Here is a 144179-nt window from a genome sequence, read left to right as displayed (position 1 = left end):
TTATCAGTGGAATTCCCATTGGATTCATAATGTTACCACCGTTGCTTTTAATTTCACCAGAGGTTGTTTTGATTTCTTAAATGCTGAGTCAATCCATCCGACAATCATTTCTTTTTCGATTTCTTCACATTCGTCACGCAGTCATTCCGTCTTAGTTTCCCTGCACTTCCTATTTATTTCATTCCTCAGCGACTTGTATTTCTATATTTCTGAATTTCCCTGAACTTTTTGTACTCATTTCTTTCATCAGTCACCTGTAGTATTTCTTGTGTTACCCATGGTGTCCTCGCAGTTACCTCCGTTGTACCTATGTTTTCGTTTCCAACTTCTGTGATGGGCCTTTTTAGAGATGTCCATTCCTCTTCAACTGTGCTGCCTACTGAGCTACTACTTATTGCTGTATCTGTAGCTTTAGAGAACTTCAAGTGTATCTCGTCGTTCCTTAGTACTTTCCTATCCAACTTCTTTGCATATTGATTCTTTCTGACTAATCTCTTTAACTTCAGCCTACCTTCCATCACTACTACACTGTAATCTGAGTCTATATCTGTTCCTGGGTACGTCTTTGAGTCCATTATCTGATTTTGGAATCCCTGTCTGTTCATTGTGTCATCTAATTGGAATCATCCACTATCACTCGGCCTTTTCCAAGTATATCTCCTCCTCTTGTGATTCCTGAACAGAGTATTTGCTATTACTAGCTGATGTTTATTATAGAACTCAATTAACCTTTCTCCTCTCTCATTCCTTGTCCCAAGCCCATATTTTCTGGTAACCATTTCTTCTCGTCCTTCCACCGCAACTGTACTTCTCCATATCTTCATCTTCAGCTCTCGACGTCGGCATATATACCTGAATTATCGTTGTCGATGTTGGTTTGATATTGATTCTCATAAGAACAACCGTATCACCGAACTGTTCGCAGTAACACACTCTCCGCCCTACCGTCCTGCTCATAGCGAATCCAACTCCCGTTGCACCGTTTTCTGCTTCTGTTGATGTTATCCTATACTTATTTGACCAGAAGTCCTTGCCTTCTTTCCATTTCACTTCACTAACACCTACTACATCTAGATTGAGCCTTGGTATTTCCCTTTTGAGGTTTTCTGACATTCCATACCACGAATTGTAGAACGTTATCCATTCGTTGGCTATTCAACCTGTTTCTCATGATCACCACCCCATTGGCAGTCCCCCACGGAGGTCCGAATGGGGGACTATTCCGGAATCTTTTGCCATTGGAGAAATTTTCATGACATTTCTTCAAAATACAGGCCAAATGTTCTGTGAATGCACGTTATGTGTCTTTAATGCAGTTGTTTCCATTGCCTTCTACATCCTCAAGCCGTTGATCATTGCTGATTCTCCTGCCTTTAGGTGCAGTTTCTCAACACAAGGTTAGGAGAGTGCCCTGAACCTCTGTTTAGTCCTCTACCTTCTTTGACAAGGCCGTTGGCACAGTGATGGTTACTTATTATGCCGGTGGTCTTCGGTCGCCACTGCTGATTATTTATCAAAGTTTAAGCGGTTGCGGGTTTCGAACCAGTGACTGAGGATTACTAATCAAACACACTACCCCTAGACCGTGGCTGCTACCCTCTATCGTATGCTCCGGAAACCCTGACGATTACTCCAAATTCACCTATTTACCTCGTAGTGTAAGGAATGGCTCCTTAAGACCATCTTCTCCAAAATCCAGACAGTAATCATAAGACGCATCACCCACACTTCCGTGTCTGTGACTTCTACCCATCCAGTTAACTAACACATTAAAGTACCTTGGACTAACCTTCGACCGACAACTAAAGTGGAAGGCTCATTTATTAACCATCCAACAGGAAGCTGGCTGGCAGCTGGCTCTGAGCACTATGGGACTTAACATCTATGGTCATCAGTCCCTTAGAACTTAGAACTACTTAAACCTAACTAACCTAAGGACAGCACACAACACCCAGCCATCACGAGGCAGAGAAAATCCCTGAACCCGCCGGGAATCGAACCCGGGAACCCGGGCGTGGGAAGCTAGAACGCTACCGCACGACCACGAGATGCGGGCCAACAGGAAGCCAACAATAGACTTAACTACTAAAACAACTAACGGACCGAACATGGGCCTAGAACCTTCCACTGTCCTTCACATGTACAAATCCCTGATCTGTCCGACCCATTGCTATGCAAATGTTGTATGGATCACTGGCCCTCCTAAAGCCTTCCAGATCCTCGAACGCCATCCTCTCTGCCTCTCTTTCCGCATCATCTTATCCCTTCCCCATCCACCCACAAGGATCCTCTAGCAACTCTCACCTCCTACCTTTCTTTGCTCACGTTGAACACTTCTACATAACCCTCACCAATTCTGTTGTGTCTCCTCTCCTTTTTGCTCCTAGTTTGTTGTCGCTCCTCTATCTACGCAGCTAACAAATCCTACTCCTGCAGACCCTCCATGTCCTCTCCCAAAGAAATTTCGTCTCCCTCTCGTGGACCACGCCCCAACATACACCCACTGGATCAATTCTTGAATCCACTCTATAGTATCCCCCCCCCCCCACCCCCAACTCATGCCACACGTTCTCTCGTCCCCGTCCTTGTCGTCATCCCACTCCCTTTACCTCTCATGTCTATAGATCCCAGGAACAACGTTCCCTCTCTCCCTCTACCCTACGGCCAACCCTGTCCCGTCACAGCTTTTTGCCACACCTCATTCTACATCATCACCACTTTCCTTTCTCCCTCTGTACCCAGCCTTCCTTTCCACTACAACCTACACTCTTATGGCAGATCCTTTCTCAGTTTCAGTGAAAGTGTACAGTGACTCGTTTTTAATGGTCAGTTTATCTTGTGTCATGTTCAGTGTTCCATTTCAGAGTGTTTAGTGTTCCTCAAGTAACTCTCAAATGGTTTTATCTATGCTGTCTGTCCATATTTTTATCACTGTTTTTAAACGGTTCATTAAGGTAGTATCATCTTACTTATATTCTTCCATTAATTTCGCCTTTCAAAATAATTTTAATTCATAACACATATGTCTCCTTGCTTTGTTTTTGACGTACCATCTACTTTAGAGTCATGTTCAGCTGGCTAGAGTTGATTCTACCGCTGCCAACCCTCTCCCCTCCCTCCTCACCAACATGGGGCGAGGGGTGATGAAATAATAATACAGAAAAAAAACAGCACCACGGTCAGTGATTTAACTCTTGGCGACGATGGTGGAGATAGCACTCCAAAACTCAAGTATTTTGTTCGCATTGGCTCAGTTTGAAAACTGAGAAGATTTTATTAATGCATGATCTAATCACATTATTCCAAGGGGTTGAATTAGATTCTTAATGATGGACAAATTTTCTCATGTTTTGTTATGTTTATATTATTACCATCAATTTACTTCTACCAAGTGCCAATGCGTTCTATAAGTGGAGCTCTATTCCTCAGTGAAGATTTTTTCTTTCATAATTCAACATTCAATATGTGCTTGAAGTTATTCCTCTATATATGTATGTGGTTTAAGTCTCACACACATGTTTATTCTCCCTTTATTTGTTTACACTTCTGCCAGTTAATTTAAGTTACTTCGACAGAAGTAGTCTGCATTTTAAACCAAAAGCATAAAAATGACATGGAGGTAATGAAAATTTTTCTTTATCAAAAATTTTTATTATTTTTATTATTATCAATTAGCCTAGACTCACTGAAGTGTGTAAAACTCTGTGTCTAATAATATTATCGTTATCTCTACAAGGCAATCTAGTGAAACTTTAGTATCGTTATCATAAAATATTGTATGTAGCCGTGTAATTTGTGTTATGGAAACCCTCATTCCGACATGTCAGTATTCAGACATTTTGTGGGAACTCCTACTATCTGACATGTCAGTATTCTGATAGAAAACTAAAACATAAATTAATTATTCTTCCTATAAATCACCAGAAATCAATTCAGTATCTGAGTGGGATTTTAAAAATATTCTCTAACGTCTTCTAACAATTGAACTGCACTGCTCCTGCACGCAACAGAAAACTTACCTCGTCTGCCGCTGCAACTACATAAGTTTATTGTATCCAGAAACGTGCTAAAACAGTTCAGTAGGAATACTGCGATGCACACAGAGTGCAATGCATGGTCACAACTACTGACGCAACTATTCATTGCTTTTTTTGTATAGAAATTGAACGATCAGGAGGTGTTTAGTGAACATACCTTAAGGTGTGCAATAAATAAATGGAATCAACAAAGTCTTTTAACCTGCTATATATTCTGAAAACTGAAGATTCATACACTATCCAACTTTACTAAGTCCTTTGTTTTTCTTGGACAGATTTATTAGCAAAAACTACAATTATTCAACAGCATCTGTAATCAATAAATACAAATTTGATCACAACAAAGATATGAATATCATTTTCAGTGTAGGCATAAATCTGACAGAATCTCTCCATCGCGCAAGTAAACACAACTATGTGCTGCAAAAAGCAAGTTACCAGATATCCTCGATTAATACCAAAATTTTCTCTGGCGCTACTAGCACGGTCAGTTCAGTTTGCGACCTCTCCATGCTGTTTCGCGCCCGACTGCTACCAACAAATGTTGGCTTGCTACCATTCGCGATAATAATATCTCAGGCTCAGACTTTGTGAATGTACGCAACAGCAGAATCAGTAGCCAACTTTGCAAGAGAAAAAGGAAATGAATGCCCAACAATAACCCTATGACACAACGAGGAATTTGAAAACAATCCACACAGTTAAACAGGTGTTTCTTTGTGCACCTATCACCACATCACAAGAAATTTGGACAAGGATACGTTTTAATTCCATAACGACGTTCGGTAGGTGATTTTTAGTGAATTCGTTCTTATAAATCTCACTCACTTTCCCAATTCTCACTGAAACACCGTGTTAGTTAAAGAAATGGACCAGGAAGCAAGGCTTGCAGAAACTTTATGCTACAAACAATTCAGTAAAAACTTAACGGGAGCCCTTTACTGCTGCAAAACGTTTTCTTTCAATACTCTGCTACAACCGAAATAGATTTCTCGATAAATATCTCTTTAGTGTGAAATAGAGGTAAGCCTTCCCATTCGATAATAACCTGTTTAAGTGTGTCTTTGTTGCCAAAAATCTCATTTCTAAATTATTCTACGTCTGTCTGAAAGCGTGACTTGTGGTGAAACATTGACTACCCAGTTCGAAAACGTTTATTGATCGGATATCACATAAATGAAATTTGTTTATAAACCAGCATTAGTGGGTGAACTACAGATTTTTATGGAACAAGCTTTCGTTTCTGACAGAAGGCCCCTTCGTTCACGCGTAGGACATTTACAGAAGCGTTGAGACATCTAATGAGCAGCATAGAAGCACGGGGAAGTTATACAACTTCCTACGTTCTGGAACGCCTGCAGTGTTGGTGATATTGAAGAAGGGCTGGTAACTCATTTTCTGTCGAAGTAAGTTCTCATCCGTTCTGTCAGATTATGTGATGCCGCATGACTAACAATCACCAGCGTAGCCAGCACACGACTCGCAATCAGGATAGTGCCTGTAGATGAAGAAAGCTTACATCTGATATTAAAATAATAATTCTAGATCTGCCTTTTCTACGTAGATATATTGATCAAATAGTCTACCTCTCTCTGTCGTTACGGCAAAGTGTCCAACATACGTATTAACATTACTGTATTAAGCGCACGTTGAGAACCACGGATGTTTTACATGCACAGTAATCCGATCAGTGCTCATAAATAAAAACATTTAAGTTATTGAAGTGCATATATATTGAAGGGAATATTAATGTTATAAACAGGAAGTACTGCAAACCGAATAGGAGTGAAAGAAATTTATCATTTGAATACGAACATAGAACCAGAAGGGAATGATTTCTTTAGGTGTCAGTCTTCCCATCATCACAGTCAGCTGCTCGTGTACCTAAATAATATTCAAAATTACATCAACTCCATCACCATTGTCACGTGGTAGCTGCCTATCTTGCTTGTACTGCATTCGCATTGCACACTGATGAGCGTGTAGCTAGCAAATTGTTTGTGAGAGATCAGAATATATCACGTTCCAACGTTGTTGCTCTAGACGTAAGACAATTTAATTTATTTGTTATATCACAGAGACCAAGGTTATCAGTTTTGAACAGGGCCATAGGATTCAGTGCCTATTGGGCTAAATGTATATTGCAGTGAATGTATTTTTTTATTGGTATTTCAGGCTGCATTCCCCACCCGATTTGTATTAAGTTTTGCTAACAATAACACAATATAAGTGCACCACTTGCACTTAAAATATTCTACACGACAATTTGAGTTCAGTACTCATTCCGCAGATGAGACATTCATTGAACGTAATTGTAATCTTTCTGTTTCTTTTTAGTAAAGAACGTTACATTTGGCGAATGTACCCGCTAGACCTCCATGACCAATACTTCGAAGTTACACTTATTGGACATTATCCGAATTTCATTATAATGTTTGTATATTTCGCTGAGAATTTCGTACGATAAATTATTTATTCTTAGTCGATTTATAGGCGTACAAATTCTATGTACTTATGTTAGTTTTTGTTAAGCCTTCCTTCCGCCATGAAGGTTAACATCAAACCTGTCTCCTTCTTTTCCTAATGGAAAACCAAGTGTCATCTAACAGAGCTCCCAGCTCCTTTTCGATCCACCTTTATGTTTTTCGTCTTAACGTGGGTGTTGAGGATGAGAAGCATGTTATGCCGCAGATTTCGAGTTGATTTGCACCTGTTACCTTCGAGATAGTATGGATGAAATTATTCCAAATATCCCAGTATGTCTGAAATTTCATAGGTTCTACACAAAACCTTGAACATTCGTTTGAGTGTCACTTTCTCCGCTTATTTTACACTTGCCTTGTGCGGTCACAAACTCGATAAACTCTGACGTGGAATTCACTGTTTCCTAGAAATCGACATGTGTTTGCTGTGTCACGCTAATAGAATGTTAGTTCATTCTCTCTCCCATGGTAACGTTATAAAAGAACACAGTGTCCATGTGAAGCCCATAGAATCACTATTCAGCAAGTTTAAAGGATGTTTTACCCAAAATTATGTTCGCTGAAGTGTCTTACCTACCTAAACCACAAGACAGTTAGTATGACTCTTTAGAATTCAAGTCCAGCTAATATTTGAGAGACGTACATCTTGTTTCTGCGTAATTTGTGATTGTTGTTGTTGTTGTGGTCTTCAGTCCAGAGACTGGTATGATGCAGCTCTCCATGCTACTCTATCCTGTGCAAGCTTCTTCATCTCCCAGTACCTACTGCAACCTACATCGTTCTGAATCTTTTTGGTGTATTCATCTCTCGGTCTCCGTCTACGATTTTTACCCTCCCCGCTGCCCTCCAATACTAAATTGGTGATCCCTTGGTGCCTCAGAATATGTCCTACCAACCGATCCCTTCCTCTAGACAAGTTGTGCCACAAATTTCTCTACTCTCCAATTCTATTCAATACCTCCTCATTAGTAATGTGATCTACCCATCTAACCTTCAGCATTCTTCTGTAGCACCACATTTCGAAAGCTTCTATTCTCTTTTTGTCTAAACTATTTATCGTCCACGTTTCACTTCCATACATGGCTACACTCCATACAAATAATTTCAGAAACGACTTCCTGGCACTTATATCTATACTCGATGTTAACAAATTTCTCGTCTTCAGAAACGCTTTCCTTGCCATTGCCAGTCTACATTTTATATCCTCTCGACTTCGACAATCATCAGTTATTTTGCTCCCCAAATAGCAAAACTCCTTTACTACTTTAAGTGTCTCATCCCCTCAGCATCAAACGACTTAATTCGACTACCTTTCGTTATCCTCGTTTTGCTTTTGTTGATGTTCAACTTATATCCTCCTTTCAAGACACTCTCCATTTCGTTCAGCTGCTCTTCCAGGTCCTTTGCTGTCTCTGACAGAATTACAATGTCATCCGCGAACCTCAAAGTTTTTATTTCTTCTCCATGGATTTTAATTCCTACTCCAAATTTATAAATCTTGAAATTAGAGTGATTGCATATGCTAAAAAACTTATTTGTCACTGGCACGCTTTCAAATATAGAGATTAATGAAAGAAGCCGGAACTAAAAGCCGACGGCTTATTTGATTATCTGGGTTTTACCGCTCCTGCTGATCTAGAAATAAACAAGTTACACGAGCTGATTACTTCAAGCACCTCCTCCAGTGACGTCAATAGCTGCTTCTAAAAGATGATGTGTGGCCAGTACAGTAACAATATGCTTGATATGATACGAACTTGTAAACGTTGTTATGTGTTTGAGTGCACTGCTGCTGCATCCGGGTTGATCACTTTGCGAATGATGACTGGAGAGTCAGATTCGTATTGATAAGATATACGCTGCACAGTTAGCAGACACTTTGCGATAAGAATTATTTGCCGGAGAGGCGCACTGAAAGTGCTGGTGACGTTAAAAAATAGCCACGTGCGATTAGGACTCGCGCACTCTCAGTTCCACGCAAAATTAAGACCGTATCAAAATGTCTAAAGTAGTTCCTCAGACTAGTCCAGACATACGAAAAGAAGATAGCAGGGAATGTCAGCTTATATACGTAGACACAGGAGATTTAATAAAACATTTTTATTTACTTGCTAAAACATGACAACTTACATTTTGTTTTTGCATACAATTACGGTCGTTTATTATGCTTATGCTAAATGATTTAATGTTAGAAAGATATTTTTTATGTAATCTAATTACAGTTCAACAGTTTTCAAATTTGTTAGTTGTACTCTGAAACCTTGCTTCTTACCAAATTTCATAATTCTACATCAACTGAAAGCATCCTACAGATTTTGAGGAATGAGTTCGCGAGTATCAAAATGTACTACATAAATGGCCTAGTCTTTTGACTGAATTAACCTACAAGCTTAAATTTTATACACATCTAAGGGACCAAATACCTTAATAAGTGACATAAATTAGAATCTGTTCATGAGAAAGAAGAGTCTTAACAGACGGACAGACCAACAGACACGGGTAAAAATTATTTGTTCGTGTTATATAATAACAGACTGTCAATTTTGGGATTTTTCACTTACTTGTCCTGCGAATACTTCCTTTTTGCCAAATTTTACCGATCTAGGTCCACGGGAAGTAACTTATAGGTTTTTTGAGTGATTTTCGAGTATGAATACAAGTGAAATAAATGGCCATATATTTGATTGCATTGCCTTAGAGGCTTAAAATTTTTACACTATTCAGGGGCTGTAGACGTTAATAGTGACATAAATTTCAACTTGATACGTTTAGCCATTCCTGAGAAATAGGATCCATAACAGTCGGACAGCCAGACAGACAAACAGACCGACGGACCACAGAACGTTCCTGTAAGCATTCTCTTTTTACATCTACAGGCATGGAATCCTAAAAAAATAGATAGCCGCATTGTAAATGTCTCGGTAATGTTTTAGGTAAATAGTACCTGTAAGTACGTTTGCTGTTTTTCTAATGTGCTATATGTCAAGGAAGGAAGATTAGACTTTTACATCCTGTCGCTTCGAGCTACAGAAGCAGTAATACAAACCGAATTTGTAAATTTAAAACGCGACACTGTTGTGATAGCTATACTTCACAGGGAATGAGGCAGATCTGCTATAACCAATTTATCTCCTCTCAATAATGCAGATATTACCGGTAGTTGCGTTCGGAAATCAGTGGTTTTGTTATGATGAGTAACGGTGAGTAAGGAAGCTAGTAATTTATAAATGTCTGGGTATACGATGGTGTAGATATGTATGTGTGTACGTATGAACTATAAAAAATTAACTTTTTGCTTAACTCATTAACTATTACTTGTGAATATTCTGTAAACAATACTCGTAGCAAAAGGAATCACAAAAAAACATAAAAACCTACTAAATAATAGTTCAGTTTGTTTCTGTGCTATCATAACTACGAGGGTGAGTCAAATGAAAACCTTAAATTTCTAATAACTAATCGAAATTTCGCGCCGTTGTCCTGTATGTTGGTAAGCGTGCTACAAACAGCGTGCAGAATGGCCTGTAGGTGACAGCATAGTGCAGATGCACACATACCGTCGCAGTAACAGTATAAAGATGGCCACCCCACTTGCAACTTGCACCAGGGAAGAACGTTGTTCTGTTATTCGGTTTTCCCGTAGTGAAGGTGTGAAACCTATTGAAATTCATCGACAAATGAAGGTTCAGTACGGTGATGCATGTTCGTCACAGTAGCAGGTCTACGAATGGAGTAGGAAGTTCGCAAATGGAGTGACTGCAGTGGAAGATGCTCCTCGTCCATGTCAGGCACTACGAGTTGCGACTCCACAGAATATTGCAGCAGTTGAATCCATACTGAAGGAAAACCACCGAGTGACACTGAATGTCATTGCAGCATGTTTACAGATTAGTCATCGGTCAGCACACCACATTGTGCATGATGTGCTCCAGTTTCACAAAGTGACTGCAAGATGGGTGCCACGGCAGCTGACTCCGAAAATGAGAGAACGACGTGTTGATGCAGGTGAAGAACTTCTTCGGGGCTTTGAACGAGTAGGTGATGGCTTCCTCGCAAGAATAATTACTGGGAACGAAACCTGGGTTCACTTCCACCAACCGGAAGCGAAGAGAGCGAGCAAGAAATGCCGCCATTCCTCATCACCAAAACCAAAGAAGTTTCGAACAGAACCATCAGCAGGGAAGATTGTGCAGACTCTGTTTTGAGACGAAAAATGCGTCATTTTGGAGCATTACATACCTAGAGGGACCACTCTCACCAGTGCATCATACACAGATCTCTGAAAAAATCATCTGCGGCCTGCAACCAAAGCAAAGCGACGTGGTTTGCTGTCAGAAAGTGTCCTTTTGCAACATGATAATGCAAGGCCTTACACTGCCCGTACAACAGTTGCAACAATCACTGACCTGCATTTTAAGTGTTTCCCTCATCCACCATACTCACCAGACCTTGCCCCAAGTGATTTCCATATGTTTGGACCACTCAAAGACGCAATGGAAGGAAAGAAGTTCCGTTCTGATGAAGAGGTACGCCACGCGGTGCATGAGTAGTTGCGCGGACTACCAAAAGAATTTTTTTCTAAAGGAATTAATGCACTTTGTAAGTGCTGGAGGACTTGCATAGAGCGGGGGGGGGAGATTATGTTGAAAAGTGATACAGCTTCGTACCACATCTGCACAATAAATAAATATTTAAGGTTTTCGTTTGACTCACCCTCCTACATAAAAATAAAAACTGAAAGTTATAAAATATCCTACTGTCTACCATACAATGTACATTTGTTTAAGGGTATCAACGTGGTTACTTATATAAAATGTGGACATTCTAAAATTGTTAAATCCTGATGGAAACAAAAAATAAATAACGTGTACTTCAGTGCAGCAATGTTTGTCAATTAGCACATTGCCTGAGGTTCATAAATGCCCAGGAAGTTTGTGATGAAGTTTCACTGTAGTTTCAACCTATGTCAGTATAGTGAAGAACAACTTGTGTATGTCTGCGCACACAACGTTAAGGGAAGGTGAGGTACAGAGTGGTGAAAAAATTGTCATTGTGGGAAAACTGGACAGGAGGAGAAATGATTAGCGAACAAACTACTACAATAAACAGAAGATTGACTTAACTTATGTTTCTCCAAACTGCCACGGGCCATACTATACTGTGGTGGCAGAGGGCACTCGTAGTCCAAGATCCGCTGGAGGCGTGACTGAGCGGGCGTGCACCATTGGGTTCACCGGAAACTGCACGACCGCTATTGGAATATGATTGAAACTTGCAATTCCGTTGCCAACTTTGTGACGCTCGTGGGGTGGCACCGATACTTGTCATCACACAACTTCGAGAATAGAGCAGTTTGGTAAAGATATTTCATAATAGCAAAATTATTCTCAACTTGCCTTGAAGTAATTTTCAACTTCTTCACATTGGACAGTGAAAGTTATTCATAGAACTGTACTAGTCCATAAAATTGCAGGAATTTCACGATTACATCTACTGATACACACATGTAGAACACCTAAGGACAAAAACAACTTTCGGAAGTTTTGAAACTGCTATGTAACGTAGATCACTGGAACTTCGACCATGCATAGAAAGAACCGCTACAGTATAGTACAGTACAGAAGGAACTGAAAGAATAATGCATTGAGATGAATAGAAATGACAGTTTTGTTCAAACACCGAAATGACACTGAAATCATCGCAATTTGTGATGGTCCCCTGGACATTTGGAGAGATGAAACATAGTTCGTAATATAGTCTGAGTGATAAGTATGGACAGCAATGTAGCGCTGGAATGTGCTCCCACGCTGGCTACAATGCTGGTAGGGAGTTCTTGTTGTAAGGCCTTCCATTTCCTTCCCCACCGTGACTGACGACTGTTGTATGGTCGTTACTATACGCAGGAAAACCTCACAAAACTGGATAGCATGATGAGTGTTCACACACTTGCAAAATACGAAGTTCCCCTCTACCAGTGTACAAAATTGAAACGAGTGGACGAAAGGTGGTTGGTTGCTGTCAGCGAATGCAACGGAGGACACTGTGCACAGTTGGTACAAAAGCAGGACGAAATACAAATACAGATAAATATTCACATATAAGATAAATATGTGTATTAGAAAAAAATGAATCAGAAGACATTGATGTCACTGCTAATAATTTCAATAATGAGAATACTCTAGGAAAATGTCAAGCTTTCAAAGAAACGACACCTCTAAAACCCCTTTATTTAATGAAGAAAGTGATTTTAATCTTGAAATTAGAAAGATACTTAAAAAAGCAGTTTACCGTTAAGTACAATTTCAGTTATCCGAAAGCAAGTGACAAATAGAAAGTAGCGTAATTTTAAAAATTTCCTAAGATGAATATAAAATTCTTTTCCGCAATAGATCAAGTGGGTTGAGCTTTCGTACGATAAACCGAATTTGACTCAGTTGGTGATGTCGGCGAGTCGGCGACAAACAATGCAACCATGCCAACTAAACGATACGGTCTGGCAGAAACCTACACACGGCACCAACACGGACCGCAGCACAGCTCAGTGTGTGTGTATGGATGGGTGCAGTGAGTAAGGATGGGAACATTTGTGGAAGGAGCCCAATAAATTGAGGAGAAACCAGGTACAAACAAATGTACATTTGTGAGATTACAGCTGAGCTTTTGACATTCCCATGTGGATGGCAGAATGACCTACATTGGTTGGACTAGCTGATAGTCGGTTCGCTCTCTATAGCCTCAGACACACTCAGTTAATGCTGAAGATATCATGAAATGGATAGGCAAGAGGCAGGGTTGGCCCTAGCAAACACGATACGTGTGTGTTGCATCTAACTCAAGACAGAAAACTGGGTTTTCGTCTATGAAATGTAACAGTGCTCCACAGTGATCCCACTTTATAAAGTTCCCTGCTGATGCACATACGAAACGAATTACCACACGATCAATTCGATTACAAACATTGCAGGCTGGCTCTGAGCACTATGGGACTTAACATCTGTGGTCATCAGTCCCCTAGAACTTAGAACTACTTAAACCTAACTAACCTAAGGACATCACACAACACCCAGTCATCACGAGGCAGAGAAAATCCCTGACCCCGCCAGGAATCGAACCCGGGAACCCGGGCGTGGGAAGCGCGAACGCTACCGCACGACCACGAGCTGCGGACAAAACATTGCAGGAAATACGAAGAGTGTCAGTTGTCAATGTGGATCAGTACAAGTATTGTGACAAAGAATCAATAATTCATATGAATGAGGCAAGACCGCAATGTAGGCATGAATTATGAGAAGGCAATTCCATGGTGACCTTACCAGAAGAATGAAAGAACTGTATATGCGGCTCCCATTTTCGACTGAGTTGCAATGAGCCATCAACTACTCGTGAAACTATGGGATTCTGAAGTGAGGCTAATCTATCTTCATCTGCGTCTACATACATACTCCGCAAGCCGCTATATGATGAGTAGTGGAGTGCACTCTGTACCACTTGTAGTCATTACCTTTCCTGTTCCACTAGCAAATAGAGCGAGGGAAAAGTCACTGTCTTTATCCCTCCGAAGAGACATAATCTCTATAATCTTATTTTCATGGACTTACGTGAAATTTACTTTTGTGGCAGCAGAATCGTTCTGGAGTCAGCCTCAAATTCCGGTTTCCAAAATTTTCACAATAGCGACTCCCATTTGAGTTCTCAAAGTATTTCCGCGATACAGTTGTTCGAACCTACTGGTAACAACCAGCAGCCCGCCTATGAAATGCTTCGATGTCTTCCTTTAACCGGACCTATGGCTGGTCTCAGAGTTTCGACCAGTAGTCAACAATGCGTGGCACTAGTGTCCTATATGGACACTAGTGAACCTCACTTTCCTAAAATTCCCTCAGTAAACTGAAGTCGATCATTCGCCTTCCCTGCGACAGTCCTTACCTGCTTATTCCATTTCATATTGTTTTGCTACGTTGCACCTAGATATTTGATCGACGTGACTGTGTCATTCAGAACTTTACCAATGCCGTACTCGGACATTATGAGATTGTTTTTCCTGCTCATCTGCATTAACTTTACTAAATTCAGAGCAATCTGCCACTCACCGCATCGACTACAAATTTGGTCAAAGTCATCTGGTCTCCTCCTACAGTCGGTCAACGGCGATACCTTCCCATACAACACACTATCGTCATTAAACAGCTGCAGACTGCTGCTTATCTTGCCGGCCAGATCATTTATGTATATATAAAATAACAGCGGTCAAATCGCATTTCCTTGGGGTGCTTCTGACGATACCATTGTCTCTGATGAAGAATCGCTGTCGAGGACAACATGGTAGACTCTGTTCCTTAAGAAGGCGTCTACCCACTCACATACCCGGCAACCTGTTCCATATGCTTGAATCTTCGTTAGCAGTTGGTAGTGTGGCACCGCGTCAATTGCTTTGCGGGAATCGAGGAATATGGAAACCACCTGTTGTCTTTCATCCATGGTTCGCTGGTTCTCATGTGAGAAAAAGGCAAAACCATACACATAGATGCATCTTAATTCTGTAACCAGCGTAATTCTGTCACCAAGCTTGACGACGTTACAATAGCTCATCATGTTCAGTCAGATGGTTAATGTGTAGTGGATGACTTGATCTGCTGCAAACTGCAATGTATGAGCTCAGCCTCAGATGTCCAGATTCAGTCCCTGAGTCAATTGTTCTCTTTCGTGCTTCGATCAGATACCTTCTTGAATGGATTCCAAGCCGAAGGGTGTTCTGCCACTCCTTGAATTAAAGTGTTCTGTACTGTTGCTCGAAGTGCTGTCTCTGACTACAAGTTAGTTCGTTCTCCAGTCTGAATATCTGTGCAGTTCTCATGCTCCAATGAGGACGGTTCCGGAAAATGCTGGCCAACGATCTATTTGTTAGTAAGTAGAAATTTGTAAGTAGAAATTTGTGGTAAGTTCATATGTGACCAAACTAACGAGGTTCTCGGTCCTAGGCTTACACACTTCTTAATCTAACTTAAACTAACTTATGCTAAGGACAACACACACACCCATGCCCGAGGGAGGACTCGAGCCTCCGACAGGGGGATCCGCGCGAAGCGTTGTAAAGCGCCAGAGACCGCGCGGCTGCCCCACGCGGCTATTATTAGGTCAACAATCTCTCTTCCACGTCAAATTTTTCCGACAATAACCAGTCGTTGTAAACCCGGGTTTGCAGTCCTTAAATAATGCTGAGCTACTCTCCCTCTCTTTAGCGAGTTTGATGTTTTAGCCAATGAGATCGTCTCCACATACGGTGCTTCTCGAATATCGGTGTCTTTTCTTCCCCTATTCTACTATCTGTTTACACCAGCGAAGGAGGAGAGCTGTTATACAACTATTTAGGCCAGACGTTGCTCACCTCACATAAAGTGGCAACAGTCAGTCGCCACTGTCCTTTTCAAAGAGAAAGGAATTGCTCTTAATAAAGCGGGAAAGCTGATGCTCATGTCCGTCAAGATGGGTATTCATCACTGACTGCCCCTCACATAGCAGTCCCAGAGTGCGACATCTGGATGCAAAACAAATATCTTTTGAGGTTTATTTTTCCCCAGGTCACTCCAATTGTAGTAAAAATTGCATGTCTCTTCAAGTGTAAGTGTTTGTCATACCACGTTATCTATTTCCGTGAATGTAGTCTTGAACCCAGGTTGCGCAAAGCATTACGCGGTACTGGCATGCCGGCATGTAGACGTCTGGTCGCCAGTAGTGACGTGGGCCCTCGGTAGCTGCCTCTGTCGGACGCTGTGCCCTTAAATGCAGGCTCATAGCCCCCCAGGAGAGTTGTTCATAACGTTGCGTCAGTGGCCTGGCCTGCCCAGCAAGGCTCATGGTACAGTCAGCTGAACTAAAGAAAAAATTACGTGCAAAAGAAAGAAGAAATTAACATAGATGACATCTTCTGGCAATCACTGACATTATTCAGCACTGTCGTTAAGTATCGTCCCAATAAATCAAAAGTTAGTTAAGATATCAATAATTATATATCAAATTGGTACTGGAGACACGCCAGTACGACAGCAGGAAGGCACGTATCAAGTTGCAGCAAATATTTGCAAGGGATGAGGCCGGTATTGCACGCGAATCACTAGTGTGAACGAGCTACAGCACACCAGTCTTCAGACTAAAGACCACAATAACACTGAATGAGAAAAACAAATATCGAATACCGTTATAACAAAAATTAAAGTATTAACATTTTGCCGTCCGCACGTCTCGTACAAATTTATTCTCTTCGCGCCGGCAGCGCTAAGTCGGATTACTTGGCTTGTCGCTGGCCGCTTGTCACCTTTCCGTTGATGACAAGCTTCAAACACATTGACTTTTGCAAGCTTTAATATTCCGGAAATCCTCTATTTTGTCGTATCTTTCCACAAACTCGAATTTTCTTTTCAAGTAACTTCTCTGCACGTTCTACACTGTTATAATAATTATCCATGCAGAGGTTATGCCACTTTCCATCAGAAGGTGTCAACAGTTCCGTCACTGTTTTTGCTAAAGGCTATCCAGCGCCGGAATATATCTTGAATGAGGAAATATATCCCGTACTCGAATGATACAGTATTCGAATGAGTATGCCGTATTTCGTAATTTTCGACGGATTGTAAACTTTAAAATCTAACCGTCGACGTCACGATATTATTCCTTCATCAGTTGAGATGTTTTGACTTAGATTAAATGTTTCTTTAAACTTGTTTGGAAAAATAATCAATTACGAATTGCACTTTGACAAGCCGGTCAGCATTGTCCAGTTTATTGTTGCAGTCGGAAAAACATAAAAAATCATACTATTTGTCTGAATCGGTTGCGGATCATCGTTTTGCGAAATATCGGTGTGTCTATCAACGAATTTTTTGACCAATAATCACTGATCCTTGATTTTCTTAGAATTCCCGTAAGGATAGCAAGCCCAAACTATTTTCTAAGTTCTGGTCCCGTAGCGTCCACAAATTTGGCACTTTTTAATGCAGTTTCCTTGTATTGCAATTTTGACTGTAGTACTTTTTGTTTTCTTTCAAATAGATTGTTCCCTCTACATAATTGTACTATATCCTCGACGCTCTGTGTATCTTTGGGAAATATGCCTGCACCCGGGGATACTTCAAATTTATTATTGGTCCTCAGTAAATCGAAGTCTGATTACTGTGCGCTGTCTTCTTCGTCTGATGCAGCCGAATCAGTTGGCAATCGTAGCGTTTGCCGAATTCTTCTTGGACGTATTTCACTATCTTCCTACGATTCTGCTTCACTTTCATTTTTTTTATATCCAATATCTTCTTTCCAATCGGCCAAGTCGTCCGGAACGTCAGACAAGACGTCCGCGCATTCATCGTAAATATTCCTATTGTCTCTTTCGTCTGCTTAAATGAAACCAAAACACTTGTTGACGTGTGTAACTTATTGTTACCTAAACAAAACACCAATAGAATGCAAAAGATACTAACGTGCTGTCGCCGGCCACTGCGCGATACTTTGCTCACGGTACCACTGTGGTGTCGCCGGCCGTTGACAGCTATTTCGAGCACGACACCACTCTGGTGTCGCCGGACAGCATAGTGTTAATATATGGGAAAAATACCATATATTAAAGTTAATTTGAGGTTGATTTAATGGCATAGTTGAGGATACAAGGAAGCTGATTTCCGTTTGCTGAATTAAATTTTCACTCTGCAGCGGAGTGGTCACTGATTAAAACCAAGTGCCGGACCGAGACTCGAATTCGGGACCTTTACCTTTCACGGGCAAGTGCTCTACTAACTGAGCTACCCAAGCACGACTCACGACCCCTACTCACAGGTTCACTTCTGCAAGTTTGATTTCCGTATGACTGAAAATTCACTTGTCAGTTAAACTGCAGGTAATTGTTACAAAATCAGAAAGTCCATAACAGAAGAGAGTCATGTTTCATTACAGTACAAGGTATTAATTATTTAAGATGGTCAGTAATTAATGAAACCTGAGGTATAATTCATTGTTGATGCGAAAACGGGACTAAATCAGCAGGCCGACGTCCGAACGTATATTTTATATTATTTGATAGGTAAGGAGAAATGAGATCACATAATTTGCATGTTAATCACAGTCTTGCTGAGCATATGAGTCTCAAGCCTTAGGAAATTGGACGCTTCATAGGTTGTAAATGCCTTTTCGTTCCCAGTCCAGGCAAAGAAACCAAAGTAATTTAAAATATAATGCTTCCTTTTACTTCGTTATTTCATTTGTGCACTGAATACCTTGAGGTGACAACCATCGTCTCCCAATGGTATGTTGAAATTTATTCATTCATCAGTTGTTATATAACAAACACATTTCTTTCGATTTCGTCCACTTTCTTTAAGCCACTTTTGAACTTTCTTATTTTCAGTTGAAACTCACTGTCAGCAGGTTCAAAACCCTAATCCCGGAAGTACAAATTTCCACTACGTTATCGTTAAGTCATCCTACTCCGGAAGATGTACTGGAACGAATGAACGGAAGAAGAACGTAAGAAGTTGGAGCTTTATGAGAACAGATAGGCTCAACATGATCTTGCACGCATAGATCTAATGTTTTCTCGATACTGGATACGGTAATTGGTGTAGACCTGTCTGTGTCGTTGGTGTCATTCCATCTACTGAAGTTTACACTGGTATGACTGAAGCGTCTCTATACAAATCCCTTCACTGACGTTCAGAGTAGATACCCACTCTTTCATCACTTAACAGCAACGTTTATGGGTGGGTGATTTTATAATTTCATATTGAGAGATAGATGATCAGCTGTGGGCTCTGTCTGGAAGAGCAACAATGAAATTAAACATTATGTTAGCATATTGGAACTGTTTTTCAGGTATAAATGAGTTTTCCATATTAACTATGTACTTATTAATGGTTTAACTTATATGGTAAAGTAACCATCATAAATTTGCATCGTTGTTCTGTATCTTCCCGCATGACATCCTCTTGTCTGCTTGGAAATGTTCTTGTCGTCTGCTTGAGTGTCTGTATGTGTCTTTGGACTTGAGGTGAGTTCCCTTGAATGTAGACAGAGACAACTTAGCCTACCTTTGTGTAAAGCTAAGGGAACAGATCTAGGTCAGAGAGACACCGGCCAACGATGGTCTCCCACTTTGCTAAAATTGATACAGGCATAACTTGCATATTGTCTCTGCTGGCTTCCAGTTTACTACAAGAAACCGAGGAGGGAGTGAGTACCTTCACCACTCTGCGGAAAGTGGGAGAGGTAATATCCTGGGCTAGTCCTTAGTGTTACTAATTTGGTGTATATTTAAGTTTATTAACTATCTTTAAGTCGTCTCTTAGTAAATTTCAGATGTTATAGATTAGCTCAGTATGACTTACTTGTACCAACTGTTAGAAATTCCTAAGTTTCGGAATTTACTGGCGTGTTCCTTACTGCCTATAACTGTGATAGAGGGGCACGAGTCCAAGTATATTTATGTGATTAGTCTTCTGAATCTCGTGTAACTGTTTGTGAGCACTATATATGTATGTAAAACTCTGATGGTCATGTAAATAAATCTTACTTTATTTTGTGGAGATCTGAGTGAGTTTCCCTGTTCGTTGCTTCCATAGCAGTTACCATGTGTTTGTTACTAAGATTGTGTTCACGGTAATCTGCATTCACTAATGAACTAGTTTTCGTTTTTAAATAAATTCTTAGGCACTATAGACTGGTTCCATGATCTTTCTTCATCGTGATTTTTTTGGATAACTGATGATGTTTCTTCGTAGTAGTTAGTTACCTGGCTACTAATGACTTACCATGGCTCCCACCTTGGAAAAATTGTTCACAGAACGTAGTATCTGTTAACTGTGGCTGTAATTATAATTCTACGTAATTATTACCATGAATTTTGGTGGAATCTTGTGTAGAAATACTCAACCGTCGAGAATAGTTCCCAAAGCATTTTATATTTTGTTTCTTTCTTGAATTGACGAGTAACATCTTTCTCTTTGATGAATGGCTAGTCTGAAAGTGAGCATGTTTAATGTATGTATCCCAGTATATTCCACGTTCCAAATGACCGCATCAGTCGTAGATTTATTACGCACATTACTCAAGTAGTGATTTATTCCTGCATTGTGCAGTACCAACACTCCCACGTAGGTTTAAATTCTTAATAATATGCTTTTTCATATGGTTTTTTTTGTGGTGGTGAGGGTGGGGGCGGATTTTAATCCATGAATAAATGTGAAGAAAAAGGTATTTCTTTATGTTGAAAACCGCGATTTTATTAATGAACTCTTTTCATCTAATACAGTATAGTTGTAGGAGTCATTTAGGTGGCGACACTACGCCAGCAACCATCAAACAGACAAGCCTAACTGTCTCCCGGTAGTAGGACTGTAGCTGAATAGGTATCAGTTAAGTCGGACCTGAGGAGCTAACTTTCACTAGTTATGTTTCAGAACGCTTGTCATGGTTACGGCTTCCATTTACTAGAACACGCAGAATATGCCATGCAATTGCGGGCTCTTCCTGTGGTATAGAGTGGAAAAATGTAGTTATTAAGAACCAACCCCAGTTCGAGTTGGGGCACACACTTTTAGATACTAGTATCATGACTGCATTCACGAAGTCTGCTTCGCTTAGAGGTAAGCAGACAAGTCCTAAGAGTGAAGTGCCATAACGTGTTATCTTGATTTCAATACGATGAGATCTCTCTGAACACTATTGTCACCCTTAGAAAGTTGCAGAGCCGGAGATGCTTCCTGGCTGAAAGTGTCCTCGTACACCATAGGTTGGCAGGACAATGTTTGGCCACGTAAGGAACGGATTTTGCAAGCCCTCTCTGCTGATTCCTTTAGTGACATATTATCCTGAGATCGTACACATCTGGGATGTGGTTGATCAGCTACTTGCTTGTCACAGTCGTGCAGCAATTAGTTCTGATATTTTGTAGATTTTTCCGCCAAACGGAATGAAGAGAGATTATTGAGCCGTCTCTGATTCCGTGTCACGACATTTGGAGGTCTGGGGATTGTGAGTTCTGCACAATTAGTCCTATGCTGAGTTCCGATTAACATTTCGAGACTTTGATTTATCGACATGTAGGTTTTTTTAAAAAAATGGTAGAATGCAAGATGCCTTTCAAAAATTTCGATTTCTTGTGGTGAGAGATGTACAATTTTGTATTCTAAATCGTTTGTTCAATTTAATGTGCCTAATCTGTAGTATATAACGTATATCTATCGTTCTTCACAACCATACCAAAGTAACGTTAACAGATATATACGTAAGAATCTCAAGGATTTTTAGTGGAAAAGTATGACACTCTTTCTTTTCCATTTCAAGATCGCGCGAAATCCTAGGAATAGATAAACACTGATAGGGCGTCCATGGGAACTGAATGTTAAATGTGCTCTGTAAGATTCGTTGTTGCAATGAAAGTAACATTTCTGTCTATGACTCTTATACCGATAATCAGCTGGGACTGGTTGAAAATATTAATAAATTGTAACAATTTACGTATTACTTGTGCTATTATATTCTGCTGTGTATCTGTTAAGGGAAAACTGCTTTTGGATGCATTGTACGCTAATTTTATTATCATTTCCTAAGAAGTTCTTGTATCGTAGTAAGATTGTTGGCAGGAGACTGTAAACCGAATCATAAATGCTTCACCCTGTGTTTCACATTCTCCGGAGATTCTGGGCCAATACATTTTTAAAAAATGGGTTTGTGTTGTTATTTAAACCTAATTCCGTTACCTCAGTCTCCTCTTACGTCTTTGTTACCTACCAGCTGATTGATCTTAGTGCGCTCTTCTTTCACACGCCAGCTTAAAACGTCAGAGGCATCATTACACATCATCGCCTTCTAATGTGGAATAGGCACACTTAAGTTTTTACTGTTTAGCTTTAAGTAATTTTTATTGATATTGTTATAAATATCCTATTTAGTATGAAGAGGATATAATGTAATTTACTTTTGTAATGACATAATATTATACATCATAACCTCTGTCCGTGAAATGGTGTCTGGCGATCTTATTTCCTTCAGGCTTTTCGTAAGTACTTTATATTGACTTGTGTAGTTATATGGCACGATATGAAGACTGACTAAACACTGTATATCTACATATATTAGGCAGATTGTTTTTGGTATTTATTAGTCCATAAGAGATTGTATGTGACATACCTGGTAATTTATAATCTTCATTCGCTTGTCACAGTATATTTAATATTAGTAGTAGTCCCCATATGTTTCTCATGTACACGATTATCAGTTTTATTGTAGATCCTTTGAATGTACATATACCAACTTGATGGCAATGCCATAGGTCAAACGGATATCAACTGCGTTTTTTTTTTTAAATAGGAACCCCCATTTTTATTACATATTCGTGCAGTACGTAAACAAATATGAATGTTTTAGTTGGACCACTTTTTTCGCTTTATAATAGATGGCGTTGTAATAGTCACAAACATATGGGTCACAATTTTAGACGAACAGCTGATAACAGGAAGGTTTTTTAAATTAAAATACAGCACATAGGTACGTTTGAACAGTCTATTTCGTTTGTTCCAATGTGATACATGTACCTTTGTGAACTTATCATTTCTGAGAACGCATGCTGTTACAGCGTGATTACCTGTAAATACCACATCAATGCAATAAATGCTCAAAATGATGTCCGTCAACCTCAATGCATTTGGCAATACATGTAACGACATTCCTCTCAACAGCGAATAGTTCGCCATCCGTAATGTTCGCACATGCATTGACAATGCGCTGACGCTCGTTGTCAGGCGTTGACGGTGGATCACTGTAGCAAATATCCTTCAACTTACCCCACAGAAAGAAATCCGGGGACGTCAGTTCCGGTGAATGTGCGGGCCATGGCATGGTGCTTCGACGACCAATCCACCTGTCATGAAATATGCTATTCAATACCGCTTTAACCGCATGCGATATATGTGCCGGACATCCATCATGTTGGAAGTACATCGCCATTCTGTTATACAGTGAAACATCTTGTAGTAACATCGGTAGAACATTACGTAGGAAATCAGCATACATTGCACCATTTAGAGTGCCATCTATAACATGGGGGCCAATTATCCTTCCTCCTACAAGGCTGCACCATACATTAACCCGCCAAAGTCGCTGATGTTCCACGTGTCGCAGCCATCGTGGATTTTCCGTTGCCCAATAGTGCATTTATGCCGGTTGACGTTACCGCTGTTGGTAAATGACGCATCGCCGCTAAACAGAACGCGTGCAAACAATCTGTCATCGTCCCGTAATTTCTCTTGTGCCCAGTGGCAGAACTGTACACTACGTTCAAAGTCGTCACCATGCAATTACTGTTGCATAGAAATATGGTACGGGTACAATCGATGTTGATGTAGCATTCTCAACACCGACGTTTTTGAGATTCCCTATTCTCGCAAAATTTGCCTGCTACTGATGTGCGGATTAGCCGCGACAGCAGCTAAAACGCCTGCTTGGGCATGATCATTTGTTTCAGGTCGTGGATGACGTTTCACATGTGGCTGAACACTTCCTGTTTCCTTAAATAACGTAACTATGTGGCCAACGGTCCACACACTTGGATCATGTCGTCCAGCATACCGACTAGCATACATAGCACACGCCCGTTGGGCATTCTGACCACAATAGCCATACATCAACACGATATCGACCTTTCCCGCAATTGGTAAACGGCTCATTTTAACACGGGTAATGTATCACGAAGCAAATACCGTCCGCACTGGCGGATGTTACGTGATACCACGTACTTACACGTTTGTAATTATTACAGCGCCATCTATCACAAAGCGAAAAATGTGGTCCAACTAAAACATTCATATTTCTTTACGTACTAAATAATATAAACAATAAAAAAAGGGGTTCCTATTAAAAAAAAAAAAAGCAGTTGATATCCGTTTGACCTATGGCAGAGCCATCTATCGGGCCAACCATAAAGCCATCTGGTTTCCCCCTTCAAGCTAGACTAGTATCGTTCTTTGTAGTTTTTTCGTTGGTTATTTCGTGAGATATTTGGCCCGGTAGCTGTCAGTGGACCACCCTGTACATATATATATATTTAGATATATTTATTCTCAGTGTCAGTCATGCGATACTGACCTCTGTGACAAATGACCTTCCTAACATTACAGCCTTCCGATACTTTAATAACAGTCACTCGCTCCATCATCCATGTGAACACTAATATGTGCATACCTTTTGCACATACAGGTCTGGTACACCGTGCTTTGGAGACGACCGCTTAGCGTTTTGTAATACCCGAGAAAGTTACATGCACGTTTTCCAAGCGATCACTATGAAGCCGAAATTATTAAAAATTGACTAGACATCCTTCAGTCAAAGCACGTTCTAAAATAAGAACAACAATTGGAAGAAGCGTTAAACTGCGATCGTCAACAACTGGATGGCTCTGTTTATCACTTCTTTTAAAAGACAAAAAAAGTTTTTTTTTAAATTAACTAGTTGTGCAGCAGCTGCTCCATCACGAACTAAAGAAGAAATTGGAATGACAGCAATTCTTCTTATTGACGAAGTTTTAGTAAATGAGGTCTAATTTCAGTTTGAGTTCTTTTATAAACGTTTATATTTTTATGTTATTTCTTCCATACTCAGATAGCTACGACCCAAATGTAAGAAGTTCATAAGCTATCCGCCGTTGTACCTCACATCTGAAACCACTCTCAACAAGTCGGAACATGACTGAAGAATGACAAGAGAGAGGCATGAGTAATGCAGGAAAGAGGAAGCCTGCTCCAACAGGTTATTTGTTGATCTTTGCACTTATCAGCTGTAATTTAAAAACAGAAGTTCCTAGAATAAAATTTGCTTTCACAGCCGGAAAATGTTACAGTTGAAATGTTTCGGGCTATTATACGAAGGTCGAATGGATTTTACATTAAAACCCTAATAGGGACGAAACGTTGGGTTTCAATGTGAAATACATTCGACCACGAATTAATAGCACAGAAAATTTCTTAATTGTGAGAAGTTCGTAATTTTTATTCTGTTTTCACATGCGGCGAAAGGACTAATGTGGCATTACTGCTGAAGCAGTAATGAATCAATTGTTCTGTCACGTTTGAGCTCAAGGTATTAATTCGCTATCATTGTTGGAAAACCCAGCTTCTAAACCATACGAAACGCAGTGTCGCCTATTTATCATAGCTAATATTGAAACATCATGGCAGATTAAAACTGTGTGCCGGACCGAGACTCGAACTCGAGACCGTTGCCCCCAGGCTGTGACTCAGCCATGTCTCTGCAACATCCTTTCTTCCACAGTGCTAGTTCTGCAAGGTTCACAGGAGAGCTTCTGTGAGGTTTTTGGGAGGTAAGAGACGAGGTACTGGCAGAAGTAGAGGTGTGAGGATGCGGCGTGAGCCGTGCTTGAGTAGCTCAGACGGTAAGAGCATTTGCCCTCGAAAGGCAAAGGTTCCGAGTTCGAGTCTCGATGCGGCACACAGTTTTAATCTGCCAGAAAGTTTCATATCAGCGCACACTCCATTGCAGAATGAAAAATTCATTCTCGATAGCTAATCTTAATTTCATCGCCGAACCCTGTATCTCTCACTTCTTAACAACGGAATGTCAAACTTAAAAAAATCGAAAACACCAACCGGATGCTAGTACAATAGACGTGAAGTGGGTGAGATAGTGCACGGAGCTTTCCTCTTTGATTTAATTATCAGAAGTACTTGTATTATCATCCAGAGACGTCAAGCTCAACCTTGCGACGTATCAGAATGACAATCAGAAACAATTACACGACATTTTTACGAGTGCCATCGAAAATAATGTTACCTACCCAGAAAACTTTCTAAATTACTAAAATGCTCCTGAACACCTCAAGTTTGTCTCGAAGAGAATATTTTGTGTTGGTAATTATATTACGAGTGTTTCCAAACTGTAAGCTAACATCTTTGGGTGAAACAGTCCTACAGTCTTGGCCCTGAGGCTAATTGATTCTTCGTTCCCCTACAGCATTAATATATTGGAAATTTTGAAATTTGAACAAACCGTTTGACGTTCTCGAACCTTAATGTGAAATCCGTAGGTTCAATTCCGTATGTCACCATTCCCTGTTGGACTACCCAAGTATATTTAGTAGATGGCTGATTTACGTTTATAGTACAGATATACCAACGATTTAGAAACACTCAGTATTTTATGATATAAAAAGACAATTTGATCAAAGAAATGGTACATATGTGTGGGCATGTCAGTAAGTAAACTCAATTTGTTTTTTTGCTCCATAGATTAAAGTCACTTCCCCATCAATGAATTTCCTTAACAATAACATTGTTCTTGTGGATTTGTTCACGAACAGCTCTATTCGCAGTGATTTCAAAGCAGTTCATTGTCACCAGTGTACCGTATTCAAATAGAAAACGACAGGAGTGATTGATTTTATGGGCTCAGAAGGAACTAAAGCTGCGTGTGTTAATCGATGAATGCAGCTGCAGTATGTTGGTGGTAGTCAAAGTGTACAAAATATTTACGAGTGAGTTAGTTGTTTAAAAACGAAGAGTGGATCTGTCTGTGACTAAAATTGTTTGGATGGGCCATCCACTAAGAAACGAACAAGAACATCATGAAAGCTCAGCAAATGACTCACGCTGATCATGGTGCAAGCATATATGATACTACATGAGAATTCAACGTCGCCACGGTTCAGTATTTATAATCAGCTACAGTACCCTAAACTGTCGCAAAGTTTACGGTAGCTGGGGTTACCTCAAACTGAGAGACACATACAGGAACGTATGCAAATCTCAGAATCGCCTTTAAGGGATTTTGAAGAGGAAGATGAACACTTCCTCAGTCGCGCAATAAAAGCCGATGAAGTGAGGGATCATCCTTACGAAACACAAAGTAAGAAGAAGATGGTGTGAAAACATGTTGTCTCTCTACCTAACACCAAAATACTGTTCGTAACTAGATTCCGAATGTCTGACTGTCAATAAATGTCTACTCTGTACCGATATTTGCCAAGTCTCATGACTTCACTTTAAAACGGAATGTAAACCTAAGCTGTGACTCACACACTCAACAACTCATCCAGAAGCAGATACAATTACAACATCAAAATAATGTTTAATATTTAAGAAAATAAAACGGACTAAGTTTGGGTTCAGATTGAGCCACTGGATATTAATGCCACTTGTACAAAATGTTCCTACGTGAAGTGGGAAATGTTTGCTCTGTTGTGGACTCTACTGAGCGATCAACGTGTAACTAATTTTAACTTAACTGAAACTGTAATGTGATGTAGATATGACGAAATTCCTATTTCTGTATACATACCACGTGTTGTCATTTATCAATATATCCGCGTAATATCACAGCTGAATCACTATCTACAAAAAATTATATTATCAAAGAAACTATACCACGTGTTGTCATTTATTAAAATACCTTCGTAACGTCACAGCTGAATCACTGTCTACAAAAAACTAGATTATCAATGAAACATAACCTAGAACCGAACGATAAAACATCTCCTTTTGATGCTATTTTCATTCTTCACTCCTAGGAGTGGAGCGGGCTGTTAGAGATCCGGCCCAGTGGAGAGTCGCGGTACTAGTTAGCCAAATATCGGACAAGCTGATAGTGTGGGAATGGGGAACCTAACTTGGCAATAGATTTGAGGGACCTGGCAGTTGCGGCATTTGCCTTGCAGCCAGGGGAAACCTCCCGGAAACCTTGGTCAGAGCCCATGATCAGGTAGTTTCTGCGACAACGTCCTTCGATGAGAAAGTCGTCACACCCAAAAATTAAAATGTTGTGTATATGGGAAGTATGTATATGTTATATAAGTATTAGTGAACAGAGTGAGGTGTTGAGTGTCGTCAATTTATCTCTCATTCAAGAACTTGTGCAGTAACGGAAAGATTGTAACTGAAAATAGTATCACAACTTTCTCTGTAGAAGAGATTGTATTTCCTTTCATTATTAAATTTCGGAGTAGTGATCACGTCCTGATTTACTTTGTTGTTAACTACACTGAAGAGCCTGCCTAATATCGTGTAATGCCCCCGCGAGCACTTGTAAGTGCCGCAACACGACTCGGCGTGGACTCGACTAATGCCGTATTGGTGGAGCGAAATACGCCATGAATTCAGCAGAGCTGTCCAGAAATCCGTAAGAGTACAAGAGGGTGTGGATCTCTTCTGAACAGTACGTTGCAAAGCATCCTTGACATGCTCAATAACGCTCATGTCTAGGAATTTTGGTGGCCAGCGGAATTGTTTAAACTCAGAGGAGTGATCCTGGGGCCATTCTGCGCCAATTCTGGACGTGTGGGTGTCGCATTGTCAGCTGGGATTGCTCAATTCCGTCAAAATGTACAATGAATGTAGGTGATCTGACAAGATGCTTACGTACCTGTCACCTGTCGTATCTAGACGTATCAGGGGTCAAACTGCACACTCCCCACACCTTTACAGAGCCTCTACCAGCTTGAACAGTTTCCCACTGTCATGTAGAATCCACAGATTCATGAGGTTGTCTCCATACCCGTACGCGTCCAACCACTCTATACAATTTGAAACGAGACTCGTCCGACCAGGCAACATGTTTCCAATCATCAACAGTGCATTGTCGGTGTAGACGAGCCAAGGTGATGTATAAATGTGTTGTGCGGTAATCAAGGGTACACGAGTCGGCTGTCGGCTCCCAAAGCCCATATCGATTATGTTTCGTTGAATGGTTCGTACACTAACACTTGTTGGTGGTCCAGCACTGAAATCTGCAGCAAACTGCTGAAGGGTTGCAGTTCTGTCACTTTGAATGATTCGCTTCAGTCGTCGTTGGCTCCGTTTTTGCAGGATCTTCTTCCGGCCGCAGCGACGTCAGAGATTTGAAGTTTTACCGATTCCTGACATTAACGGTACACTTATTAAATGGTCGCAGGGCAAAATCCCCTCTTCATCACTACCTCGGAGACGCTGTGTTCCATCGCTCGTGCGCCGACTATAACACCACTCACTTAAATCTTGATAACCTGCCATTGTAGCAGCAGTAATCGATCTAACAACTGCGTAAGTCACTTATTGTCTTATATAGGCGTTGCCGACCGCAGCGCCGTATTCTGCCTGTTTGCATATCGCTGTATTTGAATACGCATGCCTATACCAGTTTCTTTAGTAACGCCAGTAGTGTGTCACTAATTTTATATTTACAAGCTCATATGTTCCATTACGAAAATAGTTTCTTCAGAGAAGTGAAGTTTTCCACTAATGTGATATGTCATTGTAGTGGCAGAAGGTGGATACTGGATTTGTGGATCGTCGTATATCTTCAATACGGCGATGAGCAGTTTCGTAATTGCACGAATTATGTGAAAATATTAATGACTCAAACTGCTTTTTTGTCGCACCATTCTTGGCTCTAAAACTTTGCATATGTGAGACGAAGGATGTTACGGAATCTGCTTTGTTAATTTACATATACAAATGACTTTTTTCATAATCACAATAATGGACGCCCTCACAGTCTGAAACTAGTCTCACGCTTCATTGTAATTAAGCACATTTATTGAATCAGTAACATGATAGGCAAATGTTATTTTCGAGAATGTAGTGTGTAGCTAATGTACGGTATGATTGTCGAAGGGCATGACTGCTGAGATTACCAATTCCAAATTTTAATAACCCTTGCTGCAGGCAGTCTCTGTGTTATTAGACGGGTGCTATTAGGACAGTGCACGAGGCTAGGTCAATGCCCTAGGAACCGTGCACATGTAAGCCGTTGCACTGTCGAGGGCCGCAGGCTTTTTCGCCGCGGTCATTCAGGTGACCCAAGGTATCTCTGTGTGAAGGGGATTGGCGTTTCCTCCACCAGACAGTGATCAGGCTGCGTGTTCGGCCAGTCATCGCCCGAACTTACGTGAGCCCACAATATTTCCAATCGACGCAGAAGACTTTGCTGCCACAGCAGCCACAGCGTGGACAATTACTTTGAAGAAGTTTTTTGTCTTCAATAATTTCGTATACAGAGTGTCCAAATTGCTACTGACTACCCTCAGAGTGATTGTGGGCGTCTGGTCGGTTGGAGGTAAGGGCAGGCAAATGTGGGCGCCTTTTCAAGAGAAAATTGGTTCGTTTCATGAAAAGAGCAAAAGCCCATAGTTAGCACCAGCTTTGAAGCTCCCTGACGCCAACTAACCGAAATAGTGTGAAACCCAGCTCGCGCTATTCTTCCACGAGACTCAGAGGGCCATAGACACGGGTTCCCAGGTAGACTTCCGCATGGCGTTCGATACAGTTCCCCATAGTCGTTTAATGAACAAAGTAAGAGCATATGGACTATCAGACCAATTGTGTGATTGGATTGAAGAGTTCCTAGATAACAGAAGGCAGCATGTCATTCTCAATGGAGACATGTCTTCCGAAGTAAGAGTGATATCAGGTGTGCCGCAGGGCAGTGTTGTAGGACCGTTGCTATTCACATTATACATAAATGACCTTGTGGATGACATCATAAGTTCAATGAGGCTTTTTGCGGATGATTCTGTGGTATATCGAGAGGTTTTAACAATGGAAAATTGTACTGAAATGCAGGAGGATCTGCAGCGAATTGACGCATGGTGCAGGGAATGGCAATTGAATCTCGATGTAGACAAGTGTAATGGGCTGCGAATACGTAGAAAGAAAGATCCCATATCATTTAGCTACAATATAGCAGGTCAGCAACTGGAAGCAGTTAATTCCATAAATTATCTGGGAGTACGCATTAGGAGTGATTTAAAATGTAATGATCATATAAAGTTGATCGTCGGTAAAGCAGATGCCAGACTGAGATTCGTTGGAAGAATCCTAAGGAAATGCAATCCGAAAACAAAGGAAGTAGCTTACAGTACGCTTGTTCGCCCACTGCTTGAATACTGCTCAGCAGTGTGGGATCCGTACAGATAGCGTTGATGGAAGAGATATAGAAGATCCAACGGAGAGCAGCGCGCTTCGTTACAGGATCATTTAGTAATCGTGAAAGCGTTACGGAGATGATAGATAACCTCCAGTGGAAGACTCTGCAGGAGAGACGCTCATTAGCTCGGTGCGGGCTTTTGTTGAAGTTTTGAGAACGTACCTTCACCGAGGAGTCAAGCAGTATATTGCTCCCTACTACGTATATCTCACGAAGAGACCATGAGGATAAAATCAGAGAGATTAGAGCCCACACAGAGGCATACCAACAATCCATCTTTCCACGAACAATACGAGACAGGAATAGAAGGGAGAACCGATAGAGGTACTCAAGGTACCCTCCGCCACACACCATCAGGTGCCTTGCAGAGTATGGATGTAGATGTAGATGTAGGCCTGACTATATTGGATAATAAGCGCGCCATTTTTGAGACGAGATCTTCAATTGGCAAAGTTTGAGATGTTCATTTAGATTGGGCTTACCAGCAGTTTCAGCAGCAATGCGAGAACTGACATGTCGGATGGAACCACCTTCAGAGACACTCGAAGGGAGACAGCATAGGGCAGAAGCTGATATGATGCATATTTAGCAGATCTTTAACCGATGCCATTCCACCTCACTTTGGCCCCATTCGACATATATAAGTTGCGCTATAGTGTGGCGAGAGAATAACACTCGTGCCCTGATCTCACTTGATATTAGTCGTCATGCTTTGTTCTTCATCTCTTTGCCATGAGAATTGCTGGATTTTCTCACAATCTCATCCACCACACTTATCAAATAAATGCAATCTCACAATCACAATGAACCCACGATTAAACTGAATTTAGCTATACTGTTGCTAATCCTATAGCCAACTAACTACTGAATAATAAGTTCGTAGTGTGTCCTTTTTAACATTTCAACAGTGATTGATTTTACTTTCAAATATAATTAGGAATACCTTCTTAAAACGAGCTCCAGTGTGATGAGTCTTAATTAACTACAGAAATTACTACAGAAAATAATTACTATTAAAAACAGTCTTGATCACGATTTATTTAACAAGGTGACCGGTTACGACCACTACTGTGGTCATCTTCAGACCATTGAGTAGGAACCTCTTTCTGTTGTGATTCTCCAACAGGAAGAGGTTCCTACTCAATGGTCTGAAGATGACCACAGTAGTGGTCGAAACCGGTCACCTTGTAAAATAAATCGTGATCAAGACTGTTTTTAATAGTAATTATTTATAAGACATTGGTCACTGTTGTTCCCGTAATGCAGTCAAAAGTACTACAGAAAATAATCAGTTAGTGTCTATGCCACTTGTTCTATAGCAATTTAACAATCATCTGAATCTTTACAACCTCAGGTGCCGGTGGATAACTGATACTGTATCCCAATATCTGTTACAGAACTGGCTGGTTACTCGATTCAGTTTCTCATAAAGTGACCAACAACACGGGAAACTGTCTTATTTAATTGTTCCTTAATGGCACAATCAAAACTGAAATTCAATAAAATAAAGTGTAGGGCAAATAAGGTATTAGAATATTAATAACGTAATATCTGGTACCACGACAAATCTGCTTTTGTGTTTGAATCATATAGTCAAAGAATACCAATGCATCCTTCACACACCAGAAAAAAGTCCACTCTTCCTTGAAATGTTTCTGCACAGGATCACTGTAATAAGCTGCAAGTAATCTTAGTCGGCCAGCAACCTAATGTCACATCTACTTACATACCTACCATTAAGAAGTCTTTTCTTGAATTGAGAGACCTTCCTCTCTCTACAGATATAAGTACCTAAGACTAATTAATGTACGGTTGAGTGGTAGGGCTGGGCCAGGAGGTAAGAAATCAGCAGTTGAAACCAAGCATAATCGTTTATTTAAATAGAATACAACAACTTATGACCATAAAATGGCTTTTAAGAACAAGTAAGGAATTAAACGACTTGTGAAATATTGAAATAGAAATGAGATCAGCAGCTGACGTCTGCAGAAGAGCTTTCAAACAATTAAGAAACTAAGCAATTTGTCAAACATTAACAGGTATCTGAAGCCATCCAAGATGCATATTAATAATCAAAACCCTAAAATTTACAAACGTTTTCAATTGTCTTTCAAAAATATATCTCAAATGATTGCAGCAGATTTGTTAACCACAGTAGCAACATAAACAACGCAGCACATCTGTTTATCTGTTTCTGACATAAATTCAGAACAACGAGAAGTTGTACAGATACAATTCAGCCCTGCAACAGGTGAAATAACCTGACGGACAGGACGGGCTGTGTGACTTCGCCACCAACAGGTGCGTTGGAGGATGGGACAGGTCCTGTAAAACGTGAGCTGCAACAGACTAAATACTAACGTAGAAATCTATTAACAGTCCACTGTTTTACAAAGAACAACAAATATTTCATTATATTACCACTTAAGAGCCAAACATATATAAACGAACATCTACCTAAGCAGCAGATGTGGTGATAAGCAACAAAGCACTTAACTCGGTTGCACTCTGATTACAGGAATGAAAAACGAATAAGGCTCTCTGCCCCCCCCCCCCCACTCCCCCACCCACAAATTAATTGATCAGAAGTTGCAAGTACTAATTATGCTGCATGACAGTCATTACGAAGTATTCGAAAATGGAAGAATATTCAAACTCGCTGACTTCTAACATGTTTTGCACAAGGCACTAGCCATAAGTAACAGATTCGGCAGCTCATACTAACGTGAACTCCACTATTTTAAATAGCTAAGCAACCGAATCTCAGATGTCAAACTTTCTTGCAGGGTGCCCGTAACAACTACAGTGGAATGGTACAATCTTATTATAGCAGGATGTACCCTAGAAAAGTGCTGGTCAACAAACAACCCAACCAAAATATTTTACATATACTTAAATTAAATGATAACAGTGACAAGACACTCTGATTAAATTAGTCTAGTCCCACTAAAATGTCCTGAGAATGCTTAAGTAAAATGATTACAGTGAAAGCCATTCGGATTAAATTTGACTTCACTGTATTTAAAAGGTAGAACACCACACAGCTCAGACCTCTACATGGCCCATAGTACGCCACTCTTAATATGACCAGTTTCAACAGACAGCTCTGATTAATGAACCTGTACTAGCTCTGTAACACAGATCACGCAATGTCCATACATTTCCCATACTGTTGCGACTAATGTCTCTAATGAAACAAAGTTCCTTCCACTGCGGTAAACTTCAGTTCTTTTTGAGAGAAGCCACATAAACAGCAAACACAGCAGACCTTCCAGGAAGGACAAACAAGTCACAGTGCTACAACTTTAACGAAACAAGTCACAGAAGCCAAGGATAGAGTCTCATCAAAATATTTCACGATCCTGTAACGATGTGATACTCAAAATCTCTACACACTCGGGACAGACAAATTTCCAGAGGCACATAGCTACCATAGCCAAACCAAAACACCGTCTTCACAAGATGAGGTCTGTGCTATGCAAAAGCCATTTATCATTGGCTGCAGATAGCGGAGGTAAACTCGCCTCGCACCCCGCAAGTCCTCCTTCCAGTTTGGCCCACGAGTTCTATCTGTCAAATTTCATGCTGGCCATAGCTCCTCGCGTCGAGAACCACCAAAGACTTTTCGATCTATTGATCGATGCTAGGAGGCTCAGATCAACCTCCCCACCTGCACTTAGCACCATTTGTTCCCTGAAAACCTTGCCCATGATGAGGTTGTGCACCAAGTGGCATGCATAACCTTTTATTTAAGTAACGTGTGTAAAATAGCTTTTAAAAACAAGAAAGTCGAAAATTATCTAGGAAATTAGCTTAGTAATGGTCGTCAGCGAAAGTTCTTTTTTAAACAGTTAGGAAACTAAGCAATTATTTGTCAAATGTTGACAGGTATCTGAAATGGTTCAACAGGCTCTAAGCACTATGGGACTTAACATCTGAGGCCATCAGTCCCCTAGAACTTAGAACTACTTAAACCTAACCAACCGAAGGACATCACACACATCCATACCCGCGGCAGGATTCGAACCTGCGACCGTAGCAGCCTCGTGGTTTCGGACTGAAGCACCTAGAACCGCTCGGCCACAGTGGCCGGCAGGTATTTGAAATCACCTAAACTGCATGTTAATAATTAAAACCCTGACATTTACACATGTTTTCAGTTGGCTTTTAATTATAGAATCTTAAATGATTGCAACAGATTTGGTAACACACAAGCGATGCGTCAAGTCCGTTGGTGACAAATTCAGAACCAGGAGAAGTTACACAGTTACAATTCAGTATCGCGACGGGCGGGACAACTCGGCGGATAGGATGGGTGGTGTGAACTCCCCACCCACGAATGTGCTGGTGGATGGCGCGGATTTCATGCTATGTGAACTGAAACAGACCAAGAAGTAACCTCAGAAAACTAGTAACTGTGTACTGCTATATAAAGGGCGGCACGTATTTCATTATATTACCATTTACGAGCCAAACTTAATTAAAAAACAAGCATCTGCTAATCAGCGAATGAGGTGGGCAAATAATTTTTTGGCAGACAGTTACTCCTATCAATTATGCAGCAGGAACACTGTTGCAAAATGAAGAAAAATCAATCTCGCTGACGTCTGACATGTTTTGCAGTAAGACACTAGCTAAACAACGGAGTCTCAGATGTCAAATTCGGTTTACCAGGCTCCCCGTATTAACTACAGTGGAGAAGTGCATTCTTCTTTTAGCAGAATCTACAACAGAAAATCTCCAGGTGCTCCAACAAACAACCCCACCAAAATGTTTTAAAGAAAAACGTAACAAAAACGGTTATAATGAAAAGGCACTGTGACTAAATTAGACTAACCCTAATAAATAGTCGTGAAAATGCTTAACCAAAACGATCAAAGTTCACTGCATTTAAAAGAGAGAACAACACACAGTTCAGACTTCAACATGATCCACGACAAGCCACTCGAAAATGACTATTTTAAACAGGCAGTTCTGATTAACATAACTGCACTATCTCTGTAACACAGACCACGCAACTTCCACACATTTCACAAACAGTTGCGACTAACGTCCCTAATGAAACTGAGTTTCTTCCATTGACGTAAACTTCAGTTCATTTGGAGTGAACCCTCTTCAACAGCAAACACAGCAGACCTTCCGGGAAGGAGAAACTCGTTACAGCACAACAACTTAAACAAAATAAGGCGCAGAAGCCACAGAAATAATCTCGCCAAAATCTTTTATGAATCTGTAGCGAAATGGCACTCAAAATCTCCACACGTTCGCACAGGCAAATTTCCCGAGTCCCATTGCCATCAACGAAAGACACCGTCGTCGAGGAATGAGGTCTGTGTTCTGCAGAAGCCGTTTACTGTCGGATCCTGACGGCGGTGGTAAACCGGCCTCGCTCCCCACAAGTGCTCCTTCCAGTTCGACCCACACATTCTGTCAACCTTCGTGTCGGTCGAAGCTCCTCGCGTGGAGAACTTCCAAAGATCGTGCCACGCTACCACGATCTAATGAGCGATTAATCTATGCGAGCCTGCGTGGCTCGCCATCTATGTATTTTACAAGCCATAATTAGCTCTATTTTAGGATGGCGACAACTACAAGACTTTAAACAATCAGAAAATCAAATCAGTCCAGCTCCCTTCAGTGAAAAACAAGCAGTCAGAATTTCCAAAAGAGTGTATTAAGGTGCAGTACCATCTATTCCCTCTTCCTCATCAATAAGGTGGTACCTCCTTAATGTTAGTTTATAAAGTAACCAAGATTTTACATAAGGTCCACACACACACACACACACACACACACACACACACACACACACAAACGCGCGCGCGCGCGCTTCGCGCTCCTATCATTTCCATTCTAACGCATTTATTAGAAATTAATACAATGAAATGAGAAAAATAAGCAATTGTACGAGGGTTGGAACTTAGATACTGGCAACTGTTTATTCACAACCGATACAAAAGAGTTACATGTTTGCACCTGTTACTGTCCTTCGAAGTAGTCACCAGCGTTGGGTAAAACCCGTGGCTAGCGATGTGGAAGGCGTAGTATACCGTTAGCAGAACATGTTCTGTTCAAGACGCGAATGGAGCGGTCTACTGCCTGGCACTTCCCAATCCCATCGACCGAACAGAGCGGCCACATTTTGAGCTGTATGCGCCCGCGCATTGTCGCCCAAAATGATGGGTGGGTTGCGCAGAAAGTGCCGCCACTTCTATCGCAAAACTGGTCGCAGGTCATGTTCCAAAAACGAACAGTAATACCGTGCTTTGACGGTCTGCCGTGGAGGAATATAATGCGTTACGATAACACCATCAAAGTCGTACACGAGAATTACCTTAACTTTAGACCGCTCCATTCGCACCAACAACAGAACAGGCTCTGCTAACGGTATACTACGCCCTCCACAACGCTGGCAACGGATTCTACTCAACGATGGTGACTACTTTGAAGGACAGTAACAGATGCAAACTCTTTTGTATCGGTTGTGAATAAATAGTGGCCACTACTTAAGTTCCAACCCTCTTACAATAACTGTGTATTATAAATCACAACATCCAAACATTTTTAAGTGAAAATCACAAGTGAATTCACTAATACGCTAGTAGTTTACAAAGGGATCCAAAAAGTAATGAAGGAAGAGCTTGTATTTACAACAACTGAAACATGAACAACAATAACAAACTCACGTATTGATAAATGACATAGATTGAAAAATAAATTTTATAAATATATATAATTGAGGTAAGTAGTGCTGATAATCGTCGTATTATGGTCCACGCCGGACGCAGAGGACCGTTTGCACCTGAATAAAGGGTATGGAAGGAAAGAATATGATCGTGATGCTTTCTTCTGTCACAGTTGCATTTATGCATTAATTACACTGTCGCCAAATATGCTACAGTTATATAAAGGTGGCGAGGTATCGTAAAAGAAGTGAAGCATTTCTGTTTGAAGTCAGTAATATGTTTTCATTTCGGCAGGAAAAATTGGGAATTTCACAATGAATTCTGACGATGAATGTGAAGATTTGGGAAACAAGTAGATGGCAATAAAAAGAGGAAAGACTGGGTTATCTTTTGGTGATAACTGGGGAAAACGTACGAAACGTTTCTGGTATTCAAAGTATCGAGACAGACTACGCAGTTGATGTTTCACAGGGCTGTTCATATATATATTGAAATTACTGCATTCATAGCAACCATGATCGAAGAAAACATCACGAAAGTCTCAGTTAACAATCACTACTCCTCTGAATTATTAATCTGTCATTTGCCTCCGAAATAACATATCCAACCAAATTATTTTCACATGCTGAATGAAATTTACAAAATAAATTGTAACACCGACTTTTGCTTCCGGATTCGCGAGCGGTACTCAAGAATAGGTCGCACCAGCATCCTATATGTAGTCTCATTTACAGATGAACCACTCTTTCCTAAAATACTCCCAATAAACCGAAGTCGACCGTTCACCTTCCATACCACAGTTCTGAAATGCTCTTTCCATCTCTTATCGCTTTAGAGCTTTACGTCCAGACCTTTAAACGATGTGAGTGTGTCAGCCGGCCGCGGTGGCCGTGCGGTTCTAGGCACTTCAGTCCGGAGCCGCGTGACTGCTACGGTCGCAGGTTCGAATCCTGCCTCGGGCATGGACGTGTGTGATGTCCTTAGGTTAGTTAGGTTTAAGTAGTTCTGAGTTCTAGGGGACTGATGACCTCAGATGTTGAGTCCCATAATGCTCAGAGCCATTTGAACCATTTTTTGAGTGTGTCAGGCAGTACACTACAATGCTGTAACCGAATGTTAAACGTTTGCTTTTAGTATCCAGCCGCATTAACTTACACTTTCCCACATTTACAACTAGCTGGCAGTCATCACACCAACTGGAAATTTTGTCTAAGTCGTGTCTTTCTACAGTCACAGAAGTTCGGCATCTTACGGTACACCAAAGCATCATCAGTAAACAGCCGCAGATTTCAGTCCACCTTATCCGCCAAATCATGTCTATAGAGAACAACAGCGCTCCTATCACTACTATTTCAAGAGTCTTCGAGCCACTCACATATCTGTGAACTTATTCCATATGTTCGTAGCTTGGTTAACGGCCTGGAATGAGACGCCGTGACAAATGCTTTACGGAGATCTAGAAATATACAATCTGCCTTTTGCCCTTTATCCATAGTAGCAGTACATCATGTGAGAAAAGTGCAATCTTAATTCGTCATGAGTGAGGCTTTCTAAAACCATGCCGATTCGTGGGAATAAGCTTCTCAGTCTCAAGAAAGTTTACTACATTAGAGCTGAGAATATGTTCAGGAATTCGGCAGCAAACAGATGTTAAAGACATTGTTAGGCAACTTTGCGTGTCTGTTCTTTGCCCTTATTATATACAGGAATCACGCGCTATTTTCTCCAGCAGCTTGGGAATTTGTGCTGGGAGAGAGGCTCATGGCAAATACAAGCTACATAAGGGGCCAATGCTGCAGTGTACTCTTTGTAAATTTGAACTGGAATTCCATCAGGACCTGGTGATTTATTTGCTTTCAATCTGACCGATGGTCAAATAGCGGTGTGTTTGTACAGTTCTCCTGCGTGAACGATATCTTGAACGTGAAATTTAAAACCTCGGCTTTCGTTTTGGTACTTCAACTGCCACACCGGACTGGTCAACAAGAGACTCAGCAGTTTTACGTAAGACCAGAATTTTCTCAGGGTCTCTGCATATGTTTTGCTAAGGCTAAATATCTTATGCTCTAGTGCATTCTTTTCGTTTTCTCATCCCTTTCGAGATAGCAATTTCAGAGTAAGGGAACCAGAGACGTAAAGCTTGGTGACTGCAAAAACGTAATAATATATAACCACTATGTCTATAATCAAACAAAAGTACGTGCGCCAGAGAACTTTTCAAGGCTCAAACATTTACCACACTTCCCTTTCATACCTCAACTGATTTGATATTCCTCTTAAACTTGAACAGCATTGCAGAGGTTCTCCAACTGTATTGGAATAGTACCTCAGCTTTGAACTAAATGGGGGATCTTGCCTGGAATGGGAATTCGGATTGAGGAGGAAGGCGTGGTAGCCACTGTCTAACATTCTGCGTGGTGTCTGTTTGTTCTATATCGTGTCTCACTACCACTTTCGCGCAACGACGCTCTGAGCGTGTTTTTTAGGGAATTGACTAGTTTGAACCTGCGACCTGTTGCTGGTAAGGAGACGCCAGACCACACATGACATGTAGAATTCAGAAGAGTTCAGTGAGACTAGCGATGATATAACCAAATACTTAATGATTTCAGTGTCAGCTTCACTGCACTCCCTGTAAAAGAATCTTAGTACTAACTAAGTTTAGTGGAAGGGGTTCAAGGCTTCCCTATTTTTAGTTAGCTGGTAAAATAACGTCGAAAAAGCAGTTAAGTTTACCATTGGAAATTTTATTCTACTCACAAAACATTGTTTATAAATTGCACTATTGATAAAAGGAAATGTTTTAATACAGGATGATAAAAACCAACTGCTTTCAACAAAAATGTGAACGAATATTCCCTGAAGGGTTTCCAAGTTCTACAATGGATCGAAGGATGACCTATGCCATATCACATCTATAAACTAGGTTTAAATTAAGTTTCACAAACGAGAAAACTATCAAAATGGTCTACAGTGACCCTCAATTATCTTTAATTACTTATCTAACTTGTCGTAAATTACAGTGGCTGATGTGGCTTCTCAATAACTATATAACAGAAAAATCATCGCGTTTCAAATTTTTACTTCAAGTGGCAAATGTGAACACCATGAGCTTTAATTGACGATCGACACTAGTATTACGCAAAAAGGGGATGTAACAGATGAGACTTCTGCAGTTCTGAGTGAAGCCTTATGCGCTCAAAAATGCGGCATCGCGTACGTTCATTACCTTATGGGTGTTCGTCAGGGGGCGACGGGCAGCACAGCTCCGCTCACCTCGCCGTCTCGGAAGCAACTCTCTCCTAACTTCTCCTTACTACAATTTACCGAAGTTGCTTTAAAAAAAACTATCTGGCTGTGTTTTCATCTGTCCAATCAGGGTCTCAATGTTAACCTTAAGCTCCGCCTACAAAAATTCTGTCTATCCAATGAGAAACATTATACTTTTCGTGGTGGGGCAAAGTTTTTTTAAGTTTGCAACGTAAGAGAGACGCGAAAAAGTCTCACGCTAACACTTGCAGCTGGTGTGGTCCTTTTAGCGTTATCGTAAGATCTGTACTATTCTTCTGGAGGGCTCTATCTTTTAACATGGGCTGGGGGTGGTCCTGACGTAACAGAGACGCGAAAAAGTCTCACGCTAAAAACTTGCGGGTGGTGTGGCCCTTTTTGTGTTATCGTAAGATCTATACTGTTCTTCTGGAGGGCTCTAGCTTTTAACATGGGCTGGGAGGGGTGGTCCTAACGTAACAGAGATGCGAAAAAGTCTCACGCTAAAACTTGCAGCTGGGGTGGTCCTAGTGGTTAGCTGGCGACGTTGGTGTCCAGTCCGTCCCTTATCGTAGGGCCTTCTAGCTTAACACGGTTCTGCTCTCGGCTTCTGTTCTCGTTTCTCCCCTCGGAACTGCGTCTGTCTCACGGTGGGAAGGTATGACATGCATTTAGGCATTCTTGTGTTAGTCTGTGGTATTCCATTTGCTCACTCGTTATTCGTATTACTTTGGTTAACTTAATGTCACGATTTATTCGGAGCTATGTGACATACTACTGGATTTGCTTATCACGTCAGGGTTTTCATGGAAGGTGTTGGATTTGCCTGACACCTTACAACTGTGCCAGGCTGGCATAGTCGTTAGCACAAGTACCTAGTGAGCAGGAGGTCCTCCTTCTAATACTGGCGTTGGTACAATTTTTCATTCATCGCTTCAGTTGCTTATATATATCATCAGTACTTTATAGATGTTAATGCTTCATATGAAACTACTTCACAGGTTTTTCGTATTCAGCACTGTATGCGCAAACATTAACACGTTTTTCGGTAACACACAGTATCAGAAACTACAAATGTCACATATACAAAAGAGCAACATTTTTCAGGATATGGTTCGAAGTTGTAATGAAAAAATACAAACAACATATGTTTCTATATTTATTTTATACATCTGCTCAAATAACAACTGCAATAGTTACATTTTAGATTTTCAAGCTGTGACACATGAATAAATGAACCACCTTTATTATTTAATTGGTCCTTTCCTTCTGACAAAGACAGCAGCGGATATACCCCACACCAAATTGCTAACTCTCGGTGTGACTTTTACTTCTCTTCCGAGCAGTGGACGAATTGCGGGTAGTCGCAGCCTTGGAGCTGCGCGTCGAAAAAGAGGCCTTCGGGACAGTACTTGACCCTTCCAACGCCCTCGCTGTCACAGTGCAGGAACATATTGCAGTCTCCAGGGTAGGGCACCAGTTGTCCCTCTCTAACACATTCTGCGTTTGGTACCTGCGACTAAAATATAGAAAACCAATTTATAAAAGTCGATATGTGTGAAACTAAAAGGGGAAAATTAAATATGGTTAGTCATTCCTTATTTCACAGGATGGAAAATACGTTTACATGGTAGATAAATATGAAAGAGGTGTCTGAAGCATGGTGTGAAATTCTCCTAGATCTTACATAGAAAGAAGAAAAAGGAAAATAAAATCCAAAAAGTGCCAAAAGAAAATATTTTATCATTCATGGAGAATGCACGCTGCTGTTTAAAATGTTTTGGATATAAGCTTTCAGATAACAGTAGAAATGAGAAAAAGCCCATGGCACAATGAGGAATTAGAAAAACAACCCATATCGTTTCTCAGGCGTTTTCTCTTCGACCTGTCACAACATCACAATAATATGTGTTACGCGGAAGCGTCGAATTGTAGTGAATTTCTTCAACTAAATTTCAGTCATTGATTGACTCCAAATGAAAGCACGGTTTTATTTGAAGGAAGTGGTTACGAAACAAATGTCACGGAAGCTGTATGAAACAAAAATTTTAGTAGAAAAGAAAACAAACCCTTCACTGCAGCAAATCGTTTTTCTTGAATTGTCTATATTGATTGTAAATAAATATGAATACTTAGAGGAAAACAGAGGAGAATCTTTTCCTGTTCGACAATATCTTAATAAGAGCGTGTTTGTTAGACAAAATCTCATTTTGGAATTATTCAGTGTCCATTGCAAAGTGTGAGTTGTGGTGAACCACTGAATACTCATCACAAAGCACGATAATTGTTATCGATCCGATCTCGAGTAACATACAACCGTTCATAAAATAGCATCAGATTGCGAATTACGGGCTCTTATGCGACAACTCTCGTTTCAATCCAAAGGCGTATGTTCGGGAACAGTCCGTTTACAGAACAGCTGAGACCCCTAAAAGAGCTGTGTACATCCTAGTATAACATAGGAGGAAATATCTTAATCTCTGAAACATTTTAAGTGTTTGTGGTAAAGAGTAAATGATGATAACTGTCTTTCTTACCCCTTCTGGGGGTTTATCGTTTGCCGCCTGGCTAACAACCAGCAGCGAAGCCAACACACAACTCGCAATCAGGAGAACACCTGCAAAGGAAACAAGTTGACAATTTCATTGTTCACGTATAAACACAATAGTAAAATAATAATTCTAAATCTTCCTCTTCTAGATATACATTTGATTGAATGGACCTAATTTCTCTCTATTCCCATAGCAAAGTATCAAACAATCTAGAGAAGCTGTAGTGCATAGTTCCATTACTTTGAGAATGCAGTACATATAATAGCTGCAATATGTTCATCAGTCTTCCTAAAAGGAATGAAGTACATAAAACAGTTTAAAATTGCTATCAGTCATAATGGTATAATCAGAATATGCTACAAACAGAACGGAACTGAAAGAAATTTTATCTTTACAACAAGGGTTGACGTAACTTGGAGAAAGGAGTGATCTGCTTAGTCTTTTGTCTTTCCGCCAGTTGTTATTTGGTTCACAAACGAACACTGTTATCGCACATAACTCAATGTGATTTACGTAAACGAACTGCTTATTAATAAATCCTCAAGCCTCGATAAAAATTTACTTCATTTGTGAATCATAATAATCACATCCAACTAAATGGTTTCCAAAAGTACATTTATTTTGGTAGCTCTATCTCATGTTTGTAGCGCATTAACCACATTTGACGATTTTCTGTCTGATTTGCATACTCACTGCATACTTCCCCCGATATACTTTATTACACCAATCGCATTAGGAGCCATGAAGTGAAAATGGTTATTCAAAAACTGAGATCGGTTTCCTCGCTTCTTATTATTTTGAGATCAAGACAAATAAAATCGTAGTACTAGCTATTGAATATCGTCCTAACCGAACCAATACGAAACATTACAAATATAATTAATCATCGAAACTGTCTTAGTCTAAAGTCGAACTTGAAATTTTGGAAGCACAAAGATTAAGTGCAAGAAAATACAACTGCTAACTTCGATAGCGTTTTGATACAGCTTATGTACTGTTCACATAGAGTGTTATACTGGACACACCACAGGAATAACACAATGCACTCATTAGCCTGACATACACTGAAATTCTCCTTTTCTTTAATAAAGCATAAATTAGGAGGAACGCATTTCTTGCAAAAGATCAATTTCTCTTTAGTCATTACAGCATCCTATAGCCTCTCTCAACGTTTCAAATGTGTAAATTAGTGGCAAACGGGAAATTCTATTGGATTGTGAGGTATATTTGAATGTCTCTTTCGTTAAACGGTTTTCAGCGGTTGTAGAAACGCTGGACCAGTAAACGCTTTAGATATATCACAGAATTTAATGTAATCAAATTTGCGTTAAATACTTCGGTCGCGTAACGATATGAATGCATGGTGTCTGTTCTTTCAGACATGTCCAAATAAACAGACGCTATGCGGAGTCTGCATCTGTGACACATGTTACGAAACTGAAGGTGGAGGGGGGAGAAAAGAAAGCAAAGGAAAGGAATTGTGGATGACACCTTTAACTTATGTAATATGTATCACAGCTGCAGATTCAGCTCGGTGTCTGTTCTTTCGGACATATAGTGGAGGACAGACAACATGTATTCATGTAATTGATTCGCCTCGATGGACAATGGATACACCACCTTCAGTATGGGTGCCAATTTACGTCTGACCTCCTGTGGGAATCTCAAAGTAACGAGCATGTAGGACATGGGCGGGATAGGTGGCGCTAGACGCGAGTGTGTCGGCCGGGAGACGTGCCGAGATAATCCGCGCAATTGCGATAGATGCTGTGTGTGGATGGCACAGTGGTTGACGCAACTTGCTAGTAGCAACAGATCCAGTGTTCTGATCCAAAGCTGGTACACATTTTCACTCGTCGCTCCTGATTCCACATAAAGTCCCGCTGCAGCTGACATCAATAATCAATAATTCCTTTCCTTTCCTTTTCTCCTCCTCAACCATCAGCTTAGACAATAAGTCGTATGATTTTTAATTACTATATGGAAACTGAGTATGCTACACTCCTTTTCAGTCGGGAATGTCTTTGTCATCAAACGCTTTATTAAGGTAACGGTTGGCTGGAGACCTGCTCCGAGAACTTACCCCTCATGATGATCGTTCCCTGTGGTCCGTCTGGATAACTCTCTCTCGTTATTGACGTGCTTATATATCCATATTGTGTCACGGATTCTGATTGTGCAGAATGGAAGAAGAGATAACGACAGATAGGGTTTTTCCATTTTCAAAGTGCATAGCTATCTTTGGTGTTCGAATACGTCAAACGCGAATTATCGCTTCGTAACACTTGAACTGATTTTCATAAACAGCCCTATCGCAAAAGAGTTTCACCAAGGCCATGGCGCTGGTTCTATCGGCACGCATATTTTGGGCCATACTGTTTCATTCAGTGACTCGTGTTACGTGTTTCACTTGTGTGTAACATATAAAAAGTAGACATTTCCAGTCGTCTCCTGTGTCCAAATAGATAGCAGAAGAAATGAAAGGGGTTTCAACTTTCCGCTGAAGGCTGGATTATTACGGAAGGGTTTCCTGACATGAATGGACTAGTGAGCAAAATGATATCTTTAATTATCACCTAAAAAAACCAATGTGCGATTTTGAAACTTGGTGTCAGTTTTCTCTCCATATTCACCCTTCAATGCTCTCATTTTCTTCCCAACGGTGAATTACGTGTTGGATCCTTCGTTGTAGGAGTTTTGCGTTTGGTTGTTCCGAAACATTGCATCTCTGAAACTACTTTCATCTTCCTCGTAATGCCTAACACTCAATGGCTTCTTCATTCGAAGAAAGATTAAGAGTTCACCGGGAGCCAAGTCCGGAGACTGTCAGATACACTATAATGGTATTATATGTTATCTAATGATGATCATTATCCTGTAACTATTAACAAATCATGTTGTTATCATACAGTAGCCCATGATGGTTTACCGTAATGCCCATCGTTGTGCTTTAATGAATGAAACTAATTATCTAAAATGTAACCCTATACAATGGTATCTACCGTTACAACAGCGTTTCGATCTTCCGTCTACTATATAACGTCTTCTTGTGTTTAACATACAACTCACGTATATTTTATAAAACTGATGTACATTCACTTTGTTGCAATTTGGTGTAGTTACTGAGGCTTTTGTATGCTCATAACAGGCTACGACGTGTCCTGATATGCCTGTATGGACAAGAGCACTACAATGAACGCTCTGTAGCAATACGCTGAACGTACGGTAGTAGTCGCTATTAATTACATTCTTGATTACAAATAAGAAGTAGTCATATTTCTTAAAATGATAGAACAATGCTTAATGTTTTTTGAAATATATATTTGACACAGTATACAACAGTATATAGTATGCCGCTTGAAATATTTTTATAAAACGGACATTTAAATGTTAAGCGTCTTCTCCTTAGAAAAAACTGCAACACATCCTGTAAATTTACTTAATGTAATAGTACTATCTTTGTACCATAAGCCACGTCGTAACCTTCTTAAAAGGTCCTACATTTTCTAAAGAAGACGGTTTTAAAGCCGCCGAAATCATGGTCAAGGTTTAACAAACCTGTAATTTGCAACTGGTTCGATGTCATTTCTAACGCATACAGCAACAAATGGACAAACCAGAAATGTCTATGTAATTGGCACTCTTTTATTCAGAAGCACCAGTACTCAACGCTCATGTTATCATTGTGCAACAAGTGCAAGTAGATGAACATTATTGTCTTCTTCCCGGCATACACCCTAATCTGTGGCAGTGTGTTGCTTTGTCGCCGTGTATGAATGCAATGGCGATACAGCAGACAAATTGGCAGTTGATCTTTGGGTTTCGTAGATACAGTGGTAGAAGATAATGTATTATAACAGCACTCCCATTTCCCAAACGTACTCCCCCCCCCCCCCCTCGCCCCTCCTTCCACCTTTCCCACTTCTAAACCACACACTTTCTCAGAATTAGGCCTGTCAGAGATCTTCTATGCAGAGACACACGTATTTTTATCTCCCAGTCGTATTGTTCCACCCCTTCTTCCGCACTGTCACGCTAATGTAGTTCCATGTTGGCCCTGCCCACGCTTTTGCTATTTCTGCTCACCGCGTAGGTTGACTGCTTTTTTTGTGGGCACCCTGCATAGTAACGTTTGGCACTCATACCGAGTACTTGGTAGATGCTGCTATCTTGCTACTCGAGACATAAAAGCTGGCAGCGTAGACGTATCCCCCGTATACGCTCGTATTCGTATTAGTGTTGTATTGTTAACCAGAGTTTTTGGACAGCTGCAGCCACCAAATACAGCTGCAGAAGGAGCAGCTGAAACAGCAATGCCAACAACAGCGGTTGCAGATGTAACAACAAAACAGCAGTGGCCGTAACAACGGGAGGAATGCAGGAGCTCATCAACTTACTGGCCACGCAGCTGGCGATGCGAGCGCCAGTGGTATAGCCTTCATTGCCGCGAAATGTCCCATTTGCAGGTTTTGATGCGACGATAGAAAAGTTGGCGTGCACCAGCTATTCGGACATAAGCGACGATGAAGTCGAGTCGATTGGTCGACTATGGTAACAAAGCGTCGACTATGGCACCTTGGTGGCAGTCTGCTACTGAAACGTCCCCTTTGAACAATTTATAAAAGACTGTGCTTAAACTGACATACAATATTTTTTTGCGCAACGCAATCTGACTTTCAACAATCCCTACAAAAGAATGGCCCTGTCTAATATTAACCTATACGTTTCACAAATCACTTACCTCACAAAAATCTGCGTTACTCGAACTACTGCAATACAGCGAGCGCCACTACTGCCAGCTAAATAAAAGATTCAAACTAAGGAAGGCACTAACTACTGATAGGCATAGTTAGCAAATGAAAGATTTTAATAGAGAACAAACAATGTATTTGCCTTAATAATGTTGAAAACTCATAATATACATATCAGTTCATGACATCCACTTTTAAAAATTTCCAAACTCCGCCATCTCTCTCCCCACATCCACCACACTGCTGGCGGCTCACCTCCAACTGCGCAACGCTACGCGCTGTTAACATCCAGCTGCCCAACACTACAATGGCAGACAGCAATGCAAACTGGCCACAGACTGTACACAGCACAGCCAGTGATTTTCATACAGAGCGCTACGTAACGTTGCCAATAAGAAAACATAAACAGCCTACTTACACTACAAAGCATGGACCTGCATCAGGCTGCTCTCAGTCTCTGCTGCGTAAGTCACACAATCTATTCGCAATAGACGCACAACTCTGTCCTTTCTCAACCTCAGACAAGTCGGCATCGACACAGCCACCTTACCCAGAATGGTGGACATTACACGAGAGGGGACGGTGCACCTACATTTTAGCAACCAGTCGCACCTGGCAGCATATTGAACAGCTTTCTGCAGGAAACGACAGCGACGAGCACCACGGGTGAACGTTCCTGTGTTCGCCATTGGACCTGCAAACGAATCACTGGACCAACAGCAGAAACTCTTCATGGCTGATTTCTAAATAGCAGGTGATGTAAGAAGTTTCAATTAGACCAAGAGGTCTCATCCAATCTGATCAGTTTAGATAGAAGTGGGTTGTCCACTTCTCTGGGTTGTCCATTCTTACAGTGCTCTCAGCGCCAAGAGTAATCTCATAATAAAGACAAGTGCTAGTTGAGACCAAATATAAAAATTCCGAACACCATCTGAGCCTTCTGACTGTAAAAAACAGGTGGCTGAAAACATTCTCGGATTTGACAGTTTCACAATTTTTGGATTAGATATAGTCTGTGCGTCCCGAATTCCATTTTAGAACTTAGTAGTATGATGTAGTAATTCGATAAACTTTTTACTAAGGATCTGGTTACAGACATCAGTTCTGAAATCGTCAGCAGTTCCTAAGTTCTGTGAGGCCTGCACCAAGATAGTTGCTATGTGAGATAAAGTTAAAGCAAAACCTGTGGGTGGTGGCACCGGTTTCAAGAAGCCAATGGGACACCAACACATATGTAATCGAGAAACCCAAAGACGAGCATAGACTCCACGATGGTTTGAAACATACAGTCAATGCGTAAGGAGAAACATATGTTTATCACATAGCGACACAAGAGGAATTTCTGGCTAAAGTTGGCAGCTGTCTGCATGTTTCCAAAACTGATCCCAAAGATTTAATACTGCAGTGGCAATTTGGCGCTGAGTCACAGCATATTTTAATACTTAATAGTTTTAGGATGAACCTATGTAACATATTCCCATTTGTGGTAGGTTGAGTTCCAGAAATATACCAGCGTTTCCTTATCACAGGCATCCCATGTTGACAGAGACTTGGCTGCTTTGCAAGATGCACAAATGCAATTTCTTAATTCCGAGAGTGCACTGCTTATGATATATGGTAAGTGACGACAGTATCTTACCAAAAGGAGAGCATATGGCAACGGTAGCAAAGTAGTTAGTTTCTAGGAATACTGGTCAGTTACAGTCGTTTTCAGCAAGGTCAAAATTACTCTGCAAAATTTATTCCATCGGGTATTCAAATTCACCATCCACAGCTTCGCAAGGAGAGAGTGAAGCTTTTGTTGCCTGATACCTGCTAGTTGTCATTCCAGCAACTGCAGCAACATGTCTGCTCTGATCCTTGTTTGGCCACTTTCACCCCAGATAAGCCTTGGATTCTGACCACAGATATGAATCTCAGTGCAGCATTAGCGCCATACTCTCTCCGAATTTTTTTGGAAATTTGTGGTAAGTTCCTGTAGGACCAAACTGCTGAGGTCATCGATCCCTAGGCTTACACACTACTTAATGTAACTTAAACTAACTTGCTCTAAGGACAACATACACACTCATGCCCGAGGGAGGACTCGAACTTCCAACACGGCGAGCCGCGCGAACCGTGGCAAAAAACCCTAGGCCGCGCGGCTGCCCCGTGTGGCCTACTGTCTCAGAGAAATCCCAGTGGCTCAGAACAGCCTTTTGTTTTTGCCTCTGAGACGTAGGTGGCAGCACAAAGAAATTATTCTGGGATTTATAAGAAGGCGCTCGTAATAATATACAGAGAAAAATGTTTCTGTTTTCTTTAGAAGTACTAAGTTCCACCTCCTTACATACCATAAGCTACTCATCTCACTGTTTATTCCTCAGTCCAAGTTCCCAGTCAAAATAGCATTGAGTTTAGAGTGTCAGCAATTGCTACTGAATAATTATTCCAATGACGTTCAATGCAGGCTCACCTCACAGCACGAAAATGCAGATGCATTGTCTTACTTACTTGTGGGCCTACATCGACTTCCACAATCAGGAGAAAATCTACTTTGCATTGGACTCGATCGTTCAGGAAGTCCTCAAAGAATTTCCTTTCACAGCACAGGAAGCAAACGTATCTACATGTAAGGATCTCTCGCTGTGCAAATTCATCCACTCCAGGCAGGATGGCCAGATCATTTTCCTATGGGATCAATCATGGCAAACATTCTTCAGACTTCCTGATAGGCTCAGTGTTGTAAAATGTGTCCTTTTAATTGTTACAGGAGGTCTTAATTCCGGTGCCCAGCCACTTATCAATTGCTCTGTGCAGCCCCGGTAGCTAAGTGGTCAGCGCGACAGACTGTCAGTCCCAAGGGCCCGGGAGCGAGGTGGCGCAGTGACTAGCACACTGGACTCGCATTCGGGAGGACGACGGTTCAATCCCGCGTCCGGCCATCCTGATTTAGGTTTTCCGTGATTTCCCTAAATCGCTCCAGGCAAATGCCGGGATGGTTCCTTCGAAAGGGCACGGCCGACTTCCTTGCGCGTCCCTCCCTAACCCGATGAGACCGATGACCTCGCTGTCTGGTCTCTTCCCCCAAACAATCCAAATCCAAATTCCAAGGGCCCGGGTTCGATTCCCGGCTGGGTCGGAGATTTTCTCCGCTCAGGCGCTGGGTGTTGTCCTAATCATCATCATTTCATCCCCGTCGACGCGCAAGTCGCCGAAATGGCGTCATATCGAAAGACTTGCACCCGGCGAACGGTCTACTCGGCGGGAGGCCATAGTCACACGACAAAAAATCAATTGGTGTGAAATTTATTCCACGATGCGTGCTTGCTTGGCTTTCACCCACCACACAAGTGGCCCACAGCGAAAATCCCACTCATGACCGTGCCAGAGCACCCGTAGGACATGATGAATGTTGATTTCGGTGGTCCTTCCATGTGGACCTCGTGGATTTTAGTGATCGAACTGTTTGTTTTCTCGTAGGTTGCCCTCTTTTCCATCACAATGTCGCACACCACAATTAGACCCATTTTCGCTGACAAGGGTGCCCAAAGTCCTAAATGTCTGACAACAATCGGCAATTCTTGTCAGAGAAAAATGGAGTGGTCTGCTACCAAAATGGAATTCAGCACTTGACCACCACGCATTTCCATCAGACATCAATTGCAGTGCTCGAACGCTTAGACAGGATGGTGAATTCACAGGATGGTAAAATCACAACTAAAGAAAGAGTCATTGCAGTACCTAGACAACATACCCTGTCAAGGTTTTGGCTTCTTGCAGACAACTTTGTACGTGGAGCAACCACAGCTATAAGTATTCATCTTGGGTATTAATAACCGCTACAGCTGTATTTTGGTCCTTTATTGCTGCACCAGTAAAACCCATATCTTCAGGTGTCACATGATTAAAACATTACAGCGGAAAAGCTCGGAATCTTTTTTTCCAACATTCGATGTCTGTCAAATACAAAACAACGCTAAAATACGGTATGTCATGGATTTAAAAAATGCCAAATTGCAATATACTGGATGAGTCCAAAACAAATCGTATCGTAGCGATCGCTTCTCCAATCTATATCGAATCGCGTACAGGGGACGAAACCGTTAGTGTTACAGAAATAAAGGACCAAAATACAGCCGTAGCGGTTATTGATTCCCAATATTTCGACATCTTATTGTGCAACTACAACCAACAGGCACACTCTGGCTGATTTGGGTGTGAGCATTAGCCGTCTCTTAAACGTATTTTAGATAGTGATTTGGCTCCAGTCAACACACCAAGCAGTGGCATTAAGAAGGTACTGACAACTGGGCACATACATTTGGCTGAACGCCTGGAAGAACGCAGGGCACTGCAGTGGGACGAAATAGGAGATAATTTACTATAACCGTGTAGGTCAGCAAAATCTTACACACAACGAGAACCACCATGAGCGTCAAATGAGCAGCGGGCACCACAAATCAGGCAAACAGTAGTCCATAGTACAAACGGATGCGACCAGCGTACGCACACTCCCAACAGAGAGTGGCATTAACACGTGTTCCCACTGACTGTGCAGTGCTTACCCTATAATTTACACCTGTATCTGCAGAAACCCTTCACCCAGGAGACTTGTTTATCAGGAGGGATTGATAGAGGTAGAGTCGTACACTCCATCATGACTGCAGCCATCAGGAAGTGCGTTAGTGCGTCTCCAGTCATTGTCAGCTGTAAACCACCAGTCTCCGACAGAGTATCAGCCTTTAACAACTCCAGACATTGCCTATGATGCCCTGATGAAGAGGATCCTGGTAGGGTAACAAGTAGAGATCCTTGTCACCCCTTCTCCCTTGACACAGTGTCTCTGCCAAAGCCTGCGACGTTTTCGCCACTATGTCCCAGGAAGGGTGCGGTAGCCCCAAGGAGATTCATGGAAGTCGGAAGGGAGAGTGTTTCACATTCAAGAGTTTGAACTGTACTTGACTCCACTGTATGTGGCGTGAGCGTTACCTCCATCGTCCACTGGAGTACTGGATTTTCTGGTTCGTCACATGTGGATTCTGAGGCTAGTTACGTGCTAGCTTTACCTCGCACCCTTGTTTACTCGTCCTAAACTGCTTTTGTGTTGTGTATTCTCACACTGTTGTGCTCTTATAAATACTTGTTTGGTCCTGTCCGTGCTTTTAGGCTCTCCTCTCGCCTGTTAGATTGACACTCGGCGTGTTTCGCAGGCGCTTTGTATCGTGGTATTCTGCACTCATCCAGATTATTTCACTGACGCCGTTATGCCGCTACACGAGGTATAACAATGTGAGTATATTACTACTTTTTACTATACATAATTTTCTCTTTTTGAATACTGCATCATCTGCGAAAAACCTTAGACTACAACTGATACTATCTGCGAAGCCATTAACGTATTTCTTGATTTTCACCCACCATCCATCCCATCTCCAGGATTAACCAGTTACTACGTCACAGCCTGTAGATGACTCTTGTTCCATGGAAACTTGCTACGTCCTCCCTTTGAGAACATATTGGATCGACTCTCAATACCTCGCTTCTTTTGTACTGGCATTGGCTTCTTTTAGTGCAATACAGATTCTGAATACATGAGAGAGATTTCAGTGCGAGCCATACAGTTCCACAGTATGGTTGAGCATGAGTGTTCTGAGCTTTGAAGATGTTTTTGTTTAATTGTGAAATGCTGCATCTCTGTGCCTGAATGGTATGGTGTTAGGTCACAGACAAACAATAATTGAGGAGTCCATAAGAAATGGCTGCATGTCGCAGTCGTTAGAGTGCTGCCTGCCAGAACTATGAGCACAGAGTTCAAACTTCAGAAGTGGCACGCTGTTTTGTCACAAAATATTAACTGAGAGATCTTCGTTAAAAAAAAAAAGGCTTAGGTGTCGTTAGATGATACTTCGTCATGTGCAATGAAAATCACAAGGGCGTAGCTTGCTAGCTGTCATTGTATAGGCTATATCATTTAATAATCACATTTGATCGATTGATGTACTGTGTTAACCACCGTATTCTGCTAAATGATAGTTACTGTATTTGCTTATAGTTTTAAAGGTCATGATCATAATTAGGGAACATAAAATATCGTCACAGTGTCCCTGACATTCGTAATAATATAGCGACAGCAATGAATCTATTATATATATATAAGTTAGTGTCACAGTTCTCGTTTCGTAATTGATACCACGGCACTATGGCAGTTATGCTGTAATGAAATGTGGTGACCATGTTCACTGGCATTAGCACAAAAAGTAGCCTTGATCCATCTCGTACATTTATACACTGTACGCTACTGTCTTCTTATCAGAATAATTCGCTAGGCTCCTCCTTAAAGTGAAATGAAGTACTTGTCACAGGAAACAGTACTCGTTCCCACATTGTTCATTTCCTCCTAGACTTTGAAATAAGCTATGCAACGATTTTTTGTCTTACATGTCATGCATCACATTTATCCACGGTAAAATTGAGACTGACTTTCTCACAGAACTTTTGGGAAGAATTGTACATGTTCGAAGAAATGCTTCCTATAATGATAAATACTGAAATGGTCCCTACAAAAAGGGGCCATGTGAATCTCTTTTATGTTGTTCTATTCTGTTGCTTATAAGAATGAACGAGCTTTGAACTCACATCCAGAGATGAAGGCCCAGAGCTCCTGGAAGGCATCTTGATTTAGCTTTGCTATGGATTTTGCAAATCGATTAATTAGAATGCTAATATGATTTTCTTCAAGAGACAGTCATAAGCTTTCAGCAGTCCACTGAAAACATAATGACATCTAAGGAGTTATTTGCTTGTTTGTAGTTACATGTCTTATTAAGATCAGATAAAAAATGAAATTCCTACGCCACAAAGCCGTAGCATACCGCTAGAAGAGGCAAAGCACAATGGCTAGGAACATTAATGAAGTGGAGTAACTAGCAGATTTATGCAACAGTCATTAAATCAATTTGGTATGAAAAAAAGTCAACAATAAACCGAGTTTCATCTACATAACAAGTACTGTGCGTGGTGACCATGAAATATTTTCACCACATTAACCTACCTCGAAATTTAATAACTGAAACTATGTCACTAGTTATCAATGAAAATTGCAACAAATGGTTGGAACCTAGAAGGTAGCATAGCCAAACTATAAAAACCAGCCAAGCATTCTGAAAGCCTGGAACAGTGTCGTAGAGCAGCATCCATCGATTTATTCTTCACTATTTCGATTTGTAATTTACACAATGGCAGTTGAGGCTCAGGAGCAACAAATAATAGATACATTTACATTTTTATTTTTATAATAGTAGCTCATACAGTTTAATAGGTAGCAACCATATAGTAAAATTTTTCGATGGATGCCTGCTATCAACAGTGTAATGTAATTTTAAACTTTGGTTATGTGAAGCTAGGTTGAGTCAAACAATAGACGATTGTTTCAGTGGTGGAAATATATACCATGTTGGATTTGCTGACAACTAGTAGTGGCATTTGAAGTAGTAGAAGTAGCAGTACCTACGAATTTAGAATGCACCCTGAAAAAGGAAATTCGAAATAACATCTAAGAAAAACAGAAAATTTAATTAATATCGGTAACAAGATGTGCTAAAGAGATAAATATTGACATTAATCATTGAGTATTGGACTTAATCATGTCTAGCTGTTCAATTATAATGGAGGTAGACATATAGTTAAAGATAACAGATTCTTAATATAAGTGACTAAAAGAGTAGTAAAATAAAACAATCTTTAATGGCGAAGACATTCCCACAATTTAACATATCAACGAAGAAATATACATGTCCGATATAAAAATAATTTCACAGGATTTACGTGTCTGTGAACTCTGTGGAATCAAACAATGAACTGTCTGGAAATAACAGTATTTTGCATACAGTGGATGATATGGGTGGAAACCATAAAACTCTGAAAGCACTACAAGAAGGAATCAGAGTCAAATGGACAAAATAAAAATAAAGAATATGGATTTGGTTCGATATATTTTAATCGAATTACAATCCTCATTTTATTTTTGGAGTGACTGGCAGGTTTTCTTAAGGATGATTTACTGTAATCATTACTCTCAGAAATTTGTTTCCCTCGTTCCACACTCTGATAACAACTGCTTCTCTTTTGTGTTAGCAGAAACTGGAATCTAAGTCTCTGGTATCATTTTCAATGGCGTTTTGAGCCCTCATTTTCTGCCATTGCTTATGATTTTTAGCACTGCAGCGTTTCTTGATTAGGAGTTTTATGTTGTTTGTGGGAAATGAATTCTTCCTCTGGCTATTCACATTTCTCAATTAATGCTGTGTTGTGGTTCTCTCATTTGTGTCCCCCTCTAATGCTGATTATACCAATGGCAGGAGTCTCAGGAAAAATATTTTATCGTCTATAATTAGGATGTTTACAAATAACCACTGAAGATGATCGAAAAACATGAATCACATCTGGTGAATGAGATTTTTAGTTTTCAATTCAGGTAAGACAGGAAAACGCAAATAATTCTGACAATTTTTTATTTATGATGCTTAGTTTGCAGTTGGTGCATCTCAGTATTATTAGTAACTACACTCAAGTCCCGAAACTTACTTACAGAAATATGAAGAAGACTCTGTGACATATACTTAGGATGGCTGTCACGTCTTTGAGATGCAAGTTGTAGCCACTTCTCAGCCCACTCCCAGAAAACATCGGTTGGAGTTCTGGTGTAACTGCATCTTGGTAACAACGCAGGACATGTTTTGAAGCTCTGTTCCTTCTTTCATGACACTGAATTAGGCTGTCAAATTCACTTGAGTTTTCTTGTCATTATCGATGAATAGTCGGAGCTATTTTCACCTAAAGTGGACATTAAATAATAAATTTATGGTTCTGAGTTCACGGATAGTGTTTCACATAGAAACTGTAACTAATCTCATCCTTTACATACCAGATTTTCTGTCCTAGCCACCACTGTTACATAACACAGAGACAAATACAGTAGCTCTTCGCGAATTCTCAGGTAACGTGATCGTCCATAAAATGAAGGCTGTTTTGCCTCACAGTTCCAGTCTCACTGATAGTCTAATTTTCAGCCTTTCTGCGACAGAGCTACAAACAGCCAGATTGAGAATCAGTATGTAAATCGTAAGAAAACACCAAGCAAAAGCCATTTCTCTACTCCTGTACCTCGCAGGGTAAGATCAAAATAACTTCTGACACTAACGCTGTTTTGTCGGTCGTCTTTCTTACACCGTGACCAAAAGGTGCCTCATTTGTTGGTAATGAATGCCAGATGCATGGACAATCTCCTGACGAGGAGATTGTAGTTCGCACCACACTTCCCAACCCAACAGATGCAAAATTTATGCATACATTGCCCCTTACCCCTATGTATGTCATTTTCCAGGGTTCACCCACTAATTTTTATTTGAGGAGTTAAAATAAAGGAAACGTTAGTCATTACCAGCAACCATACAGCACAGAAACGCTCTGTGAAGGAACTGATGACATATAAGCAAAACTGAAGTCATAGTCACCACTTTGATTCTTGTTGCTTTAAATTACAGGAACAGAACACCTGACTTCCAAAACTTTCCTAGAGAACGCAAACATTGCATGGAGTAAATTGGTCACAGTTCATCATGAATATCAGTTATCCAGTCGTCCCGAATGTGGAAAATCACCCATGCAAAACGGTCTTTCTTTGAAAAAAAAGCTCTTGCCCCACTCACATTACAAGGGTTTAGAGTTGCCTCTGCTGCCTTCACCGCTCTATTAAAAGTCAAGTGAGGGTTATGTTACAACTGTGAGACCTTTTTCCACTGGTTAACTCTATTTCACAATACCTAAACAACAGTCATAAGTTTTAAGTACGCAAAACCCAGTTGATAACTGCAAGATAAACATAAAAATTTCAAGTAAAAAAAGTGACCATTGAGAAATACACTCATAGCCACAATCATCTGGTGCTATGGGGCCAGACATCAGAAGATAGTTGGTGGGTGGCTGGTAGCTAGTAACTAGTGGATGCTTTACGAGAAATGTTCGGATCCTGACGCAGCCAAGCGTCGTTTCACGGAATTTTTTTCTGGAAAATTTTTTGCTGTTATTGGCGGATTAGAAATAGGGGCGAATTAAGTGTGAGGTTACATCACGCAGCTAAAATGTGGCTGTATAAATGAAGTAAGGAGTGCCTACTGTGTGACGTTCAAGCTAGACTGTGACCTGATACAGCTCTGTAACAGTTCGAGAAGAAGACAACAGTTCATCTGTACACTTTCACATCCTACATTGTTGCCAAATAGTGCCTATAGAAGGCCACAGAATGCGGAATACCTGACAGTATTATTGGCTATCTAAAGTCAATAACTTGGTTTTAATACCTCTAGTCGGTTACCAGATTTCGTGTCTAAGATTTTACTTGCATAGTATATTGTGTGCTAGTTGGTCATGCCACTGAAGAGTGTGTTGTTTGTATTTGTTGTCTGTCCAGAATATGGTTAAGACCTTGGTTCTAGATGGGTGTTGTTGTACCATTTGATGAGCTACTGTTGTTATTGCAATTTTACTTTAGTGCCTCCATTGTAAAGTTCTTATCATCCGTATGAAGTAATTTTTAATGTGAATGATTTGTACATTCGTATATTTGGTTAAGTTTCCTGCCGTCTGTCCCTTGGTGTCCTTTTGAAATTTTTGTTATTTTCTTACTGTGGATTGAGTAATTTTTTATCAACACTATATTACTAAATCAGAAGTTAACCGATTTGGAAGCATGAGTGCAACTGCTTCCCTTATTTTCATTATGCATGCGATTTTGACGTTGTTTGTTTTTGTTAGTAACTCAAAGTTTGTATTTAAGAGACTACACTTACACAACCACCAAATGCCGCTCCCACCGAAATTCTGTACCACATTCGTATGATATTCACTTACTACTGGGGATGCTACGGTAATGCCGAATATCAAACGGATGGATTGATTATCTTCTTTTCCAATTTTCCCACAGTCTTTGTATCACTTCCATACATTGCTGTACTCCACAAATTTTTCTAGAAAGGTTGTTCTTGAAACTATGTGCTGTGTTTTTTAGTATTAGAATTCTTTGGACAGACGTTGTCTCTTTGTCTGTGCTAGGCTCTTAGTTCGTACATAACTGTCTTGCTTCCATGTTGTAATTTTTTAACTTGTTATTCTATGTCTTAACTCACCTCCCAGCAATCTGCCCATCCTTACAGTCAGCGTTTCAACGCATCTTTTCCCTGACAGGTCATTCGGAAATCTGTGGTTAATTTTTTGGGCACGACATACATTTGCTGGCCCTCAATACTGTCGTCTTAGTTTCATTTACTTTCATTCCATATAACGAGTATAATAAACTGTTGTTAGATGGTTCTAAATCAGAGCACTTTTCACAAAGGACTAGGTCAAGGAAAGGCCCCCACTCTACCTAGGGTTGGGTCCAGGAACTTCCAGGCTGGAATCCTATGCTCTGTCCGCTAGACCATCACAGCCAATGATTCGGGCTTGCACTTACTTGATATTATCCATCTTTCACTATAGTGTATTATAATTATGTTGAAGACTTCATTCAACACATTTAATATTCTCGAATGCTTTTTCTAGGTGGACAACTTCTACGAAGTATTCATGTATTTGGTTAAGTCTTCGTTTCATATTCAAGGGTAACACTAAACCTACGTCTTTCCTTTCTTACAGCCAAACTACCAGTCATCTAACAGAATTTCCTCTTTCTTTTCGATTCATATCTATGTTACTCTGCTTAGCAACTTGGGTCCTAGAGATGACAACCATATTATCCCGCAGATTTTGTGTTTATTGGCTCCTGTTATCTTCGAGGTCCTATGAGTGACGACAATCTGTAAAATAAAATTTTATATCCGAAATATGATAGATTCTACACAATATGTTGAATAATCATTAATGTGCCACTTCCTCCAATTATCTCACAACTGCCTTGTTTGATCGAAAGCCTTAATATTTCCAGCAGGGGACCCCTGGTGTCCTACAATCGATACCTGTTCCTTCCATCACGTTAACAGAGTGATAGTTCATTTCCATCGGGTGGTAATGGTATAGAAGAACTGGATGTCCATCAGACGGACCCAGAATCACTATCCATTGAGTTTTAGAAGCAGTTTAGCACAATTTCGACGATGCTGTTCAAACTTATGTGCACTGCAGTGTTTTGCCTACATAGGTTACAAGACGGTTAGCTTGATCCTTTGGAATTTAAATGCAATACATATTTGAGAGATGTACACGTTAGCCGCTGTGCAATTTCAGATAATTATCTTGGAATTAAATCGACAGGTATAAGACACTTTGCTTGTAAATACAATATCGCGATATAAAGACTAATCAAAGAAGACGGAACTAAAAATTGACGTGTTATTTGGCAATTTTGGTTTTATCGCTTACGCTGATTTAAAAGTAAACATGTTATGTGAGCTGTTAACTGCTGACACGTCATCCGGTGCTTTTAGAGTGTGATTTCTATCATTAAGCTATATCATCGCCATCAACACAGTGCTTGACGTAACACGACTTTTTGAACGTCGATGCCCACTTGACTGCACGCCTGCTGCATCCGGGTGTGAACAGTGATGGGAGAGTCGGATTCGCACTGATATGATATACGCTGCACAATTTCCTAGTAGACACTTAACGATAAGAATTATTTGGCTGAACGAGTGACGATGCACATTTACTGGAGAGCTGCATTGAAAGTGCTGGTGACCTAAGGGGTAGGCAGCCGAATTGTAAATGTTAGGACATTATTTTATCAAAAATTATTATGTTTAAGTACCTCTGCCATTTTCTTGATGTGCTATTTAAGAGTCTTTTACATCCTATCAACATCTAGATCATAATGGACGATTCTTTACGTCAGAAAAATTTTAAATCGAAGCAATCTCTATTATGTGAAATGTTTTTATACATTTTAAACTTCATATTCCAATACATGAAATAAAATATATCTGCAGGCTGAACTACAACTCTTGCGATAAAATTTCAAAAGATGTTAAGGGAGACTTTCCGTGTATTTTTTCACAAGGAAATCATGATGGTTCTTTATGGAGGAATAATGTAATTATTATTTATTCAGTTTGTTGCTGCAATCACATCTGTTTCTGTGAAAAAGCTTTGCTAACACTGAAAAAATTTGTCATGTGTAGTGACCACATACAGTCGCCAACATAGAGTAATGCAGCAGTCCTCAGATGAATCGCTGTTTTGTATGTGGTTGGTGACGCTGCGGGAATGGTTTCGTTAAATGCAATACGGGTAAAGACGATATTGGAAATATCTATTATCTACTACGAAATGGAAACCTGTTTCAAGGAATGAAGCTAGGCGCTAAAATAAAATAAGGACTTTATAAAATTATTCATTAACATGAATCTGACGAAGAAAGAAAATAAATGATTTGCAGTTCAGTACAGGGAAAATTTTGTAATATTTGTATGCGCATCTGTCCTCACAGGTCTGTCACTTTAGCTAAGAATAGATGGTGGTGTGCACCCACTCCACGCTCCCCTGCCTTCAACTTTCCCAACAGATGGTGACATGGTACGAACAGCGTCGCCGCCGAGTGACTGATGTGGAAATGTGTCGGCTGGAGTGTGCAGCTATGCACCAAGCTATTGAAACAGCCGCACTTTATACAAAGTGTACATTGTGCAACAAATGTAATATCTTTTTAAACACAGTTTACGTTCACTGATGTAAAATAAAGATGTTTCATTCCCTACTCCATCTCTCAGAGGTAAATTAGTTTGTTTAATTTTTTTGCTTTCTTAAGTAGCTGATGTTCTTCCTGAGTTCAAGCTATGTCCACATCAAATTTCATCAAAATCTGTTCAGGGTAATTCATGAAAACATAAAAGATGGAGTTACTTTCGCATTTGTAATGTAAGTATGGATTCACTAAAATCAGAATCAATCATATAAGAAAAATATTGCGTTTCAGTGAAGGGAAGGAGCAAATAGTTTCAAGAAGTGGATATGAACCGTAAATAGAAAGAATGCTACGGATGCTAACAAATAAATTCGCTGAGACGAACAAAAACTTTTATGCCAAAACCATTATGTCACTCAAGGCATCGATATTTATGTTGGTACCGTGGACATTTGGAAAGACAGAACATTTTTTTCCTAATATGGTGTGTGATGACTACGGACAGCACCGCATATTCTGGAAAGTGCTCCCTCGCTGACCACAAGGCTGGTAAGTATTTTCTGTAGTAGGACTCTCCATTCCTCCATACGGGGTTGGGTGGCACACTGGTTAGCACACTGGACTCGCTTTCGGGTGGGCAATGGTTGAAACCCGCGTCAGACAATCCTGACTTAGGTTCTCCGTCATTTCCCAAAATCGCTTCAGGCAAATGCCGGGATGGTTCCTTCGAAGGAGCACGGCTGCTTCTTTTCTCCATCCTACCCTCAACCGAGCTTGTGCTCCAGCTCTAATGACATCGTTATCGCTGGGACGTTAACACTAACCTCCTCCTCCTACTGATCCTCCTTCCATTCCTAGGTTAGCTCGAGTGACAATTGCAAGATGGTCTATTCTGATCGTGGACGTAGTGTAATATGTCTCCCCAATGCATCCAACATATGGATAGTTTTCCCTTTCAAAGAACTTCACTAAACGAACTGCACCTGCTGTGGTTTTCTGCCACCTGCTAACATAATGGCTGACACTGCACAACATGCGTATTTGATCAACCAAAACAATAACTCACACAAAATTGGCAGAAAGAAGCCAAGATGAAAATTCAGATAAAGACACAGAAATGAAGTAAATATTCATATTACCAAAAGAAGAAAAAATGGAAGAAAAAAAATATTAGAATGAGAAGTGTTACCGTTTGTGACGTCCCTGCCTATTATACGTGAAACACAACAAGTAAAGTCTCTCAATGGCAAAAACAAGGGTTTTCAGTAGAAGATAATCCACGAATCACATCCAGGAATCATTAAAACTAGCGCACTACGCCGAGTATGAACCGTACATCCGAATAACGCCGAATGTTTCTACCTCCGGATGTTGCTCTACGTAATAGGTGACCAACACGTTTTACAGAAATCAAGACTGTCGACGGTTACTTACGCCAGATATACAGAGAACCATATCAATGTTTGGGCTACTGGAAAACGGCAACCACTAATAGTTATCCCACTGTCCAATACCGCTGGGAAGCTTCAGCTTCAGCAACATGTAACCCATCGAATCCAAACAAGCTACCACGAAAAGATGCTATCACAGTGCTTAACTTCGATATTACAAAGGAAAGAAACTACATCAACCAACTTCTTCATTAGACTGCTCACAACACAAAACTCCTCAATGACAGTCGAAAGAAAATTTACGACCTTACCACGAATCGGATCGACAGCAACACTGGCGGAATTATTTACTTGGACGCTCCAGGCGGCACTGGGAAAACGTTTCTAATAAATCTGTTGCCGGCAGAAATTCGTGTTAAACAACACATCAATTTTGCTCTGACATCATCCGCAGCTGAACTTATGGAAGGAGGACGAACTGCCCATTCCATCCTAAAATTACCGTTGAGTATAGTCGAAGAACAATTTCTGATACATAGAATCTCAAGAGGATCTAGACGGAGTGAACTTCTAAGGCAGGCAAAAATTAACTTCTGAGACGAATGAACAATGGCACGTTACAAATCAATCGGAGCCATGGATAGAACATTACAAGACTTGCTAGCAAAATCTGAAGTGGTGGGAGGAGCTTTATTCATACTCTAATGAGGTTTTTGTCAAACACTTCCAGTTATCCAATGTCAACACCCGCACACGAGATCATGGTAAAAAACACACACACCTTTGGCCACACAAACAAATACTATGACTAACAAAATATATGGGAGTTAAACTGTCGAAAGACGAAACAACAGCACATTTCGCTCAACAGCTTTTACTAATATGCTAAGGGTAGTGGCCTACTGACCAGACGACCGGCCTCATTAAACTCAACAGTGATTTCTGCAACAAAGCTACTGCCGAAGACGAGTTCATCGACCAAAGGTATCCAAACACTGTTCACATCTGTACCAGTCCGGACAGGCTATTTGAAAGGATAATTTTTCCACCTAAAATTAATACTGTCGTCGACATCAACCTTAATATTGAAAAGAAAATTCACGTTGAAGAGAGAATATACAAATCGATCGACACGATGGTAAGCGTTGACTGAACTGTGCACCTCCCGACAGAATTTGGAAACTCTTTCAAGTGCCAGAGCTTTAAACTTTAAATTGGATCTCCATTCATACTACTCAGAAACCAGAACTCACCAAAACAATGTAATGAGTCAGGAATGATCGTGAAACAGCTGTCGAATATCATCATCTAAGCCATGACTGGAAAGTACATAGGACATATATTATTTATCCCCAGGATATCACTGATTTCTACTGTACCATCATTCCATTTTAAAAGACCGCTTTTCCCAATCAACGTAACCTACAATTTTATAATTAACGAAGCGCAAGAACAAATTATAAAATATTGCCGCTTCATCCTCAAAGAATACTGCTTCTCTCACTGTGAACTATAGTCTACGTAGCTTCCTCTCGCCTAGGAAATTCGAAAACTATGTACGTGTATACTTTGGATAACAGAATGAAAACTGATGTTTATAAATATTTTTTGTAAATAGAATATTTTCAATATTTTTTGCCTCCTATACTTTAATAAATATTTTAATTAGTTAGAATACTTTTTCAATAATTATATTACCTCTTATGTCTTAAGGTTTATTATGTTATTCCAGCTACCACACAATCTCACATCATCTCGCTGAGCGAAGCACGGTACCCCAGCTATTCTATGCTATAAAAATATTGAAACTGCTTTGTACAACCATATCGCTCCTATGTTCACGGGCATTGTGTAAAAGACACATTAGTGTAAAAGACTCAAGCAATCACGAATTCACAAATATGATACTACACTCGTGCTAATAAATTAAGAATAATGCTGATACATAGTGAGACAACGCTCTGGTGGGCGGTTTGCGGGTGTAAATCACCTCGGGGTATGACCATGTGGTGCATTTGACCTGCGGTCGTCGCACGGTGGCGCTGACAGCAGTCCACATATGCAGAGGTGTGTTGGTGCATGTCAGAGTACGGTGCAGCGAGTATATGTGCAGAAGTTTTCAACGCTCTAACGGTGACTGTGTGTTGAAAATGTCTCAAAATGGTTCAAAAGGCTCTAAGCATTATGGGACTGAACGTCTGAGGTCATCAGTCCCCTAGAGCTTAGAACTACTTAAACCTAACTAACCTAAGGACATCACACACATCCATGCCCGAGGCAGGATTCAAACCTGCGGCCCCTAGCGGTCGCGCGGTTCCAGACTGAAGCGCCTAGAACCGCTAGGCCACGCTTGCCGGCGAAAATGGGTCAAGGAACACATATTGATGTCATGAGGGGTAGAATACTAGGGCGACTGGAGGCTGGTCAAACACAGCAGGTCGTAGCATGGGCCCTATGAGTGCCACAAAGTGTGAGCTCAAGATTATGGCAATGATTCCAGCAGAAAGGAAACGTGTCCAGGAGCTACAGTACGGGACATCCACAGTGTACAATACCACAAGAAGACCGATATATCACCATCAATGCACGCAGTTGGCCACGGAGTACTGCAGGTGGCCTTGCTGGGGACCTTACCGCAGCCACTGGAACAGTTGTCTCCAGACGCACAGTCTACAGACGACTGGTTTATTCGCCTGGGGACCTGCAAGGTGCATTCCACTGACCCCTGGTCACAGGAGAGCTCGTAAAGCCTGATGTCAAGAAGACGGTACATGGTCATTGGAACAGTGGTCCCAGGTTGTGTTCACGGACGGGTCCAGGTATAGTCTGAACAGTGATTCTCGCCTGGTTTTCATCTGGCGTGAACCATGAACCAGATAGGGACCTGAAAGGGACCTGTATGGAGGTCGTGGTTTAATGGTGTGGGGTGGGATTATGATTGGTGCACGTACACCCCTACATGTCTTTGACAGAGGAACTGTAACAGGTCAAGTGTATCGGGACGTCATTTTGCACCAGTAAGTCCGCCTTTTCAGGGGTGCAGTGGGTCCCACCCTCCTCCTGGTGGATGATAACGCACGACCCTACCGAGCTGCCATCGTGGAGGGGTACCTTGAAACAGAAATACCAGGCGAATGGAGTGGCCTGCCTGTTCTCCAGACCTACACCCCACCGAGCACATCTGGGATGCTCTCGGTCGACGTATAGCTGCACGTCTTCAAACCCCTACGACACTTCAGGAGCTCCGACAGGCACTGGTGCAAGAATGGGAGGCTATACCCCAGCAGCTACTCGACCACCTGATCCAGAGTATGCCAACCTGTTGTGCGGCCTGTGTACGTGTGCACAGTGATCATATCCCATATTGATGTCGGGATACATGCGCAGGAAACAGTGGCGTTTTGTAGCACATTGGTTTCGCGACGCTTTTCTCAACTTATCACCAATACCGTGGACTTACAGATCTGTGTCGTATGTGTTCCCTTTGTGCCTTTGCTATTAGTGCCAGTTTTGTGTAGTGCCACGTTGTGTGGCATCACATTCAGCAGTTATCCATGATTTATGAGCATGAGTGTATTTATTTCTCAGTTGAAGATATCTGTAAATCGTACAAATACACCTAGTGAGATTACTCCCAGTCAGAGCAGTATAATGATGGTACAACACTTGTTAATATACGCCAGTACTGGCCACAAATCGTGAAAGTGAAATAGAATTTGAGAACAAATGTCAATACCACTCTCGATGTACTAGGATTCTGGTATGCATAGCTCCATTATTTAACTGGTGCCACACAATATATTTTCTATTGACTAAGTGCAGTTAGTCCAGTACCAAGACAAATAGAATGGAAGATATAAGTGACAACAACGCGACATAATACTGTCTTCTCTTTATTTTCTAACTATCCATAAATTTTCTTTCGGCATTTATAGTTCCTATGTGTGTACACGGTAAATATATTTTGGAGAAAGTGTATCACGATCTATACCGCAGATCAATAACTATCATATTTTGCACATTTAACAATACGTTGCTTAGATTTTCATTTCACTTTCATCATCGGGGACAAATGTATTGATGATACATGATACACTGAAACGGCTTTTATAAGAATAGCGTGCATTTAAGATGAAACACATTTATTGTAATTATCAGCTTAGTGATATGAGCCTTGTGACAAGATGATCTTCCTAATACCACAGCGTCATGTTAATTGTACTTAGACCAACAGTCAAACAAGTCACCATACACGTTAGTGGCATTATGTGTTTCATGTTTACACATCCGTGTTAGATACCATACCGGCTGGTTCATTTTTCTGCCTCGGGGACGAATACTACCTACGAAGATTATGTGTACTTTTATAAGCCAACGCTATCAACCCGACAACAAACAGATTGAATGGTATCCGGCGTACGTGCGAGTTGTAGAACAAGACTGGCAAATGAAAGAAACGCAGCAGTTGTGCAACGATTGGATAATTTAGCACTTCGTTTAAAAAAAGGAAAATATCGTTTTTCTTATAATTAACTACCCCTCCAGCGGCGGCTACAAAATGTCTTAAAGAATAAACTGGAATCTGAGGAATCCTTCATACAAATGAAGTTTTAGAAATGAGTGTGAGATCTCTTACACATCTATCCTCATGTTTATGCTGTATACTCTGTGTTAAAATAGATACTATATGCATAAGCTATATGTGATTGTATCTCAAATCAGAAACTACAATCAACAAATCCGAATTTGACTAAAGATTCACAAGAGGAAAAGAGCACGTAATGTAAGGAAGAGTACTAATGCAGCAAAGGGTTACTTCGTGATCTTTCTACTAATCTACTGTACTTGAGAAGCAAAGCTTATAGAGTTGATTCTAGTGCTACCGGCCACCGAAAGACGAATATGACATTATTTTAGAGGGCAAAGATTACTCTTAGCATCAGCTTAGCGATTGTTCTGTCACGTTAGAGCACAAGCCACTCATTTGTTATCACCGTCACACATCCGTGCACATAACTCAGATGCGACACATTTTAGCCCATTGAATATAGCTACATTTCGTCACCGAACTTTATCTTTCTTACTGCATACGAACAAAATGCAAAACTTTCCTTTAAGATATCGAAAACACCAACGGGACTCTAAAACTGTTGAAGTGAAGTGGGGGCGATATTCCACGAATTTCCTCTCCGAATTAATGATGGAAAGTTCTTTCACCCAGATAGACGTCGAGATCAGCCTTGCGATATATCTCCAACGGAATTAGAAATTTCTCGACAATTATTAGGCCAAAATAAAATTTTTGCCTCGGGAAATGTGTGAAATACTCACTGAAAGACTAAAGGTTGAATTTATCTGGTTATTTTGTATTTGTAATTATGCCATATGCGTCTACAAGCCATAAACTAACGGCTTTAGACGAAACACTCCTGTCCTCACGACCCTGTTTGGCCAGTTGGCACCTCGTTTATTTTAGGACCTAAGTTACAGCGTACCTGACATTCTCCTGACATGGCTACCAGTGAATTCTTCCCCTTTATCGGATGAAGAAACCATTGAGTGATATGCAATCAGAGGAAGACGAGGTTAGTTTCACAGATGAAAAAATTTCGTCAACAACCAAAAGCAAAGCTGCAACACCGAATAATCCAACTAGTCGTGCATCGTTGGGGAAAATCAGGTGCATTGTAGGGTGAATGTGGTGAGAAAGCTTTCACCAAGTTTAAACATAACACTTTGACCTTTTTGAGAAGACAATTACGGCTTTTTTGCTGCGCTTTCGAACCAAGCAGCAAATTTGTCCATTTGCTCGCTAGTCCACTCGTATCAGGAAACGCTTCAGTAATATTCCTGCCGTCAGCGGAACTTTGAAGCTCCTTTCATTTCCTATCGACTTGAACATTGAAGAGACGACAGATATTACACAGAACAAAAACTCGCAGCACGAATGACTGAGTGAGACGGTGTGGACCAGGATATAATTGCCGATGCAAACAGCCCCATGCACTTGGTGCAACTCTTTTGCGATAGCGCTGTTTACGAAGATGTTATGAAGCAATTAATTGGCGTTGACGTATTCGAGCAGCAAAGATAACTATGTACTCTGAAAACGGGAAAACCTTATCTGTCATTATCTCTTGTTCCATTCTGCTCATTCAGAATACGTGACGCACAAAATGGCTATTTAAGCACTTCAAAAACGAGAGAGAGTTATCCAGACGGACTACTGAGAACGATCATCATGAGAGGTAAGTTCCCGGAGAACGCCTCCAGCAAGCCCGTATCTCCATAGAACGTTTGATGACAAAGACATATCTAATTCCAAAGAACATTGGAAATTGAATTCTGCAAAATAGCTAAAGCGTGTACAGGCCCAAAGTTCCGGTATTTGTTAAAATTCGATAACGTAAGAGACGTTAAAATTCGCTTCACAGTCCGGCAGAAGTTTCCGTTTCCAACTACTTTTCACACCTGAAACGTTGGAGAGACTATAGGATACTATAATGACTCAAGACATATACATCTTTTGCAAGAATTTTGTGTCTCTAAACGTATGCGTTATTAAACAAAAGAAGAACATATCACAACACTAACGTCAGTGGATATTAGGCCAAGGAGTGGAGTGTGTTTTTCCTTTGGTGTATAAGCCTGGATATCATCCAATGTGAACAGTGCAGTTGCTGTATCGAAACGATATCGAGTTGGCAGTCGTATTTTCTTCTTTTTGATGTATGTGCTTCCAAAATTTCAAGCTCGATTTTAGGCTGAGATTTTTTCGATGATTTATTGTATTTGTAGTATTTCGCATTCATTCAGTTACGAAGATATTCAGCTCATAATATTTCACTGTTAATTGGTTCTCTTGATCGCAATTTAATAAGAAGTTAGTCATACCATCTCAGCTGTTGAACAACTTTCTTCACATAGTAATTCCTAGTGCGATTTGTAGAATAAAGCACGTTGTGGGAAGTATCCAGTTATGATACATTGCAGACAGCAAATCATCAAAGTGGTAAAAATGTTGTCAATATACCACAAACGAGTCAGGCAGCTTTCAGAATTCAAGTACTTTTGGAAACCATTTAGCTGCATGTGCAACTGACTGTCACGATTCACAGAAGAAGTAAATTTTCATCGACAATTGGTTTCTTTAATTCATATTGAGTTATATCTGACAACAGGGTACACTTGGGAACCAAATACCGAGTGGAGGAAAGACAAACTACTTAAGCAGATCACTTCTTCTTCGAAAATATGTGAACTCATACTCTAAAGACCAAATTTCTTTCTGGACCTTTCTGTTTGTAACACATTCTGACGGGCAGTCGTTGAGACTGACAGCATCTTTTAACTATTTCATGTACTTTATGTGCTTGCTTTTCGTTTATGAATACAGATGGACGTTTTGCGGTTTTGATACGTAGGGTTTTCTCAACATGATAAAACCACTCGCTACAGCTTTAGTAGTATACTCGTTTGACACTTTGCCATGGGAATAGAGAGGAATGCAGACCATTAAGTCAAGATATGTTTAGAATTATTGTTTTAATACGGTATTTGTACATGAAAAATGAAACTGTAAACCTGCTTCCATTGCAGGTGCTCTCCTGATTGCGAGTTGTGTCCTGGCTTCCCTGCTGGTTGTTAGCCATGCGGCAAACGACAAACCGCCAGAGGGGGTAAGACTTTGCTTCTACAGAAGATGAGTTGCCATTCTTTCCTCATTACCATAAGCATTTAAAAGGGTTTCAGAACTTAGGATATTGTTTTTTATCTTTCTCTGTTTTGTACATAGCTCATTAGGTATCTGAGCTGTTAGTTAAACCTGCTGTTCCTGAACGTGCGGCCTTTTGTGTGAATCCAAAGCTTGACCATTAAGAATCTGTAATTCGTTCACGGATGCTGTTTCATAAACGGGTGTATGTTACGCGAGATCGGATCGGTAAGAATTTCCGTGCTTCACAATGATTATTCTGTGGTTCACCACAACTCACACTTTCAAAATGAGATTTCGTCCAATCAAAACACGCTTATAATGGTGTTGTCATTTAGGAATTCTTTTCCTCTATTCTCCTCTGAGAATTTATATTTATTAATAAATCAGTTTCAGTTGGGTTAGACGATAGAAGGAAAAAGTTTTGCTGCAGTGAAGAGTTTTTGTTCTTTTTTTAGTGAAATGTTTGTTTCATATACAGGGCTATTACAAATGATTGAAGCGATTTCATAAATTCACTGTAGCTCGTTTCATTGACATATGGTCACGACACACTACAGATACGTAGAAAAACTCATAAAGTTTTGTTCGGCTGAAGCCGCACTTCAGGTTTCTGCCGCCAGAGCGACGAATAAAGCAAGCAGGGAGCTAAACGTACCACAGCCGACGGTTTGGAAAATCTTACAGAAAAGGCTAAAGCAGAAGCCTTACAGTTTACAGTTGCTACAAGCCCTGACACCCAATGACAAAGTCAAACGCTTTGAATTTTCGGCGCGGTTGCAACAGCTCATGGAAGAGGATGCATTCAGTGCGAAACTTGTTTTCAGTGATGAAGCAACATTTTTTCTTAATGGTGAAGTGAACAGACACAATGTGCGAATCTGGGCGGTAGAGAATTCTCACGCATTCGTTCAGCAAATTCGCAATTCACCAAAAGTTTACATGTATTGTGCAATCTCACGGTTTAAAGATTACGGCCCCTTTTTCTTCTGCGAAAAAAACGTTGCAGGACACGTGTATCTGGACATGCTGGAAAATTGGCTCATGCCACAACTGGAGACCGATAGCGCCGACTTCATCTTTCAACAGGATGGTGCTCCACTGCACTTCCATCATGATGTTCAGCATTTCTTAATCAGGAGATTGGAGAACCGATGGATCGGTCGTGGTGGAGATCATGATCAGTAATTCATGTTGTGGCCTCCACGCTCTCCCGACTTAACCCCATGCGATTTCTTTCTGTGGGGTTATGTGAAAGATTCAGTGTTTAAACCTCCTCTACCAAGAAACGTGCCAGAACTGCGAGCTCGCATCAACGATGCTTTCGAACTCATTGATGGGGACATGCTGCGCCTAGTGTGGGAGGAACTTGATTATCGGCTTGATGTCTGCCGAATCACTAAAGGGGCACATATCGAACATTTGTGAATGCCTAAAAAAACTTTTTGAGTTTTTGAATGTGTGTGCAAAGCATTGTGAAAATATCTCAAATGGCTCTGAGCACTATGGGACTTAACATCTATGGTCATCAGTCCCCTAGAACTTAGAACTACTTAAACCTAACTAACCTAAGGACGTCACACAACACCCAGTCATCACGAGGCAGTATCTCAAATAATAAAGTTATTGTAGAGCTGTGAAATCGCTTCAATCCTTTGTAATAGCCCTGTAGTTTCTGTAAAGTTTATGTAAATTGAAGGGGGTTCGCTGTTATCAGCTGCAGCGCGAATTTAAGCGGAATCAGCAGCGACGAGAGAAAATGTGTATCGAACCGGGATTCGTATGTGGTATCTACAGATTATTAGACACGTGCGGTGACCATTACGCCATCCGAGAGACATGGTTGTCGCAACTGTACACAATATCCCGGTACGCCTCGCGGACGAACTACAGTCCCATCGAAAGCGACCTACTCGCAGTCCCTCTCCACTATACAACTGTTCGCAACTCAGAGATTCCCCTATGAGGTCGGACATATTTGTGCATTCGCACTCAAGAAGGAATAATTCTGTAAACTTATATTCATAATGATTTTCTTTAAATAAAAAGGTACTTTGGAATCAAACAACGCCTGAAATTTACAAGAAGAAATTCACTAAAATTCGTAACTTCCGTGCTACAAATTCTCTTGTAATGTTATGACAGATCGAAGAGGAAACACATGATGTTGGTTGCATTTTAAATTCGTCATTGTGTCACAGACTTTTTCTCATTGCTGCTTTTAAATGGAAAATGGAAATGAGCGTTCGTCGCCATTGGTCGCGAGGCCCCTTACGGGACAGGTCCGGCCGCCTTGGTGCAGGTCTTACTACACTACTGGCCATTAAAATTGCTACACCACGGAGATAACGTGCTACAGACGCGAAATTTAACCGCCAGGAAGAAGATACTGTGATATGCAAATGATTAGCTTTTCAGAGCATTCACACAAGGTTGGCACCGGTGGCGACTCCTACAACGCGCTGACATGAGGAAAGTTTCCAACCGATTTCCCATACACAGACAGCAGTTGACCGGCTTTGCCTGGAGAAACCTTGTTGTGATGCCTCGTGTAAGGAGGAGAAATGCGTATCATCACGTTTCCAACTTTGATAAAGGTCGGATTGTAGCCTATCGCGATTGCGGTTTATCGTATCGCAACATTGCTGCTCGCGTTGGTCGAGGTCCAATAACTGTTAGAAAATATGGAATCGGTGCTGGATCCCAAAGGCCTCGTATCACTAGCAGTCGAGATGACAGGCATCTTATCCGCATGGCTGTAACGGATCGTGCAGCCACGTCTCGATCCCTGAGTCAACAGATGGGGACGTTTGCAATACAACAACCATCTGCACGAACAGTTCGACGACGTTTGCAGCAGCGTGGACTATCAGCTGGGAGACCATGGCTGCGGTTACCCTTGACGCTGCATCACAGACAGGAGCGCCTGCGATGGTGTACTCAACGACGAACCTGGGTGCAAGTATAGAAAAACGTCATTTTTTCGGATGAATCCAGGTTCTGTTTACAGCATCATGATGGTCGCATCCGTGTTTGGCGACATCGCAGTGAACGCACATTGGAAGCGTGTATTCGTCATCGCTATACTGGCGTATCACCCGGCGTAATGGGATGGGGTGCCACTGATTACACGTCTCGGTCACCTGTTCGCATTGACGGCACTTTGCACGGTGGACATTGCATTTCAGATGTGTTACGACCCGTGGCTCTACCCTTCATTCGATCCCTGCGAAACCCTACATTTCATCAGGATAATGCATGACCGCATGTTGCAGGTCCTTTACGGGCCTTTCTGGATACAGAAAATGTTCGACTGTTGCCCTGGCCAGCACATTCTCCAGATCTCTCACCAATTGAAAACGTCTGGTCAATGGTGGCCGAGCAACTGCCTGGTCACAATACGCCAATCACTACTATGGTATCACTACTGTGGTATCGCGCTGAAGCTCCATGGGCAGCTGTACCTGTACACGCCATCCAAGCTCTGTTAGACTCAATGCCTAGGCTTATCAAGGCCGTTATTACAGGCAGAGATGGTTGTTCTGGGTACTGATTTCTCAGGATCTATGCACCCAAATTGCGTGAAAATGTAATCACATGTCAGTTCTAGTATAATATATTTCTCCAATAAATACCCGTTTACTATCTGCATTTTTTCTTGGTGAAGCAATTTCAATGCCAGTAGTGTACATTCGACACCACATTGGGCTGCCTGAGCGCCGCATGGTGATGAATTGATGATGAAGACAACACACTACCCAGTCCCTGAGCGGAGAAAATCCCCGACCCAGCCGGCATTCGAACCCGGGCGCCTTAGGACGGCAATCCGTCACGCTGACCTCTCAGCTATCGGGGCGGACACTTTTAAGTTAAATGTTACAACCAAAATATCTTAAGCAGCAGCGTGTAACCTTAATGAATGATAATATACTTTTCATTTACAAACTCTGGGGCTTTTTTTCCTTTTTTGTCTTCATATGTAAGGTCTGAGAGAATTTAATATTAAGTTTCACACATTTATTTCCGGTATATCTACCGCATGTATGTCTTCTCCATCCCATAAAGTAAGAAATATGGCATTCGCCCAGCACCATTATTTATTTTACCTTTTTAGGTTCACACATACCGATTTTCATGTAATGGTTTTCCATTTTTAGTCACAGATACCAAGTGCAGGATGCGTTAAAGTGGGACGGCTGGTTCCCTACCCTGGTGATTGCAATATGTTCCTGCACTGCGACGCCGTGGGTCTTGGAAGGGTCAAGTACTGTCCGGAAGGCCTCTTTTTCGACATGAAGCTCCAGGTTTGCAACTACCCACAGTTCGTCGACTGCTCAGATGCGAAGCAAAACTCGCACCTCAGAATTCCCAATTTGGTGCCCGGCATATACGCTGCTGTCTTTGTCAGAAGCGAAGAACCAATTACATAACAGAAGTGATTCATTTATTCGTGTGTCGCAGCTTGAAGATACAGAATTTAACTATCAAAATTGTTAATTATCATGTTACCTTGAAAAATTACGTAAAATAAATATAAAAACGTATGTTGTTTGTACTGTTTCAATGCAGCTTTGGCCCATATCTTTGTTTAACTTTTCTTAGACATGACAGCTGTAGTTTCTAGTGCTGTGTTTGTTACCAAATGACATTCAGACAGTTCCACACACTCTCTATCTACGAAAAGCCTGTGAGGTAGTTTCACACATAGCATTAACAGCAATAAATTACTAATGATGTTTATATGTAAACGGAAGCGATAAATGAAAATTTTTACCAAGGCCAGGATCCGAACCAGAATCTCCTGCTCACTAGGCAGATGCGCTAACCACTATGTCAACCTGTCACAGTTTTTTTTTTAAATGCTTGCGCTATCCTACGTGACTCCATCCTCAAGCCGAATTCCTATCTCAGTCAGGGTCACCCATTTCGTTCGAACCTGAGGTATTATTCCAGTACTGATTGAGAGCCTCTGGAATGATGTCTGAGCTTAGAAGGAATACCAAGTGTGCTGAGATGTGAACGGGTACTTGGAGTCAGGCCGGAGGAATGAAAGGGTGGCGCAGTGGTTAGCACACGTGTCTAGTGAGCGGGAAAATAATGGCTCTGAGCACTATGGGACTTAACATCTGTGGTCATCAGTCCCCTAGAACTTAGAACTACTTAAACCTAACTAACCTAAGGACGTCACTCACATCCATGCCCGAGGCAGGATTCGAACCTGCGACCGTAGCGGTCGCGCGGTTCCAGACTGAAGCGCCTAGAACCGCTCGGCCACACCGGCAGGCGTGAGCTGGAAACCTGGGTACGAAAACTGGTCTTGGTACAAATTTTCATTTATCGTTTCAGTCTGCAATTATATAACACAGATCTATGAGACTTGGAAAGTTCTCTGGAACCATGTAACACAATTTGGTTAAAGTACTAGTGCCGGTATATGTACATGTCTTTCCCGTCGCCAAATTATCTTTCTACGTCGCTGGCAACTTTAACTGGAAAATTCTGTCTCGAGAGCGACGATAATAATGAAAAGAATGCAGTGAAAAATAAGAGATATAAGAGATTTAGTTTTTAGTTTGTTTAGTTTGATCCTTTATTTTAAATGTTTAACGGTTGTCAAACCACACCAGTTTTTTTGATCAGTAACGATTTCGTCAACTTTCTCATTAACGATATTTGACACGAAAATTATATAGAATGATACGTAGATCTAATTAGTTTGATTTTGCAGTAACGTATTTCTTTATTTTTATTAACGATTGTCTGATAGTAATTGTCACTACCTGAAATCTGCCAAGCACTTAAATGTGATCTGCAGAGTATCTATGTAGCTGTAGGTGTAGATGTAGATGTAGAAATGGTTGTAGACGTTTTATTTCTTGAGAATTACGATTGGCTGGACTTGCAATTTCATAGACAGACAGCAGATCAAATGAGGCCGAAGGGCACCATTAACTAAACGAAGGTTGTAAAAGGCGACGTCTACGCCAGCTAGGACCGCATTCGTCGAAGGATGTCGTGTGTAGTGGGCAGGATGAAGAGACAGCAGGTAACGGCACAATGAGGACGGCAGGTAAAGCCTCCAGATGGCCGCTGCGGAGGCGTCGGAATTTTCCACGACGATACGTCCACTGCTCCCACATTCCTCAAGTGTTTCTTTTGCAATGACGGCATTGTAAAGTATAGTAAAGGACACGAAAGGCCGAGAGTAATGAGCCCTGGGCGGAAAATTCGGAGAGGAGAGAATCAGTCTGCCCGACAGGAGAGCAATATATTGGTGAACATTGTGCAGGTTCTGTTTGAAGGCTACAAGTATTTACAGCTCTATGATCTCCGCGAAACACGGTAGGTGTGGTCTGAGGATTCTATAGGTGTGAGACTGCAACATTCTCATCCCAGAAATATCTGAAGAAAGAACGTGTTGTAACACAGTAACATGCTCCTGTGAGACACCGACAGTACAGAACGAAAACAAATTCCTTTCTATAGCTATAGGCCTCTCGGCAACACAATGTAGGAATTTCGTTGATCAGTCTGGACTGACATAGTAGCTACGGGAAATTGTTGAGAAGTGGGAGGAGCCTTCAGGAGAATGAACACTTGCCTTCGGACGACTGCTCGTGAGATGTTAGTATTGGCTCTCGAAGAAGGGGCGAATGTTATGAGGGTAGACAGGAAGAGCTGTGGACATCGGTGCCCGTGATAGAAACATTTAGAATTCTTCTTGCAGAATTTGGTGTAAGAATTTGTCATTTCACTATACACTGCAGCATGATGTAAAGACTGTGTTAGGTAGATTTTCGGGATTTAAAGGCATCTTTCTTGACACGGTGGCACGGTGGCACTCGCAGAAAACCCGAACGACGCTGTAGAAAATGGTAAGATATGCAATCGACTTCTGCGTGTATAGTTCGCAAGGTACTAAGTAAACGTTACAGTGTTAATGAGTAGAAGGAAGACGCCCTTCTGGCATGCATAATTTTAAGAACTGTAATTTTGGCAATCACTGTCATCAGATCGCCAAATGGATCAGTTTGCTAATAATACGGTAACCTACCTAACGGTTCCTTGTACTGAATCTCCGCTAACCATAGTTACTTGCAACTATTTCGTGTTCTTGTGACAATTTGTCAGTGAGTGGAATGCTATTAAAGAAGTTCGTATTATGCTTCAGCGCAGCTGCTGCACTCATTTTGAGTGAATGATTATAATAAAGAATGGAACTTAGAATAACTTTGACATTTATTAAATACATATGTCACCTGGTCACAAAATTAAGTTACAGTTGCACAGGGCCGCAGTTTAGTGTTAATTAAAATCCATTGTGTGACAAATGACAGTTTACCGTCTTCATTGGCGATCTACATTATGATAATGGTTAATTACGTAAAGACGTAGGTTGTGAGTTGGTACGTTTTTGGCGTACCTGTGCCGCGATCACGACAGAGATTGGAAACTGAATGATGTAGTCATGAATAAAAACTTTCACTTCCTAATTTTCAGGAATATTTTTAAAACATTTTCGATAACAATGCTGATAGAGCGAAGGAGAGAAGCAAAACTTTTCACAATTAGAATCATAATGATTTAAAATTTCTTTTCCAAAGATATAAATTCGTGTTAGTCACAGAACTTGTGATGGCGCGAATTAAAGAATCCATGTATGTGATATTTCAGCTTTCGATGGTTTGTATGGTTTTTTTTTCTACGTCTTGCCAATCTTTCGGAGTTAATATAGCGTCTGAAATATTTTGGATGGATTCAATAAAATTTGATGTCCATGTACGTAAGGTGTTTTGAATGCGTGTTTGAATGAGGACTAGGAGTGAGATGGTGAAGCCAGGGAGTTATTTAGGTAAGAGGAAATATCGAATTTGGAGAGAGATCAAAATGAGTAGTTATCAAGGTTGGAGGATCTCCATCCACACTTGAAATTTAACAGACGGAGATTTTCTAGTCAGACTGTACGATCGGAAATGACACGGATAACGAGAAGGCGGACTTCACGGTCGCTTCAAGACACGACGGCGCAGTTAAAAGAACCAGATATTACTGTGTGCAAGGGAGCAGCAGGGCAGTTTCACCAAGATAGATGCCTTCTCACTTGAATTCAGGAGAGTCAACTCCCAGAAGAAGACGTGAGCAATGTAATCCAGAACTTGCTTTATTGCAATTTTTTCAGAAATGGAACAGAAGAATGAGAGCGAGAAAGGAAACGTTACTTGAAATAAAGATAACAAGGAAAAGAAAAACATGATATTCTGAGCGAAAATTTGAAAACTGTGTAAGGATTAGATGCGGAAGCAATGGGTGGGACTATGGAAGACAAGAACGTAGCGGAATCAGCTAAACAGTTGGCAGAAGGCGTAGAGGAAGCACAGGAAGGAATAAATACGCTATTACAATAACTTTCAGTTCTGGAAAAGAAACTGGACAAAAAGAGGCAGAAAGATAAAGTAACATGCACGGTAGAAATCGGAAGAAGAACGGACGAAACTGATGCTGATTTTGTCACGAGATGGAGCCACACTACTGTCAGGGTCGTGGAAGAAGTAACTTTAACCTCACCCGAAGTACAGTAGAGACCCGAGGATCCTATAAATACGAATATAGAGTCAACAAGAATAAAAGAAGAAATTCAATCACTGATCGATTCGAGTACAGCACAGGAAAAAAGAACTAGTAACGAAAATGGTTTTCATGCGCCACTCGCGCGACGTTCACGTTTGGAGACGACTGACAGCCCACGAAATACATGTAGTCCACATATGAGGAGAACGGGTCGACCACAAGGAGAGTAGAAGTAGTGAGTCAACAACATACGGGGGTCCTGCAGCAGGTTACAGAGAAACACAGTCAGCTGGCAGGATGTATGTTCGAGAGGAAGAAACATTTGATTTTAAGCAGTTCCTTTCTGTATGGAAATTCCAAACGAACATGGACAAAGGAAAATCTATGCATTCCAAGTTGAGGATATCTCAACTCAGCCTATCGTTACTTCCATCATGGCCTTTGCAACAGAAACTGGAAATCTTGTGTGCACATTTAGAAGCAGATCCGTCAGTCCGAATGAGTGAGATTGCAAAAACGTGTAGCTAATATCAGGAGTTTAATTATGCTTTCCTTGCGATATATTGGTCGAAGGGAAAACAAGAATGCATCAGGCAAGAATCTGCGATGCACAAACACTTAGAAACATCAGAACAGAGGAGACTAGTAAACTTCTTTGACATTCTTATATGCAAGAACCAGTACTTGGACATGCCATATAGCGCGAGTGAAGTCATACAGTTTTGCTATATGAAATTACCTATCGCGTATCAGCAAGTATTGGCCGACAAGTGTGTTGTGACATAGAAGCACTAAAAACATATCACGGGAGTTATAATTTTCTTTCAACGAGAATCAGGAGGAAATAAGGAGGGAAGCGGGGAACAATAGGAGCAATTCTAATACACTCCTGGAAATTGAAATAAGAACACCGTGAATTCATTGTCCCAGGAAGGGGAAACTTTATTGACACATTCCTGGGGTCAGATACATCACATGATCACACTGACAGAACCACAGGCACATAGACACAGGCAACAGAGCATGCACAATGTCGGCACTAGTACAGTGTATATCCACCTTTCGCAGCAATGCAGGCTGCTATTCTCCCATGGAGACGATCGTAGAGATGCTGGATGTAGTCCTGTGGAACGGCTTGCCATGCCATTTCCACCTGGCGCCTCAGTTGGACCAGCGTTCGTGCTGGACGTGCAGACCGCGTGAGACGACGCTTCATCCAGTCCCAAACATGCTCAATGGGGGACAGATCCGGAGATCTTGCTGGCCAGGGTAGTTGACTTACACCTTCTAGAGCACGTTGGGTGGCACGGGATACATGCGGACGTGCATTGTCCTGTTGGAACAGCAAGTTCCCTTGCCGGTCTAGGAATGGTAGAACGATGGGTTCGATGACGGTTTGAATGTACCGTGCACTATTCAGTGTCCCCTCGACGATCACCAGTGGTGTACGGCCAGTGTAGATCGCTCCCCACACCATGATGCCGGGTGTTGGCCCTGTGTGCCTCGGTCGTATGCAGTCCTGATTGTGGCGCTCACCTGCACGGCGCCAAACACGCATACGACCATCATTGGCACCAAGGCAGAAGCGACTCTCATCGCTGAAGACGACACGTCTCCATTCGTCCCTCCATTCACGCCTGTCGCGACACCACTGGAGGCGGGCTGCACGATGTTGGGGCGTGAGCGGAAGACGGCCTAACGGTGTGCGGGACCGTAGCCCAGCTTCATGGAGACGGTTGCGAATGGTCCTCGCCGATACCCCAGGAGCAACAGTGTCCCTAATTTTCTGGGAAGTGGCGGTGCGGTCCCCTACGGCACTGCGTAGGATCCTACGGTCTTGGCGTGCATCCGTGCGTCGCTGCGGTCCGTTCCCAGGTCGACGGGCACGTGCACCTTCCGCCGACCACTGGCGACAACATCGATGTACTGTGGAGACCTCACGCCCCACGTGTTGAGCAATTCGGCGGTACGTCCACCCGGCCTCCCGCATGCCCACTATACGCCCTCGCTCAAAGTCCGTCAACTGCACATACGGTTCACGTCCACGCTGTCGCGGCATGCTACCAGTGTTAAAGACTGCGATGGAGCTCCGTATGCCACGGCAAACTGGCTGACACTGACGGCGGCGGTGCACAAATGCTGCGCAGCTAGCGCCATTCGACGGCCAACACCGCGGTTCCTGGTGTGTCCGCTGTGCCGTGCGTGTGATCATTGCTTGTACAGCCCTCTCGCAGTGTCCGGAGCAAGTATGGTGGGTCTGACACACCGGTGTCAATGTGTTCTTTTTTCCATTTCCAGGAGTGTAGTTTTCGTGGAGTTCCACGACATGAGAATAACAAAAGAAATAACAGCAGCAGACCGCCAGACATGAGGGGTCAGTTCCATCCGTTCGCACCAAACAGAGGCGTAGGAAACCACTTCAAGCCGATTAATCTCCCACAATTTATAGCAATGTAATGAAAGGCATCAAACGGATTTGACGGGCAGGTTATGTGGTATCTGCATGAGGGAACACCAACCAATTCCCTTGTTAAGTTAATGGACACGTCAACATATTTCCTGGACGTTCGATAGGATGCGGAGACCCTGTAGCATGGTATCCTAGATCCCCGGACTTAAATCCCCTTCATTTCAACTCTGGAGGCATCTGAAGAGCGTTGTGTATGCTGAATGAGTTCATGATGTGCATACCTTTCAACAGCGAGTTCACAACACCCGTGAATCTATTCGGAGACAGGCTGGAACGTGGGAAAGAATGCGGCAATCCATGTCGCTCCGTGGAAATGCGTGCATCGCATCCCACCGAGGCCACTTTGAACGTCTGTTGTGACGTGGGTGCGATGCAGCTCTGTACTAAGTTCCAGAACGATTTCTTGTGGTTACCTGCGCACCAATCATTTCCGGACACGTGTTCATAGGTCCTTTTGTTCTCCATTTCCAGTCAGAAATCCATCCGTGCAGTTTGTCGGTTTCATTAATGTTCACCCTGTACTGAAATACTCTTAGTGGTGTGTCATTAAGTTTACATTTTCATGCTCACCTTTTTTTCATTATGAAAATGGCTTCTTAAGAGATATGAAGTTTTCTCACTCACCTGAGACGTAATTGTGTTGCTGATTATGCTTTTCTGGTCCACAGAGAGCTAACAACATTGCGATGAGCAATTTAGTGATTGAACACATTATCTGAAAGTTTTATGTCTGAAAACTGAAGGTCCGTCACAGAGTCCTGCTATCAAAACTCCTTCAAGTGCTCGGTACGGAACATTTAAATGTGATCCACTGGAATAATTAACGAATAAAAATGAATAAGTTTAATAATCACTGTGATCGACGTCCTCTTAGTAATTTATTTATGTAGAGCGATGTCAGTTTATTCAAATTTTCACTTCCAAACAAAGTCAGAGCTTTGCCTTCACAATAATTAACTTCTACTTCAGTTCACCGCTCCTAGTTTGTTTCTACAGCACAGTGGATCACTCATTAATCACCTGTATTTACATAGCGCACTCCCCTGCTGCAGTACGCGGTCTCTCCTCTTCCCTCAGTGAAAATAAGTTGCCGGCTCGTGTGGCTGTGCGGTTCTAGGCGCTTCAGTCTGAAACCGCGTGACCGCTACGGTCGCAGGTTCGAATCCTGCCTCGGGCATGGATGTGTCTGATGTCCTTAGGTTAGGTTTAAGTAGTTCTAAGTTCTAGGGGACTGATGACCTTAAATGTTAAGTCCCATAGTGCTCAGAGCCATTTGAACCAATTTTTTGAAAATAAGTGGCTGTTATCTTCTCCATGCATAGATGCTGTATTAATTTACAGTGGAGAAAAATATCTCTATCAGGCTATCTTCAGCTACAAACGAAAAGTTTTTTTGAAAGAAAAGCTTCTGCAGGAAAGTAACCGAGGCTGTGTCTTGAGATACGAAAACTACGCTGCTGATTGATTACAACACAGAACAGTGGATACTCATTACTTCTGTGTCTACTGCGACATCTCAAATCCAAAATTAAAATGAAAAGGAATGTGAAGCTCTCAAAATATGTGATTTAGAATCAGAGTGATGCTTGCCCTCGTACAGTTGGAAAAACAATGTTGTGCACTGAAAATCTTGTTTTCGAACTACTGGAGCCTGTTCCAAGTGGTTTTCTCTGTTTTAGCCCGCTGGAGGACTCCCTTGGTGAATCCATTTTTTTCTATTTTTTAAGGTAGTTTGTGTAGATAGTGTAAAAGTGTATTCACCCAGTGTCAAAATATTTATTTCAGGAAGAAATAAGGAAGCTTATGAAGTGGTTGGCAAAGTGCATACCTGTCGAGGGAGATTACGTAGAAACACGAGGTTACTTTAAATGTTTCTTTTTTTTTTTTTTTTTTTTTTTTTTTTTTTTTTTTTTTTTTTTACAATCGTATTGACCAACTAGGATCACGTTAACAACTTTAGCTCCTCTTCTTCCTTTGTTGTTGTTTTCTATTTTTCCAGTATTCCATCATTTTCTCCTCATGCAGTCTCTTCCTTTCTTCTGTCCATGTTGTTTCCGATTTTTTATTTCTTCTGCTTTGAATGCCTTCCAAATTTAGTATTTTGTTTTTAAAACGGTTTCTTTCCGCTATTTCTGATTCTTTGATGTTGTTTCTTTCTATAACTTTTCTTACTTCTGTAATCCATGCTATTGTCGATTTCTTCTTCCAGAAATATAGGAGTATTTGTTTTGTTAGTCTATTTCCATCCATTCGATAGAGATGTCCAAAAAAGGTTAATCTTCGTTTGGCCATTACTTAAGATATTTTCTCTATATTTTTGTAGATTTCTTCATTACGTCTTATTTTCCAACCATCTGCAGTTTTCATTGCACCCATTATTTTTCTAATAATCCTTCTTTCCAGTACCTCTAGTTTGTCCATCTTATAGTTCATCGTTAGGCATTCAGATCCAAATAAACATTCTAGTCGTACCACTGTGGTGCAGTGTTTTAGTTTTGTTTTTCAAGATATACATTTCTTGTTGTAAATAATTTTGGTCAAACCATATGCTCTTTCCATTTTGTTAATTCTTACATCTATTGCAGATTTTTCTAGTCCATTCTGTTGTATAGTTTCTCCAAGATATTTCAGTTTATTTACTCGCTCTAAAATAGGGGTGAGGCACACGTTCGACGGGCGTTTCATGGGACGTGGAGGACGCATAAACTGGTCAGCCCGTTCTCCTGATCTTACACCTCTGGACTTCTTTCTGTGGGGTACGTTAAAGGAGAATGTGTACCGTGATGTGCCTACAACCCCAAAGGATATGAAACAACGTATTGTGGCAGCCTGCGGCGACATTACACCAGATGTACTGCGGCGTGTACGACATTCATTACGCCAGAGACTGCAATTGTGTGCAGCAAATGATGGCCACCACATTGAACATCTATTGCCCTGACATGTCGGGACACACTCTATTCCACTCCGTAATTGAAAACGGAAACCACGTGTGTACGTGTGCCTCACCCCTCATGGTAATGTACATGTGCGTTAGTGAAAAAGACCAATAAAAAGGTGTTAGCATGTGGACGTAATGTGCTGTTCCAGTCTCTTCTGTACCTAAGGTCCATCACCGTTCCCTTTGGATCCTTACGTAATTCGGTGTTCTCCGATACACACGATCGAACAGCGGAGGAGTGGTACTCAAGCGTCAACTTTAGGTTACAATATCTCTGGATGTAATTAACATTTTACAATGCAACAAACGGCACTGATTACGTATTTGTTTATATGTTCAGATGTGCTAACAAAACCGACGGAGTTCCATTTAAAAAAACGTAGGTTTGTGTTAAAAAACATACTTCCGTGCATTTTTTTTATGGTTTGTATTAACCAATTACACTAGCCCCTCTCCTCACGTTCGGTTTGTGGAATCGATTCGTCAGTATTTGATCTGGTTTACGAAATATATCCAGCGGTAACGTTTGGTGACTCACCCTGTATGATAGTCAAGAATTAATATATTGATTTTCATCATGAAAATAAAATAAAACTGCTGATATCCCCCTTAGCTAATCCACAAACTTTTCCAAATTTAGATATTTCCAAGTTAGTGATTTTTAAAAATAAAATCATCAAGTCTTCATAGGCCAATAACAGACAGCCAATTTCCAAATTCAATAGGTTTTCCATCGAGGATCATTTTCTAAACTTACATTTCAAAAATTGATTGTACAATACGTTGACAAAATTGCTTATGTCAATGAGATTTTACTTTTTCGTGAACTGTCTTTTCAGCAGCGCATTTAATATGCCTGGGGACCCTCCAGTGAGAAGAAATTCTTCACATAAGTAATATTGTTGAACGTTCTGGTGAACGACATTAGATTATTTTAATACGTATTTCATTAAAAGCTAACAATGGTGTTTTGGGATGTTAAAACGTTTCTGAAGTTATTTTAAAGACAAACTGACTTTATTAAAACTGTTTAGGGATACCACTTAGAAACCGTTAATAACCACTAACAAACTGTTCTGCTGCTGATAGAAGGCAGCTACATTGTGAGTTAGTTCCACCTGATTTGGGTCCTACGTACTTCGACCGCAAGGGACACAAATGTGTTCCGTAAGCAACATCTTTTGAAGATAGACTGCAATGTCCCGTCATATTATGAGTGTCTGGCACGCTCTCATTGATTCCTTAGTTACAACAGCAGGGATCGCACACTATATGTGCGCCATCCATGAGTGTTGAACGCTCTCTGACTGCTGTGAGCACACAGCACTCTATGTCACCAGCATGTGACAGCATGTGGCTGACTGCAAGCTATGCATTTGACCATGCAGGCACCACAAGCGATTCCATGTGGTGTCTGTTGGAACTTCCATGTTAGCTGATACTCGAACTGCATGCGTACGCCACTCAGTGGTCTCCATATTAACTATTAAGGTCTAGCACAGTCAGGCACTCGATGACGGCCAACCACTTTGGTCACATGGCCTATAGTGGTGTATTATCCCACGGGCCTTGCTGACTGTCTGCAGCAGCTCGTAATGCTCAGGGGACCTACGTTAGCGCTAACTTGCTTTGTTGTTGTCTGGCAGCTCCAGGACATATGCAAACTTAAGCGCCACCAACCGATTTAAACATGGAAAAAGAAGGTCAGCAAGCGTACTTCCCAGAACTAAACAGGCGGCAATTGACGTATAGAAACCATTACCGAGTGGTTCAAAGACATTCCTCAACTTCTCCAAAGCACTCTTACCCTTCTTGGACGGACTGGGTGCTTAATGTCACTAGAAATACGAGGACGTTAAACAATATGGTTTCTGCTTCCCACCTACAAACTGAAATGTTCTGAGACATATTTTCCAGTTATGCCAGAGAGACCAACCCTGTGAACAATAGTAAAATACTTTTCTGGAGGCCACCCCATCCTAAACATGCCCAAGCCTGTGGATCTACGGTTTCACAAGGCTTTGAGGACTCGCTGCTCATAGTGCTCTTTTACATGCCTCTTGAAACTCCGACAAAGAGGGATACCTGCGCATTCGAAAGACACCGACAAAGAGAAAAGGGATTGTTGATCAATCCATTCCAGTTGAGTATGAGCCTATAGACCTGTCTTTCCCTCAGAATAACCCCCTGTGGAGTATTGGTGGTACAAAGACATCCATCAGCTGGTCCAGCATCTCATTCTTCTCGGAAAACCTGGACACTTAGATGTTACTGGAGAAATACCAGGACGTTGAACAATTCATTCCTGCACTCCCATCTGCACACTGTTAAGGATACAGGGCACTTTTCCGTCTCAATATTATGTAAAAATCAACACCTGTTTCTTTCAGGCACTGTTTACAATGTAAATATTTTACGGATTTTTTTTTTTTTTATATCAGGTTATGCGGCACATTTTCTAAACAAGTTAGAAATATTTTGAATATTTTGCAATCTGCTTAAGGTTATTAAAAAAATTAGAAAGAGAATTATTGCAATTTTTTTTCAAAATGCTTCCTCAAATTAAGATACCATTTAATCCAATGTTATAAATTTGAGGGAGACCACATATTTATCAGATATGCGCGACATGATGGTTGAGGTACTAGACCTATTTAAGGATAAAAAATTTCACATCTACCACTTTAATTTCTTCGATTTGTTTCCCATCAAAATGTTATTTTGTCTATAATTTAATTGATTCTGCAATAAAGCTTAGTTCTATTGCATAATTGTGGAGTATTACAAGTTACAGAAAAAAATCTGAGCAATCCTTTATAAGCTTCAGGAAATATTTATACCTGAATTCTGAAAAATACAACTTGCGGGAAATTGCGAATGAAGATATGAGTCCAATTAAACTGTGCCTCAGAACATTCCTGAAGCATAGTCTTCAACCTGCGTTTCTTCATCTTCAAGCTACCTTTTGACATTCCCTTTAGCACTTCTTGCTTCTCTGGTAACTTGAAGAGCGAATCATTCAGCTTCGTGTACCAGTCATCTCTCACACGCAAGCAATTAATCTTCCATATTTGAGCCACATTTCTTGCTTAAATTTCTCAGGACTTCAAAATAAATGGTTCAAATGGCTCTGAGCACTGTGGGACTTAACATCTATGGTTATCAGTCCCCTAGAAGTTAGAACTACTTAAACCTAACTAACCTAAGGACATCACACAGCACCCAGCCGTCACGAGGCAGAAAATCCCTGACCCCGCCGGGAATCGAACCCGGGAACCCGGGCGCGGGAAGCGAGTACGCTACAGCCCGACCACGAGCTGCGGACCCAGGACTTCCTACCTTCCTATCACTTCATCATTGAAACATATCACTGCATTTATTACACCAACTTTTAATGTATTTAGACCTACAAAAACACTCCTGGGTAATTATTTCCATATGCAATGGTTCAAACTTTCATTTGTAATCTGAGTGCCACCATGAAGAAATTTGCTAAGAAGAATAGGGTCACTCAAGTCTCTAAATATTGGTTTTAGTTCATTCATAACAGGCTCAGACGCTTATGATGGTATATTTGACCACTTTCTTTTGCTTATTGGTAACCACTCAAAAACGTGCTCCTTTAGGGCAATGTCCTTTAAGAGGGTGGTCATCTTTGGACAACTTATAAAAAATGTAGGTGGCCCATACAGCTTCTCTCATTGCTGTAACATCATTCAAAGGTGCAGGTCGTCTAATGGCCAGTCCATAATAACTATGAAGAAGGTCTTTTTCAGTTTCTGTCTTTCTTCCTCGGCCAGACAGAGATTTTCCATCAGATAGCAACTTTCATTTCATTTTTATTGTTTTTCAATCTAGCACCCATCCTCTTTTGCCCATGTCCAAAACACTCCAGTTTTGTTACCAAGGTATCACCATTAACATTGACTTCATTAATTTTATTGAAAGCTTTAGAGCCCCCATCGTCTAGGTACTTCGTATATGTAACGTTATAAACGGGCACCGACCTCTGAAATATTTGTAGAGCTCCATAACACTCCATACCTCCACTGTAACCATCATAATTCTTAAAAAACTGAAGTTCAATATGTCCTCAAGCGTTACCATGGCATGTGTGGCAGTACTTAGATAAGCACTGAACATCAATAAGTTTTCCATTCACCAGAGAAGTAGAACTTACAACAAAATTCAAAGAATGATGTCTTCGACGTAGCCATGTCCCATCAAGTGCAAAAGCAGTGTCACTAGTTCCATTAATATTCACAATTTATTCTACTGCACGTTTCATAGAAGCTTTAGACAAAACCGTCAAGGCAGCTAAAAGTATTTTTATGTACTTACTGAACCTACTGGGTGGAGGAGGAAGGTCCATCAAAACATAAAACATTTAAGTAGCCTTTTTTCCTTTTCCTATTGCACACATTGGATAAACTAACTTCAAATTCACAACATATAAATTATGCACAACGTTCGAAGTCATTTTAGAGGTAGATTTATTGCAGGATCTACACAGAACAACTAGTTTTGAGGCTAAACCCTTTCTACTACTTTGTTGTTCAGTTATTTCCAGACAGCCTACACCATCGCATTGTTTACATTTCGCCACTTCCTTTATCAAAGAAGATAAGATGCCCATATCAACAACAACAAAGCCACTAGAAACCGCGTCTTTGTTAACACAAAAATTGGAATCACCACTTGGCATGGCATGTTGGCGTTTCTTCCCTGAAGAACTGATACATAGGTTACTTTCAACAGTGTAGCTTGCTTTGTTCGTGAGCCGGTTACCTTGGAATTTCCCTTTATTGAATTTCTTTATGCGTGGCATAGTTCGTATTTACTGCACACTAAAGGATATCTACCTCCCTAAATACATGTAGCACTTGGGCAACAAACATTCAGTAACACGTGAACAATCTGCTTCAGCGAAACAAAAGTAAACACTAGCAAATATAGTCACTTACAAACGCTATAAACCTGCACTGTTACCAACATATACAATGTATCATACGCGTAATCGCTGGAAACAGAAAGTTCACAGTTCTTTTCGGAATAATACTGGTTTCTGTAACAGAATTGAAGGGGGCGTTACGGCACACATGACCGTAACTTTAACATTTTGGTATGTATAGGGCATTTTTCATTTGAAGCACTATGATGTATATATCAATGTAATCAAGGAAGGTTGTAGAATTTAAGAAAGTCATAAAAAATAGATTTTTCCACCATTTATAAATACCCTCTATCCTTATGTGTACTTCCCAGAACGACTGGAAGGGCCGAACGACACTCTTCCGTTGTAAAGCAACAGCGAAGCACCTGTCTGGAGACCATCCCACCTCATACATGTATGACCCCACAGACCTTGGTTTCCCTCACAATATCGTCCTGTAGAAGCATTCCTGTTGGTTCCCCCCGTATTTTCTCTGACTTCCAGACTGGGAAAATTCCCACTACAACACCCAAGCCCTCTCCCATCCCCACCCCATCCATCGTCCCTGCTCTCTCCTCCACCACCTGGAAACTTGTGGGAAAAACTCAGACGGTGCTGAGTTGTAGATGTGGAGGCAGCAGTGTGTGTGTGTGTGTGTGTGTGTGTGTGTGTGTGCGTGTGTGTGTGTGTGTGTGGTTACGATATGTTCAACTCAAGAAATGTTAGTGTTGAACAGAGAGGACTTCAATACTGCTTTAATGACTGTATTACCTGTAAGTTTGTGACTAAGAATTGTGTGCTTAGCTTCCTACATAAGGACTGGGAAAAAATGACAAAGGAAGAGTGTAAAAATAATTCTTTTCAGTAAATACTGTTGACGCTGTGGGATGGCTTGAAGATGCATTTCGTAATTGACGCAGACTGTTGGTGATACTCTAACTGGCGACCTTGTTTGAAACAGTTAGTCCATCTGCCTCTTCCAGTGAGCAAGAGGCGATTGGCAGTGTTCCAGCAGGTAGCTGATATTTTGCAGACACATTGTAGGTACAGCAACCACACCTGTAAGTAGTAATCTTGGCTATTAATAAACCGATTCAGTTGTATTTATTCCTTTTATTATTGGATCACCTACGGTTTCGTGACACTAAAAGCCAAATCTTTGGTGAACATCTGCATAGCAATAAAACCAGAAGGAAAGGCAACCCTGAGATATGCACTGGTATGGTAAATTATTTTTAAGATCTTAATTTTTTTAAATATTAAAAGCTTTTACATAGAATATTAAAATGTTAGTATTCACATGACTAAAACATTACAGCAGGAAAGTTCGGAAACTATTTTCCTAACATTCGTTGTCTGTCGGAAACAAAACATCGCTAAAAGGCTGTTCTCACAGGATAAAACAGCCGGTTTCCATTGTAGTCGATGAGTCCTAAACAAATCATACCATAGTGATCATTGGTAAGGAGAAAATGAATGATAACTATTAAGATCTATTTTTGGGCCAGAATGAAAAACCAAGAAGTGGATGCCACAAAATGGAGGGATGTCTTACATGGACAAAATCGTCAAGTTAATAGTTATTGACGGAAAAGCAGAACCTAAAAACCGCACTTATCGCTTCTCAGATCTATACGGAAACGAGAACAGGGGACGCGGCCGCATGCTCTGTGAAAGTAACGACAGGAAAGTAAACAGCTTGCCTGTTCAAATGGTTCAAATGGCTCTGAGCACTATGGGACTTAACATCTGAGGCCATTAGTCCCCTAGAACTTAGTACTACTTAAACCAACTAATCTAAGGATATCACACATATCCATGCCCGAGGCAGGATTCGAACCTGCGACCGTAGCGGTCGCGCGGTTCCAGACTGAAGCGCCTAGAACCGCTCGGCCACAACGGCCGGCAGCTTGCGTGTTGACAGCTTGCAGATACGCTGATAACGTGCGACCTCGACCGGATAATTGATGGTCTTTCGGGTCAGTGGTCAATGATAACAAAAAATATTGGAATCTAAAGTACAGATACTTTTTGAAAAACAATCTGTAGAATAAGAATATGATAGTGACAGAAGACATAATTACGCCCACAAGTTATGCTAAAGCTAGGGGATAAATGAGGAACATCATTTGCATATATTATGGCAAGAAAACGGATATGGTGGCAGAGTCGACTGAATAAACCTTAAAACTTCAAAAACATTAAGATCATTAAAATTTTAGAAATTATTCTATCATAAAAATATTTTAAAAAATTCCTCACTTTGACAATTAAAAAGATACAAAACTGTAGTGAATTTTGATACTTATTAAGAGTATATAAAACTGAACAAAATTTCTAAATATTTTAAAACTTACTTGAAAGGAAGACGTGGAAAATCTAAGATAATGAGGAGGATGCGCAGGAAGTGGGAAAGTGAGGTGGTGAGGTTGGAAGGGGTGGTTAGGAAAATGGAAAGGTACAGGAGGAACTAAGGGGGTGTAGGTAAATAAAGTATTATGTCAACTAATTTAAGCGGTCGAGGTTTGCCAGAATCTTAAGGTGTCTCAACTTCGTTTGTCCATTCTAAGTTTGGTGTAGAAAACGACTAATGAATCTTATAATATCCAGCTCCTCCAGGTTACTTAAAGTGTGGTCCTTGGTTTCTCGATGTAAAATTCTTAAGTTAGTCGTGAGATCGGTGACGTAATGCCTCTATTCAAGGAAGTGAGTATTGAAGGCAAATTTTCAGCTAGAAACCCTAAGATAGTCTTTAAATCTGGTGCTAAAGTTCCTGCCTGTTCGTCCGATGCATCGCATGCCGCAATCATTGCAGCTGATGCAATACACCCTGGTTGCCTTATATTTGGAACAAGGGGCACGTTCACTGTGCATATTATTTGTGCCAACGTTACTGGGAATGAAGAAAGCTGGTTCAATATTTCTGGTCCTCAACGTCTGACGATATTTTCGGAAATAAGAATAAAGACGGGATTTTATGATACGTGATATCTGCGGCCTTCCGACTACCGGCATCGATTAAGATGCAATCGGTTGAGTTGGCTTTTCTTCTTCTCTTTCTGAGGATGCCCCATTAATATCAGTGACGAACTCATTATCATGGGCATTTTTGTAGGATATGTAGTGTATGATTGGAAACTCTCTAACAGAAGTTTTCTTTGATAACCGGTCACTATTGGGCCTGTACAAAAATGACCTGAAAGCCACCTTAGCGGGTACAAAATGTCAGCCTTTATATCTGGAATGTCCCGCAGTTCAATGGATCGTGTCTATCTTGGAGTCCGGAATAGACCCGCACCATGCTGTTTGAGACTCCCCGTGCAATGCTGATGTTGTTCAGCAGGCTGTGGTTGCGGAAATTGAAAGCCTCTAGTGCACTTTTGCGACTCGTAGACAGATACATCCGTGGTCTGCTGTTGGTTCGCTTCATCCACAAATTTGTGAGCAGCACAGGCAATAGCAGCTTGTTGTCCTGCTCCAACATACTGCCGATAAAGATCCCATGTGCCGGAGGTCGCTGCCACTGTTACAGCCACTGGGAAGCTGGGCTGTTGTGCTGCTGCAGATCTCCATAAGATGTAGGTCACCACCACTGCAGTACCCGGTTGTATTGCTCTGCTGGGAGGCGCTGGGCGATCTCTGCTGCTGCTGACGTGTCATGGTCCTTCCACTGACTGCAGCTGGGACTGGTAAGCTGTTGAAAACTCACAAGTTTTGTAAGCGGCTACAGCTACAGCGGACTACTGGGCTTTTATTCAGTTTTATATTTTTATAGTTTTAACAACTGTATGTAAACACTTATTATACTGTATGAATTGGTCAACCAATTATGTAAGATTTTAATTCCTTGGCATCAGGATGTAAACAGTGTAACATACGGAAGTTTGGTTCAGTACAGGGGGCATGCAGGTACAACGGAAGTTGTTAAGGCGACCATCTGCAGGAAGTCGGAAATCCTTGCTTATGTCCCGGTCCGGCACAATTTTCGATGTGTCACCAATGGGTAGTGTATCTTTACGTAACACAGCTGATGCCAAGTAATTCTGTTGATGCATAAATTTCGAAATACTGTAGTGGATGCTGGCTTCATATCTATCTTGGCTACGATACTGTATTCACTATGCTGTTCACATTAGTTTAACGACATCCCTATTTTCTTATTATTGCAGTAACTGTGGCATTACCCCTATGTGATTTTGTATTTGTAATATTCTACTCACCTGACCAGAAGTCGTGTCCTTCCAACCACCATACTTCACTGATTTGCACAATAACTACCTTGAAATTATTTATTCTCCTACCTAAACCATTAAGTCATCTAACATTCCACTCTCTGCCCCATGGAACACCACTTTTTTATTTCCTGATGATGCCCTTCCTTAGTAGCCTCCGTCTGGAGATGCAGATGAAGGACTGTATTACCATCGGTTTTAGTTAAGAGGATTTGTTGTGTACATAGTTCCACGTAGTCAGCACACACACAACTTTCCCACTAGAGCGCGCCCCGCTAAGCACAACAGCGCAGGTGCAGCGCTCGTCCGTCTCCGCACTACGGGATGGCGCTGCCTTAGAGACGGACCAAATTCTGCTTCTGCCGATCCGCTTATTAATATGTAACGCAACCAATGAGATTGCTGCTAACGTAGAAACTTTTCTCCTCGCGGATCACTCTCGCGCAGTGTTACCCGAATGCGCAAGGTATTATAACGAGTGTACAGACCTCCGATTAGTCAGTCTGCATTTGTCTGCACCAGTCTGTACCAGTCTGCATTAGTCTGTACCAGTCTATAGTCAAGTTTCAGTCTGCACCTGAGAAGATTATCATATTCCTGTACATAGCCATGAAGATAAATGTATAGACACTCTGTCAAGTATCAGAGATATGTGAGAATAAGATTAACGTATCAAGACCAAAGGAACTTCAGATTGTCAATTGTAAAAAGCATCCAGAATCAGGTTAAGTAATTTTATGCTTGTTATTATTTTAATAAATGTGTGTGAATATTAATCAAGCTCTGTTTAAAGTTGGTCACCGTCAATCTGCTACTCTAAGCGTGCAAGTGGTGTTTCTATCGTCTGACCTAACGGCAGAAGATAAACAAGCCACAATAAGACCACGAGACATTTTGCTGACACTCACCTACTTCATTAGACCAACAAGTCAAATAATCTCATGGTGTGTGTACGGAAGGTCTTACAGTACGCACACTACAGGATTGATCACCATTTAACCATACAGGAGAGTATCATGCCATTGGGAAAAGCCATTCGCAGTACCAGCACGCAGGACCATGTTGGCTGATCTTATAAAACCAGCTCAGTTAATCGTGTAGACAGTTGCCACTGCAGCTGCTGAAATGGTTGCTACTCCTCTTCAGGAACCACACGTTCATCTGGCATGTTCATAAATACCCCTCAACTGTCGTTGCATGTATGATATGGCTCTCTGTATTGTTGAGGCACATAAGCCACGCCATATTAGAAAGATCAATAGCTTACCACTAAAAAATGCATCTACCTCTCGATCGAACTATCTGGTTCTGCTTACATAACTTCCAGCTTCATATCGTACTTAAGAAGCAGATGAAACTCAGTTTCCAACTACACAGCACACAAATCGGTGCAAATTCTCAGTACGCCTCTCACGTCTATTCTTCTTCATTTTCCTCCTTTACCTTTCAGATTATTTTCTTAGAATGTCATTAATAAGAGGTACCTTTCACCTGTTTACCTGTATTCTATTCATTGCCCCTCCTGATCATTTTATAGCAAAGTACAGTCCTAATTCACACTTAAAATCGTATTACAATACTTGTTAACAATATTACTACATAAGCCGTCACTTTCTCTTAGTGGGACCACGACTTTTCTTTGTTTATGGCATTTCTTATGTGTCTCGTGTTTTCTGAGTGGTGACAAAGCACAGTCACTTCGAGGCATATATGTAAGGCCGAGAAGCTGAGACAGCCAGATAATCTCAAAGATATTCTGGCTAAAATGAATTCCAGAAGATATAGACTTCCTCTTATTGCTTTAAATGCATGGTAAGCATCTCTGTATTCTCATAGTGGTGTCCCTGACAGAGAGGTGGTGCTATTGATTGTTGTCATTTTACTGATTACTGAGCACAATAATGTTTATTTCACTGAGAGAATTTGTAAGACGCACTTTTTCGAATCTTCGTTTCAACAAGAATACGGTTTAATAGTTTCTACTCGTGAAGTAGTGTCTGATTACGTCTTTTGTGTAGTTCTTTGAAAAGTGGCGGTGATAAGAATCACTTACATATACCAGTTCATAGGCCAACAGAAAATCTTTTTTAACTGATATCTAAGTCACATGGTTGTTGGTTACTGAACATACATGTGACCCCAGTGTCTTTTTCTTTCACGTAAAGTCTTGTCAGAACGTGACGTCGATATAAATTAGAAGTTTTTCGAAGCAACAAGTAATCGGAATTAAATGTAGTTTAATTTTTCTACATGAACAAAAAAAATTTGTACAGTATGAACGTGATACAACTTTGTAATTATTATATAGTGTACAGCCACTTTTATTTGCTTCCTGTCTTCTCGTAGTAACATTCAATACTCGTATAGCTGTTTTAGGATGAGCTGGTTATCCCAGTTGTAGGGTCTTACCGTATTGTCATCTAACAGTCACGATACCGTGTCTTCACAACTCTGACGTCTCGGTTAAAGCGCTCACCTAGCTCAACGCTGATATCAGCATCTGAATTTTAAGGCTCATTAAGCAGTCTAGCTACGAACGAGGTCCTGTTTTCCAACATGCTGAGTAGTGTCTGATTACGTCTTTTGTGTAGTTCTTTGAAAAGTGGCGGTGATAAGAATCACTTACATATACCAGTTCATAGGCCAACAGAAAATCTTTTTTAACTGATATCTAAGTCACATGGTTGTTGGTTACTGAACATACATGTGACCCCAGTGTCTTTTTCTTTCACGTAAAGTCTTGTCACAACGTGACGTCGATATAAATTAGAAGTTTTTCGAAGCAACAAGTAATCGGAATTAAATGTAGTTTAATTTTTCTACATGAACAAAAAAAATTTGTACAGTATGAACGTGATACAACTTTGTAATTATTATATAGTGTACAGCCACTTTTATTTGCTTCCTGTCTTCTCGTAGTAACATTCAATACTCGTATAGCTGTTTTAGGATGAGCTGGTTATCCCAGTTGTAGGGTCTTACCGTATTGTCATCTAACAGTCACGATACCGTGTCTTCACAACTCTGACGTCTCGGTTAAAGCGCTCACCTAGCTCAACGCTGATATCAGCATCTGAATTTTAAGGCTCATTAAGCAGTCTAGCTACGAACGAGGTCATGTTTTCCAACATGCTGAGTAGTGTCTGATTACGTCTTTTGTGTAGTTCTTTGAAAAGTGGCGGTGATAAGAATCACTTACATATACCAGTTCATAGGCCAACAGAAAATCTTTTTTAACTGATATCTAAGTCACATGGTTGTTGGTTACTGAACATACATGTGACCCCAGTGTCTTTTTCTTTCACGTAAAGTCTTGTCACAACGTGACGTCGATATAAATTAGAAGTTTTTCGAAGCAACAAGTAATCGGAATTAAATGTAGTTTAATTTTTCTACATGAACAAAAAAAATTTGTACAGTATGAACGTGATACAACTTTGTAATTATTATATAGTGTACAGCCACTTTTATTTGCTTCCTGTCTTCTCGTAGTAACATTCAATACTCGTATAGCTGTTTTAGGATGAGCTGGTTATCCCAGTTGTAGGGTCTTACCGTATTGTCATCTAACAGTCACGATACCGTGTCTTCACAACTCTGACGTCTCGGTTAAAGCGCTCACCTAGCTCAACGCTGATATCAGCATCTGAATTTTAAGGCTCATTAAGCAGTCTAGCTACGAACGAGGTCCTGTTTTCCAACATGCTGAGTACAAAATAATTGTAATTTCGGTCTCTTTGGATATTACGACCTCTTTGAATGATAGGCACGCCTCCCTCTCAGTTTCAGTCACTTTTGATAGTAAAACAGCGTCGAACACAATTTCTTAAGTCAGGGCTAACAAAGTCACATTCTTTCAATTTTGCTTGCAAGATATCAGTAATCTAGGACACAAAGTAAATGCAGAAAAGTCACAAGTAATTTTAGTAGCCCATGAAAAAATAGTAAGTTCAGAATTACCAGAACAATGGCCTCCTATTATGCTCGTCTGTTCGGTGATCATATATCACTAAAGAAAATACTGAAGACTTAGGGTGAACATCTTAACTGGGCAGAAAATTTTGTTGCCATGTGTCGGAAGACTACCGCTTGCCTCTTTGACGTCAAAAGATTCCAGAATGTATATGTGCAGGATGCGAAACGTAAACTTTTACAGTCACTCGCTCTATGTAACACAATCTGTCGGGATCCAGTAGTGAGAAGACTGGACGAGTAGAATTAACACGAATCCTTGTGTGCATGATATCTGCGATATTCATCTATATGACCATGTCAGTGCCTCATGCATCTGTTGCTGGTTGCGGCTATAGTAACATAAACAACATACACTATATCTACTTTATCAGTTCATCAGGGCGCAAGCGCCCCAATACCTCACATCAGCGATTATATACCAGTCATCCTATCACAACAGAAGCAGGAGTTCCAACTCATTTAGTAGTCTAGCTGCACCCCTATAAAACTAAGATATTCGCTAACTCCTTTGCTGATATCGCTGTCCGCCTCTAGAACAAGATACTGTCCACTCCGCACACGACTGAATGCCTTGTAGCTTCTAAGAAGTGAAAGCTCCTATTTCTGTCACCCTCATAACGAAATGTCAAAAGTAACGCTCATGACATAACTTTCCATGCCCCTGACTTCTCCCAGTTTCAAGTCTTTTTCCTTTCCTCAAGGCATGGTACGTTCTGTCGCCTTACATTCATTTGCTATGTGATGTTTCGTTCCCATCTCCCTCCCACGTCCAGTTTTTTCTCTCGTGCAGGTTGCAGCTAGAGCTAATACCTAAAACCTACCTTACCTTAAATTGAAATTACTATTTTCATTATCATGTGCGAATGTAAACTGTGTTTGTGTTTTTGTATATTATTGCAAACAGAGTTAATTTGTAAATATAGTATAATACACTGAGGTGATGAAAGTTGTGGGGTATCTCCTAATATCTTGGTGGACCTCCGCTTGTCTGGCGCAGCGTAGCTGCTCGACGTGGCATAGACTCAGCAAGCCACTGCAAGTCCCCTACAGAAGTGTTGAGCCACGCTGCCTGTATAGCCGTCCATAATTGTGAAAAAATTGCGTCTGCAGGAGTTTTTGCACAAACTGACCTCTTGATTACGTCCCACACTTGTTCGACGGGATTGTCTGGTGATCTGGGTGGCAAAATCATTCACTCTGTTTCTCCAGAATGTTCGTCAAACCGAATCAGAACAATTTCGGCGCGGTAACGTTGCGTATCGCCATTTCTTTGATTAATTGCAGTTACTGATCAATATTTACATTCAATTTATTGGCGGGACAGAGATTCTATTCCTTCATACTCTCCATAAATAACGATATTGTGATATTGTGCTACTGGCCATTAAAATTGCTACACCACGCAGATAACGTGCTACAGACGCGAGATTTAACCGACAGGAAGAAGATGCTGTGATAGGCAAATGATTAGTTTTTCAGAGCATTCACACAAGGTTGGCGCCGATAGCGACACATACAACGTGCTGACATGAGGGAAGTTTCCAACCGATTTCTCATACACAGACAGCAGGTGACCGGCGTTGCGTGGTGAAACGTTGTTCTGATGCCTCGTGTAAGGAGGAGAAATGCGTACCATCACGTTTCCGACTTTGATAAAGGTCGGATTGTAGCCTATCGCGATTGGGGTTTATCGTATCGCGACGTTGCTGCTCGCATTGGTCGAGATCCAATGACTGTTAGTAGAATAAGGAATCGGTGGGTTCAGGAGGATAACATGGAACGCTGGAACGCCGTGCTGGATCCATACGGCCTCGTATCACTAGCAGTCGAGATGACAGGCATCTTATCCGCATGGCTGTAACGGATCGTGCAGCCACGTTTCGATCCCAGAGTCAACAGATGGGGACGTTTGCAAGACAACAACCATCTGCACGAACAGTTCGACGACGTTTGCAGCAGCACGAACTATCAGCTCGGAGACCATGGCTGCGGTTACCCTTGACGCTGCATCAGGAGCGCCTGCGATGGTGTACTCAACGACGAACCTGGGTGCAGGAATGGCAAAACGTCATTTTTTCGGATGAATCCAGTTTCTGTTTACAGCATCATTATGTTCGCATCCGTGTTTGGCGACACCGCGGTGAACGCACATTGCAAGCGTGTATTCGTCATGGCCATACTGGCGTACCACCCGGCGTGATCGTATGGGGTGCCATTGGTTATACGTCTCGGTCGCCTCTTGTTCACACTGACGGCACTTTGAACAGTGGACGTTACATTTCAGATGTGTTACGACCCGTGGCTCTACCCTTCATTCGATCCCTGCGAAACCCTACATTTCAGCAGGATAATGCACGACCGCATATTGCAGGTCCTGCACGGGCCTTTCTGGATACAGAAAATGTTCGACTGCTGCCCTGGCCAGCACATTCTCCAGATTTCTCACCAACTGAAAACGTCTGGTAAATGGTGGCCGAGCAACTGGCTCGTCACAATACGCCAGTCATTACTGATTTCTCAGGATCCATGCACCCAAATTGTGTGAAATTGTAATCACATGTCAGTTCTAGTATAATATATTTGTCCAATGAATATCCGTTTATCATCTGCATTTCTTCTTGGTGTAGCAATTGTAATGGCCAGTCGTGTAGTAGTCAGTAAAACAACAAAATGTAATGAGCAGCTAATTCCCTGATTTTCCCGAATTTGTAGCTGTAGGATTCTAAAATTCAACACTTGTGACAAAATACTTTCAGCGTGAAAGGTAAAACTGAAGTCTCGTTACTCTACGCTGCATACATAGTTGCTAGATAATTTTCAAAGCGGCCTAGAACAACTATTGCATTCTTTGGCCCACATCCGACTGCATCTCAAACCACTCCCATATCGTACGAAGGCACAATATGTTACAGATTTCCTCTCTCTCAAAGTCTTTAATTCGCTCGCGACTCCAAGGGTTTTTAGCGTAGGTTCTATCATACATGAAGCACTGGTATAATGAACTAAGCCAAATGTTAAAAAGGGAACAAAATGAATAACTGATGGTAACAACAAATTTTAACTGCTCCAGTCATTTCGTCCGTACAAACAAACACAACGTTAACATTAGTAGTTGACAAACGTGTGGAAGCAATATGCCCCAGCACATCTTGAACCAATGCTTCAATGAAAGTCGTTCCAGAAAAGCGTAGCTCCACGCGCGTAATTCCTTTTCTTCATGGAGATTTTGATTAAACACACAAAGCGACAAGGTAATTGGTATTAAAGATTAATACGTCTACATAACTGTAATTTTATTTAATGCAAGAATCAGATGTAAGGCATTGCAGTATTAACAAATCACGCCATACACCACAGTAGTTATAATAGGACAACACAAGTAACACAAATAACCTCTTTTTGATCACATCTTGTAGCAAATATCTGATGACTGCACATCCGATTACGTGACGTGTAGTTTCTGAATATAGTGGTACGCACGTTAGACAGAACATCCGGCATCTGCAGGGTAGTCGCACACCCTAAGCTCGGCGTTGTACTGCAGGCCCTCCGGGCATGGTATCAACCAGGCCACGCCGTTCTCGTCGCACTTGTAGAAGCTGTTGCAGTCACTGGGGTTAGGCAGCTGGGTGACGTCTTCTGGATCCCAAGGTGGACAGGTGGGAGCATCCTCAGCTGGTTGCTGCGTGCTTTCGCCGTTACCAGAGTCGGCGTTACCATTCTCCTGATCGTCGTCAGAGGGATCGTCGCCAGGTGGGTTACTTGGTGTAGCTGACGAAGAGCACCCGGCTCTCTCTGGGTAATCGCATACTCTCAGCTCGGCGTTGTACTCCAGTCCATCCGGGCACGGTATGAGCCAAGCCACACCATTCTCGTCGCATTTGTAGAAGCTACTGCAGTCATTTGGATTGGGCAACTGCGTGACGTCGTTTGGATTCCACTCTGGGCATGTAGGAGCATCTCCAGCTGGTGGATTCGGGCTTACCTCAATACCTCCACTAGAATTTTCGTCATCTTCATCCCCCTCAGAGGGTGGATCTTCCGACGGGTTGCTTGAGCAACCAGCATTTTCTGGATAATCACACACTCTTAGCTCTGCATTGTATTCGAGACCAGCTGGGCATTCAATGACCCAGGCAACGCCGTTCTCGTCACACTTGTAGAAGCTGCTGCAGTCATTCGGATTGGGGAGCTGGGTGACGTCATCAGGATTCCACGGTGGACAGGTGGGGGCGTCGTCAGAAGGTGGAGCTGGAGAAGTGCCTCCATTGTCATCTGATCCCCCACCAGAACCATTATCGTCGTCAGCAGGAGGAGGCGAGGATGAGGAGCAGCCAGCTCTCTCTGGGTAGTCGCACACCTTCAGCTTTGGATTGAACTCGAGGTTTGCTGGGCACGGGATGACCGTTGCGACACCTGACGGCTCGCACTGAAGGAAGCTTGAGCAGCTGTCCGGGTTCGGAAATGGCCCGGACGCTCCCTGGCAAGTTGCACTAACCTGAAAAAAATTGCTTACATGTTAGTATTCTTCCATTATCACTGATTACAGTGATATACAAAACACGTGGTTAAACCGAACCCCATCGACAATATTTCGGAGCTTGTTCAGGAATATGGTACGTTAAGAGCTATTTGGAAAGTTTTTGGCGGTCTAGTTGATCATTACAGAGTAATTGCAATTCAATTGAATTTTTACTCCTTTTATCTTTGTATGTCTACTGCACTGAAAATTTCTGCACCATAGAGTAATTGTCGACAGTAAGTAGTGTGTGTTGTATGGAAACAAACATGTTCCATTCACCCAGCTAATAAGCTATTGACAATAGTAATATGCACTTTACTCACCGCCCCCATGTATGCATTGTACTACATGGTACTGTCTTGGTATTGACTTTAGGGCAGCGTTAGCTGGTATTTAACAGTGGTAGACCTAACTTGCTTCAACGAGAACGTCTGAGAAACAGCCTGTGGACTTGACCTTCTCAAAATAATGGCTGGCGTCTGAGCGAAGACAGATCATTTTTTAAAAAGTCAGACGATTCTTCCCTTGTAATTGGAGGTGGTTTTACTGTCATTTGTTCTGATCTTCCGGCTGAAGACAGATATGATGCAGCTCTCCTTGCTACTGTATCCTGTGCTAGCCTCTGCGAGTAGCTATTACAATCTAGCCTTACTATATTCGTCTGTTGGCCTTCCTCCTCTACAATTTTTACGTCCCACACTTTCCTCGAATATTATATTAGTGATCTCCTTATGACTCATAATGTGCCTTATCAGCTGGTCTCTTCTTTTACTCACATTGTGCCACAGATACTTGAATTCCACAATTCTATTCAGTAATTCTTCGTTATTTACAAGATATGCCCATCTAGTCTTCAGCATTATTCTGTAGCACCATACTGATTGAAAACGTATATTCTCTTCTTGTATAAACTGTTTATCTTCCACGTTTCACTTCCATACATCGCTACACTCTAGGCAAGTAACTTCTGAAAATACTTCTTTACACACAAATCTATGTTCGATGTTAACTAATTTCTCTTCTTCAGAAACATTATTCTTGCCATCGCCTATATTATCTACTTCGACCATCACGAGTTATTTATCTGCCCTGATGGTAGATCTCATCTCATATACTACTTCAAGCGTCTCCTTTCGCAATTTAATTCCACATTATCACCTGATTTAATTCGACTCTCTTCGTTTCAAGACGCTCTCCATCCCGTTCAACTGCTCTCCCAAATTATTTGCTGTCTATGATAGAATTAAGTTGTCGACAAACCTCAAACTTGTGATTTCATCTTCCTGAACTTTAATTGTTACTCTAAATTTTGTCCTTGCTCAATGTGCAGATTGTATAGCACCGGGGATAGCCTACGTAACTCTCTCAGTCCCTTCTCAATCACTGCTTCCCTTTCATGTTCCTTGACTCTTACAATTGTCGTTTGGTTTCTGTACGTGTTGTAAACTGCCTGTCGCTCCCTGTATTTTATCCTGATACCTTCAAAATTTCGAAGAGCCAGTCTCCTTATATCGGTGATTAAAAGTAATTGCAGCCTAAATGGAAGACGTTTTACACCTTATTTCACACTAATGGACTAAATGAGTGTAAATGACTTCATCAGAAGCCTCCTGTAAATCATACATCACAAGACCTAGACCTTTCTATTTCCGCGCTTAGCAAGAAACAGACGACAGAGAGAATTTTTCTTCATACAGAGGCCGTACAAGCCACCTGTGACATCAAAAGCCTTTATTCTGCTTTATAGAATAATCCTGTCGCATTAATTCTATGCTTCGTACAGTGTTACCAGTCATATACATACTACAGGCATTAACGACTGAATATAGCTGAGAGAAGTTTTACCTTACATAGGTAAAATATGTTAGTAGATGAGACTTAACCTTAAACAGAATTCAATATTTTGAACTGTTTTTGTAGTTAATAGCTATATTCGTAGAACACTTCGACTGAGAAGATTCGAGTAATGAAATACAAAGCAGGATTATTTCATCTTCGCCACTGTTCACCTACATACGTATTACTTGAAGAGATAAGAATTTCAACAGAATAATCACACTAATAAATGGCTCTCTGGTGTATTGAAGTAAGTAAACTGTAAATCATGAAGTTGAACACCCACCTAGAATAGGCACTGAAAACATTAATAGAGCTATTGGTTTTTAGACTCAGCAAGCGCCACATACTCTGCAAAGTGGTTGTCATGCACTTACCACAGTCACCTTTCGGATGGAAGCTGCGCTGCTGCTTCCAACCAAGGCAGCCAGTACGACAGTCACAAGTAGTGGCGATCCTGGAAGATAACGCACAGTGCAACACACAACTTTTCACACGAGGAGATTGGTAACACAAAGATACAAAAGATTTTTCCAAAATGAAGCTGCAATTTAATGCGTCTACTGGTCGGTTTGCCCTAAGCTTTCATTTCCAGTAAAGCTAAGGAATTACAGCGATTACTGTTTGAAGCTTCACTATTCAGCTCATATTCTTCTATGTGGGATAATATATATTGCTCTTGATCTCTACATAAAATGGACTATTTGAAAGAGATTAACTTCTTAAACGCTAAACCCGAAGCGCTTTTCTATTCTTATCAAATTTACATAGCTCTCCACAACTCTGAAGTTGAGGCTGACGGAGAGTTGGATATGAACAGTGTCAGCGGTACAAATGTAATACGAAACTACAGTTGCGCAAATGCTTTGTTTCTAACTTCATTGCGGTGGCAGCCGAGTACTGTTATAGATCATAATCAGCAAACTTTTGGTAGTCTCTGTCAATTGAAAAAAAAATCGCTGTAAAGCCTTTATCTCTAAAGTTAACTTCAGCACCTGCTGCTTAGGCAACAGAATGCATTAATTTCAGATGTACTGCGTTTCTATTAAGGCGTTTCTGATCCTAATACGTACACTACTGGCCATTAAAATTGATAGACAAAGAACAAATGCAGATGATTAACGGGCATTCATCGGACAAATATACTATACTAGAACTGACATGTGTTTACATTTTCACGCAATTTGGGTTCATAGATCCTGAGAAATAAGGACCCAATACAACCACCTCTGGCCGTAATAACGGCCTTGATACGCCTGGGCATTGAGTCAAACAGCTATAGCTGCCCATGCAGCTTCAACACGATACCACAGTTCATCAAGAATAGTGACTGGAATATTGTTACGAGCCAGTTGCTCGGCCACCATTGACAGGACGTTTTCAGTTGGTGAGAGATCTGGAGAATGTGCTGGCCAGGGCAGAAAGCGAACATTTTCTGTATCCAGAAAGGCCCGTACAGGACCTGCAACATGCGGTCGTGCATTACCCTGTTGACATGTAGGGTTTCGTAGGGATCGAATGAAGGGTAGAGCCACGGGTCGTAACACATCTGGAATGTAACGTACACTGTTCAAAGTGCCGTCAATGCGAACAAGAGGTGACCGGGACGTGTAACCAATGGCACCCCATACCATCACGCCGGGTGATACGCCAGTATGGCCATGACGAATAGACGCTTGCAATGTGCGTTCACCGCAATGTCGCCAAACACGGATGCGGCCATCATGATGCTGTAAACAGAACCTGGATTCATCCGAAAAAATGACGTTTTGCCATTCGTGGACCCTGGTTCGTCGTTGAGTACACCATCGCAGGCGCTCCTGTCTGTGAAGCAGCGTCAAGGGTAACCGCAGCCATGGTCTCCGAGCTGATGGTCCATGCTGCTACAAACGTCGTCGAACTGTTAGTGCAGATGGTTGTTGTCTTGCAAACGTCCCCATCTGTTGACTCAGGGATCGAGACGTGGCTGCACGATCCGTTACAGCCATGTGGATAAGATGCTTGTCGTCTCGACTGCTAGTGATACCAGGCCGTTGGGATCCAGCACGGCGTTCCGTATTACCCAACTGAACCCACCGTTCCATAGTCTGCTAACAGTCATTGGATCTCGACCAACACGAGCAGCAATGTCGAGCTACTATAAACCGCAATCGCGGTAGGCTACAATCCGACCTTTATCAGAGTGGGAGACGTGATGGTACCCATTTCTCCTCCTTACACGAGGCATCCCAACAACGTTTCACCAGGTAACTCCGGTCAACTACTGCTTGTGTATGAGAAGTCGGTAGGAAACTTTCCTCATGTCAGCACGTTGTATGTGTCGCCACCGGCGCCAACCTTGTGTGAATGCTCTGAAAAGCTAATCATTTGCATATCGCAACATTTTTTCCCTGTCGATTAAATTTCGCGTCTGTAGCACGTCATCTTCGTGGTGTAGCAATTTTAATGGGTAGTTGTGTATATCCTTAAGAGTTCCCAGAAACTGTCTCGGTCGGTTCTGTTCCAAACGTGGTGTAGCAATTTTAATGGACAGTTGTGTATATCCTTAAGAGTTCCCAGAACCTGTCTCGGTCGGTTCTGTTCCAAACTGCTTTAAGCTGTTGTTTTACAGGCTTTAGCATTGCACTTGATGTATTTCCAGATAGTGATCAATTCCCTTACTTGTTACATATCTGAGAATGTTTAGCTTGGAGAAACCTCAATAAACAGTACAGAAGAGAACATTTTAGCAACAACTCTGTTCGAACAACTTAGTTTAAAAGTACGATGTAGATTTTCTAGCCAAATAGAAAATGTATGAAAAGTTACAAAGATGCAAATATCACGGCAAGTTGCTCTTACCTCTCATGATGCCAGTCCGTTGCTTTCCGCAAAAGGTGCTTCAGACTTACACACTACCGTGCTGGTCCCCCGGTCTGTTACATAGGTTTCCTTCCAGCAGATTTCATGGTTCCGCTATCCTCTGTCCTGCTAACAGCTTTCAAATGTTTTCTGTGCACTGTCTCTCCACGTGAGACGAAATTAATTTATGCACCATAAAATATCCTGTGGCTTCATAACTACTGTGCATGCCATTACATTGCGGTACAATGTACACGGCATGTAAGGAACGTCAAACTGGCATGAAGTGTACAAAGTAGTCATAAGTAATGGCTTCTACATGCTACTTATAAGCAGAACTACCGGAAATGTTTGTCATTCGAAAATTCAGTGAAATTTGGGCATTTATGAGAAGCTGGTGCTAAGACTCGTGTAGGAATCAGAGACGTGTGACAGCAAGAATCAGATTACGGCTTCTGTAGGAACATGACCTGTTCAGACAGTGATTCACCGTAGCGCGATATTACTGCTCGCTTTGGTCAACAGTTATGTCGTTACGGAATCGATGGGTTCAAAAGTTCCAGATAAAACAACATACACGATCTTAACCCCTTGGTGGATTAGCGCCCGAGATGACATACTGTTACGTAAGTAATAGTGAATAATAGATAGACGTCACAAACCTTGAGTGAGGAAATGGACTTACTTGCAGTTAGAAAATACATCCTAGGACAGAAAAAACAGCATACCACGAAAAAGTTATACAAATTGGTCTGAAACTGATGTCCACATGAGTAAACAAAGGACAAGCCGACACTAGGGCATAAAGTCTTCGCGAATTCCATTCAGTCTACTCAACTGGATCGTAACTATGCCTCGTAGACAGGCGCGTGAACAATATACGAAGATGTCAACTTTCGAAAGAGGACGTGTAGTTGGGTTCAAAGAAGCCGGATGGAGTAATCCACGAAACTTCCGAAAACTGAATGGGTGGGATACCACTGTTTGATGATGCTGGCACGAATGGGTTAACTGTAGTGGGATGAAAATTCAAGGTGGAAGGATGTCAGTGATACGATTCAGTAACTACATTGCTATCCTCAGTGAATATGAAGAGGAATCACATGGTCTATTGAATGGCATGAACAGTCTAATGCCGGCCGCAGTGGCCAAGCGGTTCTAGGCGCTTCAGTCTGGTCCCGCGCGACCGCTACGATCGCAGCTTCGAATCCTGCCTCGGGCATGGATGTGTGTGATGTCCTTAGGTTAGTTAGGTTTAAGTAGTTTTAAGTTCTAGGGGACTGATGACCTCAGATGTTAAGTCCCATAGTGCTCAGAGCCATTTGAACCATTTTTTGAACAGTCGAATGAGTGCACAGTGTGACTTGAGAGCAAATCGAAGAAAGAAGAAAGCAATGAGAAGTAGCAGAAATGAGAACAGCGAATAACTTAACAGCAGTACGATGGTCACGAAGCAGTTGAAGTTAAGGAATTCTGCTACTAAGTCAGCAAAATAACCCATGACGGAGCAAGAAGGACATCAAAAGCAGCATAATACTGGCAAAAAGGGCATTTCTGGCAAGAGAACGCTATTGCTATGAAACATAGGCCTTAATTTGAGAAGAAATTTCTGAGAATGTAAATTTGGAGCACAGTATTGTATAGTAGTGAAACATGCACTTCTGGAAAAACTGTAAGAGAAAAGAATCGAAGCGTCTGAGATGTTGTGCTACACACGAAGACTGAAAATTAGGTGAAATGATAAGGTTCTGCGCAGAATCGGAGAGGAAAGGAATAAGTGGAAAACACCGACAAGAAGGAGGGACAGGATGACAAGGCATATGTTAAGACATCATGGAAAAGTTTGCATGTTATTAGAGAGAGCAGTAGAGGCGAAAATCTGTATAGAGAGACAGAGATTGGATTACATCCAGCAAATATTTGAGGACGGAGGTCGCAAGTGTTACTCTGAGATGAAAAGGTTGGCACAGGAGATGAATTCTTTGCGGCTCGCATCAAACCATTCACGAGAGCGATGACTCAAAGGAAATGAAAAGAATAAACAACATGAAATAAAATAAAAACTTCAAACACAGCGTCAAGAACGAAACTTTCGACCTAGACAGACGACAGAACGTGAGGATGGTGCAGCGATCAGAGAGGCACTTGGAGCACGACTTTCTCACTAATTACTGATATGTCTGGTGCTTCAGCCATTACAAGGATCGCAGAAAGAAGGCTGAGCTTACGGGCCCACATGCACCGATTGACTGTGACCTCTGCACACCAGCAAGCTCGCCAGCAGAGGTGTTGGGTACATTCGGCCTGAAATCTCATTGTTTGAAGTAGAAATATCTTCATCGAAGAGTCCCGCCCCGGTGACCAGCAGACATGTGTTTGGAGACATCCCCGACGTGATAGTCTAGGGGCTATTTAGTTTCATAGCACAACACCTATGGCTGTCGTCTGTGGCATCCTTACGGCACAGCGGTACGCCGACGATATTCGTAGCCCCGTTTTGTTGCCCTTAATGGTGATCCACCCTGGTCCTTCATATCAGCAAAATTATAACAGCTCGCACACGGCAAGAGTTTCTACTGCTTGTCTTCGTCCTTGTCATATCTTACGATAGACCAGTAAGATCGACGAATCTTTCCCCAGTTAAGTACGCTGAAGCATTATGGGCCGGGCCCAACGATCAACTCGCGATTTGACTATTCAAATCGCCAATTGGACTGGATTTGGCACGTATGTCTCAGGCGCACATCCAATGCCAAGCTGAGTAACTGGCTACACAAGGGCCAGAGTGGACCAACACGTAACTGACTTGAACAATTTTTGAAGCTCTTTCTCTTGAGTAAATCTTCCAATTTTACTGAAGTAGTTATCATTTCCGCCCATTCGGATGATTCTTTCGAGGTACGTCTTTTGTCTTTGATTATATCCTCACAGTCAATGTGGCGCCATTTGAGCCACCACAGAGTGTCAGAATGGCGACCATTGCTGCAGATTGCCTTGACACTGCAGAGGAGAGAGGAGGTCCGGCTGCAGGGCGCACACGTGCAACAGTGGACGCAGGATTCGCAACACGTCATATTCTCAGATAAGACCCTTCTCTGCGTACAGTATCACGGTTGACACAAACACCTGTGGAAGCTCTGAGGGGAAAGAACATTTCCATATAGAATTACACATCGTCAATAGCGACGCCTAGCGTGATCTTCCCATTGGGTACACAGCTCAGTCACCTCACGTTCACACACTCGTTAATTCTGACAACAACCATTAGATCCCTGTTGACTGAAGGCCGATGACTTGTCCGGGTGTTCAAATGGTTCAAATGGCCCTGAGCACTATGGGACTTAACATCTGAGGTCATCAGTCCCCTAGAACTTAGAACTACTTAAACCTAACTAACCTATGGACATCACACACAGCCATGCCCGAGGCAGGATTCGAACATGCGACCGTAGCGGTCGCACGGTTCCAGACTGTAGCGCCTAGAACCGCTCGGCCACACCGGTCGGCCAAGTCGGGTGTAAATGCCTCTGTCATGTTATCTGTCAACAGAATAAAGTAGGACCACATGTTGGAGCCTTAATCTATCTCAACAGTGGTGGTGTTGAAATGTTCAAATGGTTCAAATGGCTCTGAGCACTATGGGACTCAACTGCTGAGGTCATTAGTCCCCTAGAACTTAGAACTAGTTAAACCTGACTAACCTAAGGACATCACAAACATCCATGCCCGAGGCAGGATTCGAACATGCGACCGTAGCGGTCTTGCGGTTCCAGACTGCAGCGCCTTTAACCGCACGGCCACTTCGGCCGGCTGTGTTGAAATGTTACTCCAGCCGGCATGTTCGTCTGATCTCTCACCTATTCGAACCATATGCTATTGGATATGCTAGAAACAGTCACCACACTGTATTTTTTATTTTCTCATTTTAGTTTATTTTTATTTATTTCACTTATTTCCTTATTTTTATTTGAGTTTTGCCAGCCTCTTCGTCCTACAGTACTACCCACAACTTATGTCCTCAGTTGTCTGTTGAATGTATTCCAATCTCTGCTTTCTACTACAATTTTTAAACTCTGTAGGTCCCTGACGTACCACGGATGTCTTTACGGACTTCCTACCATCCCATCCGCTCTTCTTGTCAGTGTTTTCCTCACAGATTCTCCGGAGAACCTCGCCATTTCTTAGCTTATCATACCATTACAGTACACCATATTTTGTAGCACTGTCCTAGCTCAAGTACCAACCATTTCTGCAGTTATGGTACGTACCACTGAGGATACTGATCCGAAATTCCGATGGGGATTCTGAGCTCAGCACTCTCATTGCTTCTGTGCGCAGAGAATGGTCTATGTGTCGGCATTAGATACTTCCCCTCTTATTCTATTTCAAATCTTTATTGTCCTTTCCTTTCTCTCAATGAATAAATAAACGAATTAATATCCTTCACACTATAGTCTAGTGCAAGACTAAAGACTACACGAGTAAATGCTACTATGCTAATTTGTACTTCGTCGTCCCCATTCGTTCGTCGAAGCTGCTTTGAAATAACGTCACGATGCCCAGAGTGCTCACCGAGCGAGGTGGCGCAGTGGTTAGCACATTGGCCTCGCATTCGGGAAGACGACGGTTCAATCCCGCGTTCGGCCATTCCGATTTAGGTTTTCCGAGTTTTCCTAAATCGCTCCAAGCAAACGCCGGGGTGGTTCCTTTGAAAGGGCACGGCCAAGTTCCTTTCCCGTCCATCCCTAATCCCATGAGACCGATGACCTTGCTGTTTGGTCTCTTCCCCCAAACAACCCAACCCAACCCAGAGTGCTCCTTAGCAACAGCGACGCTGCTATGTTATTGGAAATTTGTGGTAAGGGCTATGTGACGAAACTGCTGAGGCCATCGGTCCCTGGGCTTACGTACTAATTAATTTAACTTCAACTAACTTACGATAAGGACAACACACACACCCATGCCCGAGGGAGGACTCGAACTTCCGACGGTGGTAGCCGCGCGAACCGTGACGAGACGCCCGAGACCGCACGGTTACCCCGCTTGGCTGCTGTGTTATACTCAAGGCAACATGTACACAGTGTTTATACATAAACTACACCCGTTAACAAGTTTTAATGAGGCGACAACAAACCATGACCACTGGAAACTTCCGCCTTACCCGCAGTGTATAATTACAGCACTTGTTTCAGTGTTCACTGCCGCGGTATGAGACCATATTTAGCTTTCGAGCAATTAATTTAACGTAATCGTTCAATGTACAGCACTTCCCCGTATCTTCTTTTGATTCCGATTTTCATGGGAAAAGCTAAAAAACGTTAGATTTCGTGTGATGGATGGCTTAATATCCGCAGTCTACTGGTTTTAAAATTGCGTAACACGGTCATGTCAGTTACCAGAAGCACTTGGAGTAAGAAAGTTCATTTGCACGCTGGGTTATCTGCTCCTAACTGATAACAGAAGAACTATTCCTGCTCTTAATGGAATGATTGGCGTTTCTTAAGATGATCGATACTAATGTGAGCTACTACTCTTGTATGCAAAATACCGTTTGCTTAAAAAGTTTCAACTTGCACTTGAATGAAGATGGAAACTAGTGTAAATTTAAACATACGCTTATGACTTCTGAGCTTTTACTTTTGAAAGGGCATTCAGCAAGACGACTGTTCAGGCTGGAAAAAATTCTGAACCGGAACTACTCCTATGCGGACTTGAGATAGCTTTTCAATGCATTCCTCTGAATAATCCTCCTCTGAGGTAAAGAAAGCATTAAGACAGCCACAGAAAGCCTATAGTGTTATACAGACGTGGGTGAAATCCAAGACGTTCCTAGCGTTCATCAGAGAAGTTTCTGACAACACAGGACAAATGTTGAACACACTGCTTATATATACACTCTACTAAATCAACCGGTAGATACATGAACATTTTATGTCAACTAAGGATACTGCTGGGAAAAGCAGGGATTTACAGGAGTCTACGTAGTTGTGAAGACGTGTGCGTTAGTACTACTACGCGAATGTTCGAGAAACGAGTAAAAGTATACAAGAACAATTTTGAGAGGAGAGAAAAAGAGAGATCAGTTGTTATGGGACACGTTTTGCAGCCACTGGACCATAGCATTCTATTGAAGTTTCTCATAACGCGAAACGAGAACTTAAAAGAAACTTTTTATAGCCAAGGTCGAGTGCAAAATTGTTACTATTGAAAGGCTTCGACAGGTAAGACATGTAGAAACCGGCCAATAACAGTAGCTTTGAACCCGATCTCGGCAATCAAAAACTTATTCACCGCAAAGGTGGGTCCTTTGACTGTAGGTTGGTTGGGTTGTCGTCGGATCGTGAATGGTTGGCCCGACTAAATGTCTCACCTAAGCGAGAGGTAGTGTTTGAATTCTAGGGCGATCCTCGAAAATCTGAACAATCTTGTGTGTACTGACTTTTTTTTTATTTGTTCTTGTTGTTTGTACTTGGATGGCTTCTAGCCATTTTTTTAAAAATTAAGGTTCTTTTGCCCTTAAGGCGTAAGATTCTTTAGGCCTTCAGCCTAATTTAAAGAACTGTTTCACCTAGGACCTTTAGCATTTTAAACATTTTAATTTTGTTGTATTTTAAGTATTTGGCCGTCAGTCGATTTCGAGTTTGATTTGTTTTGCTCTTAAAGCCTTCAGCCCAGTTCAAAGAACTGTTTCACGTAAGGCCTATGGTATTTAAAAAAAATAATCTTATGGAGTTTTAAGTGTTAGGCATTGAGCCAATTGAATTTCATATGTTTGCTCTTGAAGTATCTGATTCTTTGGGCCTTCAGCCTAACTAAATAACTGTTTTAATTTAAGGCTTTGCCTTTTTTCTGTTTTGGTTGAGTTCTGGCTAATTAAGAAATGTCTTACGTAAAAACAAAAATAGATTTATGTGTTGGGCTTTCAGCCATTCTTGAATTCAAATTGTTTGCTCTGAAAATCTCAGATTCTTTGGGCCTTCAGTCCAAATAAAGAACCGTTGTAAGATAAGGCTTGCCTTTTAAATTTCTGATTATGATTGCGTTTTAAGTTGTTGGCTTTCATCCGTTTTTAAATTAAAGTGGCTTTCAGCCGGTAATTAGACCCAAGGATTAAAGCTGTGTGTTTCAAGAAAAATTATTTTTTGGCTCTTGTAATGTTTGATCAAATAATAAAGTTGTATGTCAGAGTGTAACCGACAGCTCCTTATTTTGGCCCCTTTCCACAATTTAAACTACCTGTCCTGTCCTGCGGGTTAAGTCGGGCATCTCACAGTGTCATTGATATGATACAGGATTTGGATCGGACATATTTAGAACAAGGCCTTTTTCGTTGGATTGGAATCTTCTCACGATATTTCAATCACAAACCCTCTCCTCCGAATGCGAAATTATTTTGTTGACACCGACCTACATAGGGAGAAATGACCACTATAATAAAATAAGGAAAATCAGAGCTCGCACGGAAGATATAGGCGTTCGTTTACTCAGCGCGCTGTAAGAGGTTGGAATGAACACTCTGCCAGGCACTTAAAAGTGATTTGAAGAGTATCCGTATAGATTTAAATGTAAGTGTAGATTTGATAAAACTAAGACACTGAGACCAGAAGCAAATATTGTGAGAGGTTGTACAGAAAGGCTCTTGAGATCAGTAAACACGACGGTAGTTTTATTCGGAAAGACTCTTGTACGAATCTGAATGATATTTGAACTCCACTGCTAAAGAAGATCTGGTGAGAGCAATAGCGAACGATATCAGCCGACAACAGCCAATTGCGGTCGATATTTCTAAATATGCGACTTGACCCTTCAGCACGGGAGCACGTGGAAATGGAATTTTACTTCAGTTAGTAGAGAATCAGGGTGCGCATTGGAACTTCGAAAAACCTACAACGTTGTTACAGATCTCCTCCGCTGATGGGCCTTAAATTTTGAATTTCAACAAGAAATTCATCTCGTCACGGCGTATATTTTCGTAGGTCTGATACTATCATCATAATCAATTTCATCGCCGTCATCATCGCTATCATCGTCTTCTTCTACTTTTCATGCACGTATTACGTTTATCCATTTTACCAACATGTAAATCCCTTCACTTTTTTTTCCTTCAATATCGAACTATCTTCGTATTTGCTTGTGGCCTTAGAGCTGTGGCGCAAATTAGTAGGCTAATCTGTCTGGCACACTGGCTCAGGTATACCATCGCTATCCCTCTTGCGGCCCCATTGCCAGTATCTGTGAGGAAAAGCTGGTATCTGTGGGTTGTGTCCTACAAGGAATGGAACTCGTCTAGCTTGAAGCGGGAAACCAGATGACGTAATGGTTGGCACACTAGATGGCGCAGTCATAGGTCAAACGGATATCAACAGCGTTTTTTTTTTTTTTAAATAGGAACAACAATTTTTATTACTTATTCGTGTAGTACGTAAAGAAATATGAATATTTTAGTGGGACCACTTTTTTCGCTTTGTGATAGATGGCGCTGTAATAGTCACAAACATATGGCTCACAATTTTAGACGAATAGTTGGTAACAGGTTGGGTTTTTCGATTAAAATACAGAACGTAGGTACGTTTGAACATTTAATTTCAGTTTTTCCAATGTGATACATGTAACTTTGTGAACTTATCATTTCTGAGAACGCATGCTGTTACAGCGTGATTACCTGTGAATACCAAATCAATTCAATAAATGCTCAAAATTATGTCCGTCAACCTCAATGCATTTGGCAATAAGTGAAACGACAATCTTCTCAACAGCGAGTAGTTTGCCTTCCGTAACGTTCGTACACGCATTGACAATGCGCTGACGCACGTTTTCAGGCGTTGTCGGTGGATCACGACAGCAAATATCCTACAATTTACCCCACAGAAAGAAATCCGGGGACGTCAGATCCGGTGAACGTGCGGGCCATGGTATGGTGCTTCGGCGACCAATCCACCTGTCATGAAATATGCTATTAAGTACCGCTTCAACAACACGAGCGATGTGCCGGACATCCATCATGTTGGAAGTACATCGCCATTCTGTCATGCAGGGAAACATCTTGTAGTAACATCAGTAGAAGATTACGTAGGAAATCTGCATACCTGGCACCATTTAGATTGCCATCGATAAAATGGGGGCCAATTATACTTCCTCTCATAATGCCGCACCATACATTAAACCGCCAAGGTCGCTAATGTTCCACTTGTCGCAGCCATCGTGGATTTTCCGTTGCCCAACAGTGCATATTATGCCGATTTACGATACCGCCGTTGGTGAATGACGCTTCGTCGCTAAATAGAACGCGTGCAAAAAATCTGTCATCGTTCCGTAATTTCTCTTGTCCCCAGTGGCAGAACTGTACAGCAGAACTGTACACGACGTTCAAAGTCGTCGCCATGCAATTCCTGGTGCACAGAAATATGGTACGGGTGCAATCGATTTTGATGTAGCATTTTCAACACCGACGTTTTTGAGATTCCCGATTCTCGCGCAATTTGTCTGCTACTGATGTGCGGATTGGCAACGACAGCAGGTAAAACACCTATTTGGGCATCATCATTTGTTGCAGGTCGTAGTTGATGTTTCACATGTGGCTGAACACTCCCTGTTTCCCTAAGTAACGTAACTATCCGGCGAACGGTCCGGACACTTGGATGATGTCGTCCAGGATACCGAGCAGCATACATAGCACACGCCCGATGGTCAATTTGATCACAATATCCATACATCAACACGATATCGACCTTTCCCGCAATTGGTAAACGGTCCACTTTAACATGGGTAACATATCACGAAGCAAATACCGCCCGCACTGGCGGTATGTTACGTGATATCACGTACTTACACGTATTGACTTTTACAGCGACATCTATCACAAAGCGAAGAAAGTGGTCCAACTAAAACATTGATATTTCTTTACGTACTAAACGAATATGTGATAAAAATGGAGGTTCCTATTTAAAAAAAAAACGCAGTTGATATCCGTTTGACCTATGACAGCACCATCTAGCGGGCCAACCATAGCGCCATCTGGTTTCCTCCTTCAAGCTAGACGAGTTTCGTTCTTTGTAGTTTCTTCGTTTGATGCTTATTTCGTGAGTTATTTGGCCCGCTCACTATCAATGGACCACCCTGTATATATGGCGTTCGTTAGCCCGAGAGAGAGACACGAAGTTTGGGGATAGGCGGTAGCGTCCCAACCATGGATGGTCACGAGGCCCGAGCGACCCAAGCCACGAGCTGCCCAAGGAGGGCCTGCGCAGAACGAAGATACCGGAGTACTTCACCGAGAGGGCACCGTCGACTATAAGCAGCAGGCCGACATCCTGTCGGTTGGTTGGCAACATTCGTGTCGGGCGACCGCTTGTGACCTGACTGCCCTCTTCTGCCTCAGCTTCATCGGCACCACTCAGTAACTTGTGCGACGCACCGTGGATCCGTGGATACGTGGAACTCAGAGTTTTACTCGGTCGGCTCTTTGTTCGTATGTATAGGCAGTAGTATTGCACTAAGACACTGGCTGTCGTTTGAAAATTTGTTCCGCTATTATATTGCCTTTCCTTTCTCGTTTGTACCAGATCATTAATGTTCTAATTAATCAGCTCTTGGTACCAAATACAATAGTTACAATTGTAGCAATGGATGGTGCTATAAGCATCATAATTTAATAGTGGTTGACTACAAATGATAAATGAATCGTACAATTATGCCTGAGGTGCGTCTGACGTTAAACACACTGTACCACTCAGCGTGCATGGGTGTACGGGTGTGATACTGTTAGTTACGTAAGCCCATCCACCATGGCAAGCTCATATCTCATCAGATGGGGAAGAATCAATTTTTAATTGTCCTGAGGCCAAAACCGCATAAAAAGCATCAATTACATCGCTTTTTACTTGTTCTGAGGCCAAAAACCGTATAAAAAGCATCAATCACAGCGGTTTATAATAGTCTTGAGGTCAAAAACCGCATAAAAAGCATCAATCAAAATCAAATCGGATTATTAATTTACGCGTGACGTGCGCAAAACGTGTTCAATACGCTGTCCACCGTTTTGTGCAGCAAGTAGAAATCGAGAAACAGCATGTTCCACAACTGATTGAAGTGTTTCCGGGGTCACGTTCAGAATCTGTTGCGCAATGATTGCCTTCAGTTCAGCTAAGTTTGCAATCGGAACACTGAATACAACATCTTTGAGATAACCCCGCAGCCAGAAGTCACACGGATTACGATCAAGTGATCGGAACGGCCAGGGTGTAGGGAAATGGCGGCTGATAGTTCTTGCGTTTCCGCAATGGCAATTCAGCAGCTGCTTAACTGGATTTGAAATTTCCGGAGGTGCGCCATCTTCCATAAAACTGATCTCATCCCCACATCCACGCTGTCGGAGCGGTGGAACGCCGTGGTTGTGCAGAAGACACTCACAGAACTTATCAGTGACGGTACAGGTAGCAGGTCCGGATGGAACTGTCTCTTCGAAAAAATATGGCCCTATGATAAATGCTGCCGTAAACCCACACCAAACAGTGACTTTTCAGGATGAAGTGGTACTGGTTGATCTGCGTGTGGGTTTCCGTTGCCCATATTCGACCATTCCCTGTACTGACATACCCTGTCAGATGGGAGTGAGCTGCGTCTGTTCACAAAATCTTCCATGGCCAATCATAGTCCATTTCCATGCGAGCAAGAAATTCTAAAGCCAAGGTCGCTCTTGCTGGAAGGTCAACAGGAAGCAACTCGTGCACTTAGGTAGTTTTGAATGGATAGCAAAGAAGAATGTTGCGTAGGATTTTACGCACCATGCTCACGGGTTTGTCAAATTTTGGACAATTTTCCGTGCACTACACATTTGCACACCACCACTCGTCTCCCCCTGCATTGCTGTGGCCATTCCACTGACGATGAATCAATTCGTTTCCTCCCTCTACCTAGTTAAACGCCAAAAGCACCCGTCTTTTCGAATTTCCGAATCATTTTCTGCAGACCCACGGCAGTTATCGGACCAACGCCTTTTTTCTAACCCTTCAGTTTCCGGAACTTCTGCAGAGCGACATGTGCATAGTCTTCATTCTTGTAATAAAGCTTTAGAATCAGAGCGCGATCCTGCATTGAGACAGTCATGGCGAACGTCGGAGACGCGAAAGGAGGAAAAGCCATGTACTCGGCGTGTTTATAACAACTTGAGTGGGTCGTGCACATTGAAATTGTATTCATTTACATATTCTGACACATTCAGCGACATCTATTGATCAATTTTCACACTATTTTTCCCCCTTCTCCGATAATATTACGTTGCAGTTTAACCTCAATCTAATCAGTGGTGTTGTTTCTACAGCAGTTTGAAAGTTTAACTATAATTATAATCACCCTGTATATACACTGCTGGCCACTGTAAATGCAACACCCTGAAGGAAGCATCCGAATCAAGTGAAATTTACACCATGGGTTTGCAGCGATGAGATATGCAACTGATTAGAATTTCAGCGCAGACGCACATCACGCATGCCTGTGGCGCCACCTCATAGCGCCATTTAAGGCTTGGCGATTTCGACGAGTGTACGTTCGGCACGTGTGTTTACCTTGTGGTTGTTTCACAAGACGATCAGTTATGCCTCGTAGACAACAGCGAACATCGTTTGATCGAGTATCCGAGTTCGACAGAGGAAGGATAGTGGCTTACCGAGATTGTGGATTATCATACAGAGAAATTGCTAGTCGTGTTGGACGAAACCAAACAACTGTAATGCGGATATGTGACCGTTGGACGCAGGAGGGTACGACGGACCGACGTGGTCGATCGCATTCACCTTGGTGCACCACTGCACGTGCTGATAGGCAAATTGTGCGCATGGCAGTGGCGGATCGCTCAGTGACATCCCGAACCATAGCACAGCACATTGCGTCTGTAACGCATCATCCAGTGTCTGCGCGTACCATTCGACGCCGTTTACAGAAGATTGGTCTGTCCGCAAGACGTCCATTGCTTCGTCTACCATTGACGCAGAACCACAAACGTCTCCGTCGCCAATGGTGTGATGACAGACGGATGTGGACGGCAGAATGGAATGACGTTGTCTTTACTGACGAGGCACGCTTCTGTCTGCAGCACCACGATGGTCGGATTCGAGTGTGGAGACACCGTGGAGAGAGGATGCTGGACAGCTGCATTATGCACCGCCACACTGGTCTTGCACCGGGTATTATGGTATGGGGCGGTATTGGATATTACTCTCGCACGCCTCTAGTACGCATTGCCGGTACATTAAATAGCCGGCGCTACATATCCGAGGTGCTGGAGCCAGTTGTCCTTCCTTACCTTCAGGGCTCGGCCACAGCCATATTTCAACAGGATAATGCGCGACCACACGTGGCACGCATTGTCCAAAGGTTCTTCGTCAATAACCAGATTGAAGTGCTTCCCTGGCCGGCTCGCTCTCCAGATCTTTCGCCGATAGAAAACATGGTTGCTCAACGAGTGACGCAGATTACATCCCCAGCTGCCACACCAGATGATCTTTGGGCTGCTGTACCCCAGGAACACATCCAACGTCTCTTTGACTCAATGCCGAGACGTGTGGCAGCGGTGATCTCCAACAATGGCTGCTACTCTGGCTATTGATTCTGGCAGGAACCACATGTCACAGACGTCTGTAAACGTAATCATTTGATACTTGGTCAACATGTTATCTACAAAATAAATTTTGTTGTGCTACCTCTTGTCTTTCTTGGTGTTGCATTTACGGTGGCCAGCAGTGTATATCACCCAAAGCTACAAAAGGCTGTTCACATATATGGTACCGAAGAAGCTACTGGTCTAGTACATTCTAGCGAACTGCAGAGCTGTAGGGAAACCTGTAAAGGATGGACGTTTTGTGGAGTGTTTGGCTCTTCACCTTCAATTCAAATATAAATTATTAAGCCTCAATAGACTGAAAGATCAGTGACTGCGCGACTACAACATTGCCGAAAAATCACTTCAGGCACTCGTATTCACGAAAGGAGTATGCGTACGGAGCGTTTTAAAATGGGACACGGGAATACAATGGTGGTAGTAAATGCGCGTGCCAGAATGAGATCCATGAGAAGAATCGACAGGAAGTGTAGTCCATCTGTGAAGCTAAAAGCTTACAAAATGCTATTTCGACCCATACATGAATATATATGCAGAATGAAGCGACGAGTTTTGAAGTTGTACTAAGGCCGGGATTCGAATCTGTATCTCTCGCTCGAGAAGCAGACGCGCTTAGCCACTGTTCCAGGCTGGCACAGTGAGTTTGCACAACTGCACAATCCACCCTACCGCACATCCGTCCTCATTCCAAATTCCCACTGAAGCCCCTAACTCTAAAATATTGCGGAGGCTTGTGTAGTGTTGGTTATAATTATAGAATCGAAAAATGGTTCAAAATTCAAATGGTTCAAATGGCTCTGAGCACTATGGGACTTAACATCTGAGGTCATCAGTCCCCTAAAACTTACAACTACTTAAACCTAACAAACCTAAGGACATCCCACACATCCATGCCCGAGGCAGGATTCGAACCTGCGACCGTAGCTGTCGCGCAGTTCCAGACTGAAGCGCCTAGAACCGCTCGGCCACAACGGGGAGGCTTTCCGACTGCATTGGAATAGTGACACAGCATCGAGCAGAATGGGGGATCCTGACTGAAACCCATACACAGGTGCTTTAATCAAATGAAACTATACGGTTCCAGAAATCTGCTCAAGTCTCAGACCCTATGACGTATATATGCAGACTGAACAGAAGAATGAAAATATTTGAATACTGCTCGTCCTTCTGCTACAGATAGGTATAGGAAATTCGGGAGATGCAAAGTATAGCAGTGTGTTTCGTCACCGTAAGCGTCATAAAGTCACGGAGATGCTCATCAAATTGCATTGGAGAAGCGTTCTACATCACGGTGTTGTACCCTGTTAAAATTCTGAGACAGTACCTTCTTAGAAGAGTCAGCGAATGTATTCAGCGAAATAGCTACGAGGGTAAAATCGGAGGGGTGCGAACTCACACAGCAATTGACCCTTAATCTTTCTTACCGTCCACTACAAGGGGCTGGGACGAGAATGGAGGTGAATGTCAGTTTTACACAAAGCGCCAGACTTCCTAAGGTGGTTTGCAGAGTGTGGATGTAGATGCTGCAGACGTAAATTTATGTTCATCATTACTGTCCAAACTGTAGTCCTAAGTTCCCTTCACTGTCCGAAGCCTGCTTTCCAAAGGTACTTTGACGGGTAGTCTGCAGACGACACATAAAAAAAATGTTGTAACTCGTACACTGATGGGGTTTACTTCATGAATCGTCTTACACACGATCCAACAAAATCTCAAATTATACTCTACGGTCAATTCTTTGTTGGACTCTTGTGACTTAAACGACCAATATTCTTGCAGATTTTTCTCTTTCGCGGTAGATATTACGAGCTTCATTTAGCTTTTGCTGGTAATTCAGGCTGCTGCATCGCATATTAAATGAATGTCTGGAAGCTCCTCCCACTAACAATGCTCCCAGTTTCACAGTAAACTATGAAATAGAAACAGGGTGCACATCACAGACGATTGTACTTTACTTTTCGAGGTAACACTATCAACAGCGAAGCGCCAAGCAGCTCTTAGTTAATAAGCACCAGCGGTTTCAGTCACCTGGCCTGGACCCATTGCTCATTCAATACCTCGTACGGTCTTACACAATAATCTCCATAACCATCTGCTGATCTTAAAACCCTAATGGTCTGTTGCACCTTTTGTACCGTCATATATACTTTGGAAATATATGTGACCACCAGAAGCTACAGCTCTCTGCTGTCTCTTTGAAACTACAGGAATTTTTTTATCTGACTAATTACGTATTCATTCGAGGATGTAGCAAGTAAGTAAGGTATTGTTCTGTTAACCAAAAGATTGGAAATTTTGGATCATAATATTTGGCATTATCATAAGCCTTTCAAGATGTATGAAATAGTGTCCATGAATGGAAGTGAAGAGATCTGAATTTAAAAACTACCTAAACTGACTTGATACTACGTATTTATAAATTAGCAGCATATTATCGGTTTAACAAGTGGAAAACGCGTGCCTGAAAAAGTGTATGTCCTATACTCCTCAAGATAATATCTGCTTTTTGCTGTCGTAGCTATTTCTTTTCCTTTTATAAATATCTAAATCCTGATTTTTGCTTCATATAACAACTGTGGCATAAATCAGGATTCAGATATTTGTACACGGAAAAGTGTCGACAGACAGATCTCGGGACGCGTTCTCTTGCTGTTTAGATAACATCTGATACATCTGTGACTCACGGTAAGGTGCGTCGTTTCTTTATACCAACAGTAATCTTGAATCTATGTCTTATAACGTACAAATTTTAAAAGTAGCCTGCAGTACACACGTCAGAGACAGTCAGAAAGTTAGTCATACTGCGTAATTCGGTATCCTCTGTGCGTCTTTAAAAGTAGTGCAACAATAACGCTGGAGATTCGTGACAAGAGGGAAAATCACCTTTGGAGAAATGTGCTTCATGTAATAGAAGTAGTAAATGACGTAACTTCTTCTCTTTGCGGGTATTAATTAGAGAAGGTACACATCTGTGACCTCGGACAAAGCTTGTAAAATTTAGATAATACAAGCGATATATACTAGGCGGTAATGTGACATTTTTCAGATACTATACAGATGCAAACTCATTTGATTTTTGATAGGTTGACCTAGCAAACACACCGTATCAGTTATTCACAACACAGGAAATCAAACATACTGTGATTTTTTAAAATCGATTCGGGACAGAATACTAAGTGAATTACGCAAAAAAGCGCGAAATTATCGTGAATAAAGTTTTCTTTTTCTTTTTTGAGTCGTCAGTCTTCTGACTAGTCTGATGCGGCCCGCCATGAATTCCTCTACTACCAATATTTTCGCATTGGAGTAACACTTGCAACCTATATCCTCAACTAATTTCTGCACGTATTGGTAATGTCAGTTTTCGACTGTAGTTTTTAATCTCTACTGCTCGCTCTAGTACCATGCAAGTTACTCCCTGATGTCGTAACGTACATCCTATCTTCCTGTCCCTTCTTCTTGCCATTGTTTTCCGTATATTCCTATTCTGCTATAAATCTTCCCATCTTATACCAGACCTCTCCACCTAATTTTCAACATTCGTCTGTAGCACCACATCTCAAATGCTTCGATTCTCTTTTAGTACGGGTTCCCGCAGTCCATGTTTCATTACCATACAATGCAGTGCTCCAAATGTACATTCTCAGAAATTTCTCCGTCAAACTATGGCCTTCTCTTGACCAGGAATGCCCTTTCTGCCAGTGCTGCTCCGGATGTCCACCTTGCTCCGTACATCGTTAGTTATTTTGCTGCCTAGGTAGCAGAATTCCTTAACTTCATCAAATTTCTGATCCCCAGTTCTGATGTTAAACTTCTTGCTGTTCCGTTTCAGCTGCTTCTTCTATTTACTCATAATCCATATTCTGTACTCTTTAGACCGTACATTCCATTCAACAGATTCTGTAATACTCCCTCACTTTCACTGAGGATAGCATTGCCAACAGTGAGTCGTATCATTATTACCCTTTCATCTTAAAGTGTACTTCCTCTCTTGAGTGTTTCTTTTATTTCCGTCTTTCCTTTATCGATGTATACATCGAAAAGCAGGAGCGTATGACTACATCCCTGACTTACACCCCGTTATGCGCTAACACCTTTTTCTCGATTCCTCGTTCCCTCTTGATTCTTGTACATGTTATGTATTGCCTGTTTTTCCCTACAGCTTACACCTGTTTTTCGCACCTTTTTCCAGGTCGACAATTCTTATGAAGGTGTCACGAGATTTCGTCAATCTTGCTTCCATTATCAGCTGCAACATCAGAACTGCCTCAGTAGTGCCTCTACCTTTCCTGACGTTGAACTGATCATCATCTAACATGTCCCCAACGTGCCTGGACAACTCGAGCTCATCCAGGTGACGAAACTGTGAAAAAGTAAGTCACCTAGTAACAACGCAATCTCAACATCATTGGTCAAGTATTTCGGAATATCATTTGGAATATGACCCTTTCGTCGTTGACCAGATTGACTTATGATATCCTTCCTTGTCTCAAAATAATGTTGGGTGGCATGCCATGAGTGGGTGAAGATGTAAACGGCGAGATACTTCTCAAGTGAGTACATTGGCTGGAATGCATGTGGGAATATAATATAACAAGAGTTGACACAAATATCAGCTTCTTTTTCCTGGACTGAGAGGAACTAAGCTTTACAAATCTTCTATGTACGTCTTACATTTGTCCGATAACCTATCAAGCAAAAGTTAGTCCTCTTACAATTTTTACTTTTTATTAATATTTCTTATTATATTATTTCGAAAAATATATCTTACACCCATTAAGCCAGAAATTAACAGTCATCTCTTAAATAGCTATAATAGCAAGGTACCCGTAAACTGCCTGGGGTTGTTTCATCGCCAGCTGTTGCTCCAGATCATTCCACTTCATTTGACCCACTACTGACAGAATAGAAATAACCATGTAAACAGGGGCTCACTAGATTGTGTACCAGCTCCATTCACTGAGTCTAATAAGGCACTTCCCATGTGACAAAACAGACAAAAAGAAGGTAAACAATACTTCTTCACATTTTTAATTAGTAAAGATCGTTATATTGGCTTTCGTGTGCTTTGTTAGAGAGCACTGCTGCTTGTGACACAAAATTACTACGGAGGTGGCGTTATCCGAATGTGGCGGACATCATGAAAGGTCTTTGGAATATTATTCGCAGTGCTGTTTTGAGAGGTATGCGATGTGTAAATGGATGTAGAAGGAAATGATTGTAGGAGTAGCCTCGGAGCTTCCGGATTCCTTTCCTAATGTACTTCTGATCAAAAAGCAATTCTGGTAGCTGGAGTCAGAGGTCTCTCTTAAACCCGCCCTTTGAATCTTAGCGGTGATACTTTCATTTCCTAACCTATATTTCCTTAGAAGTCAAACAACAATTTTCATAGCTTTAGCTTTATATACGTTTTGATATAATTAAATATTTTCATTCAAATTTTCATCCCCTGTTTTACCACTTAAGAGGTTTAATTTCCAAAATACACTGAAACACATATTTCATTGTTTCCAGCCGAGAAGCCAAATACTGGTTTTCAAAGATTTTGTTTCGAAAGTGATTCCGTGATGCAATATCTCCGAAATAAGTTTCATGCCCTAATTTCGTCCTTAGGCGTTAAATTTCGAAAAACAATGAAACCCATTAATCTTTATTTCTAAGTAGGGAACCAAATACAAATTTTCTTAGCTCTAACTTCCAAATTTTTATTTAATAATATATTTTTAAAAATTCATCCGCTATTTCACCCCCCTTGGAGGTTGAATTTCCAGAATTATTCCAAATCAAATACCATTATTCGTAAATATAGCTTTAAAAATGCTTAGTATATCTTTCATAACAATGTATTTTCAAAACAAATTTTCACCCACTCCTCAATCCTCTTAGTGATTGAATTCCTGAAGTTTCTGAAGTATGAATTTTTTTATTTCTGGCTGAGAAACCAAAGATCAATTTTCGTGGTTTTGGCTTCAAAATTTAATTAAGCCCGACATACTTTCAGTAAATCTGTCGTCCCACATATCATCCTCTTAGGGATGCAACTTCGAACAATCTGTTACTGAATCATTCATGCAGTACAAGATAAGCATCCTGTCCAAATTTCAATTTCCTGTCCTTGGCAGCTTGGGCTGGTCGATGATGAGTCAGTAAATCAGTCAAGTCCTATCTTACCCTATTACGATTTGAATTTCCAGAAATACTGAAACTTTAATTTTATTTTTCCAGTTGAGAAACCAAAAATTTTTTTTAGGTTTACTTTTAAAAATGCTCGTATAACGAAATATTTTCATAAATATTTTCATCCCCCAATTCATCCTGTTAGAAATACACTTTCCAAAAACCCTTAAAAACACGATTTTTATTTCTAACCAAGAAGTCAAATACCAGTTTCCATAGATGTATCTTTGGAAATGGTTTGATAGTACTTTCATAATGAATTGTTTTGTAAATAAGCTGTCACCCACTATTTCACCCAAATACGAATTAAATACCCAAAAATGACCAATGACTAATTTCTGACCAAGGAACCAACTACCAGTTTTCGCAGTTCTAGCTTCAAACTTGCGTTATTAGGGAGATATTTTCAAAAACCATTTCATTCTATTTCACCCTCTAATGGGTGGCATTTCGGAAAATGTCTTCCTAAACGATGCCCTCTTCAAACTTCAAGTTTCGGTATGGGCTGGGCGACTCTGTCAGGACATTTTCCTTAATATACAAAGATAAGCTCTTAGATCAAAATTCTGCATACGTTATTTCGTAGACATACAGCTACATCAAAGTTATTTCATTTCTTCATTTAGATTTCATTTCAACACACAAAATGATGGGATAATTAGTAGGAAAGGTTAGATAAGAATATGTCTTGTTCATCATAATTTTATTCCATTCAATTATCAGATGTAATCCATAGAGAACTTAACACATTTCATCATAACCTCAGTATCTGTAGGCGGACAGCTGAGATATTTCAACAAAGAACTCTTCAAACATGCTTTGAGTCAAACATTTGATGGCTGAACACTGGGTGATTACACAAATATTGTCTTAATGGAGGGTTATTCATGTTAGACGGAACATCCGGCGTTTGCAGGGTAATCGCACACCCTCAGCTCGGCATTGTACTGCAGTCCTGCTGGGCAAGGGATCAACCAGGCAACTCCGTTCTCGTCGCACTTGTAGAAGCTGTTACAGTCGCTGGGGTTAGGCAATTGGGTGACGTCATCCGGATTCCAAGGTGGGCATGTGGGAGCATCTGCAGCTGGTTCCTGTGGGGTTTCGCCATTACCAGAGCCAGTATTTCCGTTGTCTTGACCACCATTAGAGGAATCGTCGCCAGATGGGTTACTTGGATCAGCAGACGATGAGCAACCAGCACTCTCTGGGTAGTCGCATACCCTCAGCTTCGCATTGTACTCGAGTCCAGCTGGGCATGGTATGAGCCAAGCCACACCATTCTCGTCGCATTTGTAGAAGCTGCTGCAGTCACTGGGATTGGGCAACTGTGTGACGTCGTTTGGATTCCAAGCTGGACAAGTAGGAGCATCTCCAGCTGGTGGATTTGGACTCACATCATTACCCCCATTTGAATTTCCGTTATCTTCACCCCCCTCAGAAGGTGTATCATCAGATGGGTTGCTTGGTGCAGATGATGAGCAACCAGCATTTTCTGGGTAGTCACACACTCTCAGCTCTGCATTGTATTCGAGACCGGCTGGGCATTCGATGACCCAGGCTACGCCGTTTTCGTCACACTTGTAGAAGCTGCTGCAGTCATTCGGATTGGGCAGCTGGGTGACGTCATTAGGATTCCATGGGGGACAGGTGGGGGCGTCGCCAGATGGTGGATCTGGTGAAGCGCCTCCGTTATCATCTGATCCTCCACCATTTCCATTGTCGTCGTCAGCTGGTGGAGACGGTGATGAGGAGCAACCAGCTCTCTCTGGGAAGTCACACACCTTCAGATTTGGATTAAACTCGAGGTTTGCTGGGCATGGGATGACCGTTGCAACGCCTGATGGCTCACATTGTAGGAAGCTTCTGCAGCTGTCTGGGTTCGGAAATGGCCCAGAAGCTCCCTTGCAAGTTGCACTCATCTGAAAGAAATTGCGTATTTGTTAGTATTGCTGGATTTTCATTATCATTATATTCTATTAGCAATACACAGGGTTATTTCTATCGTCAATATCTCCTCGTTTGTCTAGGATTACTTTCAGAATATTTTGGTACAGTGGCTTGTGGCTTTCAGAGAATCGCTAAAGAAATATAGCAGTTCGCCTGTCTTTTTTTTTTTTTTTTTTGTCATGTTGACAGATTCTTCTGTCAGTTCTTGCTAGAGCAACATTATAATAAATGAGAATCGCCAGTTTGCTTTTGTTCTACAATATTAGTTTATTTGTTGAACGGTTTTCGCCTTACGAGTCTGAGTAAATGTCTGAAGATGGCCTTTTATTGTTAAACGGTTTTCGGCTTACGAGTTTGAGTAAATGTCTGAAGATGGCCTTGTTAACAATAAAACTAATATTGTAGAACAAAAGCAAACTGGTGTTTTTCATTTATTCTTTTTTTTATCTCCGTTTACCTTTGTATCTGCACTGCACTGAAATTACTTGCACCATTGTGGAAATATAGGATGTTGTGCTGTGTGACTTATTTGAAAAGAAAACTTCGTGCATTCACTATTGATACTTATGTTGATAAAATTAATGCCTACTATTCGCCCTGAAGCGTGATTTTTACTGCTTGCGTCCGATTCACCTTTGTTTTTTCATGAGTGTTGACTGTAAATTATCAGTTATACATATTACTATGAATACGTTTACTGGCAGAGAGTTTCCAGATATGCATCTCTTTATTGGGTCCACTCAATGCAGTGGAAAACAGTCCTAAAAACGATGTTCCTGCATCTACAGCAATAACATCAGTATATAAGCGCCTTTGGTGTCTGTGTGAAGGAACTGCCGAACAATTGTACGTGTATTGTGTAATCGACAGAATAAATCACAATCACAGTATTACTCTGTAAAGTGCCACCAGACCATACTTGTCTCTTCCGTCAAACTATTCAGAAAATATCTCTGATTATCTTCGAAATTTTGTCAGTGGAGCTGTGATTCATCATATACAAATACAGATCTACGTTCAGTGTTATTTCACGGAAATAATATTATCGTATATAGGATGGAACCATTTACGAAAATTCTTCAGCTGTTAGTGTTTCACCAACTGTATATGACCAACATTTAAGTCTGTATCTGTAATGTTCATAATACTAAATATAGTATTATATTAGTGTAACAAGTTAGCTTATAACTTTTTGTTAAGTAGTAGTGGCACAGTGCTTACCTTGGTGGTATATTCTTACTGCCTGCAAGAAAATATAACACTTTTTCTTGCTGATCGATACCATAGAAGATGGTCGAGAGAGAGGACATAGCATATTATAGCGAGAATTTGTGACATAGCAGCCTTCAAGACACTGCTTTCTCATAAGAATGGAAGACAAGAATACCAGCGAAAACTGACTTCGACCTCAAATGTCATACTGTAGACAATTCCGACTCGGTAATTCATGGTTATTTTCTTACAACTGTCACTAAACGTACATCCAACAACATGCGAAAACATATTATAGCTTCTCTTTTTAATCTTGTGAAATTCAAATTCCGTGTTCAGTAAGACACAGAACTTAACTAAGGGAAAGGTAACAACATCCATGTTCCTGCAGTGTATAATCATTCCATTCCTATAATATTTTACTCTGTTACAGGGTGTTCGTGAACTCTCATTACGAAATTCTACCTTTTGTTGATGGGAGTGAGTACATAATCTATGAATAGGAACCGATTTTCGGAAACATACCATTTCCTTGCTACAGCTGTTTGAACACATGTTTGTTAGGTAGGTGTGCTACAGGGTAGTCATGTTGAGGAGGGGGGGGGGGGGGGGGTGGACTGTAATGTCGTATTGGCTGATGTCATTTGACGTCTGTTCTGCCTCTTTGATCCGGTTCGAGCCTCAGTCAAATGTCTGTGACAGAGCAGTGTAGTTTAGTACACGTTTGCGTATTACATCGATGGATCCTTCTGAATGGCGAAGCTCGCGGTAGGGGAAGCGATGCTCGTCGCCTTGGTCAAGATCGCTTTTCCACAACGTCAGAACTCATCTTAACCCTTTGCGCAACAATTACGCAACGACTTCGTGAAATGGTACCTTCACCGTCAGCTGACGTGACTGTGCTACACGAAGGAGACGCCGCACATTCGAATAGGAAGAGGCTGTACTGCATCACCTTGAACAGAACTCACGAATGAGAAAACGAGCAATTTCGTTGGCTATTAATAAGTGTAATTGTGAAACAAATGATGTCCTGTGTCCTGCCAACCAATTATTTGTAAAAGTGGTCGCGTTACCAACATGTTTGCAAACTGCTGTAGCACGTAAACGTATGTTTTCACATATAGGTTTCAATTTTAAATATTACACATTCACTCGCGTCTACCAGTTGTTGTAATGCGAATTTCTAAACACCCTTTACGTATAAAGGTTATTAACCCTTTTATCGCAATTTCTTTTTGTCTCAACGACTGAATATAATTGTAGAAGTATTGCATTAGATAACAAATAATAGCAGATTAGACTCAGCCTTTAAATGAATTCACAATTTGGATATTATTTTAAATTAACAGCTATTTTCCTGAAACAATCGGACCGAGAATATTCTATGAAATAAATTTAGCAGAACTATTTCATCTTTGGCAATTATCACTCATGCAGTTTGGATTTAGAGAAAGCAAATATTAATAATACTACGTTAATACTGGTAAACTGCTGGCTAGCATACTGAATGATTAGAATAATAATTCTGTACACACACCCACATTTGGAATCGATTACATCAACTGAGCGACAGGTTTCTTACTAAAGAACACACAACATAATATGCAGGTTGCTGGATACACTTACCACAGTCACCTTTCGGATGGAAGCTGCACTGCTGCTTCCAACCAAGGCCGCTAGCAAGACGGTCACAAGTAGTGGAAATCCTGAAAAGTAAAGCACGATGTAACACGCATCGTATAACACAAGCTTGCTAACACTTAATTCATTTATTTGTTGCTCTGTGCGAAAGTTTCGTTTTAAGTAAAGCTAAGAAGTTTCGACGATTTGCTCTTTCGATGTGAGCAATACTCTTGGGAAGCCTCAGTGCTCATCCCACATTCCTCTAAGTGTGACAGAATGAGTTGTACTCGTACTTGTAACATCCCATAAAATTAACATCGTTCGGCAGAAGGTTTTCCTTGTCATATTCAACGTTCGGCATACTTCTCTATTCTTTATAAACTCAACTAGCATAAGAATTTAATGAAATCATGACCGACGGGACGTTAAAAGTTAGCAATGGGCTTACTGAACATGCAGTGTAATAAAATACAGTGGTATTCGTAGTCTGTTACAAATCATAATTAGCAAACATTAGATATCGTTTGAATTGTTCCGCAATACACGCTATCGCTATTGTGCACGAGACAAATGTCGCTTAGCCTTGTCTGTGTTACTAGTTTCAATATTTTATACTTAGATAAAAGAGCGCACTGCATTTAGATGTTCTAAGTTTGCTTGTTACCTAAACGTATACATGCTTTCAGAGTTCTCAGTATCTGTTTTTGTCGGCTATATTGAAGCTTATTTCAGCTGTTGCTTTAGAGATATACAGTAGAATAAATCAACTCCCTTACTTACTAAATAAATATCTGAGATACGTTACCCAGAGAAACCACAATACACAACGCAGCACACAGTCATGTGAACATTTTGGTACCAGCTCTATTCGAGAATATAAGTTTATTTATTCGTGGTATACTTTCTAACCAAGCAGAAGCTATATCAAAGTGAAAAAAGGGCCAATATCACGGCAATTGGATCTTACCTCTCATGTTTGCTCAAGTCACGTTACTGTCCGCAAAAGGTGGCTTAGACTTACATTCGTACCGCTTAAATAATCCCTCAACGGGCTATCTTCGTTCGTCAGACACAACCATACGAACGTCAGCGTCGCAGATAAGAAACAAATCTGCCATTGTGGACAACGCATTCGTCTAGATGCAGTCATTTCTTATCTGACACTGTCAACTGCTGTTGCACAAGGTGAGAACATGTGTAATTTCCTGATAGCGTCATCTATAATTCTGCCTGTCACAGGACGTGTTAAATTCTAAGAGGGCGTACTGAAAGTAATTGTCTATGTGTGAAAACGCTTGGGGATTTTAAATAAAACAAATGATATTAACATGCTGTGTTTTCTCCCTCATGCCTACATATTTATCTCTCAACATAGTCACCCTGTCGACGAACACATTTCTCCCAACGAGAGACAAATTTGATAATACCATCACTGTAGAGTATTTGGCTTTGTTGACGGAGCCACAACGTCACATCTGCTTGCACTGCTTCATCACTTTCAAAGTGAATTCCACGAGGGTGTTCTGTAAGTTTTGGAAAGGGATGAAACACGGATGGGGCTAATTCGGGACTTTATGAAGGATGATCGATGACAGTGAACTCAAGACATCGGATTGTTGCAGAGGTCACAGAGCTCTTGTGTGGTGTGGCGTTGCGATGCTGAAGGAGGAATGTGCTCCATGTTTGGACGAACTCTTGGAATTTTAAACTCGATTACAACAAGGCGTTTGTCACACACCACCATAGCTAAGTTACTCACTGCCATGTTACCTGCCATGTTACACGCTACAATTCGGAACCCTCTAGCCTCGAAGGAAGAATAAAGATGAAAAACGAAGCTGTGGATTCTTAATAACGTTCGTTTTATTTAAACAGTTTGAAGATGCTTCGCTTGAAAAATTCGGAGGCATTTCTTTTCAGCGCGCCCTCATAGAATCTCTAATACGAGTGTATGGGAACTAAAATGGCTTGGACCATTTTCCACTATAATCTTCGGGATCTACAAGCAAAGCCATAGGTAAACACCATTTGAGAGGTAATTCTAATCATGTACCTTAAATTAAGCACAACAGTGCTGGAAACACGATGTTGGCGAACCCTTTACTTAAGCAAATATAATTGACTGTGGCTCTATACCGCAACGTTAATCTCAGACTAAAATGAGGAAACTGACAGCAAGAAGACACAAAGATAGCTGTCATTGTATAATCAAATGGAGTACATTTATGACCACATTGACCTGTTGCGAGAGCAGACCCTGTGCGACTTGCGTAGAAGCTTCATCAGTGCCCAACGGTCACAGCACAAATACTGAATTAACTGCATACTAACTGTGTGGCACTCCTTGCTACTATGCTGTCTGACAGTTGATAAGCACACACTACCCTATTCCTTTGTAGCAGATGTTTTGGTTCCTTTTTCCTCTGTCCTGCAAACAGCTTTGAAACGTTTTCTGTGGACTGTCTCGCCTCAAGAGACAAAATTAATTTGTGTAACCTAACATGTCATGTGGTTTCCTAACTACCATGCACGTCATTAAATTACACTACAATGTAGATGGCACATAACAAACGTGAAACTTCCATATAGTGTACAAAGTAGTCATAAGCGACAGCTTTTACATGCTACTTATGAGCAGAAACAATGCAAACGTTGTCATTCCAAGACGCAATAGATATCTGGTCGTTAATGAAGCTGATGCTAAGTCTCGTGTAGGAAGCAGAAACGTCTACCAGAACGAATCAGGCTTGGTCTGCAGTAGGAAAATGACGTGTTGAGACAGTGATTCACCGTACCACGATATTGCTGCTCGCTTTGCTCGTCAGTTATGCTAATGTGGAAACGGGGGTTCAAAAGTTTCGGATACAACGACATGTAAGATGTTAACGCCCTCGTGGATTAGCGCCAGAGATGACGGACATTCTGTTTCGTCGGGAATACTGAATTATAGACATACGTCACAAACATTGAGTGAGGGAAAAACACATTCTAAGACAGGAAAACAATGCACTAACGGGAGTCATACTGATTCCAGGGCATAAAGTCTTCGTAAATTCCATTCCATTTACTCAGGTAGATAGTAACAATGCCTAACAGACCGGCTCGTGGACTATATATGTAGATGTCAACATTCGAGAGAGGACATGTAGTTGGGTTCAAAGAAGACGGATGGAGTAATCGGCGAAACTTTGGAAAATTCAATAGGAGCGATACCACTATTGGACGATGTTGGCAACAATGGGTAAACCGCGTTGGGATAAAAGTTCAATGTGAAAGGATATCAGTGATACGATTCACAAAAAAATGGTTCAAATGGCTCTGAGCACTATGGGACTTAACATCTATGGTCATCAGTCCCCTAGAACTTAGAACTACTTAAACCTAACTAACCTAAGGACAGCACACAACACCCAGCCATCACGAGGCAGAGAAAATACCTGACCCCGCCTGGAATCGAACCCGGGAACCCGGGCGTGGGAAGCGAGAACGCTACCGCACGACCACGAGATGTGGGCTACGATTCACAGATGACATTGCTATCGTCAATGAAAATGAAGAAGAACTGCATGGTCTACCGAATCGAATCAATGGCTAATGAGTACAGAGTGTGAATTGAGAGTAACTAGAAGAAAGGTAAAAGTAATGCGAAGTAGGAGATATGATAACAGCGAGAAAATTAACATCATTAAGTAGATGAAATTATTAAGGAACTCTGCTGGCAAGGCAGCAAAATAAACGTGACTAACGGAGCAAGGAGGACATCGAAAGCAGTCTAGCACTGGCAAAATGGGCATTCCTGGCCAAGAAAATTCTGCCGGTATGAAACATAGGCCTTAACTCGAGACAAAATTTCTGAGAATGTGCGTTTGCAGCACAGCATAGGATAATAGTGAAACACGGACTTTTGGGGAAACCGGAACATAAGAGAATCGAAGCGTCTGAGATGTGGTGCTACACACGGAGATTGAAAGTCAGTTGGAGTGGTAAGGTAGGAAATGAGGAGATTCTGCGCAGAATTGAAGAGAAAAGGAATATGTGGAAAACATGGACAAGAAGAAGGGAGAGGATGACATCTGTTAAGACATCAGAGACCAGCTTCCATGGTATTAGATGGAGCTGTAGATGGTAATATCAGTAGAGAAAGACAGAGACTGAAATGTATTCAGCAAGTAACTGAAGACAGTGGTTGCAAGTGTTATTCTGAGATGAAAATGTAGGCACAGGAGAGGAATTCATGGCGGCTCTCATCAAACTATTCAGAAGAGTAATGACCCAAAAAAATAAATTAATTATATAATAAATATCGTAAAGTAAAAAGGCCAAATACAAAGTGAAGAAGGAAATGGTCGACCTAGACCGAGCAGACGTCAGAGAATCACTCAGAACCCCGCATTCCTCATTATCATTGATCTGACTTTTGCTTCAGCGACTACAAGGATCACTAATAGGCGGCTCACAGAAAGAGGGCTGAGTTTACGGCGCCCCATGCGCCAACTACCATTGACCTCTGTAGGCCAGAAAGCCCGACTGCAGGGGTGTTGGGTACATTCGGAATGGAATCTCATTGTCTGGAGTAGAAATATCTGCAGCGATGAGTCCCGCTAGGAATTGATACCCGATGACCAGCAACGCCACAGACAAAGGTGGTACACCAAACTGTCGCCTGAAAAACTGATCGACAATCAGCAGTGATAGTCTCTGGGGGGCCATTTTATTTCATAGTTTTACCACTTTGGCTTTCAGTACGGAGGTACATTGACTATATTCTTGGCCCCGATTTGTTGCCTTTAAAGGTAAGCCATCCTGGGCTTACATTTTAGCAAGATAAAAACCGACTGCAAACGGCAAGAGTTTCTACTGATGGTCGTCGTCCTTGCTTTACCTTACCGCGACCAATAAAGCCAACGGATCTTTCCCCCAATTAAGACCCTTGGAGCATTATGGGCAGTGCTCTCCAATCAGTTCGGGATTTGACAATTAAACACGCCTATTGGACTGGATTTAGCACGTAGCCCACAGCAGCAAGGCCAGTGCCAAGCTCAGTAACTGATTCCAAAAGGACAGAGGTGGACTAACACGTTATTGACTTGTTCATTTTGAAAAGTTCTTTCTGTTGAATAAATCCTCCAATTTTCCTGGAATCATTATGATTTGTTTGTCTGTAAATGTACTTCACCTCTTCCAGTTTCAGCCCATTCGGTTGATTCTTTCATGGGACGTCTTTTTGATTATGTCCTCACAGTCGATGCGACACCATCTGAGAAATGTTATTCCAGCCGGCATGTTCACCTGATATCCCACCTGCTCGAACCGTGTGCTCTTGGGTGGCCGAGAAAAAGTCATACCACTAGTTGTTGTTTATTTATTTCTTTACATTTATTTTTTGAGTCATCAATCTTCTGACTGGTTTGATGCGGACCACCGCGAATTCTTCTCCTATGCCAACCTTTTCATCGTATAGTAGCACTTGTGACCTTTCTCCCCATTTATCTGCTCGATATATTCCAATCGCTGTTTTCTTCTACAATTTTTACCGTCTACTACCTCTAGTACCATGGAAGTTATTCCGTCGTGTCTTAACAGATGTCCTATCATCCTGTCCCTTCTCCTTATCAGTGTTTTTCACACATACCTTTCCTCACCGTGTCTCTGGAGAACCTCGTCATTCTTTAGCTTGTTAGTCCATTTCGTGCCACTACTAGCCAGCTACTACCCCTGACGGCTCTGGCGTAAGTTTGATGCAGCATGGAATAACCTTCTGGTGTCTTATTAATACAGGAAATTAATTTCCTCACCGGCCCCACGATCCTAGCAGGTATTTGTTGCACAAGACCGTCTACATGTCGTAATAAATTTTGTTTTCTATATCTTCGACTACTCCCATCACCATACCAAAACCAGGACTTGTAAAACAACGTTTAATGTCAGCATCAAATATACCTATGCTCCCTTTACAAAGAGGTTTTCTTGATAATTACACTGAATGTTTTATTAGAAGTTCCAAATTTAGAATTGTTAATGGCAGCAGACGAAACGACTTTATAAATAAAATGTGCATAATGGAGATCTAGAAGGTCTTACATGCCCTTATCTGTCATCGAGGCTCAGCTTGGGTAGATTGTCAGCTGGTATAGAGTCGTTGCTCGTGCAGAAGTGACTGTTTCGTCGATAAACGTAGCAACGTCTATACCCTCAAATGAATTAATTTGTTTGTCCTACTACAATGTACCAAATACGATAAAATTTGTAATTTTTTCCCTCCATTTCAACATTGTAGTAAACTAAACTAGTTTCGAAGAGATGGCAATAAAATATTTTGCGATCTTCGCCGTGTAAATGAAGATGTATGGGGCTCTAATTTCGTTTGTTAAGTACCCAGTTGAGCTGCTTTACAACACACCATATTTTGTAACACCGTCCTAGGTCAAACACCAACCCTTTCTGCTGTTGAGGCATGTAACACTGAGGATATTGATCCGAAATTAAGATGGGGGTTCTGTGCTCAGCACTCTCAGTGCCTCTGTCCGTAGGGAAAGGTGTATGTGTCGGCATAGGCACTTCCCGTCTTATTCTATTTTAAATTTTTATTCATCTTTCCTTTCTCTCAGTGGACAAATAAACAATCTAATATCCTGCAGGCCATAGTCTAGGGCAAGACTAATGACTAGATGACTAAATGACACTTCGAAAATTTGTCCGTCGGCTTCCCCACTCATTCATCGACGCTTCTTTGAAATGATGTCACGATGCCCAGAGTAATCCTTAGCAACAACGACGCTGCTATGTTATTGGAAATTTGTGGTAAGGTCTTATGGGACTAAACTGCTGAGGCCACAGGTCCCTGGGCCTCGCACTTTTAACCTAATTTACGCCATGCCAGAGGGAGGACTCGAACCTCCGACGGGGGGGAGCCGCGCGAACCGTATCAAGACGCCCCTTAGACCGCACTGCTACGCTGCGCGGCTGCTATGTTATACAAGCACTCAAGGCAATGTATATACACATACGACACCCGTTACCAAGTTTTAGGGAGGCGACAACAAACCATGACCACTGGCAACTTACCTGACCCTCACTGAATAACTACTGCACTTCCTTCAGTGTTCATTGCCGCGGTATGAGACCGAATTTAGTGAATTAAAGTAACGTAATCGTTAAACGTACAACATTTTCTTGCATCTACTTTGAATGCGAGTTTCTTGGGAACAACCAAAAAACGTCGGATCTCTTGTGAGCTTTGGCTCAATATACGTAATCTGCTGATTTTAAAATTGGGTAACACGCACATGACAGTTACTAGAAGCGCTTGGAGTAAGGATGTTCATTTCCACGCTGGGTTATCTACTCCTGAGAGATAACAAGAAGAACTATTACTGCCCTTAATGGAATTATTTGCGAAGTTTAAGACGATCGATGTAAGTCTGAGCTACTACTCTCGCGTGCAAAATACCAGTTGCTAAAAAAAGATTCATCTTTCACTTGAATGAAGATGGAAATTTAAACATGCTCTTAGGTCTACAGAGCTTTTACTTTGGATAGGGCATTCAGGAAGACGGCTGTCCAAGCTAGAAAAATGTGTGCTCCGACGCAGACTTGAGTTAGCGGTCCAATGCATTGTTCTGAATATCCGTCCGCTGAGGTAAAGAAGGCGTTGAGACAACCACGGGAAGATTATAGTCATGTACAAACGTGTGCGAAATCCAAGGCATTCCTAGGGTACATCAAATACATTACCAAAAACATTGGAAAAATTTTGAACAGATGGAATGTATGTGTAATCTATTAACCTACCCGTTATATAGAGGAACACATAAGGTCAGCTAAAGATACTCGCATACTACTGGGAGAAGTAGGAATTTACAAGAGTTCACGTAATTGTGAAGATGATTACGTTGGTACTGCTAAATGAACGGTCCAGAAACGAGCAGAAGAATACAAGAACAAGAGTAGGAGGGGAGAAAAACGCAGATCGGCTGTTATAGGACCCACCTTGCAGCCACTGGACCACATCATTCTATTCAAGTTTCTCATAACGCGTCGGTGGAGGTTCGAGTCCTCTCTAGGGCATGTGTGTGTGTGTGTTTGTTCTTGGGATACTTTAGGTTAAGTAGTGTGTAAGCTTAGGGACTGATGACCTTAGCAGTTAAGTCCCATAAGATTTCACACACATTTGAACATTTTTTTCTCATAACGCGAAACGAGAATAGGGTATCTCTGTACTTTAAAGAGACTGTTTATAGTCAAGGTCGATGCAAAACTGTTACAGATTTGTTAATCATAAGTAAAATTTTACATAGCTATAATACAACTTGTGGAAATTGAGGTGTCTACTAACGTTTTACTCCTCTGATGCTTGTCGTTTGTTAAAATCCACAATATACATGGTGATTCAGGTAGATATGCAAATATTTTAATGTGTTATTCCGCAAGTAAAACTAAATAAAAAAAACTGAGATAAACGTAGATCTGCAAATGTCTAGTTATGGAATTACGTCTAATAAAAGATTTAGCCTGAAATTTAGCGACTTCGCTGGTATGAAGTCACGTCAAAACTGTATGAGTTTAAAGGAAAGCACGATTTCCGTTATTTTGTTGTTATTGGCCTGTGAATCTAATAAAGCACATCCCAAAGGTATATCTGCAGTAGTTTTCCAGAACATTTAGAGAAGCAAAGATTATTATACAATAAAATTTGTTTTCTTTCCATTAAGAATGTAGAAATATTTATGTCATTGTTGGCAACCGTTAGTGAGTTGTTTCAGTTGTTTCCTAACTTTAAGTGAAAGAACATAATAATAGTAGTGTATATAAATGAAACCACGTAGTAACTGTTGTACTTTCTACATTATTTATGAAATAGGGTTGTCTTTCAAATTTACGACAGAGGAATACGCCGATATGGTGTTTATTTATAGCAAATGTGATGGTAATGCTACGGCTGCAGTTAACGAATATCGCGTTCGTTATCCAACTGAGAGGATTCCGAGAAATTACGTCTTTGCTTCTCTGGATGTTCTGGAAAACCTATGTAGATACACGTCTGGGACATGTTTTTTGTTAGATTCACCAGATCAATAACAAAAAAATTGAAATCGTGCTTTACTTTAACTGCGTAAAGTTTTGCGATTGCTTCTTATTAGAGAAGTTGCTAAATTTCAGGCGAAATCTCTTATTAAGCGTAACTCCGTAACTGAACAATTGCGGACCTATGTTTATATGAACTTTTTTATTTAGTTTTACTTCTGAAATAACATGTTAAAATATTTGCATTTTCTTGTGAATAACCCTGTGTAGTTGAAATCTGATTTCGCAGGAGAGAGCGGATGAATTTGTGGAAAGGGGCTAAGGTCAATTACTGTTAGTTATACAGGAACACACACACTACTTTATTCCTTGAACCAATGCACAATTTTCTCTTTAAAACAACAAAGATCAATTTACGACTGAGGGCCCAAGTAACTTCTCCAGAATAAATTTTATGATTGCTTTTAAAACACCAGGATTTAGAGTAACGGCTGAAGGCCTTATTTAAGTAAAATTACAATATCTTCCCGCTAAATGCCATATTAAGGGAAATTCAAGTTGATTCTACGGCTGAAAGCCCAATTACAAACTTTTCTTTACATAAGAAAAGAAAGACTTAAAGAATATGCCTTTACACAGTACAACAGAAAAACATCTTAAGAATACTTGAAGTATCTCGTCGGCTGAAGGCCCAAGCAATTACTCAATAATTAAAAACAACCTTTAGACAAACATTTACAGAACACAGCTGAAGGCCGATTCAAGAATTGAAAATAATTAAAGGGAAACCTTCGCGACAAAGATTTACAATTGAAGCCACAGATTCTGAAACAAAATCGGCTGAAGGCCTAAATACAGAGCAACAAGAATTGTAAATGAAACACGGCTGAAGGCCTAATCTTAAAGTTGTTATGAAGTTCGGCTGAAGGTCATATACTAAAAATAAAACAGACAATATTAATACACGGCTAAGGGCCTGGCACAGTACCTGCGACCAAATAAAATGACAATCACAAACTACAAAGAGTGGTGCTCAGAAGTGTTCCAAGGGTCGGCCCCGGCCTGATCACACACCGCAGAGTCATCCTCGCTGCTCCGCCGCGACCGACCAACTCCCCTCACGCGGAAACGGCCAAAAGATCAAATACACGTCCGCCGACGAGACGACCGACCGAACGACCAAACAACGGTCGTTCCCGCTCCAGTCTTCTTTAGTAGGATAGTCCATGTGTGTCGCCGGCGGTCGGCAAATACTGGCTGTCCACACGTCATGGAGCTCCGTGCCCGACGCTCCTTCGTCCCCGACCGCTGTTCCGTCCCCGACTGCTGCTCCGTGCCCGACTGACTGCCACACACACCATGACACGGAAATATAACTGCCACACCAAAGAAGTTACAGCAGTACCAGTATCGATAAACGCTGCTGCTGCCACTGACGGAGGCAAGTGAGCAACTCGTTCAGAAAGTAACTCAGGGAGGAATAAGACGCCACTCGATGGTGACAAAATGCCCAAAAGGAAAAACGGCATTAAAACGACCCTACCAAGGCGCAATAGTGAAACTGCACAGTTATGCAATGTTTGCATTTACTTGTTGAGAGAAGCACATCTTGGAATCTTATCACTCGAAATACGTAGTTCTACGAGTAAGAAGGTTCCAAGATGTGTTCCTCTCGTCATTTAAATTCAAACATTGGCATAATTGCGCACTGCTCTATATACTGTGGATTTTAACAACTGAAAAGCAACAAAGGAGTGCTACATATGTAGAGATGACAAGTTACACCAGGTGTATTTTACTTGTGGCAACTTGTTTGTAATTTTATTTTTCTCAAATCTGTGTGGAATGTGCATTATACTCTCCAAAAAAAATCTTCACATTGCCTGAGTAATGAACATACAATGGAACATGACGTGCAACCAAAAGCACTTTTCAAGATCTGAAGATGACAGTCTTACCAGTCGAAACCGGTCAAGACAAACTTATAAATTTATTCATCACATTAGATGGAAGGAGTAAGGTAGAAGTAGGTATCCTAGGAGTAGTGAAGAAACTTAAATCACTTAAAAAACGGAAGACTTCCGGTCCATACTGTATACCAGTTACGTTCCTTTAACAATATGCTGATACTACAGCTGCATACTTAACAATCACATACAATCGTTTGCTCTACGAATGATCTGTATACAAAGACTGGAAAGTTGCACAGGTTACAACAGTATTCAAAAAATGTGGTAGGAGTAATCCACTAAATTACAGGCTTATATCATGCAGCAGGATTTTGGAACACATATTGTGTTCGAGCACTATGAATTACCTCGAAGAAAATGGTCTATTGACACAAAGTCAACACGGATTTAGAAAACATCGTCTTTGTGAAACACAACTAGCTCTTTACTCATACGTAGTGTTGAGTGCTATTGAGATGGAATTTCGAGTTGATTCTGTATTTATGGGTTTCTAGACGGCTTTTGACACTGTACCACACAAGCGGCTATTAGCGAATTTGTGTGACTACGGAATATCGTCTCTGTGACTGGATTTTTGATTTCCTGTCAGAGAGGTCACAGCTCGTAGTAATTGACGGAAAGTCATCGAGGAAAACAGAAGTGATTTCTGCAGTTCCTCAAAGTATTGTATTGTATTGTATTGTACTGTATGGAACTGGGGACCTAGAAACAACGGACAAGCATCGACACCGCCGTTGCCCTCAGTGGTTCACAACACCAAAACAGGCTACTACATTCCACTCACCCCACCACCGTCCCACACCGAAC

At 41.4% G+C, this 144179-nt stretch overlaps 2 protein-coding genes across 2 annotated transcripts; both read right to left on the bottom strand.

Annotated features, from left to right (window-relative positions):
- Positions 1–102083: 102083 nt before the first annotated feature.
- On the bottom strand, positions 102084–107808 carry LOC124798874 (chondroitin proteoglycan-2-like). Its single transcript, XM_047262407.1, has 3 exons — positions 107802–107808; positions 105338–105417; positions 102084–103100 (listed from the first exon to the last, which is right to left on the bottom strand). Exons 1-3 carry the CDS (start codon positions 107806–107808, stop codon positions 102084–102086), a joined length of 1104 nt encoding a protein of 367 aa, XP_047118363.1.
- Positions 107809–128432: 20624 nt separating this feature from the next.
- LOC124799263 (chondroitin proteoglycan 2-like) lies at positions 128433–133368 on the bottom strand. Its single transcript, XM_047262826.1, has 3 exons — positions 133346–133368; positions 132382–132461; positions 128433–129512 (listed from the first exon to the last, which is right to left on the bottom strand). The coding sequence occupies exons 1-3, from the start codon at positions 133350–133352 to the stop codon at positions 128484–128486; spliced, it is 1116 nt and encodes a 371-aa protein (XP_047118782.1). The 5' UTR covers positions 133353–133368; the 3' UTR covers positions 128433–128483.
- Positions 133369–144179: the final 10811 nt, after the last annotated feature.

The sequence above is a fragment of the Schistocerca piceifrons genome, chromosome 5 (genome assembly GCF_021461385.2).
Source record: "Schistocerca piceifrons isolate TAMUIC-IGC-003096 chromosome 5, iqSchPice1.1, whole genome shotgun sequence".
NCBI lineage: Eukaryota > Metazoa > Arthropoda > Insecta > Orthoptera > Acrididae > Schistocerca > Schistocerca piceifrons.
The sequence above is the reverse complement of the archived record's forward strand: the minus strand, read 5'-3'. Positions and strand labels throughout refer to the sequence as shown.

What these genes read in the sequence shown, in the direction of transcription:
- LOC124799263 (XM_047262826.1), bottom strand. An exon ending in CCATCCGAAAGGTGACTGTG is followed by an intron (nt 129,513 to 132,381) that starts GTAAGTGTATCC and finishes AATTTCTTTCAG; the next exon opens with ATGAGTGCAACTTGCAAGGG.
- LOC124798874 (XM_047262407.1), bottom strand. An exon ending in CCATCCGAAAGGTGACTGTG is followed by an intron (nt 103,101 to 105,337) that starts GTAAGTGCATGA and finishes AATTTTTTTCAG; the next exon opens with GTTAGTGCAACTTGCCAGGG.